Here is a 144,179-nt window from a genome sequence, read left to right on the forward strand (position 1 = left end):
CATATGTGGGGGTAAACTACTGTTTGGGCACATGCCGGGGCTCGGAAGTGAAGTAGTGACGTTTTGAAATGCAGACTTTGATGGAATGCTCTGTGGGCGTCACGTTGCGTTTGCAGAGACCCTGATGTGGCTAAACAGTGGAAACCCCCCCACAAGTGACCCCATTTTGGAAACTAGACCCCGAAAGGAACTTATCTAGATATGTGTTGAGCACTTTGAACCCCCAAGTGCTTCACAGAAGTTTATAACGCAGAGCCGTGAAAATAATAAATACGTTTTCTTTCCTCAAAAATAATTTTTTAGCCCAGAATTTTTTATTTTCCCAAGGGTTACAGGAGAAGTTGGACCCCAAATGTTGTTGTCCAGTTTCTCCTGAGTACGCTGATACCCCATATGTGGGGGTAAACCACTGTTTGGGCACACGTCGGGCCTCAGAAGGGATGTAGTGACTTTTGAAAAGCAGACTTTGATGGAATGCTCTGCGGGCGTCACGCTGGGTTTGCAGAGCCCCTGGTGTGCCTAAACAGTAGAAACCCCCCCACAAGTGACCACATTTTGGAAACTAGACACCCCAAGGAACTTATCTAGATATGTGGTGAGAACTTTGAACCCCCAATTGCCTCACAGACGTTTACAACGCAGAGCCGTGAAAATAAAAAATCATTTTTCTTTCCTCAAAAATGATGCTTTAGCAAGCATTTTTTTATTTTCACAAGGGTAACAGGAGAAATTGGACCCCAGTAATTGTTGCGCAGTTTGTTCTGAGTACACTGATACCCCATATGTGGGGGTAAACCACTGTTTGGGCACACGTCGGGGCTCGGAAGTGAGGGAGCACCATTTGACTTTTTGAATACAAGATTGGCTGGAATCAATGGTGGCGCCATGTTGCGTTTGGAGACCCCTGATGTGCCTAAACAGTGGAAACCCCTCAATTCTACCTCCAACACTAACCCCAACACACCCCTAACCCTAATCCCAACTGTAGCCATAACCCTAATCACAACCGTAACTACAACCCTAATTCCAACCCTAACCCTAAGGCTATGTGCCCACGTTGCGGATTCGAGTGAGATTTTTCCGCATCATTTTTGGAAAAATCCGCGGGTAAAAGGCACTGCGTTTTACCTGCGGATTTACCGCGGATTCCCAGTGTTTTTTGTGCGGATTTCACCTGCGGATTCCTATTGAGGAACAGGTGTAAAACGCTGCGGAATCCGCACAAAGAATTAACATGCTGCGGAAAATACAACGCAGCGTTTCCGCGCTGTATTTTCTGCACCATGGGCACAGCGGATTTGGTTTTCCATAGGTTTACATGGTACTGTAAACGTGATGGAACACTGCTGCGAATCCGCAGCGGCCAATCCGCTGCGGATCCGCAGCCAAATCCGCACCGTGTGCACATAGCCTAATTCTAAAGGTATGTGCACACACTGCGGAAAACGCTGCGGATCCGCAGCAGTTTCCCATGAGTTTACAGTTCAATGGGGGGACAAAGGGGGGGGGGGGTCATTTACTATTTTTTTTTATTTTGATCACTGTGATAGGTTATATCTCAGTGATCAAAATGCACTTTGGAATGAATCTGCCGGCCGGCAGATTCGGCGGGCGCACTGCGCATGCGCCCGCCATTTTGGAAGATGGCGGCGCCCATGGAGAAGACGGACGGACACCGGGAGGATCGGTAAGTATGATGGGGTGGGGGGAGCACGGGGGGTGGTTCGGAGCGCGGGGAGGTGGATCGGAGCACGGGGGGTGGATCGGAGCATGGGGAGGTGGATTGGAGCACGGGGGGTGGATCGGAGTGCAGGGGGGTTGGATCGGAGCACGGGGGTGGGATTGGAGCACGGGGGGAGCGGACAAGAGCACGGGGGGAGCGGAGCACAGGACGGAGGGGAGCGGGGCAGTGTGCAGGACTGATCGGTGGCTTGATGGGGCGATCGGTGGGGTGGTGGGGGGTTACATTAGTGTTTCCAGCCATGGCCGATGATATTGCAGCATCGGCCATGGCTGGATTGTAATATTTCACCAGTTATAATAGGTGAAATATTACAAATCGCTCTGATTGGCAGTTTCACTTTCAACAGCCAATCAGAGCGAACGTAGCCACGGGGAGGTGAAGCCACCCCCCCTGGGCTAAACTACCACTCCCCCTGTCCCTGCAGATCGTGTGAAATTGGAGTTAACCCTTTCACTGGATCTGCAGGGACGCGATCTTTCCATGACGCCACATGGGTCGGATTGGCACCGACTTTCATGATGCCTACGTGGCGTCAAAGGTCGGGAAGGGGTTAATATCTGCCCTCAGTCACTGGCTTTCCCACTCTGGCAGAGAAAATTGCGCGTAAGCCCACGACAGTTTTTTCCGTGATTTAACCCTTTATTTTAACACTTAGAGCTCCCAAATTTTGCACACACACAATACTAACATTATTAGTGAGGAATATGTAAAAATATAATGGATATGAAATGGTTTACTGTATGTAAACCATGTCTCATATCCTGTTGGGTTTGGTAATGAGATAGCAATTGAATTACCGGCTTTTATGCTATCTAGCTCTGTATGAAATATATAGACGTATTGTGATGCAGTGACCCCTGTGACAGCTAGGGGGCGCTGTGAGTGCTCCTTGAGATGTGCATGGGGGCATATCTATTGTGATAATTGTGGTAAAACAGTGACTGGCTGTGTTGTGAAAGGCCGATATGTGTCGCAGAGGGAGTCTGCGTGGTAAGTCTGGTGTAATGTTGTTGTTCTGGGACCTGTAGTCCCTCCAGAGTGTGTATATGTATGGTGTAGTTGTAAGGGAGACTTACTAGGCTAGTTGTGTGAGAAGGGCGGGACAAACTAGCCACACATCCACACTCCCTCCCAGGGGAGTGGTTAAGGGTATATAATGTGACCAGGGTGTGGGTCACATGTTTCTGTGTGGTTCCAGTGGAAGGTCCTGGAGAGCCTGTGTGTTGGGAGGTCCTGGGAGTAGGACCGGATCCCTAAATAGCACACTGAACAACCTGTGTTGGATTTCCTGGGAGTAGGAATCCTGAAGAGCATATGGTGGGGCTTTGGACCTGATGGCCTGGGGTGTTGGACAGAGGTTCTGAATAGCACCTGGACAGGTCACATGCTGGTGTGTTGGATTTCCTGGGAGTAGGAGTCCTGAATAGCACACTGAACAACCTGTGTTGGATTTCCTGGGAGTAGGAGTCCTGAAGAGCACATGGTGGGGCTTTGGACTTGCTAGTGGCCTGGGGTGTTGGTCTGACGTCCTGAATAGCATCTGGACAGTTCATATGCCTGGGGTATTGGCCTGACATCCTGAATAGCACCTGGACAGGTTATATGCCTGGGGTGTTGGACGAGGTCCTGAATAGTACCTGGACAGGTCATATGCCTGGGGTGTTAGACGAGGTCCTGAATAGCACCTGGACAGGTCACATGTGCGGTTCATGTGAGGAGGAGATGCCAGTGTGTTGGATTTCCTGGGAGTAGGAATCCTGAATAGCACACTGGGCAACCTGTGTTGGAAGACCTGGGAGGAGGCTTCCTGAAGAGCACATGCTGGGGTGTTGGGAGGTTCTGGGAGTAGGACCGGATCCCTGAATAGAGCACAGTGACTGTGCTTCTGGATGGGCTATGTGGGGGAAGCTACCGTCCTTCCGTGGGTCTGGACTGACTAAGATATGCCGCCCAGGCAAGTTGGTGATCCCTGTGAAGCAGCTTTCCCGGAGGAGTGGACTGACAAGGAGTCAGCAGGTGGAGCAGGAGCTCCCGTCAGGTACCTATACAGACTGTTGGTGCTTGTGATGTTCCATGAACTGTGTGGTCTCCCACGGTGACTGAACGGAGTGAGGTTCGGCGTGTTTAGAGACCGCGACCCAGTGTCATATGCGCTGTATGTGACTTGGGACATTGGTGAAGTGTACGGCGTACAGACACCCATGGTAATTGGGCGAAGTGAGAGGTCCAGCATGTTTAGTGTCTGTGAGACAAAGCCGTAAATGAAGTGTTTAAGACAAAGCTGCAAGTTAATATCACCAGTTGGTGCCTATTGTTTTTGATGAAATGTATAATGTGAACTGTGCACAACCCGGTTTATGACACTTTAATAAACCGTATAGACTGTGTTTAAGTGAAAAATCATGCCTGATTACGTTAATCCCGTGCCAAGCGAGTGTCCCCCAATACACTTAGTGAGAGCAATCTTACAGTATATATATATTTTCCACTTATAATTGATATAAAAATCCAAATAATGAGGCAGCACAACCAATTAGGGGAAAAGAAGTGAAAGGTATCTTTTATTCACCCACAACAGCTATGTTTCTTTGGAGCATGTCTCAAACAGCGCTTAGATAGATCGATAAATAGGTAGACAGATAGATGAAATATGATACCATGCCCACTTAAACACTCACTTTTTTTTAAAGGGGTGACAGCAACGTAAAATAGCAACAAGATGATATTTTTTTTTAGCAAAAACAGCATGCACCGAAATTTGCATCAATAGAACTCACAAAAGTTTTAAAGGAGTGTTCCAATCTTTTCTTCAGTATTGCAAAGCTACCCAACCTCCCGGCTTTCTGTTTTGTTGAGTGGAGGTGTGTTCCTACAGATTGACAGTTTGGACTAGCGGCATGGCTAGCAGAGTCAGCTTTGCCTCCACAACGTCAGAGCAGAACAACTGAAGTTGTGTGTATGCAGCAATGGGGCCAGTTTCAAAGTGGCACTTCAAGGATCCTGCCCCTTAAAGGTACCGTCACACTGAGCGACGCTGCAGCGATACCGACAACGATCCGGATCGCTGCAGCGTCGCTGTTTGGTCGCTGGAGAGCTGTCACACAGACAGCTCTCCAGCGACCAACGATGCCAGTAACCAGGGTAAACATCGGGTTACTAAGCGCAGGGCCGCGCTTAGTAACCCGATGTTTACCCTGGTTACCAGCGTAAAAGTAAAAAAAAAAAAACACTTCATACTTACCTTCCGCTGTCTGTCTCTCGGCGCTCTGCTTCTCTGCCCTGTGTAAGCCCAGCGGCCGGAAAGCAGAGCGGTGACGTCACCGCTGGGCTTACACAGGGCAGAGAAGCAGAGCGCCGAGGGACAGACAGCGGAAGGTAAGTATGAAGTGTTTTTTTTTTTTTTACTTTTACGCTGGTAACCAGGGTAAACATCGGGTTACTAAGCGCGGCCCTGCGCTTAGTAACCCGATGTTTACCCTGGTTACCAGTGAAGACATCGCTGAATCGGTGTCACACACGCCGATTCAGCGATGTCTGCAGGGAGTCCAGCGACCAAATAAAGTGCTGGACTTTCTGCAGCGACCAACGACATCACAGCAGGATTCTGATCGCTGCTGCATGTCAAACTGAACGATATCGCTAGCCAGGACGCTGCAACGTCACGGATCGCTAGCGATATCGTTTAGTGTGACGGTACCTTAACTAGGTAACTGGCTACCCTGTGACTGCAGGGTATCTGATAACGAGTAGTTCTTTGTTTTTTTTTTTAACAGCTTTCGGCTCAATCTTGAGCCATGGCTACTTGATGGATGAACAATCTGTAGGAAGATAGATATTGAGGAAGCCTAGATAGGTCCACCAGGGTCTTCTCCGCCGTTATCTTGATAGTATCAAGCCATCGGGTTGCTGGTCTTCCTCCTTGTCTTGTACCTTCTATTCATCCGACCATAAAGTCCTTCGCCAGTGATTGCTATCTTCGTATGATGTGTCCAAAGTATGCAAATCATAGCTTGGTGATCCTTGCTTCGAGTGACAGGTCTAGCTTGATTTGTTCCAAAATTGATTTGTTTGTTCTTCCAGCACCACATTTCAAAGGCGTCAATTCTTATGAGATGTACACAATGCAATTAAAAATCCCTCCATTCTAGAGAACAAAGAGCATTTCTAAAAGATGTTTGTTATAATACAACTTTGTAAACATCTTTAATTAAGCCAGTGTTCGACTACCTCTGGGCTGCACAAAAATTAGTAAACAAAACCCCCAAAATATTAATATTGTTATATAATAATATTAATTTTATTTATATAGCGCCGCAGCACTTTACAAATTATAGAGGGGACTTGTACAGACAATAGACATTACAGCGTAACAGAAATCATGGTTCAAAATAGATACCAAGAGGAATGAGGGCCCTGCTCGCAAGCTTACAAACTATGAGGAAAAGGGGAGACACGAGAGGTGGATGGTAACAATTGCTTTAGTTATTCGGACCAGCCATAGTGTAAGGCTCGGGTGTTCATGTAAAGCTGCATGAACCAGTTAACTGCCTAAGTATGTAGCAGTATAGACACAGAGGGCTATTAACTGCATAAAATGTATGAGAACATGATGTGAGGAACCTGATTATGTTTTTTTTTTTTAAATGGGCCATACAGGGATAGTTAGGTTAATGCGTTGAGGCGGTAGGCCAATCTGAACAAATGAGTTTTTAGGGCACGCTTAAAACTGTGGGGATTGGGGATTAATCGTATTAACCTAGGTAGTGCATTCCAAAGAATTGGCGCAGCACGTGTAAAGTCTTGGAGATGGGAGTGGGAGGTTCTGATTATTGAGGATGCTAACCTGAGGTTATTAGCAGAGCGGAGGGCATGGGTAGGGTGGTAGACTGAGACCAGAGAGGAGATATAGGGTGGTGCTGAGCCATGGAGTGATTTGTGGATGAGGGTAGTAGTTTTGTACTGGATTCTTGAGTGGATGGGTAACCAGTGTAATGACTAGCACAAGGTAGAGGCATCGCTGTAACGGTTGGTGAGGAATATGATCCTGGCTGCAGCATTCAGGACAGATTGGAGCAGGGAGAGTTTGGTAAGAGGGAAACCGATTAGTAGAGAGTTACAATAGTCCAGAGGAGAATGAATAAGTGAAACAGTAAGAGTTTTTGCAGAGTCGAAAGTAAGAAAAATAGGCATTAGACCTACTGATAATTATGTTTCCAGGAGTCCATCCTGACAGCACCCCGGAGGACGTCCTCCTCCTCCTTGCTGGGACAGGAAACACACGAGAGTTCAAATGTCCGGTCCCACCCACCAATCCTCAGTGTTGTAACAAGAACCATCTCATGGAATAATGCAAATAAAACCTTTAATGACAGAATCACATTACATCGTAATATACATATATATGACAAGACTGGGAGGGAACTACCAGTGCTGTCAGGATGGATTCCTGGAAACATAATTACCGGTAGGTCTAATGCCTATTTTCCAGGAGGTCCCTCCTGACAGCACCCTGGAGAGTACCAAAGCACCTCCTTAGGGTGGGATTACCGCTTGGAGGCCCTTCCTCCCGAAAGCAGTGTGTTGACCAGACATAACATCAAGTTTATAATGTTTACAGAAGGTGCCATCACTGGCCCCTGTCGCAGCCTTACAGATCTGTTCCACTGATGGCTGCCCGCTCAGCCCAGGAAGCAGAAACACCACGTGTAGAGTGGGCTCACAAGCCCACTGGAGGGGAAATGCCCTCAGATTGATAAGCATCTGAGATTACCATTGTGATCCAGCGTGCAATTGAGGCCTTCTTACCCCTGTTCTTTCCCCCAAAAAGAATAAAGAGATTTGGGTCTATACGCCAAGTATTTGTAGCCTGCAAGTAGTCTAAAACCGCCTGCCTGACATCCAGTCAGTGGAGGGCTTTCTCCTTCGCGTTGGAAGGATTATTACAAAAAGAAGGAAGCACTATCTCCTGATTCCTATTTTTGGTAGAGCCTACCTTTGGAATAAACGCTGGGTCTAGTTTCAGAATTAAACTATCGTCCCTAATCTGGAGATACGGGTCTCTAGTACAAAGAGCTTGGATTTCTCCAACCCTCTTGGCCGTGGTAATCGCCACTAAAAAAGCAGTTTTCCGTGTGCGAACAGAAATAGGCATATCCCCACCTAGCGCTTAAGGACCTTTGCATAGGGCCCCGAGGACTAAGTTAAGGTCCCAGGATGGGGACAACTGTCTAATGGTGGGACGCATTCTCTGGGTGGCCCGGATGAACCTTATTATCCATGGGTGAGATGCCAAAGGGTAGTCTAAAAAGGAACTTAGTGCAGACACCTGAACTTTTAATGTACTGGGTCTAAGCTCCAAGTTGAACCCTTTTTGTAGGAAGTTTAAGATTCCAGGCACATCCGGAGAGCCTGACTCAACATCAGACCTGCCACCTTCTAGACAAAATCATTTCCAAATTTTGCGGTAAATGGCTGATGTTACAGGTTTCCTACTTGTCTGGATAGTGGCTATAACCTGATCTGACAAGCATTTAGACTTCAGGATGTCCCTTTCAGGATCCAAGCTGAAAGACGGAGTTTTCCTGAGTTCGGATGGTAAACTGGTCCCTGAGAATGACATTCCCCTGGAGGGGCAACTCGATTGGGTTGTCGATCGCTAAGGTCCCCAGTAGGGGAAACCAGCTGCTTCTTGGCCAGTATGGAACGATCAAGATGACCTTTGCTCGATCCTCCTTGATCTTCCAGAGAACGGCAGGAATCAAAGCCAGGGGTGGAGAGGCATATGAGAGAGGTTCCACCCATCGCTGACTCAGTGCATCTACCCCGTCTGGAAGCTCTGAGGGGTTCAGAGAGAAGAATCTTGAGACCTTCGAGTTTCTTCTGTTTGCAAATAGGTCTATATTGGGGGTTCCCCACAGATTACGTAACTTCAGGAAGATGTTCTGATTTAGTTCCCACTCTGTTGGACACACTTGCCGTCTGCTTAGATAATCTGCTATCACGTTCTGAGAACCTTGCAGGTGGATGGCCGTTATGGATAGAGCTGTATCTTCCGCCCAGCTGAAAATCGTTTCCGCTAGATCCTGCAGTGGACGATATCTTGGGCCTCCTTGATGATGCAGGAACGAGACCGTCGTCACGTTGTCGGAAAAAATTCTGACGTGACGATCTGAAAGCGAGACCCGATTTTGCCTTAATGCTTCCCATACGGCATATAGTTCTCTGAAGTTGGAGGATCTGTCTCTGATACTTGCTGGCCACTTGCCCTGGAAGATTCTTCCTTGAAGATGAGCTCCCCAGCCCCATGCGCTGGCGTCCGTGGTGACCAATACATAAGGGGAGGTGGAACATAGAATGCCCACCTTTAGGTTTTCTACCTGAGTCCACCAGTGGAGAGATCTCCGTACTGGACCTGCCAGCTTCAAGGGGGCATCTAGAGACGTCTGACGGCGATCCCAGACAGGATTTGTCTCTGCAGGGGCCTTGAGTGAGACTGTGCCCATCTGACACATGGTATGCAGGCCGTCATTAGGCCTAGTACTTTCATCGCGGACCTTATGGAAATTCGACGTTCCAGTAAGTACCTGATTCGAGATCAAACTGTCTCTTGCTTGATCTCTGGTAATAGGGATATTCTGCGTCTGGAGTCCAGACACACTCCCAGGAAGATCTTCCTCTGTTCTGGTAGCAGGTCGGACTTCTGCCAGTTTATTACCCATCCTAGATGTTCCATTACTGAAATCGTCCGAGTCCTGTGATCCTCCAGGATCTCTACTGAACCTGCCACAAGAAAGTTGTCCAGATACTGAATTATTATAATGCCTTGACTTCTCAAGAAGGCCACCATCTCTGACACCAGTTTTGTGAAAATACGGGGAGCAGAAGCCAGCCCAAAGGGGAGGCCCTTAAACTGATAGTGGCAGGTCCTGGTCGGCAGTGCCACTGCAAACCTCAGCAGATCCTGTCATGAGGGATGCACCGGAACCTGATAGTATGCACTCTTTAGGTCGAGTGTGCACATCACGGCATCATGATCTATAAGATGAACTGCTGACCGGATAGATTCCATTCGGAACCGTTTGTATCTCACCCAAGCATTCAAAGGCTTTAGATTTATTATAGTGCGAGTGTCTCCTGATGGTTTTGTGATAGTGAATAGGGAAGAATAGTGCCCCCTTCCAATCTCTGATGGAGGAACTGGAATTATTACTGCTGCCCTGAGCATGTCCTGTAATTCTGTTAGTATGGCAGAGTCTGCTGTAACTATAGTAGGTGTCATATATATTTCTGGGGGAGGGGAGTAAAGCTTGATGCTGTATCCCTCTGACACGGTTCTGCGAACCCACTGATTTTGAGTAATCTGGGCCCAATTTTTGCGAATTGACGAAGCCTTCCCCCTATGCAAGTGGCGTCATTGTGACATAGCATCTTTCCACTCTTCTCGAACCATGGCCTTAATATGATCGCTTATAGGGAAAACAGTCTGGTTTCGTTACACAAATCCTCCAAACATTAAGTCCTGTCTGGACTGTGGCTTAGAGGTGTCCTCGATCTGCATGGTATTCCTCACTGCCTGAATGAGCTCCTCTGTCTCCTCAGACTGGAAAAGGTACTTCCTTGCCTGATCCTGGTTTTCTGCAGGAATCTCTCCCTCTTCTTCTGACAGAGAGTCCCCTGGATCGGAACCTTCATCAGAAGAATACTGTGGCTCGCCATGGTCTTTCTCCCGTCTGGCCCGCTTACGACCAGAAAAGGGACTGTCCGGGCGTGAATGTGAAAGGCTGGACATAGAAGCCTGAACCTCCTCCCGGATTAGAAAGCAGAGAAGACTGCTCGTCCTTCATGACCCTAGAAGTACAGGGTGTGCAGAGAGTCTTGCCATGGGAGTCTGGGAGTTTTACGTGGCATACTGGACATCTGTTGGTCTTTGCCGAGACCTTTCCATGTTTCTTAGCCGTGGCTGGGGGAGCAGCGGGGTTTCCCTTATCCTAAACGACATAAGATAGGGAGTAATAGGCTAGGTGGCGTACTATAGTATTATCTGAGGTGAGGGTGGACTGCACGAGGCGGACTTACCCCTCCATCCTCAATCATGTCCCCTTCCATAGCTGGACTGAAGCCGGAGCCAACAAAGCAGACCCTGCACGATGCTGGACGCTAATGTCAGTAGTGACCGCGGTGCTGTGCATTCTCTTGATGGAGCGCCTGCTCTCCCCGCTCTCAGAACGCCACCGGAAGTGATGTTTCGCCGGCCCCGACAAAACCGGAAGTGACGCGGCTCCTCTGTTTCTGGAAACCGCGCGGCGGGTGTAGCGTCGCCAGGACAGCACGCCTATGCCGACTGGAGGAATACCCCGCCAGTCCCACGTCCTGAGCTGAGAGCCTCCCACCGGGAGGAGCGGCTCAATCCCGGAGCCTCGCTCCGCTCCGGGCCATTGGGGTAGAGGGACTCCCTACTGGGAAGTTTCGACCATGAGCCTCTTGACAGGGGGAAGGTTTTGGAGGACCGCACGATCCCCCTGAGCTCGGTAAGCTTGCGCAGCTCTCTCGCGTGCCCCTCCATGTAGGGACAGGTAAAACACTGAGGATTGGTGGGTAGGACCGGACATTTGAACTCTCGTGTGTTTCCTGTCCCAGCAAGGAGGAGGAGGACGTCCTCCGGGGTGCTGTCAGGAGGGACGTCCTGGAAAGGGTGAATTCTAGAAATGTTTTTGAGATGCAGATAAGAAGAGCAAGCCAGTGATCGGATGTGGGGGTGAATGAAAGCTCGGAATCAAGTATGACCCCAAGGCAGCGGGCATGTTGCTTTGGAGTAATGGTGGAACCGCACACGGAGATGGCAATGTCAGGCAAAGGTAGGTTAATAGAGGGAGAAAACAAGAGGAGTTCAGTTTTTGACAGTTTGAGATAGAGGGAGGACATGATGTTAGAGACAGCGGTAAGACAATCACTGGTGTTTTCTAAAAAGGTCAGCGTGATAACAGGAGAAGAAGTGTATAATTGGGTGTTGTCGGCATAGAGATGGTACTGGAAACCAAATCTACTGATTGTCCAATAGGGGCAGAATACAAAGAGAAGAGGAGGGGGCCAAGACTGATCCTTGAGGAAACCCAACAGTAAGGGGAAAGTGAGAGGAGGAGGAACCAGCAAAAGATATAGTGAAGGATCGGTCAGAGAGATAGGAGGAAAACCAGGAGAGAACGGTGTGCTTGAGGCCGATGGAGCGGAGCATAGTGAGGAGGAGCTGATGATCCACAGTGTCGAATGCTGCGGAGAGATCCAAGAGAATTCAAAATATTATTATTATTAAATTAGGTATTTGTGAGCAGGTTGTGATTTTAAAAGTTCGTTGCTGTATGAATTTAATATTTATGACATATTGTAGTTTTATGTTTTGCTTTTTCTTTTAGTAAGTGATCCCGCTATGTTGGCTTCCCTACAAAAAAAAAATCAGTAAACGATATTACAACCTTTGAAGGTTTGTTCACTTTGGTTAATTTGTTATTTGTTGGAATGATTCCCCAATGATCACGAGCTGATCACAGTGTGATGGCGATCACCTCTAATCTGCTTGCAATTCTGGCAGCAGGTGGTTAGTTCTTCTGCTGTGCCACCACTCAGTGGCATAACTAGAGTCCGATGAGCTCGGGTGCAAAATTTGGACCTTGGCCTCTACCTGCATGTTTGTCAGATGTATAGGCCTTTGTAGCGATCCAGATCCTCTTAAGACATATGTGTTTGCCCTCTAACAATGTCCCCTATCCTAAAATAATGTCCCTGATCCTGACCCTTTCCCTGTAATAATGTCCCCCATCCTATGCCCCTTTCCTATAATAATGCCCCTCATTCTGGCTCCTTACTGTAATAATGTCCTCCATCCTGGCCCCTTTCTGTAATCATGTTCCCCATTCTGAGCCCCTTCCAGGTATAATATTCTCATCCTGCACCTTTTCCTGGTATAATGTCCCCCATCCTGGGCTCCTTCCAGTAATAATGTCCCCCATGCTGGTAAAATATCTCTATCTTGGGCCCCTTCCTGGTATAATGTCTCCATTTTCCCTGGTATAAATGTCCTCCATCCTGGGCCCCTTCCTGGTATATCTCCCTTTCCTGGTATAATGTTGTTCATCCTAGGTCCTTTCCTAGTTTATGGTCCCCCATCGTGGGACCTTTCCAGTAATATATGTCCCCCATCCTGTTATAATGTTCCCAATCCTAGGGCCCTTTCAGTAATATATGTCCCCCCGTCCTGATATAATGTGCCCCCATCCTGGGCTCCTTCCAGTAATAACGTCCCTTTTCTGTTCGGTCACTACTGATACACTATGTAATCTATAGGTTTTCTATGTTAAGCACTGACATACCAAATCCTCCAGCGCAAAAAATTCTTCACACATGCTTATTGATGGAAGTCTCGAAAAAGGAATCTCCTCTTTTTGAAAATTTGTTTTTCTCGGATACTGCAGTACAGCTCCCACATCCTAGATATCACTGAATGAAATATTTCAATTGCAAATCTTTTTTCATTATATAATGGAATGTGTAGATAATACTAAAACCTAAAAATGATCAATGTAAATCACAACTAATATCCCACGGAGGTCTGCAGTTGGAATGATGCTCAAAATCAAAGTGTAAAATCAAATTACAGGCTGATCTAACTTCAGTGGAAATGCCTCAGGACAAGGAAATGATGTTCAGTAGTGTGTGGCCTCCAGGTGCCTGTATGACGTCCCTACAACACCTGGGCATGCTCCTGTTGAGGCTGTGGATGGTCTCCTGAGGGATCTCCTCTCAGACCTGGACTAAAGCATCCACCAACTCCTGGACAGTCTGTGGTGCAACGTGACGTTGGTGTGAGACATGATGTCCCAGATGTGTTCAATCGGATTCAGGTCTGGGGAACAGGCGAGCTAGTCCATAGCTTCAATGCCTTTATCTTGCAGGAACTGCTGACACACTCCAGCCACATGAGGTCTGGCATTGTCCTGCATTAGGAGGAACCCAGGGCCAATCGCACCAGCATTTGGTCTCACAAGGGGCTGAGGATGTTATCTCGGTACCTAATGGCAGTCAGGCTACCTCTAGCGAGCACTTGGAGGGCTGTGTGGCCCTCCAAAGAAATGCCACCCCAGACCATAACTGACCCACTGCCAAACCGGTCATGCTGAAAGATGTTGCAGGCAGCAGATCGCTCTCCACGGCGTCTCCAGACTCTGTCACATGTGCGCAGTGTGAACTTGCTTTCATCTGTGAAGAGCACAGGGCACCAGAGGCGAATTTGCCCATCCTGGTGTTCTGTGGCAAATGCCAATCGTTCTGCACATGCACATTTGTGGCCTGCTGGAGGCCATTTGCAGGGCTCTGGCAGTGCTCCTCCTGTTCCTCTTTGCACAAAGGCTGAGGTAGTGGTCCTGCTGCTGGGTTGTTGCCCTCCTATGGCCCCCTCAACGTCTCCTGATGTAGTGGCCTGTCTCCTGTTAGCGCCTCCAGCCTCTGAACACTACGCTGACAGACACAGCAAACCTTCTTGCCACAGCTCGCATTGATGTGCCATCTTGGATGAGCTGCACTACCTGAGCCACTTGTGTGGGTTGTAGAGTTCGTCTCGTGCTACCACGAGTGTGAAAGCACAACCAACATTCAAAAGTGACCAAAACATCAGTCAGAAAGCATTGGTACGGAGATGTGGTCTGTGGTCCCCACCTGCAGAACCACTCCTTTATTGAGGGTGTCTTGATAGTTGCCAATAATTTCCATCTGTTGTCTATTCCATTTGCACAACAGCATGTGAAATTGATTGTCAAACAGTGTTGCTTCTTAAGTGGACAGTTTGATTTACTTGGGAGTTATATTCTGTTGTTTAAGTGTTCCCCTTATTTTTTTGAGCAGGGTAGTAGCAGAATATTATATAAATCTCACCAATATTATGATTTGTTTATTTTCATCCATATCTATGTAATTTGGTATGACATTTCTTAGAACTGTGCACAGTACTTGGTGCAAATGACACATAATTGTGTTAATACACGAGCTGCAATTCTGATAATGAATACAATTAGAATATTGCATACAGAGTGTGCAAATATACATAGCCCCGCACAGCTGGCATTGCAACATGCCTAGAGCCTAAAACTCAATTAGGTATTCATTATCAAGCACTTCTTCATAAATTTGCATAGTAGATATTTTTAATACAATTCCCTCATCATAATTTACATAACTATTATTCTGTGTATGTATAGGCAACGAGTACTGAGCAGTTACACCACCTTCTCCATTATAACTGCACGGACTGGCGCGTATTTTCTGCGCAGCAGACTAAACTATAGAATTACAGGATTTTCTAAGACTTGAAAGGGGTTGTCTGTGATCATAGGGAAACCCTGTAGCACCATCGCAGGAGAAATTTAGGATTGCACAGTTCTCAATGAAATCAATGGACAGTCCAAGTACTGCACAATGTGCGCTGGGTCCTACAGAGTGTTCTGGACTAGGGGCCTACTGCTATTGAAGGGTTACTCCAAAAATAGTGATAGTATCTCCATAGTATAGGGGATAATTTAGTGATTGCTGGTGGGGGTCCTACTGCTGAGACCCGCAACGATAATGAGAATAGAGCTCTGGACCTGGGAACTTTGCAGAGCCCCGAGACACGCAGGCCCAACCTGCAACTATGGGAGAAAGCACAACACACTTGTTTTGCATATACTTGATACTGGGTGTGGAAAATTCCTAATAAATTAGTCTTAATGCATTATAACATTTTATTATTGCATACTGATATTCATAGTCATTGAAAGTCAAAATTAGAGGTTCATTTTAGTCCATGCTTCTCCTTTTGTCTACATAAAAATTCCACCAGCATTTAGAAAGTTTTGGTAGGGAAACGGTGCCACAGTCATTGTTTACATCATACAGTAATGGTATCTCTAGATAGTTTTTCTATTTATATAGCATCATGTACAATATACGAAAATGGTTGCACTCAATCGTGTTAAAGCATGTCAATGTGAAATATATGAAATGTGAATAGCAAAAATGGCTTTGGAATATTAGGAAAAATGCATGAAAAATACATGAAACGCTTTGCACCAAATTTGGCCAAATAATGCCTGCCCATCAACCAACGTCAAGGTGTCCTCATGAGTCTGATGGGTTCCTGACCAGTGTGAAGACCTCTGTTAGGCTAATGTCTGAATGCATGGGTGAATGTGGACACCTCTCTCAGTAAAGCCTACATTACTCATACATTCAGACATTTGCCTTACAGAAGTGTTCACAGTGGTCAGAAACCCATCAGATTCATGAGGCCACCTTGACGTTGGTTGATGGGCAGGCAGTATTTGGCCAAATTCGGTGCAAAGCGTCTGATGTATTTTTCCTAATATTCAAAAGCCATTTTTGCTATTCACATTTCATATATTTCACATTGACATGCTTTGACACGATTGAGTGCAACCATTTTCGTATATTGTACATGTGAGTACATTTTTTTGGTATGCACCTGTTCAGACTAGTTTTTTGATGTGCTGGTCAGTTTTCTGTTCTCACTAATTCCACAGACATCAGCTTACAATGTAAATTCCCTATCAGTCTGTCTTTGTCTCATGAGGAGAACATACCCTCTCCTTGCAGATGTTGTCTTTGGTGGGTTTTTAACCCAGTACTTCATCACTGTAAAGCAACAGTGCTAACCACTGAGCCACAAAAAAGAGTAAAATACAAGATATTAAGATTATTTCCCTAACTGGGGCTAATGCAGAGTCCTAACATAGTTATTCTCTTGAATGATAGAGTTCCAAGAGTTTTTCATAATGTTGGAGCCAGACTCATTGCATTTGCCTTTTTTTTGGCTATTTTTGTTGTTTTTTCATCTATTTTTGATTTTTTTTTGCCAAATTCTTATTTTAATTTGCTCCTTTTTTTTTAAATACAAATAAAAAACTAAAATAAAAAAAGTCTATTTGACATTCATTTGCCTGTTTGCTTTTTTTTTTTTGTAATGTTCACCATTGTGGGTGTGATTTTTATTTCCCATATGTTTGCAGCCGATTCATCAATTGTGACTTTTTAAAAAGTTATACATTGTTTTTACATAAATGTTCTCCAGACCCCCAGGGAAGTAATTTTATGTATACCTGGAATAGATTTGACCTATAATTTATGCCCCGGTTTTTGGCCAAACATGTAGTGAATTTAAGCTTTATTCCACTTGATTTTTTTAATATGGACATCATTAGTGGTATTTTTTTTTTTTTTTACTTGCGTGTCTTTTTTTAATTAAAATTCATTTTTGAAAAAGGGTTTTGTTAGAGATATTGAACTTGTCTTCAGCAGCCTCTACATATTACAGTACGTTAGAGGTCATAAATCAACCTAGAAGATGGTTAAGGAGAAGAAAGATAAAGGTTACAGATAAGGAGCTCAAATGGATTTGACTGTTTGGTCATATTCCCCTGTAGCTTAAATTCTCCATAGTTTCTGTTGCATTTTTTGTACAGTAAATCTGCTGCGTTTAACAGTTCAAGCAAAGTGGATGTGATTTTGTGAAAGTTCATGCCCTCTGTGTGATTAAAGATGTCGCTAAACTGTGAGGTTTTTTTGTGCATTTTTCCCCCTATCAACTTCTATGAGAAGAGTAAAGAAAATGCAGTGTGGAGAGTAAAAAAAGTGCAGAATGCCAGATTTTCTGTACTAAAATAGCATAAAAGACCCGCTGCATCTAATCTGTTCCAAACCTGCTTTAAAAAAAAGTGAACATTCTTCTACATAGCTACATTTCAGAGCAAATTGTAATTGCATATTTTGGTACAGATAAAAGTGGTTAGCACTGCACAATGTATAGGGCAGCATGGTGGCTCAGTGGTTAGCACTGCACAATGTATAGGGCAGCATGGTGGCTCAGTGGTTAGCACTGCACAATGTATAGGGCAGCATTGTGGCTCAGTGGTTAGCACTGCACAATGTATAGGGCAGCATGGAGGCTCAGTGGTTAGCACTGCACAATGTATAGGGCAGCGTGGTGGCTCAGTGGTTAGCACTGCACAATGTATAGGGCAGCGTGGTGGCTCAGTGGTTAGCACTGCACAATGTATAGGGCAGCATGGAGGCTCAGTGGTTAGCACTGCACAATGTATAGGGCAGCATGGTGGCTCAGTGGTTAGCACTGCACAATGTATAGGGCAGCATGGAGGCTCAGTGGTTAGCACTGCACAATGTATAGGGCAGCGTGGTGGCTCAGTGGTTAGCACTGCACAATGTATAGGGCAGCATGGAGGCTCAGTGGTTAGCACTGCACAATGTATAGGGCAGCATGGTGGCTCAGTGGTTAGCACTGCACAATGTATAGGGCAGCGCGGTGGCTCAGTGGTTAGCACTGCACAATGTATAGCGCAGCGCGGTGGCTCAGTGGTTAGTACTCTACAATGTATAGGGGAGCATGGTGGCTCAGTGGTTTAGCACTCTACAATGTATGGGGCAGCATGGAGGCTCAGTGGTTAGCACTGTACAATGTATAGGGCAGCGCGGTGGCTCAGTGGTTAGCACTGCACAATGTATAGGGCAGCGCGGTGGCTCAGTGGTTAGTACTCTACAATGTATAGGGGAGCATGGTGGCTCAGTGGTTTAGCACTCTACAATGTATGGGGCAGCATGGAGGCTCAGTGCTTAGCACTGCACAATGTATAGGGCAGCATGGTGGCTCAGTGGTTAGCACTGTACAATGTATGGGGCAGCATGGAGGCTCAGTGGTTAGCACTGTACAATGTATAGGGCAGCACAGTGGCTCAGTGGTTAGTACTCTACAATGTATAGGGGAGCATGGTGGCTCAGTGGTTTAGCACTCTACAATGTATGGGGCAGCATGGAGGCTCAGTGGTTAGCACTGTACAATGTATAGGGCAGCGCGGTGGCTCAGTGGTTAGTACTCTACAATGTATAGGGGAGCATGGTGGCTCAGTGGTTTAGCACTCTACAATGTATGGAGCAGCATGGAGGCTCAGTGGTTAGCACTGTACAATGTATAGGGCAGCATGGTGGCTCAGTGGTTAGCACTGCACAATGTATAGGGCAGCATGGAGGCTCAGTGGTTAGCACTGCACAATGTATAGGGCAGCATGGTGGCTCAGTGGTTAGCACTGCACAATGTATAGGGCAGCGCGGTGGCTCAGTGGTTAGCACTGCACAATGTATAGCGCAGCGCGGTGGCTCAGTGGTTAGTACTCTACAATGTATAGGGGAGCATGGTGGCTCAGTGGTTTAGCACTCTACAATGTATGGGGCAGCATGGAGGCTCAGTGGTTAGCACTGTACAATGTATAGGGCAGCGCGGTGGCTCAGTGGTTAGCACTGCACAATGTATAGGGCAGCGCGGTGGCTCAGTGGTTAGTACTCTACAATGTATAGGGGACCATGGTGGCTCAGTGGTTTAGCACTCTACAATGTATGGGGCAGCATGGAGGCTCAGTGGTTAGCACTGCACAATGTATAGGGCAGCATGGTGGCTCAGTGGTTAGCACTGTACAATGTATGGGGCAGCATGGAGGCTCAGTGGTTAGCACTGTACAATGTATAGGGCAGCACAGTGGCTCAGTGGTTAGTACTCTACAATGTATAGGGGAGCATGGTGGCTCAGTGGTTTAGCACTCTACAATGTATGGGGCAGCATGGAGGCTCAGTGGTTAGCACTGTACAATGTATAGGGCAGCGCGGTGGCTCAGTGGTTAGTACTCTACAATGTATAGGGGAGCATGGTGGCTCAGTGGTTTAGCACTCTACAATGTATGGAGCAGCATGGAGGCTCAGTGGTTAGCACTGTACAATGTATAGGGCAGCATGGTGGCTCAGTGGTTAGCACTGCACAATGTATAGGGCAGCATGGAGGCTATGTGGTTAGCACTGCACAATGTATAGGGCAGCATGGAGGCTCAGTGGTTAGCACTGCACAATGTATAGGGCAGCATTGTGGCTCAGTGGTTAGCACTGTACAATGTATAGGGCAGCATGGTGGCTCAGTGGTTAGCACTGCACAATGTATAGGGCAGCGTGGTGGCTCAGTGGTTAGCACTGCACAATGTATAGGGCAGCATGGAGGCTCAGTGGTTAGCACTGTACAATGTATAGGGCAGCGCGATGGCTCAGTGGTTAGCACTGTACAATGTATAGGGCAGCGCGGTGGCTCAGTGGTTAGCACTGCACGATGTATAGGGCAGCGTGGTGGCTCAGTGGTTAGCACTGCACGATGTATAGGGCAGCATGGTGGCTCAGTGGTTAGCACTGCACAATGTATAGGGCAGCATGGAGGCTCAGTGGTTAGCACTGCACAATGTATAGGGCAGCATGGTGGCTCAGTGCTTAGCACTGCACAATGTATAGGGCAGCATGGAGGCTCAGTGGTTAGCACTGCACAATGTATAGGGCAGCACGGTGGCTCAGTGGTTAGCACTGCACAATGTATAGGGCAGCACGGTGGCTCAGTGGTTAGCACTGCACAATGTATAGGGCAGCACGGTGGCTCAGTGGTTAGCACTGCACAATGTATAGGGCAGCACGGTGGCTCAGTGGTTAGCACTCTACAATGTATAGGGCAGCATGGAGGCTCAGTGGATAGCACTGCACAATGTATAGGGCTGCACGGTGGCTCAGTGGTTAGCACTGCACAATGTATAGGGCAGCGCGGTGGCTCAGTGGTTAGCACTGCACGATGTATAGGGCAGCGTGTTGGCTCAGTGGTTAGCACTGCACGATGTATAGGGCAGCATGGTGGCTCAGTGGTTAGCACTGCACAATGTATAGGGCAGCATGGAGGCTCAGTGGTTAGCACTGCACAATGTATAGGGCAGCATGGTGGCTCAGTGGTTAGCACTGCACAATGTATAGGGCAGCATGGAGGCTCAGTGGTTAGCACTGCACAATGTATAGGGCAGCACGGTGGCTCAGTGGTTAGCACTGCACAATGTATAGGGCAGCATGGTGGCTCAGTGGTTAGCACTGCACAATGTATAGGGCAGCACGGTGGCTCAGTGGTTAGCACTCTACAATGTATAGGGCAGCATGGAGGCTCAGTGGATAGCACTGCACAATGTATAGGGCAGCACGGTGACTCAGTGGTTAGCACTGCACAATGTATAGGGCAGCACGGTGGCTCAGTGGTTAGCACTCTACAATGTATAGGGCAGCATGGAGGCTCAGTGGATAGCACTGCACAATGTATAGGGCAGCGCGGTGGCTCAGTGGTTAGCACTGCACAATGTATAGGGCAGCGCGGTGGCTCAGTGGTTAGCACTGCACAATGTATAGGGCAGCGCGGTGGCTCAGTGGTTAGCACTGCAGAATGTATAGGGGAGCATGGTGGCTCAGTGGTTTAGCACTCTACAATGTATGGGGCAGCATGGAGGCTCAGTGGTTAGCACTGCACAATGTATAGGGCAGCATGGTGGCTCAGTGGTTAGCACTGTACAATGTATGGGGCAGCATGGAGGCTCAGTGGTTAGCACTGCACAATGTATAGGGCAGCGCGGTGGCTCAGTGGTTAGTACTCTACAATGTATAGGGGAGCATGGTGGCTCAGTGGTTTAGCACTCTACAATGTATGGGGCAGCATGGAGGCTCAGTGGTTAGCACTGCACAATGTATAGGGCAGCATGGTGGCTCAGTGGTTAGCACTGTACAATATATGGGGCAGCATGGAGGCTCAGTGGTTAGCACTGTACAATGTATAGGGCAGCACAGTGGCTCAGTGGTTAGTACTCTACAATGTATAGGGGAGCATGGTGGCTCAGTGGTTTAGCACTCTACAATGTATGGGGCAGCATGGAGGCTCAGTGGTTAGCACTGAACAATGTATAGGGCAGCATGGTGGCTCAGTGGTTAGCACTGTACAATGTATGGGGCAGCATGGAGGCTCAGTGGTTAGCACTGCACAATCTATAGGGCAGCATGGAGGCTCAGTGGTTAGCACTGTACAATGTATAGGGCAGCGTGGTGGCTCAGTGGTTAGCACTGCACAATGTATAGGGCAGCATGGTGGCTCAGTGGTTTAGCACTCTACAATGTATAGGGGAGCATGGTGGCTCAGTGGTTAGCACTGTACAATGTATAGGGCAGCACAGTGGCTCAGTGGTTACCACTGTACAAGGGTCAAAGGAGCTTGTATGTTCTCCCCGTGTTTCCTTCTATGACAGAGAATGTAGATTGTCAGCCCCAATGGGGACAGCGATGATGATGACAGATATGATAGCGCAAAGCATAATAGTAATGAAAAATAATTATTACCAACAACAAATAATGAGTGTTTGCCCCCACATTGCCCATTACACCCTGCAAGTAGGTAGAGGATACTGCTGAGCGCGGTCCTTCCCCGGATCGTCCCCTGTACAGATGACTAAGCATTGGGTGGGATGTGGTCTCCTCACAATGTTCTGCATTATTTAAGCAGAAGGGGGAGCTCAATGGATTAGAAATCCACACAATATGCATCTCCAATGTAGGTGCTGGCGGAGAATTAACCGCTCGCTGTCTGGGAGGTTTTCAGACACGTCAGGACAAGGACTGGTAAATAAACCTCTGGTATAAGAGGGGTCATGTGTCTGTAGAAAGCCCTTATTGTAGCTCCTTTTTATGGATCCTGTCTATTCCGCGCATTGCAGTCACGGGGGACTCTGGATGACATTAGAATGAAGAGGTGAATGGGGGGCACTACGACTCCCATTCTCCAGGACAGGTGAGCGCACCAGATACAAGAACTACATCAGGCATTTTTTTCACCTCTTTAAAGGGACTGTCCACCTTTGTAATGCCATTTTACCCAGGTATTTCATGCTGAAGATCATCTTTTAGATTTTCGCACCGTTCCGCTTTTAGAGGCTCCTTTGTTTCCATTTACATTGAACATTGACGCGATCTGTGGTCAGAAAAACAGTTACAGACTCGGCCTGAGACCGTCGTAGGGGGCTCACTGATGGATCCTCATTTTCCTCATTCCACAGTGCAACATTGAGGCTCCAGAAGGCAAATGGAGAGTTTTATTTTTTTGATGAAACCCAATTATTTTGTAGCCCTAAAACATGCATAGAAGTTACAAAAAATAAAAGACAACCCCACCCCCTTTAAGAGGAATGGAGAGAGGTGAAAAACCATGGTCGCTTCAAAGAAAAAAAAAAAAAATAAGGTTGTTGGCTTTAATAGAGCAGAGTTGCAGTACCGGACACAACCTGGTACCATAGGTGGAGCTGTTTCTGGGAGGAAAAAAAAGCAGCCATGATTATTTAATTCTGGCCAACACCTTTAAGTGAGATGTTAAAGGTTTAGAATCCACACTTGCTGATTGGGCAGCTTGCTGCAGCGTGGCACTATCCGCAGAATATAAATATAATATAAATATAATATAAATGTGTCGTCGTACTAATTACAAACCGTTTTGACTGATACGAAAAATAAAACTGTTGACAGTAAATTTGCACTTTTATTAAAAAAAAAACCCCTAAAAGTAATTGTCAGATTGATTCGCCCCATGAATTTGAATTGCGAATCAGCTCGAATCGGGAGAAACTACTTACAGGAGAGGTGGGTGCATAGTAAGCGCGGTCCATTAGCGCAGCGCCTCTTCCCCTGATACTACAGATACGGCCGTCGCCATAACGATTGCGGCGCACACAGGCTGACACCACCTGCAGCCTGGCCCCGCCCCGTGCACCGCCCCCTCATGAATATGAATGACGCAGCTCCTTCGCCAGTGGCTAGACGGGATGTCAGTCAGTGCGGCCGCGCACTGTGGGTTAGTCGGGGCTGGGAGAGCAGGGGACGGTGATGTGAGGAGCTGCCGCTGACATCCAGCCCATGTCTCTGCGCTGCTAGCCGCCTGATGCCTTCACTCCATGGCTGCTCGCCTGCCGCAGTCGCCTCCGGTGCCCTCCTGTCATTCCCCGCGGCGGCTCTGAGCTCTCTGGCCATGCGGGAGACGGCGGGGAGCGGCAGCCGCCACCTGACAGCGGCGGCGTTCATCCTGCTAACTTTATGGGTTCAGGTAAGTGGGCACTACCCCCTCCCCCTCCTCTCTGGGTGATGGCTTTCTGCTCCCGAAACCCTGCACTTGTGCAGCCCACCCCTATCAAGGAGAATGCTCCCCAACCACAGATCTGCCACAGACCCCCAAGCACCTGCATTGGTGCAAGACCCCCTAGTTCCGGCCCTGGTGCGAGATTTAGCTGTGCAACCCCCCCCCCCCCCCCATCCTGCATTAGTGCAAAATCCCTGAGATATGCAAGCAGCCCCAGATCCTGCATTCTAGTATAACCCCACCTCGTGGCCCCCTCCAAAGTGCTGCACTGTCACAGGCCCCCCACTGCCCCTAGATCCTGCATCATAGTGTAGCCCCCCACTGCCCCTGGGTCCTGCATCATAGTGTAGCCCCCCACTGCCCCTGGATCCTGCATCATAGTGTAGCCCCCCACTGCCCCTGGATCCTGCATCATAGTGTAGCCCCCCACTGCCCCTGGATCCTGCATCCCAGTGTAGCCCCCCACTGCCCCTGGATCCTGCATCCCAGTGTAGCCCCCCACTGCCCCTGGATCCTGCATCCTAGTGTAGCCCCCACTGCCCCTGGATCCTGCATCCTAGTGTAGCCCCCACTGCCCCTGGATCCTGCATCCTAGTGTAGCCCCCACTGCCCCTGGGTCCTGCATCCTAGTGTAGCCCCCACTGCCCCTGGGTCCTGCATCCTAGTGTAGCCCCCACTGCCCCTGGGTCCTGCATCCTAGTGTAGCCCCCTTGGACCCCCACTGCCCCTAGATCCTGCATCATAGTGTAGCCCCCCACTGCCCCTGGGTCCTGCATCCTAGTGTAGCCCACCCACTGCCCCTAGATCCTGCATCCTAGTGTAGCCCCCACTGCCCCTGGGTCCTGCATCCTAGTGTAGCCCCCCCACTGCCCCTAGATCCTGCATCCTAGTGTAGCCCCCACTGCCCCATGGTCCTGCATTCTAGTGTAGCCCCCACTGCCCCATGGTCCTGCATCCTAGTGTAGCCCCCACTGCCCCATGGTCCTGCATCCTAGTGTAGCCCCCCACTGTCCCTGGATCCTGCATCCTAGTGTAGCCCCCTTGGACCCCCACTGTCCCTGGATCCTGCATCCTAGTGTAGCCCCCTCTGTCCCTGGATCCTGCATCCTAGTGTAGCCCCCTCTGCCCCTGGATCCTGTATCCTAGTGTAGCCCCCACTGCCCCATGGTCCTGCATCCTAGTGTAGCCCCCACTGCCCCATGGTCCTGCATCCTAGTGTAGCCCCCACTGCCCCATGGTCCTGCATCCTAGTGTAGCCCCCACTGCCCCATGGTCCTGCATCCTAGTGTAGCCCCCACTGCCCCTGGGTCCTGCATCCTAGTGTAGCCCCCCACTGCCCCTAGATCCTGCATCCTAGTGTAGCCCCCACTGCCCCTGGGTCCTGCATCCTAGTGTAGCCCCCACTGCCCCTGGGCCCTGCATCCTAGTGTAGCCCCCACTGCCCCATGGTCCTGCATCCTAGTGTAGCCCCCCACTGCCCCTAGATCCTGCATCCTAGTGTAGCCCCCACTGCCCCTGGGTCCTGCATCCTAGTGTAGCCCCCACTGCCCCTGGGCCCTGCATCCTAGTGTAGCCCCCACTGCCCCATGGTCCTGCATCCTAGTGTAGCCCCCACTGCCCCATGGTCCTGCATCCTAGTGTAGCCCCCCCACTGCCCCTAGATCCTGCATCCTAGTGTAGCCCCCACCGCCCCTGGGTCCTGCATCCTAGTGTAGCCCCCACTGCCCCTGGGTCCTGCATCCTAGTGTAGCCCCCACTGCCCCTGGGTCCTGCATCCTAGTGTAGCCCCCACTGCCCCTGGGTCCTGCATCCTAGTGTAGCCCCCACTGCCCCAGGGTCCTGCATCCTAGTGTAGCCCCCTTGGACCCCCACTGCCCCTGGGTCCTGCATCCCAGTGTAGCCTCCACTGCCCCTGGGTCCTGCATCCCAGTGTAGCCTCCACTGCCCCTGGGTCCTGCATCCCAGTGTAGCCCCCACTGCCCCTAGATCCTGCATCCTAGTGTAGCCCCCCACTGCCCCTAGATCCTGCATCCCAGTGTAGCCCCCCACTGCCCCTGGATCCTGCATCCCAGTGTAGCCCCCACTATCCCCTCAGATTCTGCTCTTGCATTGGTGCAATTCCTCCCTAGTGTTCGGTTACAATGTAGATTGTGATATAAAGACTGTAATCGGTGGAAATGATTGCTCTGGACCCCCCAATGTTTACTCAGATGGATGTTTTATCTGTTATGCAATAAATGTTGTAGGACCCCCCAGTCTGGCGTTCCAGCCTGCAGGTCGTGATTCCAATCTAGGACTAATCGGTGTATAATTATCGGGGATTATTCTACTGGACCTCCGGTATAACCTGGACAGATATTTCTCTGTATGTAATAACTGTATAATGGGAGACCCGGTCTCCCTGTCCTGTAATAAGTGTCTATAATCCTCTGGTGTATAAATCACTGATCATTGTATCTGTATAGTCGTTGTGGAGTATAATAGCAGGTCAGGCTGTACTGTAATGTCCTGGTGTGGGGCAATTATCAGTATATACTTGACGTTGGCCAGATGGATATTTCTCTGTATGTAATAGCTTAATATCTGCCGTATAAAGAGTAGGATCATAGCGTCTTGCTTACGATCTAGGACTGTGACCCTTATATAATTCATGACTCCTATATACCTTAACAGATATAATATTTCTGGATCCCTATGGAGCATAATAGGCTGCAGATCAGCCTGGACTGTAGTAAGTGTCTATAATGCTGCGGTATAGGACGGATGTGTAAAGTTTGAGTACGGTGGAGGCAGCGGTACATTGCAGATGCTGTATACATTCAGTAGGACGTGTATTATTGCATCCGAGCTCTGTGCACCCTTTCCTGCTGTCAGCGATCCCTCTCGTGGATCGATGCGGGTGCGCTCGGGTCCCTGCTTGCATTACCTTCATGCAATCAATACATTTTATGAGCAGCGGCTATTAATCTGAATTTGTTGTGTCCCATAAGGGTAACATGTCCACCCCCATAGACCCTCCACCTCTCCTTCTTTCCCTTCCCCACCAGCAGGGCACCATAGTGATGTCTCCCTCCGTTTGATGTGTTATATTTAGGCTTCCCAGTCCACGGGTTATTTCGAGCTGCAGCTGAACTCGCTGAAGAATGTCAATGGAGAATTGTTGAACGGGGAATGCTGCGATGATGTGAAGGGCTCCCAGAACCAGGACTGCAGCAAGGATGAGTGTGACACCTATCTCCGAGTGTGCCTCAAGGAGTTTCAGGCCAAGATCACTCCGACTGGGCCGTGCAACTACGGCTCCGGACACACAGCGGTGCTTGGTGGGAATACTATATACATCAACAACAAATTGAGTCTGCAGGGTAAAACCGCCGCCGGAGAGAATGGCAGGATTGTAATCCCTTTTCAGTTTGCCTGGCCGGTACGTAACTTTCTAATATTTTGTACATTTTTATCTTATTAATATTTTTGGGTTGCCCTACTGTGTGATTTTATTTTTTTTGCTGCACTAAGCTCCTTCCCATAGAGGGCAGTATAGCCGTTGCTCCAGTGGTGTCGCCATTTCCTTCTTAACCAGTTCTCATTGGCGCTGGTGACGTTGCGGTATAGGGATTACTATTCCTAAAATATTTCTTGTCTCTTTGTGGATGCTTTTGCTTATGAAGGTGTTTGGGCACCAGGTATTAACTGTATATCTGCTGGTGCTGCTTCTATAGTTCACGTGTAATTGCTGATAACTGTCCCAGCCATTATTGCAAATGTTACTTTTTTCGCCGTTGGATGCTGTTTTTTCTTATCGTTGTCTTGTGTCGTAGTAGTAGTAGTAGTAGTAGTAGTAGAACTTCTGCCATTGCAGGCTTTATACTGTAGTATGTACTAGAATAGAGAAAAAAAATAAAAAATATATTTTATTTATTTTTTCTGCCCCTTTTGTTGACTGGCAGGCAGACTGGCTGACACTAGGAGATGATTTGCACTCAGAAGGAAATTGTACATGCAATTCACCTGAGTTTGCATGGATACCAAAGCCACCTGGGTGTCTTGTTGTAACACCGGTTTGTAGATTATATGGATTTGCACAGGGTGCAGCAGTGAGCGGAGACTGTTAGTCAAGGTTACCACTAGCGGAGAGTGTTGTATCCAAGAGATTATCTATCTATCTATCGTGTGGGCTATGCGGCCAGTGACCATAGCCCTGGTCATTGCTCTTCCCACTGTTACTTTCATGATTTTTGTGATTGCGTTCATACCATCTTGCGTGCTTGTAATTATATAAGGGCCGACCTGTAAATTCTGGATTTTTTTTTTTTTTTCTGGTTGCAAAAGTACGGTATTATTTTTCATGGCAAACCTCCCTGGGTTTTCATAACGTATGGATGGAAAATCCGCATGAGGATTTTGATTCAGGTTTTCGTGACTTAACACCGATTTTATAAAATAAAAAAAAAAAAACTGCAAGCATAAAACATATTGTCAATGTGCAGATGATTGAAATAAATCCTGTTTGGCATATTGTGCCGCTACACATGTGAAGGCAGAAAGCTAATGCCATGAGTTGTTCCAAAAGGCAAACGCTCCGTCTGCCAAACTTTGCTTTGTGCACTTTACCAGGGCCATTTCTTTGCATAGCCGTCCTGTCCATATAGGCTGTGAGTAGCTTATGTTGTTGTTGCTGGTGCACAGGGAATGTAATGGGGTGAGGCCACGCTGCGCTGGTAACTGTACAGTGGGACGAATGTGTTTACCTGGCAAATGTTATATTGCAGGCCGGCTGAGAGCACGCTGCTGGGGAAAGGCTGGCTCGGGGCTGGAGACTCCTCCGGGGAACGCATTGTCACCTTGGGGGTGTGTTGCGCAGTTGGCTCTGTGCCAGCGTGAGGCTCTGAGAGAAAAAAAAATGGGAGGATGGGTGGATTGCGGCACGAATACATGACATGTACGGTTAAACACGGCTGTAGCCTGATATCATAGTCCCTACAGTGAGCAGGTCATGTTACAGACCTACATCCTGCAAAAAAATGTGAATATATACACACACCCCTGCAAAAAAAGAAAATATTTAACTAGAGGATAAATAATAATAAATATTTCTCTTTATTGGGTCAGACCTGCATTTCTTGCGGTCATCGGCCCGTTATTTTCCGTGGAGATGACCGGTCTCCTGTTCTCCTCTAGCTTTTAGAAACCCAATCCAAGTGCGAGTCTGAGGCGTATCAGTAGTGCTGGCTCTGAGGGAGATTGAAGTGCATTAAACACACGGGTTTCACCAGGGACTCGTATAACGGACCCCTGATTACCCCTCCCTCCAGTCCCTCTCAAGCTGCCCCCCTTTGCACACACACACAAACCCTTTCCTCTTTGACGGGGACAGGTGTGCTCCGCTTCCAATCACATGCAGTCTCCGGACCCCTTTACAAAAAATTCACCGCTCTAAATTTATCTCTCAAGTGTTGATAAAATGCCTTCGTTTCCCGTAACGCCATGTACGTGTGCGCACTGACCGCTGTGGAGCCATTCTGCAATTTAGACACATGGCGTTTTAGATCTTTCACCATTTAGGGTATGTGCACACGTTGCGGATTCTCTGCGGATCTGCAGCATTTTTTGAGGCGCAGAAACGCTGCAGATCTGCAAATGATTTACAGTACAATGTAAATCAATGAGAAAAAAAATGCTGTGTACACTTTGCGGAAAATCCGCTGTGGTTTAAAAGTAGCATGTCACTTCTTTTTTGTGAATCTGCAGTGTTTTTGTACCCATTCCATTATAGAAAACCGCAGGGGTAAAAAACCCAGCAAATCCGCAAGAAAACCGCAGCGGAATCGCACAAAAAACGCGACAAATCCGCAGGTGCGTTTTCTGCCAGGAGAGGCAGAATCTGGACCAGAAATTCCTAAGCCTAATCCGCAACGTGTGCACATAGCCTTAAAGGGGTTGCATGAAAGGGAAATTAAAGAGGGGGGGGGGGGGGGAGAATCTTCACTTTCCAGAAAGGGTGGCAATGTTATGTATAGATGGCATTTAGTATTGCAGCTGAGTGTTGCAATACCAGACACTACCTATAGATGAGAATGGCGCTGTTTCTGTGGAAGGGCGCAGATCCTATCTCATTAACACATTGTTTGGCAGTTGCTTATTGGATGACGATGAAGTTGAGGAAATTTCCTGAACATTCAATTTGTTGTCTCAATTTCCATGAAAATACACTTATGATCTAAGGTCTCTCCAGAACACAAAGCATATCCTCCTTTGGAACCCCCCCAAAAAACTTCTTGTGCCGCTTTGGCCAGCGTTTGATTCCTGCTTCTCGGCCCGGGTTTTCGACACTAAAGCCCCTGTTGTCACATTTGAGACGATGCACATTGTTTTTGTTCTTTTAGCGCTGAAGCCCCCATTGCCCTTTCCGGACCAAGATTCCAACCAAATGGTACATGGAACACTGCTTGTTCTGTAAACATTGCCACTTGGATTCTTGTGATTGAAACAAGCTTGGACCACTTGTGGGCCCTGCAGCTGTTGCTGAACCACTAGTCTCAGCATGCCTTAAGATTGCAATACATATTTATAAGTCTGAGCTAAATGGTGATCTGAATTTAGGGGAATTTTAAGGGTTCCGGGAAGGATGATGTATTTCTCTCACTTATTATACAATGACTTCATGGTAAACGTGTAAAGACTGGCCAACAATGGCGAAGGGGTGTGATGTCAGCTGGCGCGGTGGGATTTTTACAATCTGACTTTTACTTTGTGTTCGCGGCTGCATTGGAGGGTTTGTTCAGAGTTACTGTTGCCAATGCCATCATATTTGGGGATAAATAGAGGGGCAAACAGATATTGGGCATCACTGGTATGTCATACTTTATGATGACTATTATACAGCTAAGTCCAGACACAGCTTTTTGGTCCGTGTGTTATTCATGTGTGCAAGCGACTAGCACTCCGTGCCGACATTGGTCCTTGTGTAAGTGCACATGGGCCATTTTTCAGTAAGGACCTCAGATCCAGGTGGTAGAGAATTGAAGTATGCACAAGTCTGGCCCTATGTGGACAGCACCGAGGCAGTAATGTCCATAATTTGCAGACATCACTGGTCCGTGAAGTTTAGCACTCGAAATATTGGCTTTTCCTAAGGGTGAATTCATTCATTGCAATTAAACTGCGACTTTGTGGGCAAAGCAACGTTGTGCATATTGCAGTAAAATCCCAATTGGAGCCATACGCCCATCCATTGTCTTCGGCACAAATTCTTGAAATGTTCATAGGTTCCGGTAATTGACTTGTCTGAGTTGGAGAAAATGGGATTGGTGGATTAACCTGCCCGCCGTCTGTCATCTCCGCAGTGAGATAAAGCTTCCGAAAGTAAGCTAATTGGATGGTATTTTAATTTTATGTTCCCTTTTATCAGCCGTTTTTGGGCTGGGGAGACACAGGATATATGCTCCTCTTGTCTTTCATCACCAGGATTTCTGTGCGACGAACATTTTAGTTATTGTTCCGTGCGTTTATAATTGGTAGTTTTGTAAAGGCACTGGATTATTTAGACACATCACATTCTAATCGATTAGAGCCTGGTTTAAATATATTTTTTTATTTACTTTTATAACCCTACTGTGCAGACACTGAGCTAGCAGGGAATGCTAGAAAATACTTTGGAAGCTTGCAGAATTGGGATTTCAGCTGTGAAAGAAAATACCGACAAAACTTTGCAAATGCATTATTGTCCAAGGTGATCAAAATGGCTTTTTTTTTCTCCTTGATAAATTCAGACAGCCCCAATTAAAGGGGTTGGACTTGAATGTGGGCATGGGCCATTTGCTTAGTGGATGTAGAAAGCAGCTTTTTGGAGGACCCTGGCCAGCCAACTTTTACATCGTTAGGTTTTGTGAGTAGTTTTGCTCATCTCTAAGAGTCATGTTGGCGCTGGACCAGAGCACAGAGCTTCCTCCTACTTGCTGGTATTCTCTGCGCCTCTTCTGTAATTAGTAGGCCTTGTGATGTCATGACGTTGCAACACAATGCAAAAAAAAAAGTCTAGTAGGCCCCTGCACAACATATCAGAAGAGGTATCGAGGATGCTGACGGGTAGTAACGAGTTTGCAGATCTCTGCTGCTCCCGCCATGGCTGCTTGACCAGGATCCTGCATATATTTTTTCTCAAGTTTAATAGTCGTCCATTAATTGGTATGAGCACAATGTAAAACGCTCCTGTCTCCTATAGCTTCCTTCTAGATCAGTGTTCCCCAACTCCAGTCCTCAAGAACCACCAACAGGTCATGTTTTCAGGATTTCCTTAGTATTGCCCAGGTACTTGTGAAGGTAATGCTCTTGAGGACCAGAGTTGGGGAACACTGTTCTAGAGGTTTTGGCATCCTTGCTTGGGACTCTATAAGGAGCTGTTTCCATGTGGGGTTGGATTGCTTTTGCAACGTAATAGCCATGTTTGCATGCACCCCAATAGAGGTATAAAGCAGAGGAAACAACCCTCCAATTTTATTACTTTTTTTTTTTTTTTTTTTTGAGGACCTACTTAAGCCTTAACCTTCACATCTTCTTCTATTTTTGCATTCCTGCCGTGTTGATGACACTGAATAGATAATCGCTAGTGCTTGTCTTCCAGACGTTGTCATGAATATACATACATTTTACAAAAACAACTGTGGATGTGATTTATGGTTTTATGAATGGTCGCCATTGGTCGGACCACAATTCAGCTGCTGTTCCATCTATGGTCCTGTTGGCTTGGTGTATAAAGTGTACTGGCCTATGTTGTAGCGTAGCACCTGTAATAATATACCAGCATTATATGCAGTTTAACACATAATTATATATACAGCCTGGAAGGTAGATCTTACTGGTGATGGCAGGAAGTATCACTATTGTTTTCTTTGTTGGCTTCTGTTATCTGTAAACGTTCTACTATTCACAAGCATGTGAAAAGCAAAACCCTTCAACTGTAGAAGTGTGTGTATGTTACCTTTTTAAATTGTACTAAAATCTTGTGTGTTATCTGGTTGTCTCTTCCACTCATAGTCGGTTTCAAAATGTTGCTGGTTGCCCTTGGAACCAGTCAATGGTTATCTCCAGTCTGTTGTCGGATATGTGGCCTACAAGAGCACTCGCATGTCCGTGTGACTTCTAACCAGACGTGAGTCTCTTGATCCAAACTCTGCAGCCTTCTAGGTATACGAGGCTGTCGAACCTACAGCCAGTCCAGAAATGGCTGTTCACATGCAGACAGTGACAGACGGGACATATGAAGGTGGCCTGTGGTTGAGTTCCCACTGCAGACTTTGGCGAATTTTTGTTTTTACGCCTCCCCTTTTGGGTGTCTGGAATTTGGGCTACTATTTGACTTTGTCTGCAGCACAGATCGGGTGATAAAAGAGGAGCATAGTATAAGTGGATGGGGTCATGTTGTGATTTTGGTGTTTTTATCCTTGTTGGACTTCGCAAATGGCAAGACGACACACCCCATCCCCCTGTGATGTAGCCTAGTACATGGCACATAATTTCTCGTTTTGCCCCATTTCTGAAATGCAATTACTGATCCCTAAATGGCTTCTATATCTGCGGAAGACTTTATCTAGAGGGATCAGGCCGCTTTCATGGTCTGCCTAGGTATGTCTGGGACTGGCCCAAACTCTGAACCCGATTTGTTGAGGGTCTCCTGATCTAAACTCATCTGTAAATCACGGTCTTAGATATACTGGAGATGGACCTTATTTCTAGGGCCACTGTGAGGGTGCCATGTAAAGCTTCTGGACCCGAATGTGAAACCTGTGAAGGGCCCCTACTTACCATACATCTAATAATACTGGTAACTCGTGTGGCACATAGGGGCTTTCAGGCCGCCGAAGTCTGGGTGCGAATGTTGCCTCTGCTACCACCATAATCTGTTTTTCTAAGTCTTTTATTAGTCAGTGTGGCTTTCCATAATGACTTCCCAAGAAAGAAAATAATAATAATCTTCTGTTCCATAGCTGAGGAACAGGATTTCAAGGCTAAGTGTCACTCTGTCATACTCGATTCACAGCTTAAAGACCAGCACGCTGTTCCTTAGCAACAAGGCTGTAAGTCACCAATTCTTATGCCCTGTGGACAGACGCTTCAGAAACGAAACACCTGTTCAAGTTTCACCTGGGATAAGATTCGTACAGAGTTTTATAAACAAAGTTCAATGATCGGCACCCTTCCCCCACACCACTTTACAATGATAAATGCAAAATCAATATTTTTTTCTTTTAGCTTTTCTCCTTCACATTTTTCTTTCTATCCTCTGGGGAAGACTGAATCTGTCACTTATGAATTTTTTTTTTTTTTTAATATATTTATTTTTTTCAAGTAGCCGCCATCTGCGACCCACTATGGAGGATTCCGGTTCATTTAAATGGCATTTTTATTATAGTAGTACTAGAATAGTCTTGCTAGAGGTGTGTATTAATTTTTTTTTTATTTTTCATTCTATTTTATTTTCTTACATCTTGGTTTGGGTCCACCTAGCAATTGGTCCATTAACTGATACCCGTTTTACGGTGTGTGTTGTGTTTTTTTTTTTTTAAACGCATTGCTCACATACATATACCTTATAATGTTAGTGGCAGCCTCTGCTGCATGTGCTGCCAAATCTGCTGTCTAACTGCCCACTCCTTCATAAGTTTGTAGTCTTCTCTTGTCTCAAAAAAAATAAATAAATTAAATGTGTACAATACATATCATACCAAAAAAATGCAAAATGTGCATCGTAATATTTAGTGCTTCTGTTGCTGTAAATATTAATACTGAAACATAGATTTTTGCAAACGAAAAGTAAAGGTTTTATATCCATTTAATGAGCTAGCTCAATGATTTATTTAGAACATGTTCTACGTAGCGTAAACTTTTTTTTTTTCTTTTTGGAGGTTATCTGCTTTTAACAGATAAAGCAAAATGGATGCGATTTCATGAAAACTGGCAAAGAGTATTGCAATGGGGGATTTTTTTTTTTTTTTTTTTTTTTTACAGATTTTTTTGGAGAACTTGATTAAATGCAGAATCCCAACTTTTCTGCACGAACAGGGATTATGCAGGTTTATGCAGCACTATGCATTGAACCCGTTCTATATCTGGGTGGTGAGCATTTTTTTTTTTGGGGGGGGGGCTAAGTTAAAGGGGAAACTGTCACCAGAAATGGCTCTGGTAACATGCAGATATGCGGTTAATCTGCAGGTTAATACCATTTTTATGCTGCCTGATGCCTGCACACAGCCGAATGCAGTGGGGAGAAAATTAACTTTATTCCCGCCAGCATTTGATTTTAGTCATAAAATGGTGCCTCAGTCAGCGCATGCCACAACTGTGCCTGGCGCGTGCGCACTGTTGACGGTTTATTTGACTACTTCACGAAAATGGAAGAGCACCTATCTCCCTCCACCCCCTGCCAGTGAAGCAGCTGCTGCACATAGAATATCTATAATATTACGCTGGGAGTGTCACTCTGTCCGAAGCCTTTATAGACTGCGCAAGCGCCGGCGCAGTCTGGGCCTCAGAGTGACGCTCCCAGGAGATCGTGGTATGCGTAAACACTGAACGCACACCGCGATCTCCACCGGAGAGTCAGGGACCGCCAGGAGGGTATTATATTCACCTGTCCCCCGTTCCAGCGCTGCGTGCGGCTCCGTCTCTCGGGTCCACTGCTGTGACGTTCACAGTTCAGAGGGCGCGATGATGCGCGCTGGCGCCGCCCTCTGACTGAACAGTCACAGCCAGAGGAGCCGGAAGATGGCGGCGCGCAGCGGTGGAACGGGACAGACAGGTGAGTATAGCAAGTGCTGGGGGGCCTGAGCTAGCGGTGACTCCGGCACCTGACCCCCACAGCACGCCGGTGTCCCCGCCTGCTCAGGCCCCCCAGCACTCGGTGCCCAGCGACGATGGGGGAGTATATAGCGCGCAGCAGCATACGGGGCATATATTATGGAGCATCTTATGGGGCTATCAACCATAATGGAGCATCTTATGGGGGCATATAATACAATGGAGCATCTTATGGGGGGCATATAATACAGTGGAGCATCTTATGGGGGGCATATAATACAGTGGAGCGTCTTATGGGGCCATCAACCATAATGGAGCAGTGTACGGGGGCATATATTATGGAGCATCTTATGGGGGCCATAAACCTTTATGGAGCAGTGTACGGGGGCATACACACTGGAGCGTCTTATGGGGGCCATAAACCTTTATGGAGCAGTGTACGGGGGCATACACACTGGAGCATCTTATGGGGGCCATAAACCTTTATGGAGCAGTGTACGGGGGGGGCATACACTATGGAGCATCTTATGGGGGCCATCAACCATAATGGAACAGCTTATGGGGCATATGGATGGGAGAAGCAAATTAAAGAATGGTGGCGCAGGATGGGAGCAGCACATGTCAGAATGGGGGTGCAGGATGGGAGCAGCACATGTCAGAATGGGGGTGCAGGATGGGTGCAGCTCATGACAGGAAGGAGCAGCTCATGACAGGATGGGGACGCAGGATGGAGCAGCTCATGACAGGATGGGGACGCAGGATGGAGCAGCACATACCAGGATGGAGACCATATACCAATATAGTTGCTCGCCACCCGGGCGTAGAACGGGTTCAATAGCTAGTATGTATGTGTATGTGTGTATATATATATATATCTATCTCTATCTATCGTAATATGCGTCATATCTGCACCAAAAAGGCATAAAAGGAGGTGAGGAATGCGATAATCAGAGTAGGTTACTATTGCGTATTGTACGCCTGTAGAAAGACCTTCACTGTTGACGCAAAGTGGGAACACTGCCTTCATTTTATAAATGAAATGTCAGTCTTTTTCAGAGGCAAGGCACATGTTTTATAGAAGTCTCCACATACAACCACCACAGGCCTTTGTGCTTGAAGGCTTGTCACATATATTGATTTTTGGAGAAGAGGGAGTGCCAAATCCTCCAGGTTACTTCCGGACTGATTAGATTGAAGGGTTGCTAGGCAACTGAGTAGGTGCCAGTGTTAAAAACCCTAATGCTTAAAAGATTGAATTGATGTCCAGATTATGCTGTAAATACATTACAGCGGGGGATCGTTATGTTTTGCTCTTGTATATTACATGTGTTTTTGATTTTATGGCTCCCTTCCTGCTTCTCTGGGATGTATATACAGGGACGGATATATAGAGACGGCCATTTTGTGTAAGGTAGCAGTAACCTTGTGTCTGGCTGCAACGGACCTTTTTACATAAATTTTTTTATTTTTCCAAACAAAATGCGGTGCTAATATCATTGTTAGCGAAACAAGTGGCTCCTTGCTTTGACCCCTTGTTCTATGCGTACTCACGACCTGTCTAGCCCACTACCTTTTGACCAATCTTACAGGCGGCAGTTTATAACGCGGAGATGTTGCCCATGGCAACCAAGCATTTTCTCATAGAGGATAGATTTTCTGTGGTTGATGGTGTCAATGTGTTGTGCAAGTTTAAGGCCTCCCGTACACCATTAGATGGCTGAGGGACGCTCATTCAGCTGTCAGCCATCTTTTCTGACCACCCCCCCTCCCCCCCCCCTTCATATACACCGGTCAGCTCAGGGTGTCCAAGTGTTTGGGTGTGTTCAATCTTTCCCCCCGACTTCATCGGTCAGTGGAAGTTGCGAGCCCCCCATACACTTTAGAAAGTCATGCAACATCAATTGCTACCACTCTGTATGAACTTGATGGCCAATGGTGGCATGTACATTATACTGTACATTGGTGCTTTCAGTAGAAATGTAGGTCTGTTTTTAGGTGCATTGGCTGCTGAACATTATTAAAAATTCTATATATTATTTGGTAACTTTAAGCTACTACTTGATACCACTGCATTCTTAAGTCACCTACAACACAGGGTCTTGGTCACGTTTGTCAAAACTGTTTGCAAAATTTCTGAGCCGTGCGCAAAGTCAAAAATGGTCGTCTTGTTGCTAAAAAAAATTTTAACGTGACATTTTCAAAGTGACACAAATAGCACAGAAATGTCTTGTTTAAAGCAAAAAAATCGATGTACATTTGTAGCAAATTTTCCCTTTTTTTTTTTTTTTTTTTTTTTTTTCCCCCGTAACCTAATAATGGATTCTATGTAAATCTGCACAGTATCCTGGTCCAGCGGCCAGGATAGTATTCCATGGCCACAGGATGGGAGCTCTGCTGGCAAGTAGGATGCAGTTTGCTTAAAAAAGATCATTCAAATTCAATGGACCTTGCAAGATTAACTTGTTGCTTTTTAATATTTTGCTCTGCGTCTCTGTATGAATGAGCATGTGGTGGATTTTCTTACATGTGTTATTTGGTACGTCTATAAAGATTATGCGAATAGCCTGTAATTCCTCCCCCCACCCCTCTCGCTTGATAGTATGTGCTCTTCTGAAAAATCCTACTTATCATAAGCATATACTAACTAATATCTGGCCTGAAAAACTTTAAATTGTACTTTTATGTGAGACACTTTTAACTTTTAGAATAGAAGTCAACTGGAAGGCAAAAAAAGATGCTGAAGTGTTTTCACCAGCGGTTTTGCTTGTAAAACAACTAGTGGTTTCTGCATTATTGAATGGAGTTTATAAAACAAACGTAGCAGATTTGACGCTGTGGATCTGCAGCTATTTTCCATGCGTTGTACAGTACCATGTAAACGTATGGAAAACAAAATCCGCAGTGCACATGCTGCGGGGAAAAAAACGAGCGGAAAGACAGCGGTGTTTTTCCGCAGCATGTCAATTTTATGCAGATTCCGCAGCAGTTTACACCTGCTTCTCAATAGGAATCCGCAGGTGGAATCCGCTCCAAAAACTACAGTAAATCCGCGGGTAATCTGCAGTGCGGTTTACCTGCGGATTTTGCAAAAAGTGCGGAAAAATACGCACACCAATCCGCAACATGTGCACATAGCCTCAAACTTGGGTTCACCCACGTGGGGAAAAAAATCATACCCTTGGCTGTTTATATGCATCCCAAGTTCGTACAGGCCACAGGTCTCCTGACCTGAGCTCGATCCTCCTTCGCTAGTGCAAAATGCGTCCATGAATGATGAGCGTATGAAGCTGGACTTGGCGATCTATTCTTCCTAATTATTGATTGCATCATTTTCCTGCTTGTTAGGATCCCCATTGATCATGAGACTGAGTCCTGCTAGACAAACATACTACAACTTCAAAGGTCTGTGCAGTAGCCCATTGTTTTGTTTTTTTGTTTTTCTCGTGATCACTTGGAGGCCAACAAGCAATTAGTTGTAGAACTTTTGGGTTTCTGCTATAGATTTTCATTTTAAAGGGACTCTGTCAGCACAGAATGACTGTCCAAACAAGGTCCCTCCGCTCGGTGCTTCACGGCGTGGCCAGTGACTTGCATACACCTTCCCACCAGCTTGTTTTCCCTCCATCTCCCTCTTCTGTGATTAACAGCTCTGGCTTCATAGAGCCAAAAAAGGAAAAGATAGATGAGGTGTATTTTTAAACATTTAGCCCCACCATGATGCACCGAGCGCCTGTACTTGGTTTGAACAGTCATTCTCAGCTGACAGACTCCCTTTAAACTGCCGATGGTCAAAGCAACAATGTCCCATTCTGTGCCACGATTTTCAGCTGTAACATTTTGACCGGCAAGTCCCTTATTGAAGCAATTTTTGGTAACTTGTTACTCACCTGGATTTTGATGTGAAATCTACTCTGATTTTGGCACAGAATCTAATCGGAACAACCCTCTGAACGTACTTGAAGTGCCTATTTGCTATCACACTGAACGGAGTCTTCTTGTGTGTAGTAACGTGTGCCGTCTTATTTTGTACAGCGTTTATCCAACGTACCCCATGTGCTGGCATTTCTCATGCTCTCAAGGATACAACATGTACAGTCCCATTTTAGACATTGCTGACTGCACTTCCTGTACAGTAGTCAGTGCGTTACAGATCTATTCCGAAATGCAGCGACTTTTGTAGTGACTTCCAATATTGAGAGGAAAAATATGAAAGCCCATAGAGACGAATATTATGTACAATTTCTATTCGGTTATATCATGATATACACTACCGTTTGAAAGTTTAGGGTCACTCAGACAATTCTGTTTTCCATGAAAACTCATACTTTTGTTAATCAAATGAGTTGCCAAATGAATTGAAAATCTAGTCCAGACATTGACAAGGTTCGAAAAAAAAAAAAAAAAGATTTTTATTTGAAATAATTTCTCCTTCAAACTTTGCTTTCATCAAAGAATGCTCCCTTTGCAGCAATTACAGCATTGCAGACCTTTGGCATTCTAGCAGTTAATTTGCTGAGGTAATCTGGAGAAATTTCACCCCATGCTTCCAGAAGCCCCTCCCACAGGTTGTTTTGACTTGATGGGCACTTTTTGCATACCATATGGTCAATCTGCTCCCACAACAGCTCAATGGGGTTGAGATCTGGTGACTGCGCTGGCCACTCCATTACAGATAGAATACCAGCTGCCTGCTTCTTCCCTAAATAGTTCTTGCATAATTTGGAGGTGTGCTTTGGGTCATTGTCCTGTTGTAGGATGAAATTGGCTCCAATCAAGAGCTATCCACAGGGTATGGCATGGCGTTGCAAAATGGAGTGACCGCCTTCCTTATTCAATATCCCTTCTACCTTGTGCAAATCTCCCACTTTACCAGCACCAAAGCAACCCCACACCGTCACATTACCTCCACCATGCTCGACAGATGCGTCAGGCACTCTTCCAGCATCTTTTCAGTTGTTCTGCGTCTCACAAATGTCCTTTTGTGTGACCAAACACCTCAAACTTGGATTAGTCTGTCCATAACCTCTTCCTCTGTCCAATGTCTGTGTTCTTTTGCCCATATTAATCTTTTCCTTTAGCCAGTCTCATATATGGCTTTTTCTTTGCCACTCTGCCCTGAAGGCCAGCATCCCAGAGTCGCCTCTTCACTGTAGACGTTGACACAGGCGTTTTGCGTGTACTATTTAATGATGCTGCCAGTTGAGGACCTGTGAGGCGTCGATTTCGCAAACTACTGACTCTAATGTACTGGTCTTGTTGCTCAGTTGTGCAGCGGGGCCTCCCACTTCTTTCTACTCTGATTAGAGCCTGTTTGTGCTCTCCTCTGAAGGGAGTAGTACACACCATTGTAGGAAATCTTCAGTTTCTTGGCAAATTCTCGCATGGGATAGCCTTCATTTCTAAGAACAAGAATAGACTGTCAAGTTTCACATGAAAGTTATTTTTTTCTGGCCATTTTGAGGGTTTAATGGAACCAAGAAATGTAATGCTCCAGATTCTCAACTAGCTCAAAGGAAGGTCCGGTTTATAGCTTCTCTAATCAGCCAAACTGTTTTCAGCTGCGCTAACATACTTGCACAAGGATTTTCAAGGGTATTCTAACCATCCAGGAGCCTTCTTACGCATTTACCAAACACCGAGTACCATAAGAACACTTGGGTGATGGTTGCTGGAAATGGGCCTCTATACCTATGAAGATATTGCATAACAAACCAGACGTTTGCAGTTGGAATAGTCATTTACCACATTAACAATGTATAGTGTATTTCTGAATCATTTAATGTTGGCTTCATTGGAAAAAAAAAGTGTGCTTTTCTTTCAAAAATAAGGACATTTCTAAGTGACCCTAAACTTTTGAACGGTAGTGTTATCTGGATATAATTTGTAGTGTGGGTTTTTTTTTTTATTTTTTTTTTTTTTTTACGGGCTGGGAGGGTGAATTTATTACAATTGGCGTGGGATCTATGGTGGCTGTGCTATGATCCCCGTTGTGTTTTAGCAAAACACATGTTAACCAGTGGACACCCGTCTCGGGAAGCCTTTTATTCAATTTCCAGCTCAGGAGAGGGAGGCCACACCACGGCCTGCATAGAATGCATTATACAAAGAAAAAACACAAAAATTGAGCTTGACAAGCTCAAAGTACCAAATACCGTATTTTTCGGACTATAAGATGCACCCAGGTTTTAGAGGTGGAAAATAGGGAAAAAAAAAATGGTAAAATTACTATTATATGTGGTGTTATTATATATAATAGTATGTTATTATGTTGGAGGCTATGGGTAGAAGATGGTGCTGCGGCACCAGTGTGGTGTCTGTAAAGTACTATATGAAGACGCTTGAGGGCGAGTATAAGAATGGGGGCACAGGGCTTCTATTTAAAGCACCACTCCAGAATTGAAAATAACACTGGAGTGCTGCTCTGGTCATAAGAGGAAGCTTGCAGATTCTGGTGGGGAGTCTGAAGGACCTGTGATGACATCAGAAGAGGGAGGGCTCTGTGCTGCCATGTGATGCTTCAGCCCGCCCTCTTCATGACATCACACAGGTCATTATGCTTCAGCATCCAGCACAGTCTGGCAGGTATGCAGCGATCTTGTCTCCTCTGGCCCCCTGCTGCTGCCTCCTCCTCCACCGGACACACAGATCTCCCCAGCTGCTGCAGGAATCCAGCGCTGGGGAAACCATGTGTGTGGCTGCTTAAGTGAAAGAGTATTCATTTGCTGCTCACTGCTCAGCTGACAGGTGGGGAGGAAGCGGCTAATGAATATTCACTGCACTTTAATCATTGGGACCAGGTGGTTTCCCCAGCTCTGAATCCCGGCAGCTGGGACATTTTTCTTTTCATTCTTTCAAAGTTTAGTCTCGAAACCTCACATTTCCAATGATGATTATGCTCCTAAATTTTGTATCTCATCAGTTGCACCCATGCTCCAACTCCTTTTTAGCTTCTTGAAATTATTCCAGTAGTCCTTGTATTAGGTCAGTGGTATTTTTGCATAGACTGGCTGGGATGACTTCCAAGTTGCTTATGCGTCTTACCATTTGTGTTCAGCTTTTTTTAATAGCTCCTCCCATCGCTGGGCTATTTATTTTTTTTCAGTGGCCAAATAACAATCTCTTTAATGTTAAAATACCTTTTCAAGGATGATTAACAGTAAGTTAGATAATTAACTAATATTCCTATAGTTGGTGAATAGCGCTTCCAATAGTTAGGCCAGCTCCCTTCTGTCTCTACATGGGAGTTGAGGGCTGGTTGCCTGCAATCACGTCTGACACCGGAATTGTTGTCCACGGTCGAGCGAAGGACTGGATGTGCGGTGATCAGGGAATCTGCACCAAAAAAAATCTATTGCTAGGTTATCCAACTTGATCATTTAGTCTTAATTTTAAGTCATTAAGTTTCTCTTCTTGAGTGATTGTTTCTACAGCCTGCAGTACCCCCTGTGAGGCCTAACCTCAATGACCAGCTTAAAGGGAACCTGTCCCCCCCCCCCCCCCAAAATCGAAGGTAAGCCAAGCCCACCAGCATCAGGGGCTTATCTACAGCATTCTGTAATGCTGTAGATAAGCCCTGATGTATCCTGAAAGATGTTAGATTATACTCACCCAGGGGCGGGCGGTCCGATCCGATGGGCATCGCGGTCCGGGCCTCCTATCTTAATCAAATGATGTCCTCTTCTTGGCGTCCTTCACGGTGCGGCTCCGGCGCAGGCATACTTTGTTTGTCCTGTTGAGGGCAGAGCAAAGTACTGCAGTGCGCAGGCGTTGGGCCTCTCTGACCTTTCCCAGCGCCTGCTCACTGCAGTACTTTGCTCTGCCCAGTCGAGGGCAGACAAAGTACGCCTGCGCCGGAGCCGCACCGTGAAGACAAGAAGAGGACGTCATCTGATGAAGATAGGAGGGACCGGACCTGTGACACCCATCGGACCGGACCGCCCCTGGGTGAGTATAGTCTAACCTCTTTTTCTCACCTTTCAGGATACATCGGGGGCTTATCTACAGCATTACAGAATGCTGTATATAAGCCCCTGATGCTGGTGGGCTTAGCTCACCTTCGATTTTGGGGGTGACAGGTTCCCTTTAAATCATACATTGTATGGAAGTGCCTTTCTGACAGTATTCCGTAATCTTTCCCTGTGGACTTTTCTTCTTTGCAAGTCATTGTTAGACTTCTCTGTGCTGTGTAAGATGAACGGTAATATCACCAGTGAGGCTTTACACACAACGCAGTGATGGGAAGCAGATCCGCTGCAAGAAACCTTCCATTCTCATAATTTACAGTGTCTGCTTCAGATATGATGTGCTGGCTTCTGTCCCAGGCCCCCTGACAGCTGCCCCAGCTACACCGTGTCTGACCCTTGCTGTCTTTGGTCAATGCCCCAAATGACTGGGGAAGAATTACTATTGCATTGTGTACCGACATGTCCCAGGAATAGGACACAGAGTGAATATTGTTGGTGCAGTCGCTCTTCTCCATTGTCCATATGCAAAACTGCTTGCGGGCATCCTGGATCTATTTTCAGGGCTATTAAACATGATGCAAATCAATTGCTGGGAAGTTCAGAGACAGCATCTGCCCCTATGAGCCCATCATATGTCATTGATTGAAAGAACCTTGAGCTTCACATTGTGGCCATATTTGATGTTGGTTGCAGCTATTTTTTTTTTTCTTCTAACATAATGGCGACACAACAAGCATTCAGGACCAGAACAATTTTTTTTTTTTTTTTCCTTCTCAAATTCAATGGAAAATGGACGGTACCTCAGTATATGTAAAGTAGCCCTACTCCGAAGTAATGGTTTCCCAAGCCATTTACTTCTAGATCAGATCGTCAAGGAAATTTCCAGATAAAATTGGTGTTAAATGTGTAAACTCTTACGTGTGGTTTATACTTGGACCCTGCAATGTGTCCCTATCTTTAGCTATAAGCATCGGTCTCGGGCAGGTCTTCTGTGTATGAAACACGACCGCTTTTCCTGTTCCATCATGGCGAACGGCTCCATTAAGAGGGCTGGCTGACTGCTGGTTTTCAATATCTACGTCCGCCTCCTTACACCTTTTGTCAAAGCTAATGTATAGAAAGACAAGGGGGCTGGCTTAGGTTTTAACTTGGACAGTTAACCCTTGACGTTGCCCATGTACCAGTTCAGAAAAGACTGTCTTGTATCAGACAAAAGTCTGAGGTGACTTACGGTATATTTTTAATTATTTATTTACCGTATTGCCAAATTCCTCCTCATGGCAAAAAAAAAAAAGAAAAGTGTAACATGAGACCAATGTAAGGTTTTTTTTTTTTTTTTCTTTTTTTTTTCCCTTGGGATCCCAGACTGTCTCCGTGATGTTGTGTTTTTTTTTTTTTTTTTTTTTTTTTCTCTTCTGATTGGGAAATGATGAATATATAGAATTCTGGTTGTTTGAACACGTGACCGCTATAACTATATCATGCGTTAGTCGCCACTTTTTTTGGAGTGTTTGGTTAAAATTAAAGTGTAGACGTTTGTCTTGAATTCAATTATTTTCCTTCTCGATTTTTCTTCTTTCTTGTTTTTTTGTAGCCTTGAAGAACGATCCCTTTGTTTTTGAAGCCTGCCGCATTCTCCCATCTTTTCTGACCGCTGCATGACGCAGGAATGGTCTCCATATAACCAGGCGCACAGAAGTGTTTTGCAGCTCGCTGGTGTTTATGGGCCTGGGTTTGGATAGGTGCCGCTCTGGCTTGCACGCTCCAAGACGTAGTTATTTATAGGACCTGGTCGCAGATCCTTTCACTTATCCTCCTGTATTCTTTATCTAAATGTCACCAGACACATGTTAAATCCTTTTAAGCTTGGTCAGTTTTTGTCCGGAGTGATGATGCCGATTATCATATGCATATTTACTCCGTCCACCATGGTCATTTACAGCATGCCTCCATGTTCCTTGTTAGTGATAAGTTGTTTCTTGCTCAGAAATTGCTAAACTAGTCCTCGGAGCGGTCGTGGCGTGCCAGGGCTCTGGCCCTATTTTTGCAAAGGCAAGTTAATACGAGGTCAGGAAGGTGAGCCAATCATAATACGTTCACTAGTGCATTTCAGAGGTCATGTCGGGATTTCTTCCTCTTTGTGTCATAACAAAATACTACTTTTTTATTTTCCCACAAGCAGCCAAATTATTCAAGGAAATTATGAAAGTGGAAAGAAAATGTGTGCTAATCAGTAGAGCGTGGTCTGTTGCGTGCTGTCTCCTGTATGCCGACAGCTCGTAACCTCCAGCCGCATGCTCGTGTGCCCAGATATGGGGTTACGTGCTGCTTTTATTACTATGGATTTTTAAGCCTATCCCATAGCTTCGTTTGGGATAACCATATGGGCTCCTTCAGATGTCTATGATCATCGGTCATGGACTGGCTGCAGACAGATTCCTATCTTTGTGTGGCTGTTTTGCTAATTTGAATTTTTTTTTTTTTTTTTTTTTGCGACCGACTTTTCAGTAGACGCCTCCTCCAGGATTTGTATTTATCACTGCTAAGTTTTCGGGAGCAATGCTCTCTAATGTATTGGCAAACAAGCTCCCGTACTTGACGTATTTGTCTTGGAGCTATTCGAACATGTTGAAAATGCTGTAAGATGTAACCTTAATGAACCTAGGAGATGTGTGAAATATTTATGCATGCCGAGCAAGCGGTGACAATAAAACACTTCTCCGGATAATACCTCCTAGAATTGCTACAGCGTGTTCTCATGAATATTGACTCAACCTGCAGAATTGCAGCTACCGATGGGTGGGCGATACCCACTTTATGCGCTGTGCTGGGAGTTAACGAGTTGTCTTTTACACTCCCATCGTGCTTTAATGCAGATTCTAATTTATTAGCAGCATGTATGTAAATGAAATTGTGCGGAGTGTAAGGCTAGGTTCACATTGCGTTAGGGTGATCCGTTTAACGGATCCGTTACTCAGAGGCACTAACGCAATGTAATGGATCCTTTAACGCGCCCATAGATTTACATTATCGCAACGCATCCTAACTAATGATGAGCGAGTATAGTCGTTGCTCAGGTTTTCCCAAGCACACTCGGGTGGTCTCCGAGTATTTTAGTGCTCGGATATTTAGTTTTCGTTGCCACAGCCTCATTACTTACGGCTGCTAGACAGGCTGAATACATGAGAGGAATGCCTGCTTGTCAGGGAATTCCCACGTGAAGTCAGGCTGTCCAGCAGCTGTAAATCATGCAGCTGAGGCCACGAAAACAAAATCTCTGAGACCACCCGAGCGTGCTCTGAGACCACCCGAGCGTGCTCTGAGACCACCCGAGCGTGCTCTGAGACCACCCGAGCGTGCTCTGAGACCACCCGAGCGTGCTCTGAGACCACCCGAGCGTGCTCTGAGACCACCCGAGCGTGCTCTGAGACCACCCGAGCGTGCTCTGAGACCACCCGAGCGTGCTCTGAGACCACCCGAGCGTGCTCTGAGACCACCCGAGCGTGCTCTGAGACCACCCGAGCGTGCTCTGAGACCACCCGAGCGTGCTCTGAGACCACCCGAGCGTGCTCTGAGACCACCCGAGCGTGCTCTGAGACCACCCGAGCGTGCTCTGAGACCACCCGAGCGTCTAGTATACTCGCTCATCATTAATCTTAACACATGTCAAAATCGGCATGTGTTGGCGATGATGCGTTGCTTTGTGACGCACCCTCTAACGCGGTTTACTGCGTTTTCGGGTAGGTTGGGTCTAACGCACAGCAAACGGACGCGTTCGCTGTGCATAGACCTCTATTGCTAATGCATGCCAACGCAATGGTACCATGCATTAGCTCGATTGTAGTAAAAAAGCGATTTTGGGCATCAGCGTTAGCGCATCCGTTTAACAGATCTTCTAACAGATCTAAAAAATTTGGGGTTGTCTTTTATAGGGCGGGTGCGGGGCAATCTGTGGTCACTGTATATGGTGGGGGGAGAGGTCCCAATGACGAGGTGAGGGGGCTACTCACCGGGAAGGTATAAGTGAAGCAACCTCCAGGCGTCCGGGACACCTGGGGTATGGAAAAAAGAGCTGTGCTGTGCCCAGAAAAACACACCTTTCACTCGTCTGGCCTGCCCTTGTATTCTATTACCTCCTTCTCTGCCTCTCAGATCTCGCACATGCGCGCCTGCGCCGTGTCACTGTAGTCCTCGGGAGCGAGATCTGAGAGGCAGAGAAGGTAATAAAATACAAGGGCGGGTCAGACGAGTGAAAGGTGTGTTTTCTGGGCGCAGGGCAGCTTTTTTTTTTTTTTTTTTTTTTTTCCTTCCCCCCCCCCCAGGCGCCTGCAGTTTGCTTCACTTGCACCTCAGTGAGGCACCCCTCACTTCTTCATTGGGACCGCTTCCCCCCCCCCCCCCATCCCATCATATGCGGCGACCGCAGATTGCTCGGCACCCGCCCTATAAGATGACACCTGACTTTTGAGAAGATTTTATATTTTAACTGGAAAAGTTTGGGGTCATCTTATACGCCGGAAAATACGGTAAATGCCGAGATCCTTAGATCAGGAACAAAACAGACATTTATAGGACATTTCATAACTTTCTAAACTTATGAAAACCTTTACAGTACATCCTGCATTATACTACTGTATCCAATTTATTATATATTTTAGGAGTCTGAGTCGGTCTATTTTATACCAACTCCGACTCCACCAAAATGGGCTTGGACTCCTACCCCACAGCCCTGTCCACTGTTATAGATGGGTCCCAAATTTTGCATTGAGGTGCATTTCTTACTTCGTAAGATATTGATGGACCACTAGATAAATGTGTCTTGGCGAGTTGCAGCCCCCACTTGTATCCTCTCCCCAGTGACTGTTTTACAGATCGGAGACTTTATAATTAATAGCTCATTATACATTAACTTGCTCCTAAAAAGGTTAGTTAACTCACTGACCCCATTTTTTTTTTCCCACCCCTTATCACCCTTTTTAATTTAGGGACATGTAAATAATAAGCCGAAAGATTTGAAGTGAAGCAATCAAAGGGACTCTGTGAATATATGACATGAAAGCGTCATTTTCTTCTAAAGGTTGCCAGGAATAAGCAATGTTATTCGATACTGGTGGGATCCAACTACACTGGAGACTGCAAGCTGTTAGAAACTAGAGCGAGGAAACGCATACCAGTAGGAATGACAATTTAACCTTGAGATCCAGCGCTGTGCTGCCGTGCCTTTTTATTCTCCGCTCAGTGATGCTGCTTCCTTGCAGGCGAAAAATAAAAAAAACATAATTACGGTATATATAATATCTGGCATATACGATATGGCAAAATGTCCGCATCAGCAAAAAAACGAGACGTAATTTCTATGATCCGAATACAACGTAGGAAAGAGATAATGGGACGTTGAGGTTATACAGGAATAGTTTGGATTCATCACGTCACTTCGTACTTGGCACCGCAACTTGACTGGCCATAAAAAAAATAAAAAAAATTCCTCTAATCCTTCCATGGTGGAAAGTATTATACACCTGGAAGGAATATGAATTCTGAATGAATTACAATAGTGCTGCCACTATGTACAACGCCTGCGCTCATTGCCCTCTATAAAACGAGCATATCGGGTAAATACTCTATGGTCCCTTTTGATCTTTCTCACCTTGATCATTAGTGAAAGTGAAAACTTTTGTCCGTACCTCCTTTTTAGACCTATTAGTTTTTTAGGGTATGTGCACACGATCAGTAAATTCTGCGGGTGGGACACTGGGTACTTATGCAGCATCCAGATGTTACAGCATAGTGGATGGGATTTCAACAAATACCATGCCCACTATGCATCCAGAGTCACCCGCGGAGACTGACATGCGGCACATCTTTCCGGACTGCAGCATGTCTATTTATTGTAGACAAGTCTCTACAAGACCAATATCGCCTGTGCAATGTATAGGATGTGGTGAATCCGCACAGTTCAGTGAACACATGCGGATTCACATGCATTCAAAAGCCGGCAGCGCTTTGGACACAGCAGACATGCATGTGTCCAAAGCGCTGCAAATTCCTGATCATGTGCACCTACCATTAAGGAAACAACTTTTTTGTAGTGGAATCTGTTTTCAATTCAGGTTCCCAATTTGTCCGTTCCAAAATAACTAGGTTGTAACTCCTTTTCTTGGTCGATGGAATGAATTGTGGGCCAACTTCTTAACATGACACATTGGGAAGTCATTATGGAACAGTCTGCAATATAGCATCAACCCATTGTGCAGCGCTGTATAGGAATTTCCAAGTAACTGCAGTCCTTCAACCTAGAACTGAAAAGTGACCATACAGTTCTCATGTACAGGCACCCTACATGGTCCCCTTAATTTTGCATCACTGTTTCCTGTGCTTATATTCAACTTTCCGTTCATGTTTCCAAGATGGCCGTCACACTGGTGTTTAATCACTTTTCAAAGCCAGAGTGGAGGCTTGTTTTTCATTAATTTTATTTTTGTGTGTTGGGGGGGTTGTTTCTTCCAGGTACTTTGGGTGTGAGCAGAAGCTAAACACAGAAAAATGTACAAACTCTATCGACACTACCTCCTCCAGTGCTGCAAGGACATATATAGAGGTGTTCGTCTATGTACTGTAATATGAGTGTAAAAGGGTTGTTCCTGGACTACCTCTTCATATGCTCTTTCCCCTTGTAAAACAAAATAAAAAGCATACACTCCCCTCCCACCGCTGCCTGCATGCTCTTGTATGATGGATCGGTGGCCGCTGATTGGCTGCAGAGTTCTGTCAGACCTGACATGTGAATGCTGGCAGGCGCAGCCTGACATCATAGGGAAGGTGCCCCGTGGAGTTGGATATGGTTTTTTTTTCTTTTTTTTTTCTTTTTCAGTCTTTCTTCCATGGTTCACGCATTCCTTGAAATTTCTGTACGTTTTTATGAATGTGAATCTGCACTTTCCAATTAGTCGATTTAACTTATTTCAGTGGTGTCCAAAATATTGTAGCCCTTTTAGAACGTAGATTGATAAATCACTCCATAAGCCATCTTCAGATTTGCCATCGTCAAAAGAACCCAAACTCCAAAAGTTGGGTTACAAAGCAAGAGAAGCATCGGTCCTTGGGTGCTGGGTTTTGTCAACCATTTTCTCACTGGTTGAAATGGCAATTCGGGTGTCTGAACCTTATTAGACTCTTCTTTTACCTGCTTTTTCTTGGCATAGACTGCTGTCGGCACTTGATAGGAGGTTCTATTCCAAGGCTTCTGCCAAGGAATAATGGGTAAAATTTTGACCGAAATTTCAAACTTTGGCTTTGAAGGTTACGGCAGAAATTAATTTCTCTTTCCTAAGTTGAACATATTGGATCAACCCTTATCTGCAACTTGTAGATGTAAAATGTCTCCATCCCTTCTAATGGTGCATAATCTGGTGTCTAATACAGGGTATTGTAGCTGGAGACCACAGATCACCTGTATATATAATTCCTTTCATTATACCACTATTATTAAGATCTGATTTCAGGTTTTTGCCCTCTCATGGGAAGGTAGTGAACGCATATTAAATCGGAGGCAAACTACTACCTTGGTGTCTCCTACCAGCCAATATGTCTGTTTTAGACCAGAGCTTTTTTTTTTTTACCTTCATTGATCAAGTACTATCATGCAGTTTCGCCATCTTAAATGTAAGTTTTAAGAGACGCACTCAAAGGAAACCACAAGTATTTGGAGTTAGACCTGGTCACACTTCATTTACCCAACAGATACTTTACCATCAAGTTTATACTTGAAGGGATTATGGTCAGGTTTGCCCACACTTTTTGCTCTTGCCAACTATTTGCTTCCTATTGTAAAGAATTGAAAGGAGGTGAATTTTATTTAATTTTTTTTTTTTTTAGAAAAAATGTCAACATTTGAGTTGCTTATATGTAGAGCAGCAGTTTACTTTTTTATTAGTGCAGGTTTGGAAAGAACAAGCTGAAAACTGGGAAGTGGTGTCGGTCGAAGCTCAGCTGCTGCAGCCACAGTTGTCACGCTGAGCTCCGTGTCTTGTCCTCTTGTGACTTATCCAGTTGTGATGAATATCTCAGCTATCAGGATGTAGACAGACATCAGGGCACATGTTTAACCAGAATGCCCAGTGGACGTCTTGAGCACAGTGCAATCTTATGTGTGGAAAACCTTGTCTGCTGCTTGTCTTCATATTGGTATAATTGGGAAAGCCTTCTTTTTTTTCACTTGGCAAATGTTTAATGTTTGCCTTTTTAGATGGTGTACTTTTTTTTTTTTTAGATCTTAACAATTCCTTTTGATACCATCTAGGGGTATATGTGTGTGTGTGTGTATATATATCTATATCTATATTATTTTTATTTATTTATTTTGTGGGATAACTGCTCGGATGAGCTCCATAATCACATAATTGTCACAGGGGAGTTTATTAATGTCAACGGGAGATAAGGGATGGGTTTTCAGTCCCTTTTTAAGAGAATGAGAAATGATAAAGGCCAAGATGCATAGTGCACGGCAGTGAAACATCATGACTTTACAGGCTCTTCCAAGGAGGGCAATGGTCTGCTAACTATTACAGAACTGCAGTATGTTCGTTCTTGTGGCATCGTTCTTGAATCCTCGAGAGCAGGAATTCCTAGCCTCGTAGCCTTTTTACCATGGTAGACCCTCTAACTAGGGAGCCCAGCAGTTTGAAACCTTACAAGAGTTTGATAGCTAGTGATGTCTTCGGAAGTTTTTATAAGTCAGCCACTTGCATGGCCAAACTGGCTTCTAATTTTGTTTCCTTTTGGGAATTACCTTTGTCGTATGTGTACATGGGTAGGAAAAGGATGCTCTGCTCATTAGAATCTCTTTAATAATGTACGGTACGGTTATTGTCTTTGAACATGATGCTCAAGTACTTTGTATGCTATAGAGTGCTATGACATCACCACAACATTCTCGAGGTCTTGTTCTTCAATTTTTATTTTTATAATTTTTTTCGAATTGTTTTGTAGATTTATTTATTTATTTTTTTGGTAATCTAGATCTCTATATGGATGATGTATAGCATAGTGTCACTCATTTTCATCTTTCCTAATAGGATTTATGGCTGAAAAGATTTGTCGTGCATTGGGAATATTGTTCATCACAGTAGTCCACCTAGGTTAGGCTTATTGTGCTTTTTTTTTTTTCTTGGGAAATGCAGAAGTGACAAGCCGCCCACCACTTGGATTGGATTCATGAATGATGCATTTGTTAGGTTAAGAATTATCAACTTCTACAGAAGCTGATTTTAATGTTTAAGTGATTTTGTTTTAAATTGAGCATAGCTTCCCATTTGTAACATCATGTAACATATTTAGGAGAAGCAAGTCTGCATCGTAAGAAATTTAAATATGTATATTTTCATCTTTGTTTTTTTTTTCCTTGAAAACTGCAGTACATTGTGCATAGAGCTAAATCTTTTCTTGAAATGCTTCATTACAAAGATTGTGTCTATGGTTCCTTGGTCTTGATGTGGCCCATTTTTAGTCTGTTATACACATGAAATGCATCAAAGATTGCAATTGCCATTTTTAGGTCTTGAGATCTAGGAGGTATTCTATTACAGTAGTACAGATCTTAGGCAAAAAGACAAAAAAAACCTTGCAAATTAAAAGTGGAGAAAAAAAAGGCAGCATACTTTTTTCTCTAATTTTTGCTGCGGGATAGTTTGTTTTTTTTTTTTGTAGAGGAAGCTGGCTTAACGACCGACGATACACCTTTTTAACGGCGGTAGTTAAGGGTACTTAAACACTGTGCAAAAAGTGTATAGTGTCCCCCAGAGTTGGATTTTCTCTGGGGTCTCAGTTCTCTGGGGTCTTGGGTACCCCCGGCAACATGACTCGGGTCGTTTTTTTACCGACCCCTGTTTTGCCATCGCCGGTAATTAACCATTTACCGGCAGCTGCAAAAAAAAAAAAAAAAAAAAAAACTGTTTGCCATTTTAAATTCTGTCCTCTGTGATCGCACATCAAAGGACAGAGAAATGGGGTCCCCGATCGTCCCCCAGTGCTCCTCATGGTTCCCCATGGGCGCTGCATCTTCTTCCGGCAAAAAAATGGCGGGGACAGTGTGTCTGCTGGCCGGCACCCGGCAGATCTTTGGCGTCTCGGCTCCCGGGGGTAGCTGAGACCCCAAAGAACATGATTGGGGTCAGTTTTACTGACCCCTGTTTTGCGATCGCCGGTAATTAACAGTTTACCGGCGACCACAAAAAATTTAAAAAAATGCGATGTCTGTCATTCTCTGTCCTCTGATGTGATTACACATCAGAGGACGGAGAAATAGCAGGGATCGGGGATCCTGTCATACTTACCGGTGTCCTTGTGTCCCCTCCTGGCCGACGGCTTCTTCCTCTGGTAAGAAAATGACAATCGCAGTGCGCCCGCCGTGATCTGCCGTCCAGCAGAGGAAGATTCTCCCTGTTTCATTTTAGTCAGTGTGATAGATCCTATCTCAGTGATCAAAGTAACAAAATAGTAAATAACCTCCCCCCCCCCCCCTTTATCACCCCCTTAGTTAGGAAAAAATAATAAAATACATTTTTTTTTTATGTGTTTCCATTTTCCAATTAGGGTTACTGTTGGGCTAAACTGAGTTGGGCTAAAGTTAGGGTTGGGGTTAGGGGTGTATTGGGATTAGGGTTAGGATTAGGGGTGTGTTGGGTTTAGGGTTTTGGTTAGGGTTGGAATTAGGATTATGGATTGGGTTGGAGTTAGAATTGGGGGGTTTCCACTGTCTAGGTACATCATGGGGTCCCCAAACACGACAGCCAATTTTGCGCTCAAAAAGTCAAATGGTGCTCCCTCCCTTCTGAGCTCTGCCGTGTGCCCAAACAGTGGTTTACCCCCACATATGGGGCATCAGCGTACTCAGGACTAATTGGACAACAACTTTTGGGGTCCAGTTTCTCCTGTTACCCTTGCAAAAAAAATAAAAAATTGGGGGCTAAAAATCATTTTTGTGGGAAAAAATGTTTTTTTTAAATTTATTTTCATGGCTCTGCGTCAAACTTCTGTGAAGCACTTGGGCGCTCAAAATGCTCACTACATATCTAGATAAGCTCTTTGGGGGTCTAGTTTCCAAAATGGGGTCACTTGTGTGTGTGTGTGGTGTGTTTTTTTTTTTTTTTTTTTTTTTTTAACTCTTTAGGTACATCAGGGGCTCTGAAAATGCAACATGAAACCCACAGACCATTCCATCAAAGTCTGCATTTTAAAACGTCACTACTTCCCTTCTGAGCTCCGATGTGTGCCCAAACAGTGGTCCACCCCCACATATGGGATATCAGCGTACTCCGGACAAACTGGAAAACACATTTTTGGGTACAATTTCTCCTATTACCCTTGAGAAAATAAAAAATTGCGGGCTAAAAAAATCATTTTTGAGGAAAATGGATTTTTTATTTTCAAGGCTCTACGTTATAAATTTCTGTGAAGCACTTGGGGGTTCAAAGTGCTCACCACACATCTAGATAAGTTCCTTAATGGGTCTAGTTTCCAAAATGGGGTCACTTGTCAGGGATTTCCACAGTAAAAGCACATCAGGGGCTCTCCAAACGCGACATGGCGTCCGATCTCAATTCCACCCAATTCTGCATTGAAAAAGTCAAACAGAACTCCTTCTCTTTCAAGCTCTGCAGTGTGCCCAATCAGGGGTTTACTCCCACATATGGGGTATCTGCATAGTCAGGAGAAATTGCACAACAAATTTTATGGTTCATTTTCTCTTTTTACACTTGTGAAAATTAAAAAAACTGGTTCTGTATTAAAATGTTTGCAAAAAAAAAAGTTAAATGTTCATTGGTTTTAAGCACCTTGAGGGGTGTAGTTTTTAGAATGTTGTCATTTTTCTGTCATGTACACTCCTCAAAGTAACTTTAAATGTGTGATGGTCGCTGGTCAACTTTTTAACCCTTATAGCTTCCTAACAAAAAAATAGTTTCCAAAATTGTGCTGATGTAAAGTAGACATGTGGGAAACGTTTAACTATTTTGTGTGACAGATCTCTCTGATTTAAGGGCATAAAAATTCAAATTTGAAAATTGCAAAATTTAAAAAATATTCGCCATATTCCCTTTTTTTTTTTTTCATAAATAATCGCAAGTAATATCGAAGAAATGTTACCACTAACATGAAGTAAATGAAAAAAACAGTATCGGAATCAGAGGGATCCGTTAAAGCGTTCCAGAGTTATAACCTCAAAGTTACAGTGGTCAGAATTGTAAAAATTGGCTCGGTCACTAAGGGGTTAATTGTGGCTTGTAGTTTTAGATTTTACAAATGAGGATCCTTTTTGTAATCTCATATTTTCTCTTATTTCCAGAGATCTTTCACTTTGATTTTGGAGGCTTGGGACTGGGATAATGACACCAAAGTTGGTAAGTATTTCATTACCATAATGTATATGGAAAGCTGTCTCCATTAGTCTCCCTTTTTGTCTCCCCTCCCTTGCATCATTCTGTCCCCACCCCCCTCCGCTTGGATCTCCCTGCCTCCCCCCCATCCCATCCTCTTGAGCCTTTTCTCTGTCCCGTTTTCGGCCTTCTCTCTACCCGCCCCCCCCCCCTACCTTTTTGCAGCCTTCTCTTTTCTGTGACCCCCATCTTGGGGCCTTCTCTCCCTCATTCCCTTTCAGCCTTCTTTCACCCCCCCCCCCCCCATTCCACTGGAGCCTTCTCTCCCTTTCAGCCCCCCCAACCATAGAGCCTTTTCTCCTCTGCCCCCCTCCCAACCTTAGAGCCTCTTCTCTGTCCCTTTCAGCCTTCTCTCCCCTCCAACCCCCCACCTTCCCCCCCTTGCAGCCCTCTTTTCTCTGATCCCATCTTGGAGCCTTTTCTCCCTCCTCCCGCCCTTCCCCTTGCTGCTGTTTCCCGATATTTCTCCTCTTCTAGCTGATCTTTTTCTCTGTTTGGATTATCATTGTGAACCAAAATAATCAGTGTGATTCTCTCAGTCCGGACTGTAATAGTATTGGGTGGCAAAGCTCCTCTCCTAAGCGTATAGCACAGGCGCCACTAACAAGATCTCTGGGGACGGCACTAATTATTTTCTTGTAACCTGCGTATGACGTTTGCTATCGATGGTGGGTTTTTTTTTTTTTTTTGTATTTTAACATGTCGCTATTTTTAAGCCACATGTGTAAATATATTTAGAATATGTACCGTAGTTGGACTTCAGAAACTGTATTTGGCTGTTTGGAGGTAACCGTTGCCTAAATCTGTCTTACGAAACTTATTAAACTCCTTATTACCACTGCCCTTTTGGTGGGCCTTTACCTATGGTTGTGCGAAGGTATTAAAATTACCTCTTCTTGCTTGGGTCCACATTTATGTTTCAGGTTCCAATTAAAAAAAAAAAAAAAAATTCATTTGCAGGTGATACTTGTGTTACATGGAAATTTAGAGGAGCTCTGGTGTGCAAGAGGCGCAAAATGCTACTGTACTGGTAGCACCTTATTGACCTGTGATTGCTTCAGGGCAACTCTCGTATTAATTAAGGTTACCTCAACCCACCACTTGACTCCTACTTGATACTTGTGCAATCATTGCAGTCCAAACACTGACAATGGCTTTTTGCTCCAGGGCCTAGATTCCGGACAGATTACATTTTGGGAAAGGATTGATGGCCAAATATATTTTATACAATTAACAATTATAATTTTCTATTTTTCAAGAAGCCACTTTTCATTTTCCCACAGCTTACACAGCTTAAAGGGAATCTCAGTAGTGTGATCCCTTCTAAGCCATCTATATGGGCATGCAGGTCATAGAAAATTGAATAAAATGATACTTTGATATCTGCAATCTGATGCATGGTTGCCGAGAAATCCCGATTTTAAAGGGAACCTGTCACCCCCAATATCGATGGTGAGCTCACCGTCATCAAGGGCTTATCTACAGCATTCTGTAATGCTCTTTTTCTCCTCTTTTAGGTAACATCGGGGGCTTATCTACAGCAGTACAGAATGCTGTAGATAAGCCCCTGATGACGGTGAGCTTACCTCACCATCGATTTTGGGGGTGACAGGTTCCCTTTAATTTGACACGGGAGATTTTAACATCTCATTTGCATATAAGAAAAAATGTGCATTATTCGGGAACCATTAATCGGATTGCAGACATCAAGGTATCGTTTGATTCCACTTTCTGTAACCTGCATGGCCATATAGACTGAATAGGAGGGTTGATCCTACTGCCAGATTCCCTTTAAGTTCAGCTTCATACTATTGACTTATATGGACAGGCTGTGGGTCTCTAACCTGAGCTGAGTTTAGGTGAAGAGACCCATGACTGTTCCATCCTCGGACCATAAATGTCCCTTGCATGAAGTCGATCTAATGGGAATGTTTGATTTAGGGGAAAAAAAGGGTCTGTATTTATCCCCTACCCCTCATCCATAGAAGTGGCCCCACTCTTGTTCTCTTGCTGTGTGTGGTATTTCAGGTTGAAAATGATCCCAGCTCTGTGTCTGACTTAACATGTTGGATTTTTTGTGCGGCGCCGACCTTTTTAAAAAAACGCATGCGTCGTGCGGCCCTATCTTTAACATTGGGGCCGCATGTGCATGCGTTTTGCTGCGTTTTTGTTTGCGTTGTGCGTTGCGACGACGCTGCGGCGCACAACGCAAATGTGAACTTAGACTTATTGGTGATTATGTGCTCTTTATTGGCCCAAATTACTCTTTTAGAAACCAAGTCAGCTTGTTGTCGTCCATGGGAATGGTGCACCTGACTGTGTTTGCTATGACCAGTCTTCATGAAATGCAGGTTTTTTTTTTTCGTTTTTTTTCGTTTTGTCATTACCTGTTTAAGTTGCCAAGTCTCTCGTCAGATTAGTTGCTGTAACACTGGACTGGTTGCCCTGTACCCCACTTATACAAGTAGCACATTTCTTGTAGGAAAGTAGCATCCATTTTTACCTATTGAATTGACCTTTTTACCTTACGAGCTGTTCTGTTTGCCTCAGATGTATGTTGGGACGTTGCAAAACAGCTGCTTAAGCTTTGTGTTCATTTAGGCAAAAGTAAAAATGGAATTACCAAACTGGTGTACTTAAGGAGTTCTTGAGAATCCTTTCAGATATTGGCAGCCTGCCTTTTCATCACATTTGAGGTGACCTGTAAAAATGGCCACCTCTCCAAAACCTATATTCAGCCACTTAGGATTCTGTAATGTTTTTGCCAAAGGGCTTGCAGTATCTTCTGTCGTTCTGCCTCTAATGCAAGTGAATCGGTCACTAGAACATGAGTGAATTTTACATTTCACGGGGCATTCATTATTGCCTGTGGAAAATCTGCAAATTGAATTACAAAATTGTAAAATCAGGATTTCAGCCTTTAATTTCTGCCATGGATTCTTTGGAAAATAGTGTTTTATTTCTTGGGAAAATCCTTTTAAGCTGCTTTTCATATGAGTGACAACAAACGTTCGGCTGACTGGTATCTTTCCCACCTACCCTTGGCCAAGTGGTCCCTGTTTTTAGCAGGGAGAGACTGACTGACTGCGTCTTATGTCTCCTTTAAACAAAATGAGTAGGCGTTGAACTTCCAACTGCCCAACTATACTTCTTCCTCCCTGACATCATGTGTTGAGGGAGTCGGGCAGTTCCCGTACACAACAGGAGGTCTTCTTTAATCATTGGGTTGGCTGGCTTTCGCATAATTTTTATGGAGGCCTTTACTGTTGCGTGACTCCACATGTTCCTTATTTTAGACATGTGCCCCATAACCCCAGACTATTGACTCTTCCCATTTGAGTGATTGCCTCTTCTTGTATTTTCTTACAGGTTTTTCTCCCATTTTCCCTGCCTTATGTAAAGCTATATCAAGCATTGGTCTGTATTCATCCATTGGTACAAATTTTCGATGGTCTCAGCCGAACGGCACATCTTATACTAAATAAATTACCGGTCTGCTCCGAATGTTTTCTCGCTTAGATTGTATGTCTACTCCCAGCGTGACTGGCGTTTTGGTAAATACAAAAGCACCATTATGTCAACCGAGCAATTGCGACCTGTTACTATTCTGTTCACACTGTCTATAGGATGTGTTTTATTTACGGATATAATGAAGAATCTAAAAAGCTGAGTTTCTGGTAACGTTGCGAACTGCAATTTATTGCGCCTGTAAATTCCCTTCAGATTTTGTTACCATAATAGAGATTAACTGGAATAAAAACAGATCCGGCGAGGTACGGTGTATTTCTGTAACCCTAGCTACTGGCTATATATAATCTTTAGATATTTCTTTTAAAGCTGCTGCTTTATAGCCCTTTTCCTTCTGTATTTATTTCCTCTGGCTGAATGTAATTGCCACTTGCTGTCGTCAGACGGGTAGAGCGCAGGGAGGAATGCCGAGGAAGTAGTCGTATCCTGTGTCGTGTCATCAGGCCTATCAGACCTCTTGTTTGAGGACATCTCTTCCGAGATCCTCGATCTGTCAGCTGTGCTAGTGGGAAAATGGATAATGTGGTGTCTACTGCCTAGTCGTCACTGTGAAGATTGTTGCTGGGACCCAAGAAGAGTATTTTCCAGTTCAAGTTGCCCCATCATTCTACACATTTGGTAAATAGGACCCAGACAGGATCAATGTCCAAGGCGCTAGCAGAGAAGGAATAAAAAAAACAACCAGTCCATGGGTCATTCTCCACTCTACTTCTTAGATACATACCTAGGGAAAAGACCCTCTTATTTTGGAATGGGGGCTATGACTGCATAAATCTGTGGGGTTAGAGGGACATGTCATGCATGGGACAGGGTCACAGAGTGGTTGACCCACCTCTGACGTCCATTTGCTCTTGGTGCTAATGGACTGGGTGTGCCTTCAGAAAGCAACCAATTTTTAGTTCTGTTGAGTGAGTACAAGTTCATTCACTTGTGGTTTCTTGTAAAGTTGACTTCCTGTTTGTCTTTGTGAGTGGCAAGACAATGTGTTTTTTTTTGTTTTTTTTTAAGCTATGGCCATTAACGTTCTTGACTAGAGTTTCAGTTTTGTGCCCCTTTTTATGCTGTATACCTTCTTTTTTTTAATATTTTGTGCCATACAAGCAAATCGTTCACAAATTCAGACAATTTTTTGTTTAGATCTCAACAGTCATGATCGTGGATCATCCTTCTGTACAGAAGGTGGTGGGAAATGAAACAGTCTGAGAATGTAGGAATGAGGTATACAGTCTGTATCCTGTTCATGTTGTTGACTAGGAAATGCCTTTTTAAAAAGCACGTTCAGCTGGACGAAAGCTGCTTTCAGTAGATTAACTCCAGCAAGGAAAATTTGTATTGGGGGATCCTCAATTCGAGCAAGACTACAATAATGGAATAAATCTTTACTATATTTTTATTTTGGTTATGAAAAAATAGAAAATTCTGGTCTTGCAACTGGCTGTATCTGGCATTGCAGTTCTGTAGTGTAAATGAAGGATGGGAGCCCATAGCAAAGATGAACCCATTTCAAGTACTTGTTGATCCCACCACACTCACAACCACCTGGGACTAGGAGGCCTTTGTCTACAGTACTTTATTATTTTTTTATTTTCTTTTGGTCCCCTTAATAGCCACATAGACTTGTTTCTATGGTACTTCTGCCCTCAAATCAGCTGCAACACCAGACCTCCATGTGATTTGGCTATATGTTGAGGATAAGGGTATGTTCACTGCCAGATGCAGAGCCTGAGGGCAGGAGGGGATGGTTGTTTATGCCAGATATGATATCTGGTGATGTCAACTGTGTGTGGTCTTCACTGTTTTCTCCTTACATTGATGTCTCATCACGGGGCATTCGTTGCGGTTCATTTCAGCTTGTACAGTTTATTCAGTGATGTAATCCAGTTATGGAGCTTCATTATTTATTTTTTTTCTTTTATAGACGAAAGTCTTTTAATTGACCGGATTCCCTACGCTGGAGTCATTAACCCAGACGACCAGTGGACACCGTTGGTTTTGAATGGCCATGTTGCCCACTTCGATGTAAAAATTAGAGTCAAATGTGATGAAAATTACTATGGAGTCATGTGTAACAAGCTGTGTCGCCCCAGGGATGACTTTGTCGGTCATTACACCTGTGACCACAATGGAAATAAAGCCTGTATGGATGGCTGGATGGGGGAAGAGTGCAAGCAAGGTGAGCTGCTGACCTAATGATCATATTTGGTGGTCTACACTTTTAAAAAAATTTCATGGAGAAGGGAAGGATTAGGTTTTTTATTTATTTTATTTTAAATGTTCCTCCATTAATCTGAGATGTTTTGTCTTTGTTGCAGCAATATGCAAGCAGGGATGTGACCTACTCCATGGCGGATGCTCTGTTCCTGGAGAATGCAAGTAAGTTCTATAGTTTATTTTTTTTATTTTTATTATTTTTAATCTAGTCTTCCACATGGGTATTCATAGCATTTCTTTTCAAGTAATATCTATTGCAAATTTTTGAAAAATTTCAGTAAAAAAAAGTTATTGCTTAATTTGTTGTTTAATTGGACAAATCCTTTTTTTTTTTTTTTTTTTTGTCTGGGATGTGGCAGACTGTGATTCATGCTTTGTTTGCTGGAGACCTGTAATTGCATCCTATCCCCCTGATATGGATTCCTGGAGCATTGCCACTTTTTTGTTTATCAGATGAAACCTCAAAATTGAATAATGAAAAGGATTGTCATAGTTCATATCTGTCTTGTTGAGCCGACTGTCTTTTCTGTATTTGGCTGTTTCCATTGACTGCTGACTTTTTAAACTTTTGGGTTCTGATTTTTTTTTTTTTTTAATCAAAAGATCTTCTGATATCTGACTTATTTGACATACCTTATGTTTCTATACCACTTCTTTCTTTGCCTTTGCAATTCATAGATGTTTGTATGTGTGTGTGATACTGGTGCACTCATTTTTGCTTCTCTGCTCTGGACCATTTTTACTTTCTGGTCTTTGCTCATATTCCGTTTTTGAGCTCATTCACATATAAAGGAAGTCGAGAATTTCTCTGTATCTCAGATCGCAGATACCAAGGTGTCCTTTTATACCCGTATAGATTGTTTGCCAGGGTTGATCCTACTGATAGACTCCCTTTTAACCCCCACTGATTAGTCGTATGTGGGGAAAACCTGACAATAAAGTTTCCCTACAGCACCCCCACAGAGAAAATTAAGCATTACACACTTCCCATTCACATCAGTGGGATGTCTGTGTAATATGGGACAGGCCCTTCCAGATCGAGAAATGCTTTTGCAAAATGTATAAGAAAAAGTTTTCTAAAAGTGATCAACTCCTCTGAAGAGCTCAGGTAATGTAACTCGAATCCTTGAAAATTAGATTTGTCTTGAGAAATTAATGTTTTGGTGAGTACAACTTGTTGAAACAATGCTCAACCTTCAGCTCATCTGTTGAAATCTTTGAGTGTGTAAGTGGCTTGCCAACATTGTCTTAGCTGACGGCTTATCAAGAGTCAGGTTTTTTTTTTTTTTTAGCATAGATCCTACAACTCCGGACAGTATTCATCATCATTGCTTTGATCCCACTATTGATTTGTTTCTTTATAACCTGATTAACATCTGGCCTATCAGCAACCGTAAAAGTATCGGCCATTGTTATTGTGCCACTTCATAGGTCTGAAGAAGGTGGGAACTGATTGCTGAAGCTCCTTAATCTTCTTCTTTTACAAGTGTTTGTGAACCTCAGGATGTTGGACACAACATGAAACTCAATTGTTTCTTGCAATGAACCATTTATAGGTTTGTTTGTTTTTTTTGCGTTTTGTTCTATGTATTGCTTTATATTGGTAATTTTATCCTACAGTAGGTGCCTTCTTTTCCTGCAATCCATTTTGACAGCAGTTTATCTTCGCATGGTTTGTGCAGCAACTGATGTTTTGAGATGATTATGTAGTAGTTTTCATGTTTGGTGTCTTTTGAGACCTCGTATATCATGTGGACTCTCTTAGGCAGTCTTTATATTAATGAATGTTTTATCCTGTAGCATTATCCGGTTTCCCCCTAAAGGTACTGTCACACTAGACGATATCGCTAGCGATCCGTGACGTTGCAGCGTCCTCGCTAGCGATATCGTCCAGTGTGACAGGCAGCAGCGATCAGGCCCCTGCTGTGCTGTCGCTGGTCGGGGAAGAAAGTCCAGAACTTTATTTCGTCGCTGGACTCCCCACAGACATCGCTGAATCGGCGTGTGTGACACCGATTCAGCGATGTCTTTGCTGGTAACCAGGGTAAACATCGGGTAACTAAGCGCAGGGCCGCGCTTAGTAACCCGATGTTTACCCTGGTTACCATCCTAAAAGTAAAAAAACAAACACTACATACTTACCTACAGCCGTCTGTCCTCCAGCGCTGTGCTCTGCTCTCCTCCTGTACTGGCTGTGAGCGTCGGTCAGCCGGAAAGCAGAGCGGTGACGTCATCGCTCTGCTTTCTGGCTGCCCGGCGCTCACAGCCAGACCAGAGAAGCAGAGCGCCGAGGACAGACAGCGGTAGGTAAGTATGTAGTGTTTGTTTTTTTACTTTTTAGGATGGTAACCAGGGTAAACATCGGGTTACTAAGCGCGGCCCTGCGCTTAGTTACCCGATGTTTACCCTGGTTACCGGGGACCTCGGGATCGTTGGTTGCTGGAGAGCGGTCTGTGTGACAGCTCTCCAGCGACCAAACAGCGACGCTGCAGCGATCCGGATCGTTGTCGGTATCGCTGCAGCGTCGCTATGTGTGACGGTACCTTAAGATTTAAGGGGGACAATGTTCAGCTATGTTTTTGAGAAATTGTGACTCCCGTCCTGGCTCAGGGCTCCACATATGTTGGCTGTGTAATGCCATGTCACTCATGAATGTGAGAATGCTTGGTTTTTACCCTATAGATGGAGGACATGCATAATAGGTATATATTTCTTATGTCACTTTCTAGATAAGAATATCCAAAGTATGCATTGTCTGTATTCCTCAGAACCCTGTTCGGCTCCATTTCCTTCCCTTGTTTCAGTACCTTCCTTGTATTCAAGGTGCCAGCTGGTTCTAAGGATGCAATGTAAAGAATGACTTTGTACCCCCGTGAAATTCCGTCTCGCAGCCCCTTCCTCCCCACTGCAAGGACGAAGTATTCCACATCTAACAATTGCTTTTGGTGCAGACATAGAAGTTTGGAGCCTGATAAGGTCGCCCAGACTACACAAAGGCTATTTGTGTCACTACATTGTGTGTATTACAATTTATTGTATTACTTTGAACAAAAATTATAAATAAGTACATTTTTGGCAGTTGTGTTGCCAGCATGGTTGCTAGACCTGATAAATTCTACTCCCGCAGCCCTGGTCTGGCATCCTGTCCTCCTTGGCAGCCAGTTTTCACTTTTGCTCCTGGCATCCAGGTCACCACAGGATAGCTGCCCTCCATCCTCTTCTTCTTGATCCTCCAACTCTCATTACCCTGGCTGTGTCAAAAATGAAATGGGATTAAATAGCTTTGACGCAAATTTTCAGTGTTTTTTTTTTTTTTTTTTTTTTTTTTACCCATTTTGAAAATGTTGATAAGTAGCTAATGTGTCAAAAATATATGTATGGATGTCTGGGGCAGTTTCCATTGCAAGTCACTAAAAATGTAATCTATTAGCATGGCTTTAATTTTTTTTTTTTTTATTTTTTTTTTTTGTCCATTTCTGATTTGTAATACTCTTGGGATACATAATTATTTTGGATGGACCTGCCGTGCTTTAGATTTGTCTTTTTATAGATTTATCCTTAAAAAAATGACTGACGACTCTTGCAACTAGAAAATGTATGCTTACATTTGGTTTTCCAGTATTACAAAAAACATGACTGCTTTGGTGGCACACATTTTTGTGAGTATTATTGAAGTCAAAGCAGAGCTTTTACAGCCGGTAGACAATGTTGGTGCTGTTTTGGCCTGAATCATTCCTTCTTTTAATGCTATATAGCCCATTCTAAAAGTTTGGGGATCTCTTCTGATCTTTTCCTTATACTTCAGTATTGTACAGACTGTTCATATGTTGTATTGAAGGCGATCTACCTTATTAAGAAAAAAGTCTGGAATGACCTAGTTCCTAACCACACACTCACCTTACCCATTACTGGTTTTGTGTGATGTCTGGTGTGAGATGAGATAAGGCTAACAAATGATCAAGTTTCTGACTTTCATGCATGTGACTTAAATGAGCTACGTTTCAAGACGTCACTACAACAAAAGGATGTTGGAGGACAGTGAGAGAGAAACCCAATTCTGTCCCGTCCTGGCGGACTATACCGTGACATAGGATACGTGCAAATCCTTTTTTGTTTCCGATAAGGAAGTCAAATTAAAGCTGGCCCATCACCTGTAAAATTAGGACACAACAGACTTCCTGTGGGAGAGGAAGTCCACATTTACTCTTCCTAGATAATGGTAGAACAGCCGGACTTAACACGTAGTGACCCTTTGATTCATAAACATTTGTGTTCCTCTAAAAATAAAAAAATATATATCGCTGAGGAATGCGGGAATCCTGTGCCGCTCTAAGCTTGCTTCTAAAACTGGACTTTCCAAGACTGTTTTGTCTCCAAAAAAAATAAAAAATATTTTGCCATTTTTAAACATATTTGTTTGTTGGCGTTTAATACTCGAAGTTTGACTAAAGTGTTGCAAATATGAACCTGATTACTGACTTCATTCACACTGCCACACTATGACTGGTAGGGTTCAGGTTAAAGAGCATAGGGTTAAAACTGCACCACCGATTGCATCCAGAGGGTTTTGTTGTTTTTGCATGCTCCCTTGTTTTACGTATTGTATGGACCTATTGACATCTTTCATGCTTTGCATATAGGGAGGGTGGGTCTGTAGATACAGCATTTAGCGGACCCCAAGTCCTCAGTTACTTCTGGGTTGTACAGGGTCTTGCATAATTACAATAAGGTCTTAATACTTTGGCTCAGTGGTTAGCACTGTAGCTTTTCAGCGTTGGTGTCCTGGATTCAAATCCCAAGGACAACAACATCTGCAAGAAGTTTGTATGTTCTCCCCGTGTTTGGGTTTTCTCTCACATTACAAAGACCTACTGATTGGGGCTCAGTCTACATTACCTATGGGGAGAGTGATGATGCAGTGTTTTGGAAATTAATGGTGCTATGTAAGAAAGTAAATGGGGACTTTTTTTCCCTATAGCAGACTGTTTGTGATATCCCCAAACATGGTGCCCAAAGGCATTTATTTAAAGGCGTTGGCTACCAATAAAGATAGACCAACCTGAGGATAGACCATCAGCAAAAAAAAAGATTGGCGATGTGCCGAAAATCGCACCATCACAATCTTCTGTTACCAGCGCTGGGCAGAAGGTCTCATATATGCTGCCTGATCACAGTAGCGCAGTCAAAGCTACATAGTGGCCAGGTACTACAGATGTACCCGCTAGTCAAATGATGGAGCTGCTGTACTTCGGCAGCATCTGAAAACTTCTGACTGGCACTGTTAACAGCAGGTTGGCGATGGTGACTGGTGTTGCACACCAACCGGGTAGATATTGATGGCGTCTCCTAGGTATAGTTGGCCAACCCCTTTTTAATAGGTTATTCCTACATCACCTACCACACTTCTAGGACCCCCATCAATCCCAACATTTGAGCTTTTATGTTCCAATGGACTAATGCAATGCCAATACTTGCTATTCTCTTAGAGAATGCTGGAGGTGGCAAAGTGCTGGGCATTCCTTAAAGAATTGACTAATCTCTGGTGACCATATGTGGCCAATGCTCCAATCCGTCAGGGTATTTCCATATCGGTGGAGCTCGGACCACCACAGATATGCAGTGGGGGAAATAAGTATTTGATCCCTCGCTGATTTTGTAAGTTTGCCCACTGACAAAGACATGTTACCTGCATTACAGACAGCTGTCTTACATAGTCACCTTTTATAAAAGACTCCTGTTCACAGATTTAATTAATCAGACTCTAACCTCGACAACATGGTTCAGACCAAAGGGCTTTATAAGGAGGTCGGGGACAAGATCACAGACCTGCACAAAGCTGCAGTGGGCTACGAAACTATAAGTAAGACGCCGGGTGAGAAGACAACTGTTGGTGCAATAGTAAGAAAATGGAAGGAATACAAAATGACTGTCAATTGACATCGATTTGGGGCACCATGCAAAATCTCACCTCATGGGGTATCCTTGATCATGAGGAAGGTGAGAGATTAGCCTAAAACTACATAGGGGAACTTGTTAATCTCAAGGCAGCAGGGACCACAATCGCCAAGAAAACCATTGGTATCACATTATGCCGTAAAGGTTTAAAATCCTGCAGTGTCCGCAAGGTCCCTCTGCTCAAGAAGGCATATGTGCAGGCCCATCTGAAGTTTGCCAATGAACACCTGGATGATTCTGTGAGTGATTGGGAGAAGGTGCTGTGGTCAGATGAGAAAAACTGAGGTCTTTGGCATTAACTCAACTCGCTGTGTTTGGAGGAAGAGAAATGCTGCCTATGACCCAGAGAACACAGTCCACTGTCCCCACTGTCAAGCATGGAGGTGGAAACACTGTTTTGGGGGTGTTTCTCTGCTAAAGGCACATGACTACTTCACTGCATCAATGGGAGAATGAATGGAGCCATGTACCGTAAAATCCTGAGTGACAATCTCCTTCCCTCCGCCAGAACATTAAAAATGTGTCGTTGGTGGGTCTTCCATCCAGACAATTATCCAAAACCTACAACCAAGGCAAAAGAGTGGCTCAAAAAGAAGCACATTGAGGTCATGGAGTGGCCTAGCCAGTCTCCAAACCTTAATCCCTTAGAAAACTTATGGAATTGAAGCTCTGAGTTGCCAAGCGACGGCTTCAAAATCTTTAATGGTTTAGAGATGATCTGCAAAGAGGAGTGGTCCAAAATTCCTCCTGATATATGCACAAACCTCATCATCTACAAAAAAGTCTGACTGCTGTATTGCCAACAAGGGTTTTGCCACCAAGTATTAAGTTTTGTTTGCCAGATGGATCAAATACTTATTTCTCACTGCAAAATACAAATAATTTCTTTAGTTTATACAATGTGATTTTCTGGATTTTAATTTTGATATTCTATCTCAATTTTAAAATTAACCTACCCTTAAAATTACAGACGGTTTGTGTCTGTCAGTGGGCAAGTGTACAAAATCAGCAAGGGATCAAATACTTATTTCCTTACTGTATAAGTCATCACCTATATCCTGTGGCTAGGTGATCACTTTTAAGGTTGTTTAAGATGAGTATTTTTTGAACTCCCATCTTGATCCCAGTATACTGGAGTAAAATTACAAATTAATAAGAGGTGCACACCTTTTAAAAATTGGCAAAGATGTGCCAAATTGACTAATCCATCTAGTTGCAATAACCTCACCTTTCCTGTTTACGCCCAGTCTGGGTGTTTTTTTTTTTTGTGGCAATGGCTTTAGAAAACGGGCAAGAAGGCACAAGTGTTTACACAAATTATAACTTTAATAAACATACACAACTTTTTAACTACACAAATGGCGGTAGGCCTTTCATAGGCTAGTTTCACACTGGCGTTTTGAGGAGCTGTGGACTTCCTCCGTGAAGCCCCGCCTACTTCTGCATGCGGCTGGCGTACCTATCTTTAACATTAGGTACGCGGGTCGTGCCGCTGTATGCGGATGCTACCGCATGCGTCGTTTTGACGATGCGGAGAAAAAAATTGCTACAAGCTGCGTTCTGCGCTGGTCGCCGTATCAAAACGACGCATGCGGAAGCATCCGCATACAGCGGCATGACCTGCGTACCTGATGTTAAAGGGACACTGTCACTTGAATTTGGAGGGAACAATCTTCAGCCATGGAGGCGGGTTTTTGATTCACCCTTTCCTTACCCGCTGGCTGCATGCTGTGTGCAATATTGGATTGAAGTTCATTCTCTGTCCTCCATGGTACACGCCTGCGCAAGGCAAGATTGCCTTGTGCAGGCATGTACTACGGAGGACAGAGAACGAACTTCAATCCAATATTGCAGCCAGCATGTAAGGAAAGGGTGAATCAAAAACCCACCTCCATGGCTGAAGATTGTTCCCTCCAAATTCAGGTGACAGTGTCCCTTTAAAGATAGGTACGCCGGGCGCATGCAGAAGTAGGCGGAGCTAGTGGCAGAGGTGAGGGCGGGGCTTCACGGAGGAAGTCCGCAGCCGTCCGCAACGCTAATGTGAAACCGGCCATAAATTGCTCCCCAGTGGGGGTTTATGTGGGACTGCAGGTAAAGACTTCCTTATTGTATGTTACCAGGAATCACAGAAGAAAGTAAAATTTGGGAGTGTTCCTTCCTTTATCTTGCTGATCTATGTGTACTAACTATGTGAATAAATGAAGGAAATCTTGCATTACAGCCGTTTCGAGAGTCTCTGTGATCAGGGAATGTACAATATAAAAGCACAGCGTGAATACATAACACTCATTGTATGGAAAAGGTTCCCAAAATAACTGCAGTTAAAACGGACAAGACAGCTGTGTCTTCACCCACCCCCAGGCCCTGAAATAACACTTCCACTCTTTAGAAAAACAAACTGGCTAACCTCTTGCCAATCCTGCCCAAAAGCATCCGCAGAAATGTGCTTTATAATGATTTTGGGTGTAAAATGCTGTAATGGTCTGAATTCTAGCCATATTTTTTTGGTGTTTATTTGATTTCATGTAGGCCCCCAACAATGTCTAGTATGTAAGAATCCGGTTTTAGGTTCTCTTGGTCTAGAAGTTGTACAACCAGAAGACTACTGTGTCTACGACATCTATAATCAGTATATTGATGACCACTTCTAAAGAGGTCTTCAGTATCCAGTCAGTGGGGGGGGGGTCTGACAATGAGGATGCTCAACAATCAGATGTTACAAGTCTTGCGGCCTCCAGAAGTAGACAGACAAAATCGAGACACCTCCGCTCTGTACACTATGTAGTGGCCATTCTCTGGTATTGCTCCTACTGCTGTTAATGGTATCTCTGGAACAGATGTGGCACGGGCAGTTTTTTTTTTTTCCATTGCTATAGTGGCTCTTGCTTAAATATCATCTAGATCTCACATCATAACGCCTCTGTGGAGAGCAGAAGTTTCCCACTAAAGCACTGGGACGCAATCAGCATTTTGTTGTCTGCCAGTTTGTGAAATGGCTAATTTCCCTAGACACACACACACACACATACACACACACACACACACACACACACACACACACACACACACACACGATTTTGGTTGTATGAGAAGCCTTTTGCTGGGGTCTAAGGGTAACGTCTTTGTGGAAACTGGCGTGCTAGTGTAAGAAGACTTGTAGGTCATTCAATGTACTTGTGGGAAATTTAAATATGCAAATTCCCTCTTCCACTTTTGTCATCAATCTAAAATACACATTTTTTACTTTCGGAACTTTTTTTTCCCTAGGTGCCACTATGGCTGGCAGGGTGACTATTGCAACAAGTGTCTTTCGTACCCGGGCTGTCTCCATGGGAGTTGCCGCTTGCCGTGGGAGTGCAAATGTGAGACTAACTGGGGTGGACTTCTCTGTGATAAAGGTACGTTTCAGAAACCTCTTTAATTTGCTAAATGTCCTATTCTATGGCTTTCTTGAATGCAGTGGTACACAGACTACAATGACCCATGATTCCTGTTGGTTTGGAGACAGCTCAGATCTCATTCTGGCTGACCTCTTCAAGATATTGTAGGTTTTTTAGTTTGTCAGACTCCCAGTGACGTAATCAGTCCTTGTGTATGAATGTTTGCTGCCTCAGAGTAGTAAGCCAGGTATCCAATATCCTACAGATGTGTAGCATTTCTAACCTTTCATTAAGTTTTCATACGAGTCTGGTAACATTATTTAAGTTTGTCGTCAATGAAATCGGATATATCTGAAGATCGCCATAGGACACCATTGCTTGAGACATTAGGTCAAGGCCAAGCAACACGATGTTGGCGGAGCTCCGTTCATCATGATCTCTGGACTATTTTTACGGCATCGCTGGTTAATTTAGCACCACCAATTGTCTCATGTTTTCGGCTGCTTTAAAAAGATTGTTGCCTTGACCTCCGTAGCTTATTGAGCATTGCTGGGTTCTCTTTCACATTTAGAAGATTCCTGACTATATTGCCACACATTTGTTACATTTTTTTTTTCCCTCATTGTATGTTTGTGTTAGTTTTTTTTTTTTTTGGCACACACTATGTTAAGGCCCCCATACAGACTAGTGCAGATCGATGGGTTCGGACAATATTTTGATGTATAGAGGACAGAGGCTGAATTGATGGTCAGTAGACCTGTCAACCGTTCATGTTAGATTTTGGACTGCCGATCGCATTGTTCTCCTGGCGATAAGCAGCTAGCTAACGTGTTAGTCGGCAGCTTTCTCGTAGAGAACACAGGAGTGCTTGGAGGAAGACTCCCTGTGTATAGTCTGGTGTAGAGCCGACTGGCTGAAATGGCTGTCGGCTAAACGATCAGCCGAAGTGTCATTAGATGGCTGCTAGCCAAACGTGTATGGCCGGATTTAAAGATTGGGTAACTCTTGGGGGTGACATTGGGCAATCCCGGTGCGTCTGGAGCAAGTCAGTAAAAAATGGTTAAAAAATCTGTACCGACAATCTTTAGATACCTCCTTACCTTGATAAATGTATTTTTGCTTTCCTTTTGTGGTAAAGATCTGAACTATTGTGGAACCCATCATCCATGTCTAAATGGAGGAACTTGCATGAACACAGAACCTGACAAATATCATTGTGCCTGTACGGATGGCTACTCTGGAAAGAATTGCGAAATAGGTAACTGCGATTTCAAAAAGAAAAAGTACCGTCTAATACATGGCCTTTTGATTTACCCTATACACTTTTCTGCGATTTTTAGAGGGGTTGGCTTCTATTTTCACACTTTACTCAGCGTATTCATATAGTGGTAGTTTTACTAGAATTTTATACATTGGGTTCCAGTTTAAAAAGGGCTCCAAAGTCTACCAGAAATCCATAAATAATATCGTCTGATCAGAAGACAGATCATCTTCTTGCGGATGACAAACATACTAACAAAACTTATATTTTCTAGCTGAACACGCCTGTGCTTCCAACCCATGTGCTAATGATGGTGTGTGTCATGAAGTCTCCTCTGGGTTTGAGTGTCATTGTCCACCAGGATGGACAGGTCCAACCTGTGCTATTGGTAAGTTAACCCAACGTGCCTTAGAGGACATCTCCATTGTTTAAAGTTGGAACGGTTAACTGTTTCCTGGTTGTCTGGGACAGATTTTTTTTTTTTTTTCTTCTTCACATGGGTGGGGAAATGGCCAATCTAGTCCACTTGATTCTCTGAATGTTGACAAGAGTGCAAAATAGTGCAGATTATTAGTACTTTGCTATTGAGTCCACAGCCTACTACATTTTCTGGCTGTGGGTGCAAATAATCCATTTTTTTTTTTTTTAAGCCAAACTTTAGAAGTCCCATCTTTTATGTACATAACTTGTTGGTTTGGTTTGTGGGTTAAAGACAGTGTAAATGAAGAGTAAATATTTCACGTACTGCGTGTATCTATGAATGAGGAAAAAAAATATATAATTTTAATTTTGTCCTTGTCAATTGCAGACATTGACGAATGTTCATCTAACCCTTGTGCTAGTGGAGGAATTTGTAAGAACCTTATTAATGGCTTTGAGTGCATTTGTCCTCCACAGTGGGTTGGCACCACCTGTCAGTTGGGTAAGTCATTTGGAAATCTAGCCATAATATTCCTCCGCCACAGTCTGTAGTGACATCGAGTAGGCTCTTGAATCTATGCATTTGCCGACCGTTCACACACATTTCTTCCGGTTATATTACATTACTGAAACCCCCTTCATAATTTAAGATATCCAAAGTCCAATCCTTCATGCAGTTTCTGTGATCGTATTAATCTTGCATTTATTTTTTTTACCTAATGAATGTTTTAAGTGTTTTTTATTTAAGACTTTAGCTTAACTGGTGATGGGGCTTTTTGTGAAGCTTGTAAACTAATTATTTTTGTTTATTGAAATTATGTATTAATAATTTATTGCCTTGTCTTCATATGGGGGTAATGAGCACACCAAGGAATAAAGCCAGAATTAGAGATTTCCCCGTTCCCCCACACACTTATTTTTCATATTTGTAATGTCTTGGAAATGGTGTCAAGAGCAAAGTGTGCCGTCTGACTTCTTGCTTGGTGGTCTAGTCTTTCACCCTAAGCAGTTGGCCCTCGCTATTCTATAGAAAAGATGGAAGAAATGGCAGATTTTGTGCTCTGTCTATAAAACCCTATATCAAAATCCAGGGGGCACGATTGCTCCCTTCCCCAAGCGCAGCCGGCTCCTGCCAGTGGTTAGGATGCTACAATGTAGTGACCGTTCTGGAGACCCTTGATGGTCAATGGAAGAAAATATATCTTTTTGATATATCTGGAAAAAATAAGTGAATATATAAATATAATCTAATATTTATACATTTTTTTTTTTTTTTATACAATTTTTATGTATTTTTTTTTTCCCCCTACCATGGCTATTCCTGCTCTTATTTCCTCCCCGATGAAATGCATAGTAGAGTATGATAACCTACTTTTTTGGGTTGCATATTAACATAGCATGAAGTTACTAGACATTGCATTCGCTAATACGGTAGAAGGGGATGTTCTGCATGAAATGTCATTTATTTTTCTTAATTTGCTACTAGCCTATTAATATGCCGGTGTATTCTGCTTGGTGCCTGGGAATCTGTGTAATGGTGTGTACTTTTTTTTTTTTTTTTTCTTTCTCTTGTCTTGTTTCACAGATGCTAATGAGTGTGAGGGAAATCCCTGTGTTAATGCTTATTCTTGCAGAGATCTGATTGGTGGATATTACTGTGACTGCATTCCAGGATGGACAGGGAAAAACTGTCACATCAGTTAGTATTGACTGGTTCATTCTCCTCTCCACTCTTACCCAACCGCATCCATTCCCAGCCAAGGTCACCATCTCACCTCACTGTGTGTGCATTGTCGAGTTGAGGGTATGTTCACACATGGCAGACTTTTTATTTTATTTTCCTCCTCGCAGTAATATGCTGCACAAAAAATCCCGCTTCAGTCTGCCATGTGTGGAAATAGCCTGAAACTACCCAAATGTGTAATAAACAGACTTGAAATGTATTCTTTGCATTAAATTGAGAAAAAAAAAGAAAAAGAAATCACTAGTAAAACTTAAGACCTTATTCGCCTTTTTTACAAAAATCCAGACTTATTCAAAATGTGCGAGTATAGCCTTAGTCTGTGTCAGCCTAATCTGGAAATAGGGTTTTGTGAAATCAGTATTTCTCCCCAGGAAATGGCGCCACCATTGTTCATTGCTGGTATTGCCGCTCCATTCATTCATTCATTCATTCATTCATTCATTCATTCATTCATTCATGTAAATAGGTCTGAGCTGCAATACAAGGCACAGGCCATAAACAAGAGGGGTGCCATTGCCGTGGCGGGAAGTGGAAACTAATATATATATATATTTTCCACTTGATTTTGACCACTAAATGAAAGTCATTTTTAGTAGCTAAAAATAATAGATAGCAGCGGTTATAATGATATACTATCAAACAGCCGAGAGGCATTCTTGGCAGCATGACTGAAAGACGATTTCTTTATTTATTTCATCTGATCTCCATATTTGTGCATTGCATTCTATAAAATGTATTTTTTTTTTTTTTTTTTACTTTTAGACGTTAATGATTGTCGGGGCCAGTGCCAGAATGGAGGCATTTGCAAGGTGAGGTTTTTTTTTGTTTTTTTTTTGTAAACACTTCTAGTTGTCTGTTTTATTTTATTTTTCCATGGCAAAGCTACAGCATCACTATCCTTATTAAAAAAATAAATAAATAAAAAATGCAGGATACCTGATGGACCACATTGGTCACAGGCTCCATTCAAAAACTCTCCTGACTCTCTTAGACCCAACATAGCCTTAACCCTGCTGTTCTGTTGGTCAAAAATGACCGACTTTGAACTTCAATATTCTTTAAAATATTCAAGATGCGGCTCTGAAACCCGTGGCCGACCGACCCATCCTCATTTAAGTCAATCAACCACAAGTTTCAGAACCGCATCTTGAACACCCCAAAAAATACCAAAGTTCAAAATAGGTCTCCCCAGACCGAACAGAACAGCAGGGTTAAAGGCTGAAAATCCCCTTTTAGTGTTATGTGCCCATGTTGCAGAAATCCACAACTCCCTGCTGCGGGTAAAACGCATGTGGAATCTGCATGCGTTTTCCCGCAAAACACAAGCGTTTGGCAAGTGTTTTTAGCTTGCAGAATGCTTGCGTTTTCCAAGCGATTCTTCAAATCGCTTGGAAAAGTGATTGAAAGATTGGTCACTTGTCAAGCATAGTGTTTAACAAGTGTGACCAACTTTATACTATTGATGCTGCCTATACAGCATCAATAGTAAAAGAATGTTAAAAATAATAATAATAATAATAAAAAAAAAAAAAAATATGGTTTTTCTCACCTTCCGACGGCCCCCGATCTCCTCAGCGGCGTTCCCGGTATGTTCCGTTCCCAGGAATGCTTTGCACGAAGGACCTTTGTGACGTCACGGTCACGTGACCGTGACATCATACCAGGTGATTCGCGCAATGCGTCCCTGGGAACGGAAGCCGCCGCGTGCACCGCCTAGAGGCGGGAGGACTTCAGGGGCCATCAGAAGGTAAGTATATCCCTTTTTTTTTTTTTTTTTTTTTTTTTTTTAAAATCTTTATTTTACATGAATATTGTACCCAGAGCCTGGAGGAAAGTCTCCTCTCCTCCATATCCTGGGTACCATCCGCATATGAAGCGCTCACTTTACGTATGGTTTGCATAGCCACATGCTTAAAGTGAGCGTTTCAATGCAGTCCTATGGCGGCGGAATCTCTGCGATTCTGCAGAAATAATGAACATATCAAACAAAGAATCACGAAGCACATGTATATTATGGGGCTGAGAGTAATATAGTAAAGCTCTCCCACTTATATTAACCAGATACACTGGTTTACCAGGGCTACTCCAACAATCACGTATAACAACAAGAAAACGGAGTAGAAAAATCCCAAACAACATAGTAAAATTTCAATAGCTTTATTAAATGCAAGTATACAAAAATTCTATGATCAAAGAATAAAATTTACAATTATGCACCGTAACAGATTGAAAATAAGGAGAGTACTCCAGCAGTACTGGTGTATATGGGGAGCGGAATATGTGTCCGGGGGCAAGAAAAATGCCAGCAGTCAGGAACCTTTCATACTATCCCATTTAATCAGGGTTGATTCCTGCAACCATCCCCGCTGTCCAGGAATAGTACCTCATGGAGTAAATGCTAATGCATAAATCAATGAGTGCTAACCACTATATGCTTACCCATATGGTAATCGTACCGCTCACCCACTGTGCACCAGGAACCCCTTGACGCACGTTTCGCCGCCAAGCTTTTTCAAAAGGGGATCAAAAAAAAAAAAAGCTTGGCGGCGAAACGTGCGTCAAGGGGTTCCTGGTGCACAGTGGGTGAGCGGTCATTTATTTTCAATCTGTTACGGTGCATAATTGTAAATTTTATTCTTTGATCATAGAATTTTTGTATACTTGCATTTAATAAAGCTATTGAAATTTTACTATGTTGTTTGGGATTTTTCTACTCCGTTTTCTTGTTGTTATAAGAAATAATGAACATGTTGCGGATTTTACCGCTATGCGTTTCCGCAGCGGGAAAATCCGCAGCGTGGGCACAGCAACTGCGGAATCCCATAGTATTGCATGGGAATGCGTTTTTTAAAAAAAATTTTAAGAGTTTCCGCTGCAGTAAAAATGCGGCAGAAACGTATAAAAAACACAGCGTGGGCACACTGCCTAAGGGCTTGTTTCCATTTGCGAGAAACACGTCCGAGTCTCGCATGTGGAAACGAAGCTCTGGTGCCGGCACTCCGGAGCGGAGCATGCGGCCGCATAGCAACACATGGAGCTGCACGCTTCGTTTCCACATGCGAGACACGGACGTGTTTCTCGCAAATGGAAACAAGCCCTAAGACCTAAAGCTTACCCCCAGAATTTGCCTTCCAGTGCTCCTGCACTAACCGCCTCCTTTGGTATGGAAGGGGATAATGTGTCAACCATTAGTCACTAGCGGGTGACTCTGCTCTTTTGATCATCCGGCAGAAGCGATTGGAGAGACTGCACAGAAGCAAATGATGGATCTCCAGGGTTATATATTCCTTTTTTTTGTATTCATCCTTTTCCACTGCCAACTTTTTAAGAAAAATTTGAAATCCCCTTTTAAAAGACTGAACCGCTCTCTGGCTGTATCTCATTCCTGCTTTAGATGACTTAGGTTGGCCATCTCTGATTACTCTTTGTCTCATTTAAGAATATAAAATAGGATTGTGGATGGTCTTGAGATTAGGTGTTTTCTTTCTTGCTGATGATCTTCGTGACCGTTATGAATCCTTGTGACTTTTTTTTTTTTTTTTTCCCGGTTTCTTGTATTTTGGTCACATTTCTCGACTTAAACTAACAGCATCATCTATGACTATAATTCTGACCCACAGCCAAGCTGGGAATGTTGGATCTAACACATGAGAAACTATGCATCTGCCATGTGGTTGTGGGAGTTGACCTGCTTTCTGACAGAATGGCAAAGCAATAACTACTTGTAGTCTTAACTTTGCACTTTATCTTATGGTTGCATCCAGGATAAGATAAATGGCTATCGCTGTCTATGTCCACGTGGATTTATTGGCAAGAACTGTGAGATAGAAGTGAACGAGTGTGCAAGCAATCCGTGTCAGAATGGAGGCGTCTGTGACGATCTGGTCAACGGTTTCCATTGCCGATGTCTTCCTGGCTTTGCCGGTACCACGTGTGAGGTGAGTGTTTCCGAGGAGTCTGCCATGTGACATCCTCCATGGACAGAACTTGGAAATCTGTCTAAGCCAGAGATCACCAGGGACGAGGACCTCACATATTGATGCAGGCATGACATGATACTTCCTATGCACAATGAGCAGTTGTGTCTAAGTGGCGCCAATCCTATGAAGGCACGGCCTCCTCTTCTACTCGGCTGTCGGGTGTGTTTTTTGTTTCAAAGGCAGTTTTATAAGCAAATTGAATTACTGGATGATTAAAATTCCAGAGACGTGTAGCTTCTTCATACCCTGGAGAAATGTCTCCGACAAGTCAGCAGCTCATAGTTTTAATTATGCTCCTTAGACATTTACAGCGGATTTTAACTTTTGTCTGTAAAACCATTAAACCCAACCCTCCCATTCTGTCTTGTTAGTCAGCATTCCACGAAAGTGCTGCAATTTTTTTAGTGGGGCACATCTGCATTATCATGTGTTGCAAGGCCATCTGCTGGTGGTGTGACCATAGTTGAGGAGGGGTCTGTAGTGAAGATTAAAATGGGGCCCCTTTTTGGTATTGGTTAAAAAAAAAAAAACAATAAAACCCCACAAAACTCCCTACCTATGGTGGTGGGGTCCCCTAAAATAAAGGATGAGGCCATTTGTGAGCTTTGAGTTCGTTCTTTGGTGTATTTGACCACCACGTGGTGTAAAAGGTGCAGCTTCACTTCAGTAAGGATTTCACAAAAGCTTGGTAATCTCGCGAACATCTTGCTTTTTATGCTTGTTTGAACATGTGACAAGTCTTTTCCATTTGCAGCCAATGAAAAATGCAACTTGGAACATGTCACGTGGCCTCACGATAAAATGCTCTCCGTTCACAACTAAAAGTAGAAATACGTGTAATGTTAAAGTATCTGCAAAGAGAGCTGCTTAAAGGGGCTGAACCCTCCCCACCCCCACTCCTGCAATACTACCATATAGGACATTCGCATGCTCTTGTTTGCATTGTCTTTTTTATTGCATTTTTGTACTTGATTTTTATTGTAGAAGATCAAGGAGTCAGGATAGAAACTATATGAATTGCAGGAAGTTTTGTCCCCACTTAACCATATCCTCACTACATACTATTAAACTTGAACTGGAAAGGGAAATTTATACTAACCAGAGGAAACATGTGGACGCCGCTGATAGGGGGACATCTGAAGAAGGCCATATTCTCACAGGCTCGGTCTGAGCAGAGATTTAGGCGTTCGTCATGTAGTCAGACATCTAGACGTATCCTCGTCCTTGAGCTCTGCATAATTTCTTCTTTTTTTTTTTTTCTTTGCAACTCTCAATCTCCAAACCTCAATCAGACGTGCTCATACAAATAAGACATTCCTGTCTTGGCATTATTAAGTCTCTTGGATCAGTAATCCTGTTGCTGCAAAATTTATTTTTTTTCCACCACTCCCAAGATGAAAAAATGATTTTTGCTGGATTTTATTTTTCTATTTGGATTTTTTTTTAGTGCTTATTTTGTTTTTAGAACTTTAAGAGTTTTGACAGTGCTTCGACTATCTATGAATCCAAAACTTGGGTGATTCTTAATGTGAACGATGGATAAAATTGCTTGGGGGGTGGGGAGGGGAGGTTGGAAACCCTTCTATATTGGGCCACAGAAATAGATTTTAACGTAATAAAAAAAAAAAAAAAAAAAAAAAACATTTGTCACATAAGATGGGGGGGGGGGAGATTGAATGAATGAATGAATGAATGAACAAAAACACCCGACGACTGATGCATTTAAATCTGGGTAAAAAAAGAAAAACTGCCTTGGTCCTCGGAGGCAGCAAGTCCTCACTCCTGCATCCTTGGCGCTTCTACTAGTCCCCTTGATGTCTAGTCACTAGTGATTGGCAAACGTGCTCGGATAACATAGTAACATAGTTAGTAAGGCCGAAAAAAGACATTTGTCCATCCAGTTCAGCCTATATTCCATCATAATAAATTCCCAGATCTACGTCCTTCTACAGAACCTAATAATTGTATGATACAATATTGTTCTGCTCCAGGAAGACATCCAGGCCTCTCTTGAACCCCTCAACTGAGTTCGCCATCACCACCTCCTCAGGCAAGCAATTCCAGATTCTCACTGCCCTAACAGTAAAGAATCCTCTTCTATGTTGGTGGAAAAACCTTCTATCCTCCAGACGCAAAGGATGCCCCCTTGTGCCCGTCACCTTCCTTGGTATAAACAGATCCTCAGCGAGATATTTGTATTGTCCCCTTATATACTTATACATGGTTATTAGATCGCCCCTCAGTCGTCTTTTTTCTAGACTAAATAATCCTAATTTCGCTAATCTATCTGGGTATTGTAGTTCTCCCATCCCCTTTATTAATTTTGTTGCCCTCCTTTGTACTCTCTAGTTCCATTATATCCTTCCTGAGCACCGGTGCCCAAAACTGGACACAGACCGCACATGGAGTACTAACTAGGGATTTGTACAGAGGCAGTATAATGCTCTCATCATGTGTATCCAGACCTCTTTTAATGCACCCCATGATCCTGTTTGCCTTGGCAGCTGCTGCTAATAGGTGTGTCATGTGCTGAGTGACTTCAGTGCGCTCGAAAAATCTTAGAGTCCCTGCGCCTGCACATATCGCAGCTGATCGACAGCCACAACACATACAGGCTTAGGCCAGGGTCACACTTGTGAGTGCAATGCGAGAAACTCGCGCATCAATACCCAACACTGCCGCCGGCACTCGGAACAGAGCATTCAGCTGCACAGAAATACATGCAGCCGCTCGCTCCAGACCCAAGTGCCGGGTACTGATGTGAGAGACTCTCTCGAGTTTCTCGCATTGCACTCACAAGTGTGACCCCGGCCCTAGTCTGTTAGGTAATCTATGCATGTGTTGTGGCTGTCGAACAGCAGCGATGCATGTAGGCACGGGGACTTGAACATATTATTCGAGTACGCAGATGATATATAATATATATAGATACATGTATTCATGACATGAAGAGGTTAAGCGACTGTAGGACGGTTCATGCTGACACGTATCTGTGTTGTAAGCTAGCTGAGATGTTTGGAAGAAGCGAGTGTCTGCCAGTCCTCTGCCAACCCTTCGGTGTATTATTATTATTATTACCAGTGGATTTAGTGGGGCTGCGTTCCATCAGGGAGGTGGCAGGCAGGCTTTCCCTCGGCCGGGCTGAGATTTTCACCTTTCTGCAGATTGGCCGACATCGCTCCCTCCTTTTAAACTTCTCCAGGCTGGGCAGGGAACGTCTAGGTGGCAGAGACGTCTCTCATTTGTGCAGATGGAAGCTTTTGAAATGTAGGGCGCATACAGACTGGGCAGCATTCATCCCAGTCGCCTGGAAAGTTAAAGGCAGATATAGCCGAGCTGAGTGTACGTTTGTTTAGTTTTTGCACATTTTGAAAAAAGCACGAATAGTTTAGCCTAATGATTGAAGAGTTTGTGTGACTGTGAACACCCTAAAATCCCTGAGGGAACAAAATCTTTTCTTTTTTTTTTGTCTGAAATTTCTGCATTTTAGGTTTATGACTTAAATTTGCATCTGGTTTCAGTAATCACAGTGAAGACAAGTGGAAGCCATTTATTAGGACGTACTACCTTAAAAGGCCAGAACCGCCTTAAGGTTTACATGGTTTTAACATTTGTTTAAGTTGGGCATTTTTGTGCTAATAGTGACTGCAGAGGAGGCTTCAACCTGCAGAAAGTGCTGGAGAGTGAAGGTTTCTGCTCTGTCATGTTTCACTCGCGGAGACGCCGCAGAGAAGATTTTTTTTTTTTTTTTCCCTGTAAGATGCGTTAAAGAGACTTTTATATACAGTGTATGCAATATACGGCCTGATGGTGGATCAGATGCAGGGAGGTTTTGTTTTGTTTCTTTCTCCGTGTTTGCAGATTAGCATATGAGAACATGGGACCCAGGGAGGAAAGTGTAGGGTTGACGGGATTCTTGGCTTCCCTCATTTTCAGGTCTGGCTTTTTTAAGCATGGGGATAATCTAGTTTCCATGTCTACTATTAGAGCCTTATCAAGATCTGGCTCATCTCGCCATTCTGTGTCTAATCTTGTGGTAAACTGCACCTTTTGGATTCACAGACTCGGACGTACCGGAAAATCTCCTACATGTCGATTACATAATGGGTGAAATACTCCGGTTAGGGGGCTTTGTATTTTTGTGGCCACACACCAAACACATCTGAAGCTGCACAACGCGTTTTAGCCTAGATGTGCTCCCGAGGCATCTTACATTCTCTGCAGCCATTACAGGAGACTTGGTCTTTCCAGGTCACCAGGAATTGCAGACCTGATTGCATCTTTATTTATTTTTCTTGCGATGGCTGAAACGCTTGCACCATTACTTTGGGCTTTTCCATTCTGTGCCGTCCTTGTTGCTTTGGAAATTAATTAATCCCCAGATACAAGTGTTAGTTGCCCATCATGTCTCTTAATATGACATTGCCCTTAAAGTAAGAAATTTTTTTTTGTATTCATCCCATAGGTGGATATTGATTTCTGTGACCCGAACCCCTGCCAGAATAAAGCTCCTTGCTACAACGTAGGAGGCGATTATTACTGTGCTTGCTCAGACGATTACGACGGCAAGAACTGCTCTCATCTTAAAGACCACTGCAAAAACGGCTTGTGTAAAGGTAAGCGGGGGTGCCAGCACCATACTGTTAGATCGGAGAGGAATGATTGGGGCCCCGTGGCTAGGTCATGTCTGTATTTGTAGCCACATGCAGAGATAAGGTGCCATAAACCGGCGTGCAGGATGCATTGTGCAAATGTTAGTCGCTGGCTGCTATTTCGACGTGTGAATCAGGGTCCTGTTTTTTTTTTTTTTTTTTCTGCATCTGATAGTGAGCGTCTCAGTGTCACTAACGTGTCCCTCTTTTTATTTTTAGTCATAGACAGCTGCACAATAGCGATTTCTACTAATGCCACCCAGGATGATATCCGTTACATCTCCTCTAATGTCTGCGGGCCTCACGGACGTTGCATTAGTCTGCCTGGTGGGAATTTCACCTGTTCCTGCAATCGAGGCTTCACTGGTGCCTATTGCCATGAAAGTACGTCAGATTAAAATAATAGTTGGGTATTCTTGCACTGTTCAATCTGTTTGTTTTGCAGAATAAATAATTGATTCATGTCTTAATAAATAAATGTATGTATATATTGTTTTTTATGTTGTTGCGCTTTTTTGTCATTTTTCTAAATAAATCTGTACTCCTTTTTTTTTTTTTTTTTTTTTTTTTAAGATATAAATGACTGCCACGGCAATCCGTGCAGGAATGGCGGCACATGCACCGATGAAATCGACTCTTTTAAATGCTTTTGTCCCAGCGGCTGGGGAGGAGAATTCTGTGACATCAGTAAGTTGACCCCCATAACTTTCTTTTGCCAGTTTTGCTAACCACGTGTTGCGCATTTGTGCGTATTGAACGGTCTTACTGTTTGTTTGATTTATTTTTTTTCTTCTGCAGACTACAACGATTGTAATCCAAATCCTTGCCAGAACGGAGGTCGCTGCTTAGATCTGGTGAACGATTTCGTTTGCCAGTGTGAAAATGGATGGAAAGGCAAAACCTGTCATTCCCGTAAGTGACAGGCTGCCCCTTATGTGGGTCCATAGTATATAGTGTCTAGCAGTGAACTCTAGTTATATCCCACTGTTCTTATCAGGTGAATATCAATGTGACGCCAACACCTGCAGTAATGGGGGCACATGCTACGATACCGGAGACTCTTTCCGCTGCCTCTGTTCTTCTGGATGGGAAGGAGCCACTTGTAACATAGGTGAGCGCGATCAGATATTCTATCTCATGACTGCGTAACTTGCAGTGTTCTCAAACAGTCTATACTGCATTTATACAGTCTAGTCTACCTTCAGCTACTGCAAAATTATGACTCCCAGCTTCCAAGACGTAGCTTTGCAACAGCTTATTGAAGACTCTGTTGTCAATATGATGTACGGTAGTTTGTGCACACACAATGGACCAATTTTCTCATTTCTGTATAAATTATAAAATATTTGTATCTATTTTTTTTTTGTCAATCTACAAATCTTGCTGGAATAATTCCATTAATGGCCAAAGTGCACGGGAAGGATCGTTTGGCATCTGCTGGTATTTAATATCCCGTCATCTGTTCTGATCGGTGTGATGTACTGTATAGTTGTCTGTGATGACGTTTGTATCACTTGTGCTGTGCAGTAACTGATGTGATGTCACGGTGTTGCATATTTCGTTGTCTTACTTCCTATATATACAGTCATGGCTAAAAGTGCTGGCACCCCTGAAATTGTTCCAGAAAATGATTTCAATCACACATGTATTGTTACACACCGGTTTTATTTCCTTTGTGTATTGGAACAACATAAAAAGCCAGAAACCGGACAAGAAATGGATAAGTTGACTCAATCTTTGCTTTGTGTGTCACACGAAGCATGGAGAACAGACAGAGGAGAAGAGAACCGTCTGAGGGACTTGAGAACGAAAATTGTTGAAAATATCTATCTGTTTTAACATTCCAAAAGCAAAAAAAAAATAATCTAAAGTCATCTCTTGTCTTGGTTTACAGCGAAGAACAGCAGCTGTCTTCCCAACCCCTGTGCTAATGGAGGGACGTGCGTGGGCAATGGAGATTCCTTCTCCTGCATGTGTAAAGAAGGATGGGAGGGACGTACCTGCACACAGAGTAAGCCTTTACTTTTTTTTTTTCTTTTTTTTTTTTCTTCTTTCGTTCCTTTAGGATATAGGGTGTGTCTCATAACATGTTTTATCCTTTCATTTATTTGCCAACATATTTTGACTCATTTGGGATGGGAAATAGCCGGAGGGTACGAAAAAGAAGCTTGTGTGTGTCTTAAGAATACACGAAGACTAAAGGTGTAGATGTGCTGTAGTTAGAGAACTTGTAAATGTATGCAAACTATCGCCTCTGGTCTAAAGTTTTTCAGCGGATTATTTCCCCAGCTTTAGTAAATTTTTCTTGGTACATTCATAAGCGTTTCTAAGGTTATTGGTATCCAGCCTTTAAATGATATACTCAGAGATCCTTTCTTTCGGCTTTTCTTAGTTCTACAAATGTTGCATGATTATTGCAAAAGTCAGCCGCCTTGGTTGCACACCGCTCTCAGTAATGCATGCTTATAGGTGCAGGTTACATGCGTCAGAAAGCATCGCTAACCTCCAAAATAAAAGGGAAGCAGCCTTCAGATGGCCATCACTCTGTGTGCCTCTATTTAGGACCCTAATGCTCCATTCTGCGTCCCCCCGCTTCAGCTTAGCATACCGCACCATTTTTATACGCCACTCTCACTATATGAAAGTCCGCACAGAGTGGTCCAGTGGGTGTGTACAGGCCCACCGCAGCGCCTACAGTGGACTCACTGACCCGGCCCCTATGCCTTAGAGGTTGGGGCCGCGAGCTCTCAGCAGCCGCCAAGAAATAACCTACTGGTGGTAGTTTAATAGGCAATATGGTGGCAGGTTGCCGTTAGGGTCTTGTCTCCACCTACACCAATATGGTCTGTCTCTAGGATTTTCCACCAGTATCCGATGAGTCCCAGACTGTTCCACTTTGCCTCTTAAGTTTTCTTTGTGTTTGAGATATTGTAAATGCTGGTTGTGCAGATACTGATGTATCTGCTAAACGGGCTATTTATTTCAGAGGTGTGATCTCCAGTAGTTCACAGAATGAGATTTTATCTCCTCCACCCACACACTTAATCTCCGATTTAAAGATTTTTTTGTCATATTCGCTAATTGTTTTGTTTTTTGTTTCAAATTTGTTAAAATGCGGCTCGCAATCCATGAATTTTTTTTTTTTAACCAGATTTTGTGACTCTTCAGCACCAAAAGTCTGAAATCCATTAAAAAGTTGCAGTCCTATAGAACAGGGGTCCCCAACTCCAGTCCTCAAGGCCCACCAACAGGTCATGTTTTCAGGATTTCCTTTGCATTTCACAGGTGATGCAATTATTACCTGGGCAAGACTAAGGAAATCCTGAAAACATGACCTGTTGGTGGGCCTTGAGGACTGGAGTTGGGGACCCCTGCTATAGAAAACTGCTCCAGAAACCTTACTCCAGTCAGGGACTGAAGTGAGCTGCACTAAATTAAAAAAAAAAAAAAAAAAAATTCAACATTTGGAAAGTCGCATTTCATGAATCTGTTCATAATTTCTTTTTTTTTTTTTTTTCCTCGACAACTCCTAAAGTGGCGCAAAATAACTACAGAATAAGGGATAAATGCTAAAGCTACCGCAAAAAGGAGCAAATTACTCCCCGAAAACTGGAGCAACAGAAATGATGAATCGTTGCGCCTGTGTGTTAGATACTTGAACCCATTTTTGTGTATGCGGTTGTCCAGGCATGTCTGCCGTCACTGTGTGTATTCGCTTTGTGCGCGATATAAGGATTCTCTGGGAGCGGGCGGACACGTGCCGACTAGACGTGTTCAGCCTCACTCAGGACAAGTGAATTGAGCGAGTCTGAGCACGTCTAGTCAGAATGTGGCTGGAAGTATGCAAATGGGGAATCCTGACAAGTGCCCACTGAGGATTCAGGGGTCTGCAGTCACACACACTGACTGAACATTTGAGCCCCACCCCTCTTAAGAAATATCCTGTTGCAGAGGGAGGGTCCCGTCACCAGTCATGGAGCAGCCTGGCTCTGTTTTAGAAGACCTGTGTAATGGTTCAATGTATTTTAGAGAGATGGGGGGAAAAAAAATGTAATTTTCATTTTCTCTTCTCTCTCTGTAGATACAAATGACTGCAATCCTTATCCCTGGTAAGTGACATTTGCTTGTATTTTTAGCCTATTTATTACATTGATAGAACCTTGGTAATGTGACGTCACTGTAGGTTGTTGTGCTGTGTGTAGAATTGGCCACTGGTTTCAGCATTACCCTTTAATTCTGGTGACACTGAAAATGCAGAACTAAATCTCCAGTGCAGTTTAGTAACTTAAGACTTCCAAACCTTGGCTATGACCCTGCAAAGAAAACGAGAAAAGGCGCTTAAAGTGTGTTACCCTCTATAAGACCCAGAGAGCAAAGGATTGTATATGCTCACCTGCCTGGGCTGTGACCCAGCACAACTCCGACCACTGACCCCCACACTGGTGGGAAGAAATGTAATCAAACCGAACAGGAAAAAGCAGCGACAAAAAGGATGTATGCACCAGTGCCTGGGAATCGCCACTCTTTTTCCTGTTTGGTTTGAATTGCCAATGACCCTGACAGTGTAGATTTCATATAAACCATTATAAGTACGTTCCATATTCAATTTTTTGGCTGCATAATATAAAAAGTCTGACCTTCTTCCAGTATGTTTGAGCATGAGGAGCTGAGAAATTTGATTATAAAGCTCTTAGCTTATGAGTCCAGTAGGTGGAGTCATAATTGATAGCTGTCTGTATATATGCTCCATGTATGACCCGCCCACTGGACTCCTACGCCCAAATTTTATACTGAATTGATTTCCCACCAAACTATCAGTCTACGTGATTCTGTCCCGTCTGCAGCAAGTTCTAGATCAGGTGGGCTGCATGTGTGACATGACTTACAGGGCATAAGTATTGGTGTATTTTATAGACGTTGCTTAGCTGGTTCCTCTGTTTTTCCTGTGCAGTTATAACGGTGGGATCTGTGTTGATGGCGTCAACTGGTTTCGTTGTGAATGTGCACCTGGATTTGCAGGACCGGATTGCAGAATTAGTAAGACATACCTTTTTTTTTTTTTTTTTTTTTTTTTTTAAAGGGAACATATCATTATTTTTACTAACTGCTCCTACACCGGTTACGCTTTGAGTAACAATCATTGTTTTTCCTATGTCCAGATTCAATAAGTGTATAAAAGCCTCCTGCCATTCTATGTATTCTATGCAGTTTCTGAATAAACCGCAGACAAATGGATTAAATGACAGACCCCAAGCAGCTGCTCCGCACATCAGTCAGAAAGACTAACTGCGCGTAGCACAATTTGTGCTGTAAACCGCGCGGGCGCTGCCATCTTTGATTACGCTTTATTATGTAGACAAAGGTCTTCCCGGCACGGCCTTATTATTGTTTGTCTTTTGTAGACATCGATGAATGCCAGTCTTCCCCTTGTGCATACGGTGCCACTTGTATAGATGAAATCAATGGCTACAGGTGCACCTGCCCTTCAGGACGAGCTGGCCCACGTTGCCAGGAAGGTAATTAGCGCATTGTAGTCACATAAGTGCCCAAGACTCCTGTAAGCCATTTATATGGATGACTTGGCAGAAGATCTAAACTGTTTTTCTTTTTCCTTTCTGCTAGTGATTGGCTTTGGAAGATCTTGCTGGCTGAAAGGAGTGCAATACCCGCACGGGAGCAAATGGGACGAGGAATGCAATAGCTGCCACTGCCTGGATGGAGTGATCGACTGCACCCAGGTATGGATCCTAGTGCGCATCCTCCTCTAAGCCATCACATTAAGGCTGTCTATAGTTCTTATGACAATACATGGAGATTAGGTCTGTATATACAGCTCTGGCCAAAATTAAGAGACCACTCCAAAATGTTCAGTTTGTCTGATTTTTCTCTATATAGGTATATTTTTGAGTAAAATGTAAATTGTTCATTTATTTATTCTATAAACTTCTGACATGTCTCTGAAGTTCCAAGCAATACATTTTGTATTTTTTTTCCTGAAAAGGAGAAATGGTAAAAATAAAAAAAAAAACAAAAAACAAAACCCTAGTGCTTTCAGACCTCAAATAATGCAAAGAAAACAAGTTCATAATAATTTAGAAACAACAATACTAGTGTTTTAACTCAGGAAGAGTTCAGAAATCAATATTTTGTGGAATAACTATGATTTTTAATCACAGCTTTCATGTGTCTTGGCATGCTTGCCACCAGTCTTTCACACTGCTCCTGGTACAAAAATGTAAGCAGTTCTTCTTTGTTTGGTGGCTTGTGACTATCCATCATCCTCTTGATTACATTCCAGAGGTTTTCAATGGGGCTCAGGTCTGGAGATTGGGCTGCCCATGACAGGGTTATTCTCTGGTCTTCTACCAGACGCCTGGGAGTTTGAGGGTTCTGCGCAGGATCTTATTTGTTCCCAGCATTGTGCTTTTCTGGACAGAGAGCTCAGATGTTTCTCCTGTGATCTGTTGTAGCCATTCTTCCAACTTAAAGGTCACTGCTCCAAGTAGTCATATTACCACTGGAATCACTGTTGTCTTCACCTTCCACATCTTCTCCAGTTCTCCTTTGAGGCCTGGTATTTCTCCAGCTTCTCATACTCCTTCTTTCTGATGTTGCTATCACTTGGCACTGCCGCATCTATTATCATTTCTGTCTACTGATCCTTGTCTATCACAATGTCTGGTTGGTTAGCCAACACCTGCCTATCCGTCCGGATCTCAAAGTCCCACAGGATTTTAGCCCTTTCATTCTTCACCACTTTCTTTGGGGTCTCCCACCTGGTCTTAGGTGGACTTAGCCCATATGCTGTGCAGATGTTCCTGTGTACAATTCCCGCTACTTGGTTGTGGCGTTCGGTATACGCTGTTCCTGCTTGCAATTTGCATCCTGCCACTATGTGTTGGACGGTTTCTGAGGTTTCTTTGCATAGTCTGCACCTTGGGTCTTGTGTGGTAGACTCCTGCTTCTATGGATCTGGTACATAGTGCTTGCTCTTGTACCGCTATGATTAGTGCCTCTGTGCTGTCTTGGAGTCCAGCTTTCTCCAGCCATTGTTAGGATTTTCTGCAAAGGGGTGCAGCCAGAAGCTTTTAAAAATGACTTGGCTCTTCATGGTGCCGTGTATAGTCTCTCCATTTCTATAAACTTAATTTGTGCCTCCCATAATTGGTTTGGGGACTAATTTCCCAGGGATGTGCAGCAGCATAGAGGTCTTGGGTTCAGTCCAACCAAGTGGAACCCTCTGCATGCTCTCCATTTGTTTGAGTGGGTTTCCCACAGGCTCCAAAAGTTACAGGGGTTGCTCCTTTCAAACAAGCATTTATCACCTACACGCCAATGCAGAGGTTACGCTTGTGCACTAGCACTCCATTCAGGCAGGGACCATTAAAGGGTGCAGTAATCTCCATGGGTCATGGCAGAATGGAGCCATATTGTGCATGCAAGACACTACTCTCGTTAGCGCCAGTTGGTCTACGGAAGCTGTTGTGCAGATGTATGACCACCTCTCCAACAGACTGTGAATGTTGGGGTGGTCCTGTTATGCATAAAGACTGCGTTCACATGTCTGAGAACAGCCCTCCAGGACCAGACTAGCCGCTGGTCTTCTGACCCAAACTACCTGCCTTTGAGGTTGCTGGTTTGGATCAGGTAATCCCGCTTTTGGTGTATGAAACAGACGTAAATGCAGCCTCACATGCAGATTCCAGATGCACGTTAAGTACAGTGTTTCAAGAACTACGCCAACATTTTTGCTCTTCAGTTTAATTCTGTAGATTGGTTTCACTGCCTTCATGTAAATCTAAGCTTTCTAATTTGGTGTAGTTTAACCACTGCTCTCTCTTCAGGTCTGGTGTGGGAAAAAGCCCTGTCTACTAGAAAGACTCCACGATAAGAGCCAGTGTCCCCAGGACCGGGAATGTGAGCCGACACGGTCTTCTGTAAAGTGCTTCCAACCACCATGCCGTGATTGGGGAGAGTGCAGTGCCCCCGACAGATCGCACATGATTAAATGCCTACCCAATTCGGGATACCTGGATAATAACTGTGCCCGGATAACATTAATATTCAACCCAGAAAAAATTCCACAGGTACAAATGCTCATATTTACTTTGGAATTATGTTGTCATAACATGTACATTTTATATAGTGTTCAAAGCCATTTATCTGTGCATGAGATTGTAGCCTAATCCACCCCTATAATGGGTGCCGTAAGTCATGACTTAAAGGACCACTGCAGGCAATACTGGTGTTACATTATGCCTATTGCAGGCCCTGGGGCGGAGGCAATGGATGCATGAATTCTTTGGTATTCTTCAGACCCATTTCATTCTTTGCCCTCTTAGGCCCTGCACTGAGGGTAAAAGGAGGCTCTCAGTGCACCTTTAGCGTGGCGAAACACGAATCATCCCACCTACTTGTTTTTCATCGATCTCTGCCGGGTCTATAAAGCCGGAGCTGTCAGTCATAAGAGTGGAAATAGACAGACAGGAAACAAGTAGGTGGTCCGGTGCACTGAACTGTTTGGTCACACCAAGGATGTACTGAGCACCTGTTCTTTGTTTGAACAGTCATTCTGTGCTGACAGTCCCTTTTTAAGGGGAATATTCTACTTTCATGGACTATAATGATGTAAAAGTCTGATAAGGTAGGTGTGGGTCCCACATCTGGGAACTTGAGTCCTTTGCCACCGAGTTCTGCCTGGTGACAAGGTAGGATTGGGTCAGCAGACCCCAGTTCTCAAAATAGTTGTGGGACCTAAAATAAAAACCGTATTGGTAAAATATTTATTTTTGGATCTCCATTATGGTTTACACTAACTGATCCTTTGCTCCTGTCTAAGGGAACTACAGTTGAAAATATCTGCTCGGAGATCCGCTACTTGCCTTCCATCAGGACTGTATCCGAAGACCAGCCGCTCGTCATCTTGTGTGATGAAACAATCGCCGCAGAAAAAGCAGTGGAGGTTACAGTGGTGAGTAATACTGAATTTTTAACCTTTAGACAAGCTATAAAGGGGTTGTCCCATGGCACCAAAAGCGGTTTATATGGACAACCTGGAAGGGAAGTCCACTATTTGGGACAGTGCTCTGAGTCAGAGAGGAGAACTTCTAGCAAAAGAGCAACTCAGGAAGAGTTTTCATGAATATATTGTATTACTTTGAATATCTGACATGTAAGGTTTAGAAGAGTCGAGTCTGCAGCAATTGGCTGCTTCATAGGGTGAGGAAGAGAGGATATCCACCAAGGCACCAGAGGGCTTTGGAACTTAAGACCGATAACCATGATCCAATCAATTTGTTAAATTTCCGCTAAACATTTGCCGTTAAATAAAGAATGGTGCAGCTCCGTAATCGCAGGACAGCATAAGAATGACTTTTACTAACTGAAAAGTAACCTCCAAATCTGATTGTCCTTTAGATGGTCCCTTATTTGGATGACTTTTTTTTACCTAGTGTAAATGCCGCTGTCCTGAGTCCGGCATTGTTTCTGCTTCTTTCCATTTCTGAGATACGACCCCTTTTCCCGGGATATAAATCTTGTCTCTTTAGCCAAGTGGGTGTGGTCATCCATTTTTCTTTGTGGGTGTCTTCTTAAGGGCCACATCCACTTAGGGACAAGATTTATATACAAGGAAGAAGAGGCCATATCTCGGGAACAGAGGCGCAGGAACAAAAGAAAAGCTGCGCCGGATTCAGGAGAACAGCTGCTTTTACTCCAGGTAAAGTAATTACAGATTTGTCAAGTGACAGGTCCTCTTTATCAGCTATTCAAACAAGTTATTTGGTAGGGATTTGGGATCTGTCTATTGGAAGAACGGAGATCTTCTTAAGTGAGACATCTAAGTGAATAATGGAGAGGCACTTTCACTTGTTCAGGACCGTTGGGTAGATCCCTCAACCAAGCTTGTAGCCTTAAGAGTCTGCTCAGGTGAATCATGTTTTGTTTGTTTTTTTCCTCTTTCAGGCACTCGTCTCACAAGTGGACAATCAAGACGCCAGTCTCATTCAGAACGCCGCCAATACAATTGTCAATGCCATCACCAAACGACAGAACAGTACAGTCATGTTAGCGGTCACGGAAGTCAAAGTTGAGACAACAGTAGTCGATGGCTCCAGTTCAGGTAAGTAATCTCCATTTCCACCTATGTATGGTGCTCTTCCATCTAAACGTCAGACGTGTCCTATATGATTTCTCATCTAAACCCTTGTTTTAATTGTTTTCCTTTTAGATTACCTTGTCCCGGTGCTGTGTGTAGTGTTTGGCATAGTTTGGATGACTTGTATAAGCATATGTGTCTGGTGGACGCGAAAGCGAAGAAAAGAGCGAGAGAGACGGCGAGAGGCTCGCCAAGAAGAAGAAGCAAATAACCAGCGCCAACCTTTAAATCCAATACGGAACCCAATACGGGTGCCTTATAGAGACATTCAATATGAATGCAAAAATCTTCTTCATATTCAAAAAAGAACTTCTGGTGAAGAAGAGGGGGTGAAAGAGGACATGGTGGATAAGGAGGAGGACACAGAGGAGGACGATTGCCTCCCTCAGTCGTACACAAAGGCTTACACAAGCATAGGGGATAGTGACTGCTCAAAAAGTAAACCACATCGGACAAGTCTCGACAAAGTGGACAACAGATGTGTTAAAAATGTGAACACACCCCACTGAAGGAAGCAAAGCCGTTTCTGTATACACGGAATGGACCTATGCTGAGAATGGGACGAGGAGAGACGCAGGATTCATCTCCAATTGAATGACCCTTCCATCATTAGTTGGCGTCATGGCCTTGTTCCTTGGCAATAATTGCCAGGCCCTATTTTTCACTGGACAAGTGGTTCAGGACTAAAGTCTGGACTCCCAATTTCTTTATATAATGTAAAAAACAAGTTACTTTTTTTTTTTTTTCTATTTGTTGCTGTAGTCTTTCTATAAATTATTTGTGACTATGTAAAAAAGGCAAAAAAAAAAAAAAAAGAAAAGTTCTTTGATAGTTGCTATTTTTTATAAAGTTTGCTTTATATCCTCTTCAATCGAGGATTGTTGTTATCTAATGTACATTTTTCTTATGCAAAGACTGTACAGTTGTTTACAAGATTTGTTTTTTTTTTTCTTAACGTTTTATAATTGAATGACGACGTCCAGCCCCTCCAGGTTGAGGAAAATAAGTGACTTCACCTTTTTTTTTTTTTTTTTTTTCTTAAACCGTACCCCTCCTCTTCCCCCAATATCTTTCCTGTCTCTGTCCAGTGTTTTTGCAATTTTTTGTAGACAAGGCAGTAGGAAAAAAAAAATCCATGCCCAACTCTTACATAGGTCTAGATTAACTTTGCTTCCAGCACTGGTCCTGACAAACGTATTGCCTTACAAGTTCGGGTTGTTGTTTTTTTTTTGTTTGTGTTTTTTTTTGTTTTGTTGTTTTGTGTTTTGTTTTGTTTTTGTTTTTTTAACAGGCACAGCATTAATGCGACAAGGCAATCTATGACTTAAGTGTTTTTTTTTTTTTATTATTTATTTTATTCTGGTTAATTTTATTGTTTTTCTTATTTTTTATTTTAGGATTGCAGTATTGATGTATGTGACAAGTGCCTTGAGATTAAACTTTTTCTTTAGCAACTGTCAAAGACTACCTTCTGCTTTATACAAATGTCATATGTGACTGGCAGAGCGCTAGGGTCCTCCTTTATAGAGACGTTTATTTTCTCATTGTAAACATATGTTCTGTAAATATGTATATATTGAAGGAATCCCTCTGTATATTTGATTTATTAACAATATTTCAGAATTTCTTCTGTTCTTTGTTTTATGCCATTCCTTTTTAATTTATGTCTCAGAAGGGAGGTTTTATATATATATTTTTTTTTAGTTTTTTTTTTTAAATGTCCATCTTCACTAAAAAAAAGATTAAAACCTAACTTCACTCAAAACCCAAAAATGACAACTAAATGTTAGATATGCGGCTGCTTTCTTCCCAATAGCTGTCAATTGGATTGGCTATATTGAAATGAATGGGTGGGGGGCTGTTAATGGAAGAAAGCAGCCTTTTTTCTAATTCTGTGCAAATCTGGATCTCCTTCCTTTACCTTCCTTGCCCATGGCATGCGTTCCTTGGTGTCCATGTATGTATGGGGATGCTGTATGGCCAGGCTTTTCTCAGACGGTAGAACCTGGGGTCATTTTGTGCAATTTTTGATGTAGGTCTTTTTAGCCAATGCCCAAAGTAGATTCTGGAATGAATAGAAAATATCTTATAAAGGAAGGACTTACACTGCTCAGCTTTGACTTAAAAGCGTATTCCTACCTCCAAAAATCCTATCCCAACATTTTAGTGGATGTAACAATAATCAGGGGTGTCAAACTGCATTCCTCGAGGGCCGCAAACCATGCGTGTTTTCAAGATTTCCTTAGCTTTGCACAAGGTGCTGCAATCATTGTGTGTAGGTGATTAAATTATCACCTCGGCAGTACAAGGAAATCCTCAAAACATGTCCTGTTTGCAGCCCTTGAGGAATGCAGTTTGACACCCCTGACAATAATATTTGCAAATGCTTACAATTAGAAATGTAGTATAGTTCTTCTAATTCGCTATGTCATTTACCCCATGTGCAGGGCATTTCAGTAGCTTGGGTATCCATGGTTACCACCACTAACAACTTACTCACTGAGTGGTCGTAACCATGGACACCTAAGCTACTGTAATGCCCTTGACATGGGTTAAGCGACCTAGCTAATCAAAAGAATTATGCCAAATTTTCTAACTGGAAGTATTTGCTACATCTACCACATATTGGGATAGGATCTTGGAGATGGGAATATCCCTTTTAAAACCCTGCTCCAAGACTTGCATGTGTGGTTCCAGCCCTGCACTAGCAGAAATGTTCTCCAGTCACAACACTTTGTGTAAAACTGCTTGAAATGGAAAAAAAAAAACCAAAACTTGTAAACCTGGGATCTTAAGAGGAAAAAAATCCTAAGCTATAATGTTTATCAGAAAGCGTGTTTCACTCTTATTTATGGGATATTTCTGGTATTGCATCTTGGCACCACACAATACCAGCCACAGCCCATGTAAATTAGTGCTGTCTTTGCAACCAGGAAAAAAAAACTCCACTTTTTTTTACTTATACAGCATACCCCACCTTATTGGCTTTCTTTCCTGCTAGGGAAGGTTAACACGACCATGTTGTAGTCCTATTTTTATATATTTTTTTTCTTCCCTATTATGGCCGTAATGCCCTACTTGACCCCATAGGCATGTACGATGCTGTAATTTGGGGGTCAGAAGACCAATGGGATGCTTAGGGATTATGGATAATATGTGCAAGAAGTGATGGCCACTATCCAATCAGATGAGGTAGATCTTAATGTGGCATGGAAGAGGAAATGGAGTTCCCTGGAGTCGCCCCCTAAATTCTTAGGTCTGTGTGAAGTTGGGTCTTAATCGATGTTAGGAGTGCCTATGCTGTGACAGATCAGTGTATATAGAGTAGAGAAACGTTTGAGCCCAAGTGCTTATTTTTTTGAGGGGGGCTTTGCTCGAAATGTGGGCGGTGGTGACGTCACAGACTCAAGCATTTTTTTTTTTTTTTTTTTTTTGCGAACCATTTTTAGTGGTGATACTTTTTTTTTTTTCATTTATATGACAAGCCTAATGAAGGGAACAATTTTTTTTTTTTTCTTCTGTTAAAATTTATTTTTTTCCCTCAAAATAAAAAGGGAAAAGGCAGCGAACGCAATAGGTTGGATTACCTCACGAGAAACACGGCTGTTCATAAATATGGCTTCAGCAGTTATTTTTGTATTTTTTATTTTTTTTTAAGGCTTTATTATTTACATAGTATGTCAAGCTGCTTAATTTCTCTCCTCTAATGGTAGTATCGGCGTAAAAGCTACATCCTTACTGACTGATTACCAGCGGGAGTTGGGTTAGGGGGAGGGGATGTGGGGGAGGGGCGTATCTGAAAGTGTAAACTCTGGCCAATGACCGTGAATGCTTGAAAATAATTATTTTATACAAGAATTGCTTAGCAGGATCTTGTTCTGTTCAGTGCATTTTGGTTGACATGTTCTTTAAAAAAAAAAAAAAAGTTTCAGAAAAAAACACTATTTATTAAAGCATTTTATAACAATGTTAAAAATTTGTCTCTTACTTGTGAAGTTTTTTTTGTTCTTTTCGAGGGTTGGGAGTAGGTGTAGTTTTCCAATCTGCATCAAAACCTTCATGTATAACTTCGCCATGTGATCAATTAATTGTCTATTGACCTCCAAGTATCTGGGGTTACCAGTCTCTGATGAAACCTATTCACATGTCCGTTAACCTCGAATTCTCTATTGCAATCCTTCTCACCCCATGACAAATGATCCAGGGGGCCTATGTACACATTACTCTTCTGCTTCCACCAAGTGGTAGACATTTGTTCCGTGTATTGGAGGGCATGAAGAGGACCGGTCACCAGATTAAAGTGGCCAGTTTATGTCTTATTTTATTCCCACTGCTCTTTACTGAAGCTGAAGTAAGATTAAATAAAGGCCTACGCCTCTTTCTAAACTTATTTGGAGCCTCTTTGTCTGTCTCTGCACCAGAAAAAGCAATAGCAGATTTTCACTACATTTTAAGCCAATGTCTGGCATAAATTCCATTGATTCTGTTGAGCAGCAGGAAGCCACATCCACTCCCATTAAGGCTGCCGTCACACTAGCAGTATTTGGTCAGTATTTTACATCAGTGTTTATAAGCCAAAACCAGGAGTGGAACAATTAGAGGAAAAGTATAATAGAAACATATGCACCACTTCTGGATTTATCACCCACTCCTGGTTTGGCTACAAATACTGAGGTAAAATACTGACCAAATACTGATAGTGTGACGGCAGCCTTAGAGGAAAAGTATAATAGAAACATATGCACCACTTCTGCATTTATCACCCACTCCTGGTTTTGGCTACAAATACTGATGTAAAATACTGACCAAATACTGCTAGTGTGACGGCAGCCTTAGAGGAAAAGTATAATAGAAACATATGCACCACTTCTGCATTTATCACCCACTCCTGGTTTTGGCTACAAATACTGATGTAAAATACTGACCAAATACTGCTAGTGTGACGGCAGCCTAAGAGGAAAAGTATAATAGAAACATATGCACCACTTCTGCATTTATCACCCACTCCTGGTTTTGGCTTACAAACACTGATGGAAAATACTGACCAAATACTGCTAGTGTGACGGCAGCCTAAGACTTGCCTCCTTTGTAAAACAAAGTGGCAAGTGGGTTGTAAAAATAAAAACTGGAAAATTTTGGCATTTACTATTGAGGCAGGTATTGCAATAACATGCACATTAATTAAAGAGGTTGTCCACTTTTATATTTTTACCAGATAAGTCGGGGACATGATTTTTTTATTTTATTTTTTTTTTGTATGACCCGGTCTCCTTTCTCACAGAGTGCACAGCTCTCCCGTCAACCAAATGTCTGCTAATAGACAAGCCTGTGACCAGACTTGTCCGCGTGCCTCTTTCAAATAATTTTAGAACACATGGAATAAAATCTGTGTTTTTTTTTTTTCATTGGAGAAGATGAACAGGTCTGGTCACAGGCTCCACCATCAGCTGCCACATTGTGACCAAGACACCTCTATGGTCTGAGGAACGTGGCGTGAGAGAATAACCTATAATTGTCACAAAATCATATACCCCCAACACACAAAGTGGACAACCCCTTTAAAGGAAAGTATTATGCTGTTGACGCCATAGTTTCCAATGCACATTTCCAGTAAGCACGTTGTCTCATTCAAATGAATGTAAGATTCATGTAAGCAGACTTAAAAGGGTATTCCCATCTCCAAGATCCTACCCCAATATGTAGTAATATTAGCAAATACCCCCAATTAGAAATGTAGTATAGTTCTTCTGATTCGCTATGTCTTTTCTCATGTTCAGTCATTGCAGGACCTTGGCTTACAGCTAGTAGTTGTAACCATGGATACCTAAGGTCCTGCAATGCCAGCACATGAGGAAAGGGACAAAGCGAATCAGAAAAACTATACTACATTTCTAATTGGAGGTATTGGCTAATATTATTATTATTATTACTAATCCTAATACATATTGGGATAGGATTTTGGAGATGGGAATACCCCATTTAAGCTTTTTTTTGTTTTGTTTGTTTTTTTTGTTTTTTGTTTTTTTTTTGTTTTAACGTAGATTTTGGAACAGAATTGGTGCCACATTAATACGTCCAGAATCTTTTGTGTGAACATACCCTCCTACAGTAATGAGCCCAGGCCCCCATGATGTAGAGAGACCGTAATTAGGAATTACACATTTACACCAAGTAACCATTCCAAATGCATCACTTTAAAGGACCGATATTAATGGAAATGTTTATTTGGAAGCATTCCAACTGCGTTGTCACTCATTTGATTGAAACTAACATGGTCAGCCTCTCTCCAGAGTATAGAGGTCAGGAGGATTTGCGTTTTCCAAATCCAGCCGGATAATCACATGGATTTGGATTTTCCACATTCATGTTGATCTTCTATCACTACAAATATCAGGGGAATTTTCCATTGCCAGGAGTTTTTCAGCTCTGTGTGTTCAATCCTCAATGTGAAGATGGATTTGGGGTCTACTGATGTAGTCACTGTACAGATGTGATCCTCCTCTGGCTCGTTTCACCTGTGCAGCATTTGATATTTCGATCTGTTTGATTTATATGGGGCTACCACATAACATTATCAAGGGATATTCCAAAATAAACAAATTACCGATACACTGGATAACTATTAGATCGTCGTGCTTGCCATCTTGGGACCCAATTGGTTTGAGGATGGCGGTCTTCTTTCTCCTGTTCTCCCTTGGTTACGGGCAGGAACAGTTTATGGTGCAGCTGGATGGACATGTTGCCTGCTCCTCTATTTGAGTGTCTAAAGCTACCTGAACATAGCCAACTGCAACACTTGGCTATCCTTGTATCCACAGTGGATTGTGGCCACGGGTAAACACTTGTTCTGGCAACAAGCAGTGAGCCGCACACCGATCTAACGGTTATACCTTGTTTAAGCGGGAATACCTCTAAAGAAGAGGACCTGTTTGTGCCTCCTACAGTCTGTCACCATCGAGTAATTGCTGATGAATCACATGGTGTAGGTAACATAGTAACATAGTTAGTAAGGCCGAAAAAAGACATTTGTCCATCCAGTTCAGCCTATATTCCATCATAATAAATACCCAGATCTACGTCCTTCTACAGAACCTAATAATTGTATGATACAATATTGTTCTGCTCCAGGAAGACATCCAGGCCTCTCTTGAACCCCTCGACTGAGTTCGCCATCACCACCTCCTCAGGCAAGCAATTCCAGATTCTCACTGCCCTAACAGTAAAGAATCCTCTTCTATGTTGGTGGAAAAACCTTCTCTCCTCCAGACGCAAAGAATGCCCCCTTGTGCCCGTCACCTTCCTTGGTATAAACAGATCCTCAGCTAGATATTTGTATTGTCCCCTTATATACTTATACATGGTTATTAGATCGCCCCTCAGTCGTCTTTTTTCTAGACTAAATAATCCTAATTTCGCTAATCTATCTGGGTATTGTAGTTCTCCCATCCCCTTTATTAATTTTGTTGAATTAATTTGGTGAATGTCTAAATAACAAAACCAATGGTAACACCTAGTTGTCAATTTATTCATATTTCCAGGAGGAAAACCAAAGGGAGCGCCTCATGCATAGTCCTAAGAAAAAATACTTGCTCCAGCATTGTCGGTTCATAGGGATTACAGCTCCATTGTTCGGTGGTTACACCTTCAGCCCATCACTTGCCAGGTTGTCACACTGATTTGCACTGACCTTTACTGAGATTATCGAGGTGGCCCGTCAGTCCCGCTGTCGTCTTAATCTTTCTTTTTTTTCTTTTTTACACAATTTAAGTGGAGAACCTCCAGTAAAGTGCTAATGTGCTCTCTAAATGTTCCATGCTGATAAATAGGATCAGGGGCACAAAGTATAAAATCCTTATCCGTTCTAGATTTATATGTAGACTAATTGTTACGGTACTTTTTTTTTTGCGTCCTGTTTAAATTTTAGTTTTAGGTATATTTATTTTGTGAATGGGTCTGAATGTGTCTTTCTGTTGCTAGGGGTGTCCTGTATTTGGAAGCACAAAATGGGCGGTAGGGTATTATCTGGATAAGTGGGAAAATTGTGGGCACTCGTGTTCACCTGATTGGACTGTGTGCTCACAACCACTAAAAAAAAAAAAAAGGTTAGGCTGCTTCAAACGCTATGGTATTTGAATTGCAAGAGACTGGAATCAAAAGGGTTACAAGTGCGCTGCCATAGGAAAGCTCATGAGACGGGAATCCAAGATTGCGGTTTACTGGTCAATGCGTTTTGAAGTTTCACACTTCTTCATCAGAACCATGGGTTTTTCTGATGGAGTTTGAAACTTCGAAACGCATTGAATAAACCGCAACCTTGGATTCCAGTCTCCTCATGAGCTTTCCTATGGCAGCGCACTTGTAACCCTTTTGTTTCCAGTCTCTTGTAAATCTCTTTATTGCGAGGTAGATAAGCCAGTTAATGGAGAGACCAAGGGGTTTGACCAGGCAAATGATATTCTGACAGATAAAAGGTGCCTTTCATTAAAGGGGTTATAAGGTCTTTATAAACAGCACCCAAATCTGTCTATGAGAGGTGTCTGACATCACACCTCTGATGCAATAGAGTGAATGGGGTTGAGCTGGAATACCAGACATTACCCATTAACTGGTGTGGTGCTGTTTTGGGGAGAAACTTGGCATCTTTTTCTAATCCAGGACAACCCCTTTAAAGGGTTGCCACCTCCATTTCCTTCCTGAATGTCCCCGGTGCCTGCACTGTAAGTTCCCATCATGTGATGGGAGTCTAAGGGCATTGCAAACTGCGCATGCCCGAAAAAACATTTACAGCACAGGCGCCGGGGACGTTCAGGAAGGAAATGGAGGCAGCGCACGGAGGCCTTGATTGACGGCTGGGAGGCGTTTGTGTCAGTGGGGAAAAGACATGCCCCCCTGACAAACTGCAGGTATGAGGGGCAAATTTTAAAAACTATTATTTCAGTGTTGGCAGGGACCCCATGTAAAAGAGCCACCTTGACAGAATGCAGCATTAGTGCTGCACAAGGTGGCTCTTTTAGTTAAAACCGCCTGGGGGGTGACTGATTCCCTTTAACCACAGCTATGAAGTCTGTATAAAATGTTTACAATACACCTTTCATCCCATACCTACTTGCTTTATTTTAATTTTTGCAGATTTAATAAAGAAAACCTTATATATGTTCCTTTCTGTCCTTTATTACAGGGGTCCCCAACTCCAGTCCTCAAGGCCCACCAACATGTCATGTTTTCAGGATTTCCTTAGTCTTGCCCAGGTAATAATTGCATCACCTGTGCAATGCAAAGGAAATCCTGAAAACATGACCTGTTGGTGGGCCTTGAGGACTGGAGTTGGGGACCCCTGCTTTATTACATCCATGTGTTAGGAAGATTCCCTAAGTAGTCCAGCTAGTTAACACTTTTGAGTCTTGGATTATTTAAGTGCTCATTAATGATGAGTGAACGTGTTGGGATATGGTGTTATCAGAGTATGCTCGGGTGCTAACCGAGGATCTTCGAAAAATATGTTCGAGTCCCCGCGGCTGCATGTCTCGTGGCTGTTTGACAGCTGCAACATATGCAGAGATTGTCTAACAAACAGGAAATCTCTGCATATGTTGTGGCTGTCTAAGGCTGGGTTCACATTGTTATAGGCAGTCCGTTAGACTGACTGCGTTACACTGCGGCATAAGGCCCGTTAACGCCATTAAGCCCGATTTCAGATGCATCGCTTGTGCACGCCCAAAATGGGCATGCGCTAGCGATGTGCCGTCATTGAGTGATGGACCCTTGGATGCAGGCTGCAGCGTTTCCGGGTGAGTCACTGCTAGCGCAGATAGAGCATCTGCTAGATCTATGCGCTAGCGCGATCACATTTTGGCACTTGTGAATGCAGCCCGTTTAACGCATGTGTTGAATGGGCTGCTTTAACGCAATGTGAACTTAGCCTAACAGCCTGCGAGACATGCAGCCGCTGGTACTCAAACATATTTTGCCAGCATCCCGAAGACCCTCGGTTAGCACCCAAGCATGCTCGGATAACACATTATTCCAACACATTTACTGATCTATAAATATAATCATCTAACTGTCTGTAAAGGAAATCCCGTGTCGCTGATTGGTCGTGCCAGCTGCCCGTGACCAATCAGCGACAGGCGCAGTCCGGCCGCGAATTGGCACGGGATTTGAACCACGCTTCACTGATTGGTCGCGCCCCGGCGCGGGATTTTAATAAACTACATACATATTCCAGAATACCCGATGCGTTAGAATCGGGCCACCATCTAGTCATTAATAAGCACCTAAATAATCCAAGCCTCAAGTGTTGGGGACATTCCCTAGGTAGCCCAGCTTGTTAAAACATGGATGTAATAAAGGACAGGAAGGAACGGACATCACTAGTGCTCATGTTTCTGGTCCTCCATTGGTCTTTGTTATCTAACAAATTTACACTTTAGCCATTTATGAAAATGAGACAAGCCCTTTAAGCATTGCATGGACCAAACGCTTGTATAAACAAGCAAGTAACATTGCAATTTATTTCTTAAAAATCATCTCCGTTCTTGAGAACAGCGGGGTTTTTTATTTTCTAGCTATGCAGTGAGCTCTAAGATTACCGATCACCTCTGTAGTTTCCTAGGCAAGCAGTGCGCTCTCGTAAGCATTTTCTTATACAGTGTGCATGCACAACTCTAAAGCTGTCTGGATGCGGCCATCTTTAGTACTCCTGCACTTCTCTGATGCTTTAGACGGCAAAACTTTGTAGCATGGGACAGCAGCTCCGTCCTTCTACCAGCCCGAACTGTAAGTCTGCAGGAGCGCACCACTACCTGGCAAGCAGGGTGCTGGACGGCATGGGAGCTGTGCGCTCCTGAGAACAAAAAATAGGAAAACACCTTTAAAGTAGAATGATGTACCCTTTATTTTAAGCTACAAGTGGTTCTCAAGAAATTTGAATATCATCAAAAAGTTAATTAATTTCAGTTCTTCAGTACAAAAAGTGAAACTCATATAAAGTGATTACAGAGTGATCTATTTCAAGTGTTTATTTCTGTTAATATGGCTTAACCCTGCTGTTCTGTTCGGTCTGGGGAGACCTATTTTGAACTTTGGTATTTTTTGGGGTGTTCAAGATGCGGTTCTGAAACTTGTGGTTGATTGACTTAAATGAGGATGGGTCGGTCGGCCACGGGTTTCAGAGCCGCATCTTGAATATTTTAAAGAATATTGAAGTTCAAAGTCGGTCATTTTTGACCAACAGAACAGCAGGGTTAAAGCCAATGAAAACCCCAAAGTCATTCTAATTTTGTGAGAAGCACCTGAATATGGAGCCTGTGATACCTTTTAGTAATAGATGGAAAATCCCTTTAATATTCTGCCGTTACATGAATAAGAGGGGGAATGTGGAAACACAACATAGAAATGTCATGTGCTTTTTCTATAAATTGCTATATTTGATGGTTCAGTATTTACAAGTTGGCATCGATCCAAGAGCATTGGAACTCCGTAATGAGCTAAATACAGCCGCAAGTGTCGTCGTCACTAGGAATTTGCATTTCCAAAGAGAAGACGCGTTGGTCGTGTTTGATCCTGGCTTGTGACTCAGCTATTATACACTGAATTATAAATGAATGGATATGATCTTAACATTTGCTTACTCTGTAAAGTATCTGTGCACACATGCAGTCATGCAGGACCTACTCAATTATTTGCTCTGGCCATCTTTTCGATTCACTGCCTATACTTTGTGTCGGTATTCACTCTCGCCGGTAATATGATTAACGAGGAGGCGTCTCCTGTGTTGGGTCCCATGCTGAGCCGAAGCATTCAGTCTAGTGTACACCAAAGGGTCACTTGTTTGGCATGTGCCAGGAATTTTACTGATTAAATATACAAAAGTATTCAAATAACGAGATGTGAACATTGCCACAACCGTCACTTCCTTCTACAAGAAACTTTGCCTTAAAAGATGTAATAGTTTTAATATATCATTTTTGTTTTATTTAACAACGTACCACTGTTGCCCAAGATCATTGGTGGCCAAACTCAATCAGAAGAAATGTCTTGTAATTTGTAAGAACAGTTCAGAACTCACTAAAGCACTCGGGCTCATTTTTTGTTGGGATCAAAAAGCCTTAAATTGTTTGTTGAATGACTTGTCTTCTCCAGCCAAACACTGTTTGGCTCTCATCTTATACCCTTTGTGGGATGCCGGCTGAATTAAGACCTAGCTACTTGCATATTACTATGAATGTTTCAGGAAAGATATAACCACCTATCTTTACTCTGACTACACCTTTCAATATATACAGGTCCTTCTCAAAAAATTAGCATATAGTGTTAAATTTCATTATTTACCATAATGTAATGATTACAATTAAACCTTCATATATTATAGATTCATTATCCACCAACTGAAATTTGTCAGGTCTTTTATTGTTTTAATACTGATGATTTTGGCATACAACTCCTGATAACCCAAAAAACCTGTCTCAATAAATTAGCATATTTCACCCATCCAATCAAATAAAAGTGTTTTTTAATAACAAACAAAAAAACCAACAAATAATAATGTTCAGTTATGCACTCAATACTTGGTCGGGAATCCTTTGGCAGAAATGACTGCTTCAATGCGGCGTGGCATGGAGGCAATCAGCCTGTGACACTGCTGAGATGTTATGGAGGCCCAGGATGCTTCAATAGCGGCCTTAAGCTCATCCAGAGTGTTGGGTCTTGCGTCTCTCAACTTTCTCTTCACAATATCCCACAGATTCTCTATGGGGTTCAGGTCAGGAGAGTTGGCAGGCCAATTGAGCACAGTAATACCATGGTCAGTAAACCATTTACCAGTGGTTTTGGCACTGTGAGCAGGTGCCAGGTCGTGCTGAAAAATGAAATCTTCATCTCCATAAAGCATTTCAGCTGATGGAAGCATGAAGTGCTCCAAAATCTCCTGATAGCTAGCTGCATTGACCCTGCCCTTGATGAAACACAGTGGACCAACACCAGCAGCTGACATGGCACCCCACACCATCACTGACTGTGGGTACTTGACACTGGACTTCAGGCATTTTGGCATTTCCTTCTCCCCAGTCTTCCTCCAGACTCTGGCACCTTGACTTCCGAATGACATGCAAAATTTGCTTTCATCAGAAAAAAGTACTTGGGACCACTTAGCAACAGTCCAGTGCTGCTTCTCTGTAGCTCAAAAGTGGCTTTACCTGGGGAATGCGGCACCTGTAGCCCATTTCCTGCACACGCCTGTGCACGGTGGCTCTGGATGTTTCCACACCAGACTCAGTCCACTGCTTCCTCAGGTTCCCCAAGGTCTGGAATCTGTCCTTCTCCACAATCTTCCTCAGGGTCCGGTCTCCTCTTCTCGTTGTACAGCGTTTTCTGCCACATTGTTTCCTTCCAACAGACTTACCATTGAGGTGCCTTGATACAGCACTCTGGGAACAGCCTATTTGTTGAGAAATTTCTTTCTGGGTCTTACCCTCTTGCTTGAGGGTGTCAATGATGGCCTTCTTGACATCTGTCAGGTCGCTAGTCTTACCCATGATGGGGGTTTTGAGTAATGAACCAGGCAGGGAGTTTATAAAAGCCTCAGGTATCTTTTGCATGTGTTTAGAGTTAATTAGTTGATTCAGAAGATTAGGGTAATAGGTCGTTTAGAGAACCTTTTCTTGATATGCTAATTTATTGAGACAGGTTTTTTGGGTTATCAGGAGTTGTATGCCAAAATCATCAGTATTAAAACAATAAAAGACCTGACAAATTTCAGTTGGTGGATAATGAATCTATAATATATGAAAGTTTAATTGTAATAATTACATTATGGTAAATAATGAAATTTAACACTATATGCTAATTTTTTGAGAAGGACCTGTACATGTGAGTGAACATGGGGACGTTCACTGAACTGAACTTTGAAAGGTTCGCTCATCTCTAGCCACCACCGTAGACAAACATGTCTTCAACTACATGGCTGGGGAGACAGACAGAATGGCATTACAAGTTAGATTCTCATAGGGCAGGGGGTGCACAAAACTTTTGATTACAAATCATCTAGCCATGCCACATACTCTGTATATATAAGTAACAGACATATATATATATATATAGATATATATATATATATATATACACGCATGTTAAGTATTGTTCATGTCATAAATAATTCTAAAACATTTTAGGATATTACAATTGCAAGAAATTTGCTATGGATCATTTTGCAGCTTTCAGACAGCCGGCATAAAGCCTACAAGCAAAAATTCCATCTATTATGAACGGGAAGTGAAAATTACAAGATTGATTGAAGTTGAATAATTGATGCGTTTCACCAAGTCGTCCTTGAGTGCCAGGGGTGAAGATCCTATACACAAAGTTATATCATGTTGGCTCTAACCTACAATTTTAGAAGCAAATAAATGTCCCACAATGAAGTCAGTAAGAGTAAAAATAATCAAAAATATATATATATATATGCACAAGATGTGTGGCTGATTTCTCCTTTTTGGAACAGTCAAGACATTGAAATTTGCCGAAAGTGTAACCTGATAGAGTGCGACCATGGTACTGGCTGATAGGAGTAGGAAGGCGGCTACATAAAGTAGGATAATGTCCGTGAAGTGGCAGCGAGATAATTCTAGGTCAATAAAAGAGCCTTATAATCCGTATACGATTGGGTACAATAGAGCAGGGGCACAAGTGAAGTCAACTTTAAGGAGATTTTTAAGCATTAGATTGAACAGATTATTTGGTGCCTAATAGGGTTCTCGATGGCCAACACTCTGTACCCCCAATACTTTGATGATATCTGGAGTTGTCTCTGTTGGGAACACCAAAGCTTTGAACACCATGTATAGTGGGGGAAATAAGTATTTTAAGGGTAGGTTAATTTTAATATTGAGAGATAGAATATCAAAAATAAAACTCAGAAAATCAGATTGCATAAATTATATACATTTATTTGCATTTTGCATGAGAAATAAGTATTTGATACCCTACCAATCATTAGGAGTTCTGGCTCCTACAGACCAGTTAGACGCTCCTCGTTACCTGCATTAAAGTCAGCTGTCTTACATAGTCCCCTTTATAAAAGTCTCCTGTCCGCAGACTCAATTAATCAGTCAGACTCAAACCTCTACAACATGGGAAGACCAAATAACTTTCTAAGCATGTCAGGGACAACATCATGGACCTGCACAAAGCTGGAGTGGACTACAAAACCATAAGGAAGATGCTGGCTGAGAAGGAGACAACTGTTGGTGCAATAGCAAGAAAATGGAAGAAACACAAAATGACTGTCAATCGTCATGGATCTGGGGCACCATGCAAAATTTCACCTTGATCATGAGGAAGGTGAGAGATCAGCCTAAAACTACACGGGGGGACTTATTAACGATCTAAAGGCAGCTGGGACCACATTCGCCAAGAAAACTATTGCTAACATTGCGCCATAAAGGTTTAAAATCCTGCAATGCAGGAATGTCGCCCTGCTCAAGAAGACACATGTGCAGACCTGTCTGAAGTTTGCCAATGAACACCTCGATGATTCTGTGAGTGATTGAGAGAAGGTGCTGTGGTCAGATGAGACAAAAATTGAGCTCTTTGGCATGAACTCTTCAAATTGAGCTCTTTGGCATCTCTTGTTTGGAGGAAGAGAAATACTGACTGTGACCCAAAGAACACCGTCCCCACTGTCAAGCATGGAGGGGGAAACATTATGTTTTGGGGTGTTTTAAGGGCACATGACTACTTCACCGCATCAATGGGAAAATGGATGGAGCCATGTACCGTAAAATCCTGAGTGGCTGAGTCTTCCAGCAAGACAATGACCCAAAACACAGCCAAGGCAACAAAGGAGTGGCTCAAAAAGAACTCCATTAAGGTCATGGAGTGGCCTAGCCAGTCACCATGCCTTAATCTCTTAGAAAACTTATGGAGGGAGTTGAAGCTCCAAGTTGCCAAGCAACAGCCTCAAAATCTTAATGATTTAGAGATGATCTGAAAAGTTGAGTGGACCAAAATTCCTTCTGACATGTGTCCAAACCTCATCATCAACTACAAAAAAAAGTCTGACTGCTGTGCTTGCCAACAAGGGTTTTGACAGCAAGTATTAAGTCTTGTTTGCCAGAGGAATCAATACTTATTTCTCACTGCAAAATGCAAATACATTTATATAATGGACAGTACAGACCAAAAGTTTGGACACACCTTATAAGACATAATTTCAGTTGTTTCACACTTTTTTGTTAAGTATATAATTCCACATGTGTTAATTTATAGTTTTGATGCCTTCAGTGTGAATGTACAATTTTCATAGTCATGAAAATACAGAAAAATCCCTAAATGAGAAGGCGTGTCCAATCTTTTGGTCTGTACTGTATACAATCTGATTTTCTGGATTTTATTTTTGATATTCTATCTCTCAATGTTAAAATTAACCTACCCTTAAAATTATAGACTGTTCATGTGTTTGTCAGTGGGCAAACTTACAAAATCAGCAAGGGATGAAATACTTATTTCCCCCACTGTAGGAGTTGCTCTTGGAAATAGTAGCTCCAATTATTCACATCAGTGGGAGCTGATCTGCAGTACCTAAAAAAGGTCACAATGCAGTGTATAATGCTCTGACCATCTATCAGACATGGCTCCAAGTGTCAGCTAAGTGGTTGGGCTGCAGAGTGTCAAACTCCCACCAATCTGATGACCTACCCAAGGGATAAATCACAAATTTCTTAGTCTCAAAAAAAAACCCCTTTACATGGGATGTGCCACAAAGAACATTTACAGTTGTGGCCAAAAGTATTGACACCCCTGCAATTCTGTCAGATAATACTCAGTTTCATCCTTAAAATGATTGAAAACACAAATTCTTTGTTATTATCTTCATTTAATTTGTCTTAAATGAAAAAGCACAAAAAGAATTGTCCTAAAGCCAAATTGGATATAATTCCACACCAAACATAAAAAATGGGGTGGACAAAAGTATTGACAATGTTCGAATCATGTGATGCTTCTCTAATTTGTGTAATTAACAGCACCTGTAACTTACCTGTGGCGCCTAACAGGTGTTGGCAATAACTAAATCACACTTGCAGCCAGTTTACATGGATTAAAGTTGACTCAACCTCTGTCCTGTGTCCTTGTGTGTACCACATTGAGCATGGAGAAAAGAAAGAAGACCAAAGAACTGTCTGAGGACTTGAGAAACCAAATTGTGAGGAAGCATGAGCAATCTCAAGGCTACAAGTCCATCTCCAAAGACCTGAATGTTCCTGTGTCTACCGTGTGCAGTGTCATCAAGAAGTTTAAAGCCCATGGCACTGTGGCTAACCTCCCTAGATGTGGACGGAAAAGAAAAATTGACAAGAGATTTCAACGCAAGATTGTGCGGATGTTGGATAAAGACCCTCGACTAACATCCAAACAAGTTCAAGCTGCCCTGCAGTCGGAGGGTACAACAGTGTCAACCCGTACTATCCGTCGGCGTCTGAATGAAAAGGGACTGTATGGTAGGAGACCCAGGAAGACCCCACTTCTTACCACAAGACATAAAAAAGCCAGGCTGGAGTGTGCCAAAACTTACCTGAAAAAGCCTAAAACGTTTTGGAAGAATGTTCTCTGGTCAGATGAGACAAAAGTAGAGTTTTTTGGGCAAAGGCATCAACATAGAGTTTACAGGAGAAAAAAAAGGCATTCAAAGAAAAAAACACGGTCCCTACAGTCATGGTGGAGGTTCCCTACTGTTTTGGGGTTGCTTTGCTGCCTCTGGCACTGGACTGCTTGACCATGTGCATGACATTATGAAGTCTGAAGACTACCAACAAATTTTGCAGCATAATGTAGGGCCCAGTGTGAGAAAGCTGGGTCTCCCTCAGAGGTCATGGGTCTTCCAGCAGGACAATGACCCAAAACACACTTCAAAAAGCACTAGAAAATGGTTTGAGAGAAAACACTGGAGACTTCCATGGTGGCCAGCAATGAATCCAGACCTGAATCCCATAGAACACCTGTGGAGAGATCTAAAAATGGCAGTTTGGAGAAGGCACCCTTCAAATATCAGGGACCTGGAGCAGTTTGCCAAAGAAGAGTGGTCTAAAATTCCAGCAGAGCATTGTAAGAAACTCATTGATGGTTACCGGAAGCGGTTGGTCGCAGTTATTTTGGCTAAAGGCTGTGTAACCAAGTATTAGGCTGAGGGTGCCAATACTTTTGTCTGGCCCATTTTTGGAGTTTTGTGTGACATGATCAATGTTTTGCTTTTTGCTTCATTCTCTTTTGTGTTTTTTCATTTAAGAAAAATTAAATGAAGATAATAATACCAAAGAATTTGTGTTTGCAATCATTTTCAGGAAGAAACTGAGTATTATCTGACAGAATTGCAGGGGTGTCAATACTTTTGGCCACAACTGTATCATCGATCCCTGGGCTAGTTGATAAATGATCCCCTGCGACCATGTGAAAGGTGATCCCAAACAACCCCAAGAGATTGACTACAAAATGGTCAAATATTCATCTCCTATATGAGTACACGAAATAAGTTACGTTCTAGAAAATGACTATTTTATATGGAGGACAAACCCCCCCCCAAAAAAAGGTTTGTTTTCTGACTACAACAGACCTCAGATATGTGCTCTAGTAGATCCTTCATTGGATTGTCATTGGTTGATAATCGGATTCGTGATGCGCTGGGCACTGGAAGCAAATCTAAGCCCAGAATCTGGACATGTTTCTATATACTAAAAACATTCATTATATTATGTTTTGTGCTATTTTATAGGGCATATAATTACATTTCTTGGGAGGGAGTTTGGATGAATGAGTAGTTATTCTCATGTGATACATTTCTATGACTAAATTACGTGACCTTATGGTACTGCAGAATCCCAAAAACTGCCTACAAACACATTTATTATATCAATTTCGCATTCATGTTAAGAGATTTGGTCACTGGAGTATGTGATATTTACACTGCTCAAAAAATAAAGGGAACACTTAAACAACAGATTATTACTCCAAGTAAATCAAACTTTTGTGAAATCAAACTGTCCATTTAGGAAGCAAAACTGTTTGACAATCAATTTCACATGCTGTTGTACAAATGGAATAGACAACATATGTAAATTATTGGCAATTATCAAGACACTCAATAAAGGAGTGGTTCTGCAGGTGGGGACCACAGACCACATCTAAGTACCAATGCTTTCTGGATGATGTTTTGGTCACTTTTGAATGTTGGTTGTGCTTTCACATTCGTGGTAGCATGAGACAGACTCTACAACCCAAATAAGTGGCTCAGGTAGTGCAGCTCATCCAGGATGCCCCATCAATATGAGCTGGGACAAGAAGGTTTGCTGTGTCTGTCAGTGTAGTGTCCAGAGGCTGGAGTACACCAGGAGACATGGAGGGGGCCGTAGGAGGGCAAAAATCCAGCAGCAGGACCGTTACCTCAGCCTTTGTGCAAGGAGGAACATGAGGAGCACTGCCAGAGCCGTGCAAAATGACCTCCAGCAGGCCACAAATGTGCATTTGTGTGCACAAATGGTTAGAAACCGACTACATTAGGATGGTTTGAGTGCCCAACGTCCACAGATGGGGGTTGTGCTCACAGCCCAACATCATGCAGGATGCTTGGCATTTGCCACAGAACACCAGGATTGGCAAATTCGCCACTGGCACCCTGTGCTCTTTACAGATGAAAGCAGGTTCACACTGAGCACATGTAATAGATGTGACAAAGTCTGGAGACGCCGTGGAGAGCGATCTGCTGCCTGCAACATCCTTCAGCATGACCGGTTTGGCAGTTCGTCAGTAATGGTGTGGGGTGGTATTTCTTTGGAGGGCCGAACAGCCCTCCATGTGCTCGCCAGAGGTAGCCTGACTGCCAATAGGTACCGAGATGAGATCCTCAGACCCCTTATGATACCATATGCTGGGGCGGTTGGCCCTGGGTTCCTCCTAATGCAGAACAATGCCAGACCTCATGTGGCTGGAGTGTGTCAGCAGTTCCAGCAAGATGAAGGCATTGAAGCTATGGACTGGCCCGCCCCTTCCCCAGACCTGAGTCCGATTGAACACATCTGGGACATCATGTCTCGCACCATCCACCAACATCACGTTGCACCACAGACTGTCCTGGAGTGGGCGGATGCTTTAGTCCAGTTCTGGGAGGAGATCCCTCAGGAGACCATCCGTCGCCTCATCAGGAGCATGCCCAGGCATTGTAGGGAGGTCATACAGGCACATGGAGGCAACACACACTACTGAGCATCATTTCCTTGTCTTGAGGCATTTACTCTGAAGTTGGATCAGCCTGGAACATCATTTTCCACTTTGATTTTGAGCATCATTCCAACTCCAGACCTCCGCGGGATATTAGAAAACACAAAAAGGCACAGTAAAACCAAAAACACTCTGTTGCAAAAAAATCACAGTGAACAGCAGGTGCTAGTAAAAAGATGGAAAAAACACAAGGTATTTGGTTGATACGTTTTTTTGCAAAAAAATTTATTTTAAGCCGCTCTACCAAACGACAAGGTTTACCCGTATCAGAGCTGTCCTAACTAATGTATGTAATCCCTATCTGATGTATATAAAAACCTGGTCATATGTATAGTACGTGTATGAGCAGGGTTTTGAAAGGAAATGTCCAATGTGGACACGCTGAACAGAATGGCTCTTGTGCGTGCAGCGCCCCAGAGTCCTGGTCGTTGCAGTAATGTCGTTCTTCCACCAGGGGGAGTGATGTTACGTCTGATGGCACCAAAGGAGTTCACCCTGCCGGGTATCACTGCCACACACACACTTCACACGCCAGCCACCAGGGGGAGCAAAGGGTTCTATCTTTTAGGCCACTCCTCACACTTGGGTAAAACTGGGGGTTTGGTTAGGAAGTTAGGCAGTTCTGACTGGAGGGAGAAGGAGATAGTCAGGAGGAGAGGAGAGGAGAGGAGGAGACTGGGCTCCGCCCAGGGAAGGAAAGAAGGACACGGAGCTGCGCCTGCACCTGATTGTGGCAGCCTCCAAGGAAAGGACAAGAAAGGAAGTGTGCCGTAGTGAGTGAGCACTGAAGTTGTAGCAACAGGAGTATAATATCAGTGGGAGACCAGCTAGAAGCAGGCTGCCTCCCACTAAGCGCAGATCTGGTGGCCGGAGCACCGAGGGAGTAATAGACTCTACGCTTTACTTCAGAGACCGGCAGGACAGTCATCTTCAAGTTGGCTGCCCGACCTAAGAACCTAAGCAGACAAGGTGGCAACGTGGAGGAGGGGTGACGCTAGGGTCCCTATAAAATAGCCTCAGGCCACCACCGTCATACGGGCTGGTCCTATCCATCTGGGGGACCGAAAGAAGAGTAACAAGAGTGAGGACCCTATGGGAGCTAATGCACGTAGGGACCTACTACGTTACTGTGCGCAAGGGGGGGCCTACTACCTTACTGTGCGCAAGGGGTAGGCTACTGATTTCCACCTGGATAAGGGGACTCCGGAATTGCCATCAGACCGGCCGGACTCTGCCTACCCTGTGATCTGGCACCCTGGACTGTGGATGGTGAAGCCTTCAGTAAAGGTAAAGAGACTGCACCCATTGTTTCCTCGTTATTCACCGCGCATTGCACCATCCATCATCACCATCTACACTTTTGGGAAGCCCTGGGGATATACTTCACCTTTGGGAAGGTATACCATCTAGCTGCCATTCCATCACCCCAGTGGACCTCTAAGCAGCGTCGGTCACCCTGACCGAATACCAGAGGTGGCATCACGAACACTACCATCATCTACAAACTTATATCACCTTTTAATTGTTTAATTTGGCGCCCCTCATAGGGCCACGGTCCGGGTCGGGTCACCGTGACATCCCAGCTGAGGGAACTGAAGGAACCGGTACCGAGTACCCCACTGCCCTACTCCAGGGGGCGATTCATGCGCATGGCTCAAAAAAGAGGGGTGGAGGCCTCTCCAGTCTTGAAGAAACAAGAGAACAATTATTTAAAACAGGAACACATGAGCCATGCGCACAGTGATCAAGCCCGTAGAGACATGTCCACACCACCAAGAGACTTGAAAACACAAAAAAGCACAGTAAAACCAAAAAACACTGTTGCAAAAAAAAATCACAGTGAACAGCAAGTGCTAGTAAAAAGATGGAAAAAACAAGGGATATTAGTTGTGATTTACGTTGATCATTTTTAGGTTTTATTGTTCTCAAATCTCAACACATTCCACTATGTAATGAATAAAGATTTACAGCTGGAATATTTCATTCAGTGATATCTAGGATGTGGGATTTTAGTGTTCCCTTTATTTTTTTGAGCAATGTATATGTGTAGCCATTTTTCAGTACATACACTGTGCAGAACCACTTAAAAGAGTTTTCTGAGTTAGAGTACTCAACATTTGGTTTCCTATTAGTTAAAAGAAGGGTATTCTCATGGACCCTAAGTCATAATCTAGAACAAAACCCCACTGCAAGGAACATCATCAGCTCTGCAGGATCAAAGCATGCTTGGATAAAGCTTTCTGAATAAAATGGCCATTGTGTAATTCTACATTTCCCCTGTGGAGGCGCTGCAGGAGAATATAGCACTTACTTCCAGCAGGCGAGCACCCTAAAGATTTCCAATAGTCACTAGATGTCCCAGCAGGAACGCTTGTGATCAGCTTATCACTACTTTTAACAAAAAGGAATAATCCAATGTGGAAAGCTCCTTTAAATTGTCCATAAGCGTTAGAAAGAAAAAGAAGATGCTCCAATTTAGATGTGGCCATTATGTAAATTCACTTTACAAAATAAAATTTTCATGGAAAACAATAGATACACAAAGTCCAGTATAACTGACCAATATTAACTCCTAGGGGGCAATATCCTCAATCAAATTTCAAATACCTATAGTGCCTGATGTCCAATAATCTTGTACTAAATACTGTGAAAAACATGCATGAGAAATGCAACAGTTCCGATGTTTCCGCTTGGACTGAAGCTGATCAAGCTTAGACGTCACTGGAATTTCCAAAGTACCTTCTCCATTCTCTGTTATTCATTGTGCGGCTAGATGAAGCTAAACTCTGAAATGCTTGGCTGGGCCAAGAGCACAATTGAAAGGAGTGCTGAGAAAACGGAGACCTATGAAAAGGAGCACTTTTACCAAATCGTCAGTGTTCAAAGGGGTCGAGGATTTGTCTAGGATTCAAATACTGATGAATAAATGTAAATATAGGCCATCAATATCTTATCAGAAGTCATTCTGCATTCGAGCCAACCAGACTTTGTGCTGTACCTTTGGTAGTGGCTCGAATGGACGAACCTGCAGTACCAGGCTCCACCACAGCCAATTACGGTCTGTACAGAAATGTGTCTGTACGCCAATTATTTGGTCAGCTGGTATGCCAAGAGTCACTGTAGTACTCCACCATCTTTCTTCAGCTTATCGGTGGGGATGCCGAGAATTGGATCTGACCAATTGTAATTCAATTGTCAAAACTAACAAAAGACTAAGAATATTGTAGCCACTTGACTTCACAATGCACAATCCTGAAGAACACATATGGTTCATTGTTACCTCAAATTCCCAACTCCAAAGCACTGGCATGTCACATGTTTTACTGTGCAAATATGAAGGCAATATAGATGTAAAGCCGCGCTGCCAAAGATCCAATTTATGGCGAGAGACCAAATGCAGTATGGATGCAGTTTTTATTTGTCAACGCCTTTCGAGGTAATTATACCCCTTTATCAGAACAAACAACAATAATGAACTTTGATGGACAATTATTATTATTTATTTATATAGCACCATTGATTCCATGGTGCTGTACATGAGAAAGGGGTTACATACAAATTACAAATATCACTTACAGTAAACAAAACTAACAATGACGGACTGATACAGAGGGGCGAGGACCCTGCCCAGTTTTCCACTGCGGATTTATTAAATCCGCTGCAGAAAAATCCGCAGTGGACCTAAATATAGTGCACATAGCCTGAGAGTTATAAAATCAGTTTGTCGTTTTCTGTAAGTTTCATAGATTTTAATTGAGGAAGCATGAGGCTTCTCCCTTCTATCATAAGGCCATTTAGATAAGCCAATAATTGGAAATGCGTGATCGAACACTTGTCTCCTGGTTATCGGCCTGTGTAAACTTGCCAGAAATCACCTGGTGAAGGCTATAAACACTCATCGATTGGGTGATTTGGTCCTTCGTGCCAACATTAAAGTCATCCTTATCGACAGTGCATCATCCTGTCTAAACAGGACGTGTTGATGATAACTATATTCTATGCGCACAGGACATGATAATAAGCCATTACGTGACCACTGATTTGCTCCATAGGTAGTGTGGGGTCTGTCACTCTCAATCTGCTCACCATGTGCAGTGTTTGATTTGTCACCCTCTACCTGCCCTCCATATGTAATGTGGGGCCTACTCCTCACTACCTGCCCTACATGTACAATGTGGAGTCTGTTTTAGGGTATGTACACACGTTGCGGATTCCATTGCGGATTTTTCCTGTGGATTTACTGTGGATTTTGTGTGGATTTTGTGCGGATTTCACCTGTGTTTTTACACCTGCGGATTCCTATAATGGAATAGGTGCAAACTGCTGCGGAATCTGCACAAAGACTTGACATGCTGCGGAAAATAAGCCGCAGCGTTTCCGCATGGTATTTTCCGCAGCATGTGCACTGCAGATTTGGTTTTCCATACGTTTACATGGTAATCCGCAGGGCCAAATCCGCTGTGGATCCGCGGCCAAATCCGCAACGTGTGCACATACCCTTACTCTTACTCTCTACCAGCACTCCATGTGTAGTACAGGGTCTGTTATGCTCCACATGACCCTCGGCATGTAGTGCAGAATCTGTTATTCTCTAACTGCCCCCTTGAGTAGTTGAGTAGTGCACAGTCTTTAATTGCCCTCCATATGCTGTGCAGGCTCTTTTACCATTCTAGAACATAACGACTATATATATACACACACACACATATATATCCCAATGTGCACACTTCTTCTATAACATTGGGTGAGTGTCTTAAGTTGAAATATTTTTCTGCTTTGGAGCAGCTGCCTCATAAACCTCGGGCCCCCTCCTGCTAGAGACAGGTGGGCTTCTTGAAACAGAATGGTGTTAAGTAGATGGAAAGAAATACCTTTGAGAGAACAGATGAGGGATGGGGGTACTGTTCTCTCAGTTACACAACACATTAATTGTTAATTATAGAGCTATCCATCTTTCAATGATTCCATGATTGCTTGTCGTAATGCAATTGGTTTAGTGCATCCTTATTGGACCATACACCATATGCGATGCTACTACATTCTTAAAGGAGCAGCGTCTATATTTTTTTAAATTTAATAGACTTCACATATTGTGCTGCTCAGTCTGCTAGTACAGATATTTCATAATTTTCAGGGCTTAACTGTACCTCCTTGTGGCATAGCATTTGATAAAAGTCATTGATATTTGGATGTTTGGGGTTGTCATTATGATTTAAAATGAAAAAAAGCACAGTAGTTTGACAAAAAATGGCTTCATCCAACCACTAACCATGAGTGGAGAAAAAGTTTTGGTGTTATCACTCATATTCTCTGAAAAAAGGCTAAGAAAGCAAATTCTGCCGGGGTATGTAAACTTTTGAGCACAACTGTATATAAATGATACTAAATGATGTAAAGAACAGTTTCAAAGTATCCTATGGGATGTATATACAGCAGTCACAAATACCATGTGATGTATACACAGGGTCGGACTGGCCTGGCGAGGTATCTGGGAAATCCCCGGTGGGCCCTTGTCTCTGGGGGCAGGAGTGGAGGAGAAGAAGAAGAAGAAAGGTGAAAAGAAAAAAAAGTCTGCGTTTTTTAGGGGCATGGGCTCTTTAAAAGCGCTGACAGAGAAAGTGCATTACCTGAACTGCTGCAGTGCGCATCCCAATAGTAGCTGTCAATTGTGTGCCCATCGTCACAGGCGTATGACGTCAGTGTCATGCTCTGCATGCAAAGGGTGCACATCAGCCGCCGGCCTCTGCTAGGTCGGCGGCCATTTTACTATGTGCACGCCGAACTGCAGAGAGGAGGAGGAGAACGCCACCGCTGGGAGTGCAGGAAGGTAAGAGGAATCTTCTGTCTCTCTCTCTGTCTGTCTCTATCTGTCTGTCTCTCTCTGTCCCTCTCTCTTTGTCTGTCTCTCTCTGTCTGTCTCTCACGCCAGGATAAGAGGACAGGATGGATAAATGGGGGGAGCAGGAAAAAAGGACCAGGATGGATATAAGGGGGCAGCAGGGTGGATAATTGGGGGGACAGCAAAAAATGGACCAGGATGGATATAAGGGGGGCAGCAGGATGGATATATAGGGGGGGCAGGAAAAAAGGACCAGGATGGATATAAGGGGGTGGTAGAATAAGGACCAGGATGGATATAAGAGAGGGGGCAGGATGGATATATGGGGGGGACAGGAAAAAAGGACCAGAATGGATATAAGGAAGGGGGAGGATGAATATATGAGGGGCAGGAAAAAAGGACCAGGATGGATAAAAGGGGTGCTGCAGGATGGATATATGAGGGGGCAGAAAAAAGGACCAGGATGGCTATAAGGGGGGCGGCAGGATGGATATATGGGGGGCAGGAAAAAAGGATAAGAATGGAAATAAGGGAGGGGGGATGGATGGATATATGGGGGGCAGGAAATAAGGACCAGGATGGATATAAGGGGGCGGCAGGATGAATATATGGGGCAGGAAAAAAGGACCAGGATGGATATAAGGGGTCTGGCAGGATGGATATATGGGGGGCAGGAAAAAAGGACCAGGATGAATAAAAGGGGTGCTGCAGGATGGATATATGAGGGGGCAGAAAAAAGGACCAGGATGGCTATAAGGGGGGCGGCAGGATGGATATATGGGGGGACAGGAAAAAAGGATAAGAATGGAAATAAGGGAGGGGGGATGGATGGATATATGGGGGGCAGGAAATAAGGACCAGGATGGATATAAGGGGGCGGCAGGATGAATATATTGGGCAGGAAAAAAGGACCAGGATGGATATAAGGAGGCGGCAGAATGAGGACCAGGATGGATATAAGAGGGGCGGCAAGATAGATATATGGGGGCAGGAAAATAGGACCAGAATTGATATAAGGAGGGCAGCAGGATGTGTATATGGGGGCAGGAAAAAAGGACCAGAATGGATATGGGGGGGGCAGGATGGATGTATGGGGGGCAGGAAATAAGGACCAGAATGGAAATAATGGGGCAACAAGATTAATATATGGGGCAGGAAAAAAGGACCAGGATGGATGTAAGGGAACTGACAGGATGGATATATGGAGGGGGCAGGAAAAAAAGGACCAGGATGGATATAAGGGGGGCAGCAGGATAAATATATGGGGGATGCAGGAAAAAAGGACCAGAATGGATATAAGGGGGGGGGGGGGGGATGGATATATGGGGGTGGGCAGGAAATAAGGACCAGGATTGATATAAGGGGACCAGCAGGATGGATATATGAGGGGGGCAGGAAAAAAGGACCAGGATGGCTATAAGGGGACGGCAGGATGGATATATGGGGGGGACAGGAAAAAAGGACCAGGATGGATATAAGGGGTCGGCAGAATGAGGACCAGGATGGATATAAGAGGGGCAGCAGGATGGATATATGGGGGGCAGGAAAAAAGGACCAGAATTGATATAAGGAGGGCAGCAGGATGTGTATATGGGGGGCAGGAAAAAAGGACCAGAATGGACATAAAGAGGGGCAGGATGGATATATGGAGGGGCAGGAAATAAGGACCAGAATGAAAATAAGGGGGCGACAAGATGAATATATGGGTGCAGGAAAAAGGGAACAGGTTGGCTATAAGGGGATGGCAGGATTGAAATATGGGGGGGGCAGGAAAAGAGGACCAGGATGGATATAAGAGGACTGGCAGGATGGATATATGGGGGGACAGGAAAAAAGGCAGGACGGGTATATGGGGAGGGGGCAGGAAAAAGGGACCAGGATGTATATAAGGGGGGTGGCAGGACAAAGGACTAGGAAGGATACATGTGAGGGGCCAGGATGGATACATATGGGAAGACCAGAATATATCAGGATATATATGGGGGCAGGACAAAGGATCAGGATGCATATATATGGGGGCAGGTTGCAGATATATGGGGGGCCAGGATGGATATATGGTAGAGTGAGGATGCATATACAGCATATGAGGGGCCAGGATCGATATATGGGGCGCAGGATGGATTTATGGGAGAGGGCAGGACAAGGGAATGGGATGCATATATATGGGGGGCCAGGATGCAGATATATGGGGGAGCCAGTATGCATATAAATGGGAAGCCAGGATGGATATATGGTAGAGCCAGGATGCATATACAGTTTATGGTGGCCCAGGATCCATATATGGGGGGCCAGGGTGGATTTATACGGGGGGCAGGACAAGAGAACAGGATGCATATATATATGTGGGGTCAGGGGGGATATATGGGGGGCAGGACAAGGATGAATATATATGGTGGTGCCAGGATGGGTATGTGGTAGAGCCAATATGCATATATATGGGGGGCAGGATGGATTTATGGGGGGGTGGGGGGAGCAGGACAAGGGACCAGGATGCATACATATGGAAGGCAGGATGCATATTTATGGGGGGCCCAGGATGCATACATATGAGGAGCCAGGATGGATATATATTGGGGAGCCAGGATGGTTATATATCATGGGCCAGCATGCATATATATGGGGGTCCAGGATGCATATATATTGGGGTCCAGGATGCATATATATGTGGGGTCAAGGATGCATACATATGGGGAGCCAGGATGGATATATATTGGGGAGCCAGGATGGATATATATTGGGGAGCCAGAATGGGTATATATGGGGGGCTAGGATGCATATATATGGGAGTCCAGGATGCATATATATGGGGGGTCCAGGATGCATATATATGGGGAGCCAGGATGGATATATATTGGGGAGCCAGGATGGATATGTATTGGGGAGCCAGGATGGGTATATATGGGGGCCAGGATGCATATATATATGGGGAAGCCTGGATGGGTATATATGGGGGGCAGGATAGTTATATATGGATGAGCCAGGATAGTTATATATGGGGTGCCAGGATGGCTATATGGGGGAGCCAGCATGCATATATATGGGGGTCAGGATGCATATATATATATATATATATATATATATATATATATATATATATATATGAGCCAGGATAGTTATATATAGGGGAGTCAGGATAGTTATATATGGAGGGCCAGGATGGCTATATGGGGGAGCCAGGATGCATATATAAGTGGGATCAGGATGGATATATGGGGGGGCCAGGATGGATTAATCGGGGGGGAGGCCCGGACAATGGACCAGGATGGATATATGGGGGGCAGGACAAGGGACATATGGGGACCAGTATGGATAGCTGGGGGCAGGATGCATATCTGGGGGCCAGGGTGCACAAGGGACAAAGGGGGGCAGGCTGGGGCATATTATAAAATAAAGGGGGCCAAGCTGGGCAAGATTATTAAATGAAGGGGTCCAGGATGAGGGACTTAATTACTGTTTGAGGGCCAGAATGAGAAACATGCTATATTAGTTTATGGTGACAAGTGGGGAAGATAATTTCTTTAGGGTCCAATTAGGGACATTATTACTACTGTAATATAATTTACTTTTTAGGAAACAGGTTTTCATGGAGGGAACAAAATGAGGGTCCTGTTACTGTGCAGGGCAACACTATGTCGCTTTTTTCTTCATCTGACGTAGTGTAGAAGTCGGGGAAAAAGTGGGGAAAGTGCTCTGGAAGCAATCAGCTATTGATGACTGCGTGCTACTTTTTGCAGAGACGAGTCCTGGCTGGAAGAAGTGATGGCGGTCTCTGCTGGTTGAAGAAAATAAGCGAAGATGAAGGACTTCAACTACAGACGTCACTGGTGAGTCAGTGTATCATATGTACATGCACACTATACACTATATACTGTGACTGTGTGCAGAGTTCCTGTGTATAATGTCACCGGTGATCACTGTATTACCTGTACACTGACACTATATACAGAGCTCTTGTGCATAGTGTCACTGGTGATCCCTGCTTTACCTGTACACTGACACTATATACAGAGAACTTGTGTATAATGTCACTGGTGATCACTGTATTACCTGTACACTGACACTATATACAGGACTCCTGTGTATAATGTCTCTGGTGATCACTGTATTACCTGTACACTGACACTATATACAGAGCTCCTGTGTATAATGTCACTGGTGAAAACTGTATTACCTGTACACTAACACTATATACTGAGCTCCTGTGTATAATGTCACTGGTGATCACTGTATTACCTGTACACTGACACTATTTACAGAGCTCCTGTGTATAATGTCACTGGTGATCACGGTATTACCTGTGCACTGACGCTATATACAGAGCTCCTGTGTATAATGTCACTGGTGATCACTGTATTACCTGTACACCAGGGGTCCCCAACTCCAGGCCTCGAGGGCCGCCAACAGTGCAGGTTTTCAGGATTTCTTTAGTATTGCATCGGTGGTAATGTGATCATCTGCACAGGTGATGATTCCAACCCCTGTGCAATACTAAGGAAATCCTGAAAACCTGCACTGTTGGCGGCCCTCGAGGCCTGGAGTTGGGGACCACTGCTGTACACTGACACTATATACAGAGCTCCTGTGTATAATGTCACTGATGATCACTGTATTACCTGTACACTAACACTATATACAGAGCTCTTGTGCATAGTGTCACTGGTGATCCCTGCTTTACCTGTACACTGACACTATATACAGAGAACTTGTGTATAATGTCACTGGTGATCACTGTATTACCTGTACACTGACACTATATACAGGACTCCTGTGTATAATGTCTCTGGTGATTACTGTATTACCTGTACACTAACACTATATACAGAGCTCCTGTGTATAATGTCACTGGTGATCACTGTATTACCTGTACACTAACACTATATACTGAGCTCCTGTGTATAATGTCACTGGTGATTACTGTATTACCTGTACACTGACACTATTTACAGAGCTCCTGTGTATAATGTCACTGGTGATCATGGTATTACCTGTGCACTGACACTATATACAGAGCTCCTGTGTATAATGTCACTGGTGATCACTGTATTACCTGTACACTGACACTATATACAGAGCTCCTGTGTATAATGTCACTGGTGATCACTGTATTACCTGTGGACTATACACTATATACAGAGCTCCTGTGTATAATGTCACTGGTGATCACTGTATTACCTGTGGACTATACACTATATACAGAGCTCCTGTGTATAATGTCACTGGTTATCACTGTATTACCTGGACACTGACAATATATACAAAACACCTGTGTATAATGTCACTGGTGATCCCTGTATTACATTTACACTGACAGTATATACAGAGCTCTTGGTAAAATGTCACAGGTGGTAGTAACAGTGTTGTTAGCATTGTGGTTTGTATTCATGATCAGTATTGTAGTATTTGGTCACTACTTAATGCAGCAGCCAGGGTTGTCCATCTGGCTAATCGTTACTCGGACGCGTCTGCTCTTCGCCAGTCATTACACTGGCTGCCCATTCATTACAGGATACAATTCAAAGTACTGGTTCTCACCCACAAAGCTCTCCACAGTGCGGCACCCTCTTACATCTCCTCCCTCATTTCTGTCTATCGGTCTAACCGAGCGGCTTTCCACATTCACTACTCACTCATTTTATGTGTGTGTGTGTGTGTGTGTGTGAAAGTGCATTCACTATCTCCATCTACCCCCCACCCTCTGAAGATGGCTGGACTATCATTGTAAATACATCATTGTAAATACACACCTGTGCTTTGTATCTCCCCCACCTCATTGTAGATTGTAAGCTCTCACGAGCAGGGTCGTTTTATTTCACTTTAATTATTGTATTGTTAACGTTGTTACTTTTATCTGTTGTGTTTGATACTGTTAAACTGTAAAGCGCTGCGGAATATGTTGGCGCTATATAAATAAAGATTATTATTATTATTATAATAATATGTGGTCTGGTCACAGTGTGGTGGTATTTATCCCCTATATGTTGTATTATTCGGTCACTATGTGGTGGTAATTTGTGGTCTGGTCATGGTATGGCGGTATTTATCCCCTGTTTGTGGTATTATTCAGTCACTATGTGGTGGAATATGTAGTCTAGTTATGGTGTGGTGATATTTCTCCTTGTATGTGGTATTATTTGGTATCTATATGCTGGTATTATGCAGTACTATTCAGTCACCATGTGATCTGTTCATGGTGTGGTGGTATTTCTTCCTGTATGTAGTTATTGGTCTTGGTATAGTGGATTGTGTTGTGTATGGTGGTCATTTGTTCTCTCTAATATTAATTAGGAGAAGATTCTTTATTTCCATTAGAGATCACAGCATCAAATATGCACTTACAGGCGTTCTCCTGTGAAAAAAGTAATCACATCTCCACATGATTAGTGATAACGTATTGATTGGTGGTGGTGGGGATCTCACTGCTGAGACCCAGTCGGCAGAATATGAAACTTTTATCCCCATTAGACTGGAGCGGTATGTCTGACTTGACCATTGATCCATTCATTCACTCTGTGGCTGCGAAGTATTTGGTCATTGACAAAAGTTCATCTCAATACTTTGTTGGCAATGACAGAGGTTAAACGTTTGCTGAAAGTTTTCACAAGGTTGGGACTCACTGTTGGTGGCATGTTGGCCCATTCCTCCATGCAGATCTCCTCTAGAACTGTGATGTTTTGGGCCTGTCGCTGGGAAACACAGACTTTTAACTCCCTCCAAATGTTTTCTATAGGGTTGAGATCTGGAGACTGGCTAGACCACTCCAGGGCCTTCATATGCTTCTTACGAAGCCACTCTTTTGTTGCCCTGGCAGTGTGCTTGGGATCATTATCATGCTGAAAGACCCATCCATGTTTCATCTTCAATGCCCTTGCTCATGGAAGGAGGTTTGCACTCAAAATCTCACGATACATGGCCCCATTCATTCTTTCATGTACACGGATCAGTCGTCCTGGTCCCTTTGCAGAGAAACAGCCCCAATACATGATGGTGCCATCCCCATGCTTCACAGTAGGCATGGTGTTCTTTGGATGCAACTTAGCATTCTGTCTCCTACTTTGGTTTCATCAGACCATACGACACTCTCCCAATACTCTTCTGGATAATCCAAATGCTCTCTAGCAAACTTCAGACGGGCCCAGACATGCCCTGGCTTAAGCAGGGAGACATGTCTAGCACTGCAGGATCTGAGTCCCTGGCGGCATAGTGTGTTACTGATGGTAGCCTTTGTTACGGTGGTGCCAGCTCTATACAGGTCATTCACTAGGTCCCCCCGTGTGGTTCTTGAATTTTTGTTCACCGTTCTTGGAACATTTTGACCCCACGGGGTGAGATCTTGTGTGGAGCCCCAGATTGAGGGAGATTATCAGTGGTCTTGTATGTCTTTCATTTTCTTATTATTGCTCCCACAGTTAATATCATAACACCAAGCTGCTTGTCTATTGCAGATTCAGTCTTCCCAGCCTGGTGCAGGGCTACAGTTTTGTTTCTGGTGTCCTTCGATAGCTATTTGGTCTTCACGAGGGTTGAGCGAAACGGGTCGTTCACTTTCAAAAGTCGCCGACTTTTGGCAAAGTCGGGTTTCATGAAACCCGATCCGACCCCTGTGTGGGGTCGGCCATGCGGTACGCGACTTTCGCGCCAAAGTTGCGTTTCAATGACGCGAAAAGCGCCATTTCTCAGCCAATGAAGGTGAACGCAGAGTGTGGGCAGCGTGATGACATAGGTCCTGGTCCCCACCATCTTAGAGAAGGGCATTGCAGTGATTGGCTTGCTGTCTGCGGCGTCACAGGGGCTATAAAGGGGCGTTCCCGCCGACCGCCATCTTACTGCTGCTGATCTGAGCTTAGGGAGAGGTTGCTGCCGCTTCGTCAGAAGCAGGGATAGTGTTAGGCAGGGTCCATTAACCACCAAACCGCTTGTGCTGTAGCGATTTCCACTGTCCAACACCACCTTCGGTGTGCAGGGACAGTGGAGGCTACATTTTTTTTTTTTTCTCAGCGCTGTAGCTCATTGGGCTGCCCTAGAAGGCTCCCTGATAGCTGCATTGCTGTGTGTATGCCGCTGTGCAAACCAACTGCTTTTTTCAAAGCACAAATCCTGTTGTTCCTTCCGTTCTGCACAGCTATCTTGTTTGTTTGTCCACACTTTTTATTTAATTTGTGCATCAGTCCACTCCTTATTGCTGCCTGCCATACCTGGCTGAGATTACTGCAGGGAGATAGTAATTGTAGGACAGTCCCTGTTTTTTTTTTTTTGTGGGAGATTAAGATTGGCATTTCTGCTAGAGTGCCATCCCTGTGTGTGCCATCTCTCACTCAGTGGGCCATAAAAAGCCTATTTATTTTTTTGCTTGATTTGGGTTCTAAAATCTACCTGAAAAAATCACTACATCAATCAGTGGGAGAAAAATATTGGCCTCAGGGCTTGTGTGCCACTCCTGACTCCTGTGTGTGCCATCTCTCACTCAGTGGGCCATAGAAAGCCTATTTATTTTTTTTGCTTGATTTGGGTTCTAAAATCTACCTGAAAAAATCACTACATCAATCAGTGGGAGAAAAATATTGGCCTCAGGGCTTGTGTGCCACTCCTGACTCCTGTGTGTGCCATCTGTTGTGAATTCTGTGACGGAGCTCCCTCCTGTGGTCACAAGTGGTACTTCGGCTGATTCTCTCTGGGAGCTTCCGTTTGTGGAGGAAACTGGTACTGCTGCTTCTGAGTTTCCTTCCTCAGGTGATCTGGTGAGGTCGTTAGGTGCTTCTCTACTTAACCCCACCTAATGCTTTGATTCATGCTTCCTGTCAATGTTCCAGTGTTGGACTTGTGTTTCTCTGGATCATTCCTGTGGCCTGCTGCTCTGCATAGCTAAGTGCTTCTTTGCTATTTGTTGCTATTTTTTCTGTCCAGCTTGTCTATTTGTTTTGCTGGAAGCTCTGGGACGCAAAGGGTGTACCTCCGTGCCGTTAGTTCGGTACGGAGGGTCTTTTTGCCCCTTTGCGTGGTTTTCTTTAGGGTTTTGTGTAGACCGCAAAGTTATCTTTCCTATCCTCGTTCTGTCTAGAATATCGGGCCTCACTTTGCTGAATCTATTTCATCCCTACGTTTGTCTTTTCATCTTACTCACAGTCATTATATGTGGGGGGCTGCCTTTTCCTTTGGGGTATTTCTCTGAGGCAAGGTAGGCTTATTTTTTCTATCTTCAGGCTAGTTAGTTTCTCAGGCTGTGCCGAGTTGCATAGGTAGCGTTAGGCGCAATCCACGGCTGCCTCTAGTTGTGTTTGGAGAGGATCAGGGATTGCGGTCTGCAGAGTTCCCACGTCTCAGAGCTCGTTCTATTATTTTGGGATATTGTCAGATCACTGTATGTGCTCTGACCTCCATGTCCATTGTGATACTGAATTGCCTCGCATAACAGTACAGGAAGCCCAAAGTACTAATGATTCTCAATAGAGGGAAAAAAGAAGTTCTGAGACCATTTTTTTTTCTTGGCTTTGTGTTTTGTCTTTTTTTTCCCCTAGACATTTGGGTGGTTCAGTACACAGGTGTAGCGATGGACATTAGAAGTCTGTCATCATTTGTGGATCAGCTCTCGGCAAGAGTACAAAAGATTCAAGACACTATTGATCAGAAATTTATGTTAGAACCAAGAATTCCTATTCCTGATTTGTTTTTTGGCGATAGAACTAAGTTTCTGAGTTTCAAAAATAATTGTAAGTTATTTCTGGCCTTGAAACCTCGTTCCTCTGGTGATCCAGTTCAACAGGTTTTGATTATTATTTCTTTTTTGCGCGGCGACCCTCAGGACTGGGCATTTTCTCTTGCGCCAGGAGATCCTGCATTGAGTAATATCAATGCGTTTTTCCTGGCACTCGGATTGCTGTACGATGAGCCTAATTCAGTGGATCAGGCAGGAAAGAATTTGCTGGCTCTTTGTCAGGGTCAGGATGAGATAGAGGTATATTGCCAGAAATTTAGAAAATGGTCAGTGCTCACTCAGTGGAATGAATCTGCGCTGGCAGCTATGTTCAGAAAGGGTCTCTCTGAAGCCGTTAAGGATGTCATGGTGGGATTTCCTATGCCTGCTGGTTTGAATGAGTCTATGTCTTTGGCTATTCAGATCGGTCGACGCTTGCGTGAGCGTAAATCTGTGCACCATTTGGCGGTACTACCTGACCTTAAACCTGAGCCTATGCAGTGCGATAGGACTTTGACCAGAGTTGAACGGCAAGAACACAGACGTCTGAATGGGCTGTGTTTCTACTGTGGTGATTCCACTCATGCCATCTCTGATTGTCCTAAGCGCACTAAGCGGTTCGCTAGGTCTGCCACCATTGGTACGGTACAGTCAAAATTTCTTCTGTCCGTTACCTTGATCTGCTCTTTGTCATCATATTCTGTCATGGCGTTTGTGGATTCAGGCGCTGCTCTGAATTTGATGGACTTGGAATATGCTAAGCGTTGTGGGTTTTTCTTGGAGCCCTTGCAGTGTCCTATTCCATTGAGAGGTATTGATGCTACGCCTTTGGCCAAGAATAAGCCTCAATACTGGACTCAGCTGACCATGTGCATGGCTCCTGCACATCAGGAGGATATTCGCTTTCTGGTGTTGCATAATCTGCATGATGTGGTCGTGTTGGGGTTGCCATGGCTACAAGCCCATAATCCAGTATTGGATTGGAAATCCATGTCGGTGTCCAGCTGGGGTTGTCAGGGGGTACATGGTGATGTTCCATTTTTGTCAATTTCGTCATCCACCCCTTGTGAGGTTCCAGAGTTCTTGTCTGATTACCGGGATGTATTTGATGAGCCCAAGTCCGATGCCCTACCTCCGCATAGGGATTGTGATTGTGCTATCAATTTGATTCCTGGTGGTAAATTCCCAAAAGGTCGACTGTTTAATTTATCCGTGCCTGAGCACACCGCTATGCGGAGTTATGTGAAGGAATCCCTGGAGAAGGGGCATATTCGCCCGTCATCGTCGCCATTAGGAGCAGGATTCTTTTTTGTAGCCAAAAAGGATGGTTCGCTGAGACCTTGTATAGATTATCGCCTTCTTAATAAGATCACTGTTAAATTTCAGTACCCCTTGCCTTTGTTATCTGATTTGTTTGCTCGGATTAAGGGGGCTAGTTGGTTCACCAAGATTGATCTTCGTGGTGCGTATAATCTGGTGCGAATCAGGCGAGGCGATGAATGGAAAACTGCATTTAATACGCCCGAGGGTCATTTTGAGTATCTAGTGATGCCATTCGGACTTGCCAATGCTCCATCAGTGTTTCAGTCCTTTATGCATGACATCTTCCGAGAGTACCTGGATAAATTCCTGATTGTGTACTTAGATGACATTTTGATCTTCTCGGATGATTGGGAGTCTCATGTGAAACAGGTCAGAACGGTTTTTCAGGTCCTGCGTGCTAACTCTTTGTTTGTGAAGGGATCAAAGTGTCTCTTTGGTGTGCAGAAGGTTTCATTTTTGGGGTTCATCTTTTCCCCTTCTACTATCGAGATGGATCCTGTTAAGGTCCAAGCCATCCATGATTGGACTCAGCCGACATCTCTGAAAAGTCTGCAAAAGTTCCTGGGCTTTGCTAATTTTTATCGTCGCTTCATCTGTAATTTTTCTAGTATTGCCAAACCATTGACCGATTTGACCAAGAAGGGTGCTGATTTGGTCAATTGGTCTTCTGCTGCTGTGGAAGCTTTTCAAGAGTTGAAGCGTCGTTTTTCTTCTGCCCCTGTGTTGTGTCAACCTGATGTTTCTCTTCCGTTCCAGGTCGAGGTTGATGCTTCTGAGATTGGAGCAGGGGCTGTTTTGTCGCAGAGAGGTTCTGATTGTTCAGTGATGAAACCATGCGCTTTTTTTTCCAGGAAGTTTTCGCCTGCTGAGCGGAATTATGATGTGGGCAACCGAGAGTTGCTGGCCATGAAGTGGGCATTCGAGGAGTGGCGTCATTGGCTTGAAGGAGCTAAGCATCGCGTAGTGGTATTGACTGATCATAAGAACCTGACTTATCCCGAGTCTGCTAAGCGTTTGAATCCTAGACAGGCTCGTTGGTCGCTGTTTTTCGCCCGTTTTGACTTTGTGATTTCGTACCTTCCGGGCTCTAAAAATGTGAAGGCGGATGCTCTGTCTAGGAGTTTTGTGCCCGACTCTCCGGGTTTATCTGAGCCGGCGGGTATCCTCAAGGAAGGAGTAATTGTGTCTGCCATCTCCCCTGATTTGCGGCGGGTGCTGCAAAAATTTCAGGCTAATAAACCTGATCGTTGTCCAGCGGAGAAACTGTTTGTCCCGGATAGGTGGACAAATAAAGTGATCTCTGAGGTTCATTGTTCGGTGTTGGCTGGTCATCCTGGAATCTTTGGTACCAGAGAGTTAGTGGCTAGATCCTTTTGGTGGCCGTCTCTGTCGCGGGATGTGCGTTCTTTTGTGCAGTCCTGTGGGATTTGTGCTCGGGCTAAGCCCTGCTGTTCTCGTGCCAGTGGGTTGCTTTTGCCCTTGCCGGTCCCGAAGAGACCTTGGACACATATCTCTATGGATTTTATTTCAGATCTTCCCGTCTCTCAAAAGATGTCAGTCATTTGGGTGGTCTGTGATCGCTTTTCTAAGATGGTCCATCTGGTACCCTTGTCCAAGTTGCCTTCCTCCTCTGATTTGGTGCCATTGTTCTTCCAGCATATGTTTCGTTTGCATGGCATTCCAGAGAATATCGTTTCTGACAGAGGTTCCCAGTTTGTTTCGAGGTTTTGGCGAGCCTTTTGTGGTAGGATGGGCATTGACTTGTCTTTTTCCTCGGCTTTTCATCCTCAGACTAATGGCCAGACCGAATGAACCAATCAGACCTTGGAAACCTATCTGAGATGCTTTGTTTCTGCCGATCAGGATGACTGGGTGTCCTTTTTGCCTTTGGCTGAGTTCGCCCTTAATAATCGGGCCAGCTCGGCTACCTTGGTTTCGCCATTTTTCTGCAATTCTGGGTTCCATCCTCGTTTCTCTTCAGGACAGGTTGAGTCTTCGGACTGTCCTGGTGTGGATACTGTGGTGGACAGGTTGCAGCAGATTTGGACTCATGTAGTGGACAATTTGACCTTGTCCCAGGAGAAGGCTCAACGTTTCGCTAATCGCAGACGCCGTGTGGGTCCCTGACTTCGTGTTGGGGATCTGGTTTGGTTATCTTCTCGTCATATTCCTATGAAGGTTTCCTCTCCGAAGTTTAAACCTCGTTTCATTGGTCCTTATAGGATTTCTGAGGTTATTAATCCTGTGTCTTTTCGTCTGACCCTCCCAGATTCTTTTTTCATACATAACGTCTTCCATAGGTCATTATTGCGGAGAACCGTGGCACCTATGGTTCCATCTGTTGACCCTCCTGCCCCGGTTTTGGTGGAGGGGGAATTGGACTATACTGTGGAGAAGATTTTGGATTCTCGTGTTTCAAGACGGAAACTCCAGTATCTGGTTAAATGGAAGGGTTATGCTCAGGAGGATAATTCCTGGGTTTTTGCCTCTGATGTCCATGCTCCCGATCTTGTTCGTGCCTTTCATGTGGCTCATCCTGGTCGGCCTGGGGGCTCTGGTGAGGGTTCGGTGACCCCTCCTCAAGGGGGGGGTACTGTTGTGAATTCTGTGGCGGAGCTCCCTCCTGTGGTCACAAGTGGTACTTCGACTGATTTTCTCTGGGAGCTTCCGTTTGTGGAGGAAACTGGTACTGCTGCTTCTGAGTTTCCTTCCTCAGGTGAACTGGTGAGGTCGTTAGGTGCTTCTCTACTTAACCCCACCTAATGCTTTGATTCATGCTTCCTGTCAATGTTCCAGTGTTGGACTTGTGTTTCTCTGGATCATTCCTGTGGCCTGCTGCTCTGCATAGCTAAGTGCTTCTTTGCTATTTGTTGCTATTTTTTCTGTCCAGCTTGTCTATTTGTTTTGCTGGAAGCTCTGGGACGCAAAGGGTGTACCTCCGTGCCGTTAGTTCGGTACGGAGGGTCTTTTTGCCCCTTTGCGTGGTTTTCTTTAGGGTTTTGTGTAGACCGCAAAGTTATCTTTCCTATCCTCGTTCTGTCTAGAATATCGGGCCTCACTTTGCTGAATCTATTTCATCCCTACGTTTGTCTTTTCATCTTACTCACAGTCATTATATGTGGGGGCTGCCTTTTCCTTTGGGGTATTTCTCTGAGGCAAGGTAGGCTTATTTTTTCTATCTTCAGGCTAGTTAGTTTCTCAGGCTGTGCCGAGTTGCATAGGTAGCGTTAGGCGCAATCCACGGCTGCCTCTAGTTGTGTTTGGAGAAGATCAGGGATTGCGGTCTGCAGAGTTCCCATGTCTCAGAGCTCGTTCTATTATTTTGGGATATTGTCAGATCACTGTATGTGCTCTGACCTCCATGTCCATTGTGATACTGAATTGCCTCGCATAACAGCCATCTCTCACTCAGTGGGCCATAGAAAGCCTATTTATTTTTTTGCTTGATTTGGGTTCTAAAATCTACCTGAAAAAATCACTACATCAATCAGTGGGAGAAAAATATTGGCCTCAGGGCTTGTGTGCCACTCCTGACTCCTGTGTGTGCCATCTCTCACTCAGTGGGCCATAGAAAGCATATTTATTTTTTTGCTTGATTTGGGTTCTAAAATCTACCTGAAAAAATCACTACATCAATCAGTGGGAGAAAAATATTGGCCTCAGGGCTTGTGTGCCACTCCTGACTCCTGTGTGTGCCATCTCTCACTCAGTGGGCCATAGAAAGCCTATTTATTTTTTTGCTTGATTTGGGTTCTAAAATCTACCTGAAAAAATCACTACATCAATCAGTGGGAGAAAAATATTGGCCTCAGGGCTTGTGTGCCACTCCTGACTCCTGTGTGTGCCATCTCTCACTCAGTGGGCCATAGAAAGCCTATTTATTTTTTTGCTTGATTTGGGTTCTAAAATCTACCTGAAAAAATCACTACATCAATCAGTGGGAGAAAAATATTGGTCTCAGGGCTTGTGTGCCACTCCTGACTCCTGTGTGTGCCATCTCTCACTCAGTGGGCCATAGAAAGCCTATTTATTTTTTTTGCTTGATTTGGGTTCTAAAATCTACCTGAAAAAATCACTACATCAATCAGTGGGAGAAAAATATTGGCCTCAGGGCTTGTGTGCCACTCCTGACTCCTGTGTGTGCCATCTCTCACTCAGTGGGGCATAGAAAGCCTTTTTTTATTTTTTTATTTGGTTTCTAAATTGTCCTTGAAAAAATCATTTTATTTTATTTGGTTTCTAAATTCTTCCTGAAAAACTCATTTTTTTTTGTTTCTAAAGTCTCCCTGAAAAAAAAAAAAAAAAGTAAAACAGTGGGAGATTAATATTGCCCTTTCTGTTTGTGTGCCAGTCTTGACTCCTGGGTGTGCCATCTCTCTCTCTCTCTCTCTCAAATTGTGGGCCATAGAAAGCCTATTTATTTTTTTGCTTGATTTGGGTTCCCAAATCTACCTGAAAAAATCAGTACATCAATCAGTGGGAGAAAAATATTGGCCTCTGGGCTTGTGTGCCACTCCTGACTCCTGTGTGTGCCATCTCTCACTTAGTGGGGCATAGAAAGCCTTTTTTTTTTTTTTTTTTTAATTTGGTTTCTAAATTGTCCTTGAAAAAATCATTTTATTTCATTTGGTTTCTAAATTCTTCCAGAAAAAATCGTTTTATTTTATTTTGTTTCTAAAGTCTCCCTGAAAAAAAAAAAAAAATTAAAACAGTGGGAGATTAATATTGCCCTTTCTGCTTGTGTGCCAGTCTTGACTCCTGGGTGTGCCATCTCTCTCTCTCTCTCAAATTGTGGGCCACAGAAAGCCTATTTATTTTTTTGCTTGATTTGGGTTCCCAAATCTACCTGAAAAAATCAGTACATCAATCAGTGGGAGAAAAATATTGGCCTCTGGGCTTGTGTGCCACTCCTGACTCCTGTGTGTGCCATCTCTCACTCAGTGGGCCATAGAAAGCCTTTTTTTGTTTTTTTATTTGGTTTCTAAATTGTCCCTGAAAAAATCATTTTATTTTATTTGGTTTCTAAGTTCTTCCTGAAAAAATCATTTTATTTTATTTTGTTTCTAAAGTCTCCCTGAAAAAAAAAAAAAATTAAAACAGTGGGAGATTAATATTGCCCTTTCTGCTTGTGTGCCAGTCTTGACTCCTGGGTGTGCCATCTCTCTCTCTCTCTCAAATTGTGGGCCATAGAAAGCCTATTTATTTTTTTGCTTGATTTGGGTTCCCAAATCTACCTGAAAAAATCAGTACATCAATCAGTGGGAGAAAAATATTGGCCTCTGGGCTTGTGTGCCACTCCTGATTCCTGTGTGTGCCATCTCTCACTCAGTGGGCCATAGAAAGCCTTTTTTTGTTTTTTTATTTGGTTTCTAAATTGTCCCTGAAAAAATCATTTTATTTTATTTGGTTTCTAAATTCTTCCTGAAAAAATCATTTTATTTTATTTTGTTTCTAAAGTCTCCCTGAAATAAAAAAAAAAAAAAAAACAAATCAGTGGGAGATTAATATTGCCCTTTCTGCTTGTGTGCCAGTCTTGACTCCTGGGTGTGCCATCTCTCTCTCTCTCTCAAATTGTGGGCCATAGAAAGCCTATTTATTTTTTTGCTTGATTTGGGTTCCCAAATCTACCTGAAAAAATCAGTACATCAATCAGTGGGAGAAAAATATTGGCCTCTGGGCTTGTGTGCCACTCCTGACTCCTGTGTGTGCCATCTCTCACTTAGTGGGGCATAGAAAGCCTTTTTTTTTTTTTTTTTAATTTGGTTTCTAAATTGTCCTTGAAAAAATCATTTTATTTTATTTGGTTTCTAAATTCTTCCAGAAAAAATCGTTTTATTTTATTTTGTTTCTAAAGTCTCCCTGAAAAAAAAAAAAAAATTAAAACAGTGGGAGATTAATATTGCCCTTTCTGCTTGTGTGCCAGTCTTGACTCCTGGGTGTGCCATCTCTCTCTCTCTCTCTCTCTCAAATTGTGGGCCATAGAAAGCCTATTTATTTTTTTGCTTGATTTGGGTTCCCAAATCTACCTGAAAAAATCAGTACATCAATCAGTGGGAGAAAAATATTGGCCTCTGGGCTTGTGTGCCACTCCTGACTCCTGTGTGTGCCATCTCTCACTCAGTGGGCCATAGAAAGCCTTTTTTTGTTTTTTTATTTGGTTTCTAAATTGTCCCTGAAAAAATCATTTTATTTTATTTGGTTTCTAAGTTCTTCCTGAAAAAATCATTTTATTTTATTTTGTTTCTAAAGTCTCCCTGAAAAAAAAAAAAAATTAAAACAGTGGGAGATTAATATTGCCCTTTCTGCTTGTGTGCCAGTCTTGACTCCTGGGTGTGCCATCTCTCTCTCTCTCTCAAATTGTGGGCCATAGAAAGCCTATTTATTTTTTTGCTTGATTTGGGTTCCCAAATCTACCTGAAAAAATCAGTACATCAATCAGTGGGAGAAAAATATTGGCCTCTGGGCTTGTGTGCCACTCCTGATTCCTGTGTGTGCCATCTCTCACTCAGTGGGCCATAGAAAGCCTTTTTTTGTTTTTTTATTTGGTTTCTAAATTGTCCCTGAAAAAATCATTTTATTTTATTTGGTTTCTAAATTCTTCCTGAAAAAATCATTTTATTTTATTTTGTTTCTAAAGTCTCCCTGAAATAAAAAAAAAAAAAAAAAACAAATCAGTGGGAGATTAATATTGCCCTTTCTGCTTGTGTGCCAGTCTTGACTCCTGGGTGTGCCATCTCTCTCTCTCTCTCAAATTGTGGGCCATAGAAAGCCTATTTATTTTTTTGCTTGATTTGGGTTCCCAAATCTACCTGAAAAAATCAGTACATCAATTAGTGGGAGAAAAATATTGGCCTCTGGGCTTGTGTGCCACTCCTGACTCCTGTGTGTGCCATCTCTCACTTAGTGGGGCATAGAAAGCCTTTTTTTTTTTTTTTTTAATTTGGTTTCTAAATTGTCCTTGAAAAAATCATTTTATTTTATTTGGTTTCTAAATTCTTCCAGAAAAAATCGTTTTATTTTATTTTGTTTCTAAAGTCTCCCTGAAAAAAAAAAAAAAATTAAAACAGTGGGAGATTAATATTGCCCTTTCTGCTTGTGTGCCAGTCTTGACTCCTGGGTGTGCCATCTCTCTCTCTCTCTCTCTCTCAAATTGTGGGCCATAGAAAGCCTATTTATTTTTTTGCTTGATTTGGGTTCCCAAATCTACCTGAAAAAATCAGTACATCAATCAGTGGGAGAAAAATATTGGCCTCTGGGCTTGTGTGCCACTCCTGACTCCTGTGTGTGCCATCTCTCACTCAGTGGGCCATAGAAAGCCTTTTTTTGTTTTTTTATTTGGTTTCTAAATTGTCCCTGAAAAAATCATTTTATTTTATTTGGTTTCTAAGTTCTTCCTGAAAAAATCATTTTATTTTATTTTGTTTCTAAAGTCTCCCTGAAAAAAAAAAAAAATTAAAACAGTGGGAGATTAATATTGCCCTTTCTGCTTGTGTGCCAGTCTTGACTCCTGGGTGTGCCATCTCTCTCTCTCTCTCAAATTGTGGGCCATAGAAAGCCTATTTATTTTTTTGCTTGATTTGGGTTCCCAAATCTACCTGAAAAAATCAGTACATCAATCAGTGGGAGAAAAATATTGGCCTCTGGGCTTGTGTGCCACTCCTGATTCCTGTGTGTGCCATCTCTCACTCAGTGGGCCATAGAAAGCCTTTTTTTGTTTTTTTATTTGGTTTCTAAATTGTCCCTGAAAAAATCATTTTATTTTATTTGGTTTCTAAATTCTTCCTTTTAAAATTATTTTATTTTATTTTGTTTATAAAGTCTCCCTGAAAAAAATAAATTAAATAAAACAGTGGGAGATTAATATTGACATTTGTGCTTGAGTGACAGTCCTGTGTGTGTGGCATCTCTGTGATTTGGTGCCACAGAAAACAGAGTGTGTAACATTGTGCCTGATTTTCCTTGTGGTCTCACCAACCTGTAAAGGGATATTGAAATCATACTGAAGTTATAGGTCACCGTGTAAGTTGTTTGACAGCAACAAATAAAGTTACTTTGGTTAAGTTTTTAAAACAATGAGGAAGTCTGGTGCAAGAGGTCGTGGCCGTGGGCGTTCATTGTCAGCTGGTAATGATGGTAGTGGTAGTGGAGCATCAGGTGGTCGTGGGAAAAAAAATATTCCACCTAAGTCTGGAGCTGTGGAGCCAGGTTCGTCGTCTGGCTACACAAGGCCTCGAACGCTCTCTTTTCTGGGAGTAGGAAAACCGCTTTTAAAGCCGGAGCAGCAACAGCAAGTTTTGGCTTACCTTGCAGACTCAGCCTCTAGCTCTTTTGCCTCCTCTTCTGAAACTGGTAAATGTAAAAGCAGCGCGTCGCTTGTGGATGTTCACGGTCAGGGACAAGTCGCTTCCTTGTCCTCTTCAGCAAAAACAACAACAAGAGAGAAGGATGCAGCAGGCGACACAAGGGGTTACTCCATGGAGCTCTTTACACATACCGTCCCTGGCTTAGAAAGTGAAACACTTAACAGGCCATGCCCATTACAAGTAGATTCTGACATGGAGTGCACTGATGCACAGCCACAGCCAGACTACTATGCTGGTCCTTTGACTCAGACCACAACATTGCCCTCTCAGGGTACTGATCCACAATCAGACCCTGATGAGACTATGTTGCCCCGTCACGAACGCTATACCACCGACCGACACTGTGACACAGACGAAGTTGCACACGAGCTAGAAGAGGAGGTAATAGTTGACCCAGTTGTTGACCCCGATTGGCAGCCATTGGGGGAACAGGGTGCAGGCGGCAGTAGTTCAGAAGCGGAGGTGGAGGAGGGGCCGCAGCAGGCATCAACATCGCAACAGGTTCCATCTGCCGGGCCCGTATCTGGCCCAAAACGCGTGTCAAAGCCAAAACCTGTTGGAGGACAGCGTGGCCTTCTGGTTAAAGCTCAGTCTGCAATGCCTGAAAAGGGATCCGATGCTAGGAAGAGTGCAGTCTGGCATTTTTTTAAACAACATCCAATTGATCAGCGCAAAGTCATCTGTCAAAAATGTTCAACTAGCTTAAGCAGAGGTCAGAATCTGAAAAGTCTCAATACAAGTTGCATGCATAGACATTTAACCACCATGCATTTTCAAGCCTGGACTAAGTACCAAACGTCCCTTAAGGTTGTAGCACCCTCGGCCAATGAAGCTAGTCAGCAACGCAACATCCCTTCCGTCACTGTAAGGCCACCATTTTCCGCACGACCGGCAGTATCTGTGCAGGTTTCTTTGCCAGCCAAAAGCAGTCAGGGTCAGGGAATCACCAGTTTTGTAGGAGGAAATATTGCATCTAGGGCACCGGCGGAAACAATACCGTCTCCAACCATCTCTCAGTCTGCCATGTCCACCGGCACACCCGCAAGTTCCACGATCTCCAGCTCTCCAGTCCAGCTCACCCTACAGGAGACACTCTATTAGAAAAAGGAAGTACTTATCCTCGCATCCGCGTACACAGGGTTTTAACGCCCACATAGCTAGACTAATCTCGTTAGAGATGATGCCCTACCGGTTAGTTGAAAGCGAAGCTTTCAAAGCCCTGATGGAGTACGCTGAACCACGCTACGAGCTACCCAGTCGACACTTTTTTTCCAGAAAAGCCATCCCAGCCCTGCACCAGCATGTTAAACAGCGCATCGTCCATGCACTCAGGCAATCTGTGAGTACAAAGGTGCACCTGACTACAGATGCATGGACCAGTAGGCATGGCCAGGGACGTTACGTGTCCATCACGGCACACTGGGTGAATGTGGTGGATGCAGGGTCCACAGGGGACATCAATTTCGGGACAGTTGTGCCTAGCCCACGGTCTAGGAAACAGTTGGCTGTAGGCGTTCGCACCCCCTCCTCCTCCTCCTCGTCCTCCTGCAGAAGCGACAGCTCTTCCACAGACCGCAGTCGGCCAACCACTCCATCGGCAGCTGACACTGTTGCACACCAGTTGTCCCATTATGGGCCAGCTACTGGCAAGCGTCAGCAGGCTGTATTGGCTATGAAGTGTTTGGGCGACAACAGACACACCGCGGAAGTTCTGTCCGAGTTCTTGCAACAAGAAACGCAGTCGTGGCTGGGCACAGTAGATCTTGAGGCAGGCAAGGTAGTGAGTGATAACGGAAGGAATTTCATGGCTGCCATCTCCCTTTCCCAACTGAAACACATTCCTTGCCTGGCTCACACCTTAAACCTGGTGGTGTAGTGCTTATTGAAAACTTATCCTGGGTTCTCCGACCTGCTCCTCAAAGTGCGTGGACTTTGCTCACATATCCGACGTTCGCCTGTACACTCCAGCCGTATGCAGACCTATCAGCGGTCTTTGAACCTTCCCCAGCATCGCTTAATCATAGACGTTGCAACAAGGTGGAACTCAACACTGCACATGCTTCAGAGACTGTGCCAACAGAGGCGGGCTGTTATGTTTTTGTGGGAGGATACACATACACGGGCAGGCAGTAGGATGGCAGACATGGAGTTGTCAGGTGTGCAGTGGTCGAAGATACAAGACATGTGTCAAGTCCTTCAGTGTTTTGAGGAATGCACACGGCTGGTTAGTGCAGACAACGCCATAATAAGCATGAGCATCCCCCTAATGTGTCTGCTGATGCAAAGTTTGACGCACATAAAGGATCAGGCGTCTGCACCAGAGGAAGAGGAAAGCCTTGATGACAGTCAGCCATTGTCTGGTCAGGGAAGTGTACAGGACGAGGTAGCGGGCAAAGAGGAGGTGGAGGACGAGGAGGATTATGGGGATGAGTATATTTTTAATGAGGAAACTTTCCCAGGGGCACTGGAAATTGGTGGCGTGGCAAGGCCGGGTTCTGGTTTTTTGAGGGACACAAGTGACGTAGATTTGCCTGAAACTGCCCCTCAACCAATCACAACCGCAGATTTGACAACTGGGACTTTGGCCCACATGGCGGATTATGCATTACGTATCCTCAAAATGGACACACGCATTACTAAAATGATGAACGATGACGATTACTGATTGGCCTGCCTCCTTGATCCACGCTATAAAGGCAAATTGCAAAATATTATGCCACATGAGAACTTGGAACTAATATTAGCAACCAAACAATCAACTCTTGTTGACCGTTTGCTTCAGGCATTCCCAGCACACAGCGCACGTGCTCGTTCTCACACGAGCTCCAGGGGGCAGCAGACCAGGAGTGTTAGGGGTGCACACATCAGAAGTGGCGTTGGACAGAGGGGTTTTCTGACCAGGTTGTGGAGTGATTTTGCTATGACCGCAGACAGGACAGGTACTGCTGCATCAATTGAAAGTGACAGGAGACAACATTTGTCCAGTATGGTTACTAACTATTTTTCATCCCTTATCGATGTTCTACCTCAACCGTCATTCCCATTTGATTACTGGGCATCAAAATTAGACACCTGACCAGAATTGGCAGAATATGCATTGCAGGAGCTTGCTTGCCTGGCAGCTAGTGTCCTATCAGAAAGAGTATTCAGTGCTGCAGGTTCAATATTAACCGAAAAAAGGACTCGTCTGGCTACCCAAAATGTTGATGATCTAACATTCATTAAAATGAACCACAACTGGATTTCGAATTCTTTTGCCCACCTTGCCCGGCAGACACCTAGCTTTCCTATGAAAAGCTCTTGCCTGTGGACTACTGTGAATTACTTATCTGATGTCTAATTTGCTGCAGCTGATTGTCCAGCATACGACATGTTTACACCTCCCTAAATGGCCAAACTCCCCACACGGGGCCGTGGTATCGCGACTTGGCGCAAGCACCCGTGAGAGTGCTGTTTGTCTGAAGAGGTGGGTGTGCCCGCTTTTGGTCGACGGCACTGCCGCTGGGTCCCTCATAGTACAATACAGTGTCTCTGGTGGTGGTGGTGCGCAACCAACGTCAGACACACTGTTGTAACATTAGGGGCCCTGGGCCTGTACCGCCGGCCACAAGAGAGTTCACCCACCCCCAGGTCAAACATTGCTCTACCACTTCCACAGTTATCTCTCACACTTCCACCAATGTGACATCCTTCCATTCCTGCCACTGACAATACCATTGTGTTGACATGTATGATGGTACTTAACATAGTCAGGGGCAGTGTCCTCTATTTACCACAGTAAATACTTTGCGCTAAATTAGTAGGTCTGAAACTACGCAGAGGATCCCACCCCTCAACCTAATGATTGCACCCTTTAGTGTTTTCGTTTTGTTTTAATGCGAGACATTCACATTTATTTATTGTTTTGGACTACTAACTGGCAGACACTCATTACAATCGGCCTCCGCTGACCAGAAAACTGCTGCCCGTGTACCCCTGGAACCAATTTTAAATTGCCTACAGCCTGTCCAATTTTATTATGTTAGGCCTTCGAAGCCTGTCTGCGGCCCGTTCTTTCAACTACTACTACACTGACCTGTCAACTGCTACCCGTGTACTCCTGGAACCAATTATAAAGTGCCTACAGCCTTCCAATTTTATTATGTTAGGCCTTCGAAGCCTGTCTGCGGTCCCTCCTTCCACAAGGCCTCCACTGACCATTCTACTGCTGCCCGTGTACCCCTGGAACCAATTTTAAATTGCCTACAGCCAGCCCATTTTATTATGTTAGGCCTTCGAAGCCTGTCTGCGGTCCCTCCTTCCACTAGGCCTCCACTGACCTGTCTACTGCTGCCCGTGTACCCCTGGAACCAATTTTAAATTGCCTACAGCCCAATTTTTTATGTTAGGCCTTCGAAGCCTGTCTGCGTTCCCTCCTTCCACTAGGCCTCCACTGACCAGACCACTGCTGCCCGTGTACCCCTGGAACCAATTATAAAGTGCCTACAGCCTTCCAATTTTATTATGTTAGGCCTTCGAAGCCTGTCTGCAGTCCCTCCTTCCACAAGGCCTCCACTGACCTGTCTACTGCTGCCCGTGTACCCCTGGAACCAATTTTAAATTGCCTACAGCCAGCCCATTTTATTATGTTAGGCCTTCGAAGCCTGTCTGCGGTCCCTCCTTCCACTAGGCCTCCACTGACCTGTCTACTGCTGCCCGTGTACCCCTGGAACCAATTTTAAATTGCCTACAGCCCAATTTTTTATGTTAGGCCTTCGAAGCCTGTCTGCGTTCCCTCCTTCCACTAGGCCTCCACTGACCAGACCACTGCTGCCCGTGTACCCCTGGAACCAATTATAAAGTGCCTACAGCCTTCCAATTTTATTATGTTAGGCCTTCGAAGCCTGTCTGCGGTCCCTCCTTCCACAAGGCCTCCACTGACCATTCTACTGCTGCCCGTGTACCCCTGGAACCAATTTTAAATTGCCTACAGCCAGCCCATTTTATTATGTTAGGCCTTCGAAGCCTGTCTGCGGTCCCTCCTTCCACTAGGCCTCCACTGACCTGTCTACTGCTGCCCGTGTACCACTGGAACCAATTTTAAATTGCCTACAGCCAGCCCATTTTATGTTAGGCCTTCGAAGCCTGTCTGCGGTCCCTCCTTCCACTAGGCCTCCACTGACCAGACCACTGCTGCCCGTGTACCCCTGGAACCAATTATAAAGTGCCTACAGCCTTCCAATTTTATTATGTTAGGCCTTCGAAGCCTGTCTGCGGCCCGTTCTTTCTACTACTACTACACTGACCAGTCTACTGCTGCCTGTGTACCCCTGGAACCAATTTTAAATTGCCTACAGCCCAATTTTATTATGTTAGGCCTTCAAAGCCTGTCTGCTGTCCCTCCTTCCACTAGGCCTCCACTGACCATTCTACTGCTGCCCGTGTACCCCTG

General features: G+C 43.9%; 1 protein-coding gene across 2 annotated transcripts; it reads left to right on the forward strand.

The window, feature by feature from the left end:
• The first annotated feature begins 23,522 nt into the window (after window positions 1-23,522).
• Window positions 23,523-94,063, forward strand: JAG2 (jagged canonical Notch ligand 2). 2 transcript variants are annotated; one of them, XM_069734100.1, is made up of 26 exons: window positions 23,523-23,768; window positions 26,896-27,222; window positions 55,896-55,950; window positions 61,433-61,687; window positions 61,827-61,887; window positions 70,948-71,078; window positions 72,199-72,318; window positions 72,596-72,709; window positions 73,130-73,243; window positions 74,327-74,440; window positions 75,248-75,294; window positions 78,250-78,423; window positions 82,931-83,081; window positions 83,337-83,501; window positions 83,691-83,804; window positions 83,916-84,029; window positions 84,115-84,228; window positions 85,012-85,128; window positions 87,199-87,226; window positions 88,069-88,154; window positions 88,520-88,633; window positions 88,740-88,855; window positions 90,962-91,204; window positions 91,957-92,088; window positions 93,081-93,237; window positions 93,346-94,063. In XM_069734100.1, the coding sequence occupies exons 1-26, from the start codon at window positions 23,607-23,609 to the stop codon at window positions 93,780-93,782; spliced, it is 3,762 nt and encodes a 1,253-aa protein (XP_069590201.1). In that variant the 5' UTR covers window positions 23,523-23,606; the 3' UTR covers window positions 93,783-94,063. The 2 variants fall into 2 exon arrangements, with proteins under 2 accessions (XP_069590201.1, XP_069590211.1); XM_069734110.1 differs by lacking the exon at window positions 74,327-74,440.
• Window positions 94,064-144,179: the final 50,116 nt, after the last annotated feature.

The sequence above is a fragment of the Ranitomeya imitator genome, chromosome 1, assembly GCF_032444005.1.
Source record: "Ranitomeya imitator isolate aRanImi1 chromosome 1, aRanImi1.pri, whole genome shotgun sequence".
NCBI classification, from domain to species: domain Eukaryota; kingdom Metazoa; phylum Chordata; class Amphibia; order Anura; family Dendrobatidae; genus Ranitomeya; species Ranitomeya imitator.

Excerpts from the sequence above, each read along its gene's own strand:
- JAG2 (XM_069734100.1), top strand. The coding sequence starts at position 23,607 with ATGCCTTCACTCCATGGCTGCTCGCCTGCCGCAGTCGCCTCCGGTGCC. Across the intron at positions 72,319-72,595 it reads TGGAAAGAATTGCGAAATAG|CTGAACACGCCTGTGCTTCC; the intron begins GTAACTGCGATT and ends TATATTTTCTAG. Across the intron at positions 93,238-93,345 it reads AGTCGATGGCTCCAGTTCAG|ATTACCTTGTCCCGGTGCTG; the intron begins GTAAGTAATCTC and ends TTTTCCTTTTAG.